Here is a 144,179-nt window from a genome sequence, read left to right as displayed (position 1 = left end):
TCAGCACTGATAGCCCCTCAAAACAGCAAACACTGCTCAATACAGTTAGGGCATCTGCTAATGCCCACTTTACACCCATACAGAGCCACTGTGGAGATATGGTACATACCAGTGATCCCCAATGTGGTAGCTGTGGATGTAGGAGGGGCTGTGGCTTAGTGGTAGAGCATCTGCTTGGCATGCAGAAGGCCCCAGGTTCAATCCCCAGCATCTCCAGTTAAAGGGACTAGGCACATAAGTGATGTGAAAGACCTCAGCATGAGACCCTGGAGAGCCGCTGCCAGTCTGAGTAGACAATACTGACTTTGATGGACCCAGGGTCTGATTCAGTATAAGACAGCTTCATATGTTCATGTGATGGTATGATGCCCACCAATGGTTACCAGGTGTCCATATGTTGCTTTAATAAAGCATCTCTTCCCCAAAGCAAAGAGCCAGTACTGACTTTCCTCTGCCTTATTGTAATAGAGCCCTGCCTCATAAGAACTCAGAAGCTAAGCAGGGTCAGCCCTGATTAGCATTTGGATGGGAGACCACCAAGGAAGCGCAGGGTAGCTACACAGAGGCAGGCAATGGCAAATCACCTCTGAACCTCTCTTGCCTTGAAGACCCTATGAGGTCGTCACAAGTCCGTTGTGACTTGACAGCAAAAAAAAAAAAAAACTGCAGTAGAAGGTATTTCGGAAAAACCCAGGAGGCAGGGAATGCCTATTCACTTAATAGCTGCCTCCACTGTAAGAAGACTTTTGGCCTGGAACTTTTCCAGCATGCTGTTATTGGCCCCAGTACCCCATGACAGCCTTTTTTTATTGCTCTTTATGGCACCCATTTTGTGAAGGTGCCCACTCCACATTCTTAAAACTCAGAAAGTGCCGCATACAAGATAGGTAAGTCATGCAGCTTCCAAGTAGCAGACAGATTAATTTGCTTGTTTGCTTTAAGTTTGGACCTCCCTAAGTATAAAGAATGCAATACAACATCCGGTCGTTCAGCAACTTGGGTTTGTCTAAAAACGTGGAAACCTTTCAGTCACACCCATTTGCACTTTCAGACCAACAGAACAAAAAGGTATCATTCATTCCCAAAGACCAATATGCCATTAAACAACTACTAAGCTATTATGTTTGAAGTAAAAGGTATGCGGCGAACCCGCTGAGAGTGACAGGCTCATTAGCCCACTGAATGGTTTCAGGGAACCATCCATTTTTAGAAATGCTTGGCTGCAATACATAATCTCAAATATACTATAAACAAAGACTGGGGGGTGGGGGTGGTGACAGTCACCCAGAAGGTAGGAGACTCATAATATTCCCCCATCTCATCTGTTCACCAAGGATCAGAGAGTTAAACTGCATTAAAATAACAGGTTGACTGGATAAGGAGATAACAGATCTTCCTTGAACTCTCCCAGCCTTTTGTTTCAATTCTACCAGTCAAATCTATTGCCTGCCCAGCAGGGAATCCCATTGATTGGCACAGATGGCTGTTTACAGTTCCTTTCTCTTCCACGCCACTGTTTAAAGCCGGAGCCTGGATCGCCCAACTCACAATAACAAACAAAACAGCACACAGCATACACCCCATTGAGAATGGTTCACTTTTGGCCAGTAGTTTGTTTCTCAGAAGTTAGAGACCGCTAGTCCAAAAACAAGTAAGCAAACAGAAATAGTGCAAAGATCAAACAGTTAATGGACTGTGCAAGACGGATCTGTGAACCACAGTTTCTCAAGGAAGAAACTAACCATCTAAATCACGCACTGCTAGCAAACGGCTACTCCAAGAATGAAATCAGAAGGGCCATTGAACCAAACAAAAATCAGAAAACTCAAGAAAAACAGTCTCCCATAGGAAAGGTATTCTTGCCATTTATTAAAGGAGTCACTGATAGGATGGAGAAACTTTTGAAAAAACATAACCTACAAACAGTGTTTAAACCCACCAAGAAAATACAACAAATGCTACGATCAGCAAAAGACAAAAGAGACCCCCTCACCTCTGCAGGAGTATATCGTATACCTTGCAGCTGTGGAGAAGTTTACATCGGGACCACAAAACGCAGCATACAAACAAGGATAAAAGAACATGAAAGATACTGCAGACTTGGCCAACCTGAGAAATCAGCAGTGGCTGAACATGGACTGACACAAACAGGACACAGGGTCTTATTCCAAGACACTGAAAGACTGGACAATTCTACCAACTATTTTGTCAGATTGCACAGAGAAGCCATTGAAATTCATAAACATCAGCACAACTTTAACAGAAAAGAGGAGAGTTTAAGAATGAATAAGGCTTGGCTTCCTGCCCTGAAAAACCTCCAGACAAAGACAACATTCAACAATAGCCATACAGATTAGTTTTGGATTACACACATTAACAGATCACTTCAGGATACAATGGTTCCATATTAACATACCATACCCTCATTAGCACATTATCTTGATACTTACAGGACAATACTTTTGCAGGACAATACTCAGCTCAAACCCAACCCCTTTCTGACTATATATTACTCTTCCTACACCCTTGACACTGAGAGACACTGTCCTTCAGTGTTACTACTCTGAAGATGCCTGCCACAGTTGCTGGCGAAACGTCAGGAAAGAAAATTCCAAGACCACGGTTACACAGCCCGGATAACCTACAAGAACCAATCAAACAGTTAGTTCCCATGTTAGCCCCAGAAAGCAAAACAAGCCAAATCAGACGTTTTCACAGTAACCAAGCATGTCACCATGTCTATGTTATCATGGATATAAAAAGGACTACAATCACACAAAGCCTGACCACTGGTCACTAGCTTTATCAGACACCAACAGTTTGCTGTTCTGTCTCTATAGTAAAAGCTCTATTTACTTAAATGGCCTGCTACAGTGACAACCAATTAAAATTTAACACAAGGAAGTGACAATAATTGATGTGTTAGACTGCAGTGCCCTGATTCTGTCCCAATATGTTCTTTGAACGCCTGTTATCTTCACATCTTATATTGTTGATTATAATACACATCTGCTACACTCCCTCAACCCATGCACAGCCCAAAACACTGTGATAGTTTTGCCCAAGTCTTAACATTCAAAATTCCCCAACCATGACAAGTGACAATTACATTTCACCATGGGTCAGCCATGATCCGGTGCTTGCACAGGGGACCTTAACCTTTACCTTTTTGCATACAGAGAGCCTGTCACCAGAAACACATGGATTCAAAGTCACAGTCAAACTAGTTTCACTCCAATTTAAAGGCTTCATGATGTGAAAGGGAACACTGAAACAATTCAGCTGAATAGGCCATGCTACAGCTTCAAAAAGGGGCATCCATTTTCCTTAATGGATCAACGATATGAAAGATTTAGTAGTGTGATAAAACAGCTTATAACTCTGTTAATAATTAGCCATACATTATGCTTCAGCAATAATCAAATTATATCGTTAATGGCTCTATGGCATTACATTCTGCATAATACAATGTTCAACATGGCCTGTTAATATTTAAACTCCACATTTACTTCCTGCTGACTGTTAATGCAAGCTGCAAGACTCTTGTTAAATTACTTTGCAAAGAGCCACCATGTACTATTTTTTTTAAAAAAATTAAAAAAAACTTTGAAGGCTAGTAAGGGGCTCTGGCACAGTGGTAGGGTATCTTCCTTGCATGCAGAGGGTCCCAGATGAAATGGTATCACAACCAGTTTTTAAAAGATCAGGTATTAGGTGATGTGACAGACCTCTACCTGAAACCTTTAGGAGTTGCTGCTAGTCAGAGTAGACAATATAGACCTTAGTAGAAAAGGGCAAGAGTCCAGTAGCACCTTAAAGACTAACAAAAATATTTTCTGGTAGGGTATGAGCTTTCGTGAGCCACAGCTCACTTCTTCAGATACCTGAAAGCTCATACCCTACCAGAAAATATTTTTGTTAGTCTTTAAGGTGCTACTGGACTCTTGCCCTTTTCTACTACTGCAGACAGACTAACATGGCTACCCACTGTGAATATAGACCTTGACAGACCAATGGTCTGACTCAATTCAAAGCATTTTTGTGTGGTTATTGACCACAGAATTGGCTCTTAACTTGGGATGCAAACACCAATTTCATTGGGTTTTTGCAGTGTGGTTTTGAAAGGGGTAGCCATATTAGATCAGTGAACACGGCACAATGCTTTTCATTGCTGGGAAACCCATGCTGGTAAACATTACACGATTCGCTTGGCAACCCCACCAGACTACCCTAACACTAGACATGGACTTCAAAAACATTTTAGAAAAATACATAATGTCACTTTTTCGTATGTAGCTATTTGTGAGCTCACAAAAATATGTATAAAGTATCACAACCCTCAGTCTAAGTAAAAAAAAATCCTAAAAAGAACCTCTTAACTCACCTGAAAGCCCAGTGACAGTTTTGCAACTCTTTTAAAAAGCAGACAGGATTTCCTGCTCATCTGAGTATAGGGATGGCCGCTGGACATGTGTGTGTGTGTGTGTGTGTGTGTGTGTGTGTGTGTGTGTGTGTGTGTCATGTATTTTTGGTCATGTATTTTTAAAATATTAATTTATTTACTTTAAATATTTCTATACTGTTTATTTACTTTAAATATTTCTATGTTACTGTAAACCATCTTGAGTCCCACTCAAGATGGTTTACATTTAAAATAAGACAACAATACAAAATAATTAAAAACAAGCCACTGAATATAAATAGCATACAAATTATCCATAAACAGCAGATCTCAGACCAGAAGCAGACCAATTTAAAATGCTGGTGAGATAAAACTCCTCATTAAAACATGTTTCGGCCTGGCACCTAAAGGACAGCAAAGCAGATGCCAGTGCCAGATGAGAGGCAGCGTGGTGTAGTGGTTAAAGTGTTGGACTAGGAGCTGGACAAACCCAGGTTTGAATCCCCACTCGGCCATGGAAGTTTGCTGGGTGACCTTGGGCCAGTCACACACTCTAACTTACCCCACAGGGTTGTTGTGAGGATAACATATAGGAGAATGATGTAAGCTGCTTTGGGATCCCACTGAAGAGAACAGCAGGATATAAATAAAGTAAATAAATAAATGCCAGGTGAGCCTCAATGGGAAGGGCATTCCAAAGATGAGATGCCACCATAAAGAAGAAGAGTTGGTTTTTATATGCCCACATATATCTCTACCACTTAGGGAAGAATCAGACCGGCTTATAATCACCGTCCCTTCCCCTCCCAACAACAGACACCCTGTGAGGTAGGTGGAGCTGAGAGAGCTGTGACTAGCCCAAGGTCTCCCAGCTGGTTTCATGTGGACGAGTGGGGAAACAAACCCAGTTCACCAGGTTAGCCTCAACCGCTCTTGTGGAGGAGTGGGGAATCAAACCCGGTTCTCCAGATCAGACTCCACCGCTCCAAACTACCACTCTTAACCACTACACCATGCTGGCTCACAAAGATGAGATGTCCTGTCCTTAGTCGCCATCCAGAAGATCTTAACCAGTGGGCTGGATAGAATGGTAGAAGGTGTTCCTTCAGGTACCCTGGCCCCTAAAACTTTATTAGGTCTGCAAAACAAAATCCTTTGATTACCAAGAAATTTAGTGAATTGCTATTGCCAAAACAATGACTTGGATCATAAACCTGGCCTTTGTCCATTGCGGAGGTGATCATTCGCTATCCTAGCAGTGTGTTCCTGGGACACTAGGAACCTCGACTCAAGCCAGGCCAATGTCTTTTAATGAGCTCAAAGTGCCTAGTGCAGAAGGAACGGGTTCTGCAACAGGAGAAGGAAGTGCAAGAGGAAAGCAAAATGTAGCATCCAAGCCAATAAAGTTATATATTTATTAAAAAAAATTATAATCTTTAATAATGTGAGGTAAATGTTTATGGAAATGCAAATGCACAGTTTGTCTCTCTGGCTTTTATCTTGGAACATCCTGAATTTAGAGCACACTCAATTAAACAATAGAAATCTAGAACACAAAGATACTGTTAAAGTGCCGTCAAGTCAGACCCAGCTTATTGGTGACACTGGACGTTTTCAAGGAATGATACATTCAGAGATGGTTTGCCATTGTCTGTGTCGAAACCCTAGACTTCCTTGGCAGTCTCCCATCCAAATACTAACCAGAGCTGACCCTGCTTAGCTTTGTTCATTCTTTATTATTACAGTCCATGACCAGTAGGAAACATTAAATATAGAAATAAAAATTTATATACAAATGATCTTGATAGACACAGATAGACACAGATAGTCCTAATAGACACCAGCTAAAACTGCACATATCTGTCAACAATTTAACACTTCGATGTTCTTCAGGGCAAATACTAGAGATTTCCAGTCATCTCTGCCACTCTTCAGGATTAGCTTAATTTCTGAGATCCAATGAGATTGGGCTGGCCTGGGCCATCCAGACTATGTCATAGAAGACCATATGAAATATTAAGAAAATAAGAAACAACTGTTTCTAAAGGCAGAGTATAAACAGCCCACTTATACAGTGAACGTTTTGGCTTCATGAAATCTTCACTCATATTTCAACTTGGTCAAACAGGCGGTTTAATTGACAATATTTGTCCAGTCAGTTTATTGAAGCTGTGTAAAAACCTATCTCAACAGGAAGGTCATTCCATTGCACTGGGGCCACTGCAGATAAGGATCTTCTCCTAGTTGGAGGAGTTCTACTACAACAATGTAGGGGTATAGGAAGCAAGGCCTGATCTCCAGCAAAGGCAGTGGATGCCACTTACAGGAAAAGGCAACCCCTGTCCTCTGAATATCTGTAAAGGTTAACCAGCAACTGGAATGTCACGTATGGAAGCAAAAAGGCAGCCTCAGTAATTGCTAAATAATTGGATATGCTCAGCCCTCCCTACATTCATGAGTTTTTGACCAACTGGAGCTTCCAAGATGCCTTCAAGGGCAGCCCCAGAGACAGTGCTACATTCAGCCCCGGAAGATATAAAAGCTTAGATCAAAATGGTAAAGTCACTTGTTTTCTGGAAAAGGAGAGCAGCCTATACAACAGGTAGCACATAACCCAGACCACCACTGTGGCCTGATTATCCTAGGCTCCAAATCGCCTCAGACAGGGTTAACGTCCAAGGTTCTGAGGTGTTCTCCCAGCAACACCTCTTGTTTTGTCTGGATGCGTTTTTAATCTCTCAGTGCAACAGGAGGCAAGACGGAAGCAACCCCTCCCAACTATTCACCCACTCTTCATATACCCAATGTCACTTGCTGTAAACAGCACAACCAGTATGCTGCACTACAAAGGGGCAGGAGAACAAGAGGATAAGTCAGGAAAGCATCTGGAAATGCTTCTTGCCAACGTGATATGAGATTTAAAAGGTATGCATTCAGACATTCCAGTGTCCAGGTTGCACACTGGCCAATACTTAAGACATCTTTAACATGCAAAACTCAATTATGCGATGAACACATGAAGCTGCCTTATACTGAATCAGACCCTTGGCCCATCAAGGTCAATACTGTCTACTCAGGCCGGCAGCAGCTCTCCAGGGTCTCAGGCAAAGGTCTTTCACATCATCTACTTGCCTAGTCCCTTTAACTGGAGATGCCGGGGATTGAACCTGGGACCTTCTGCATGCCAAGCAGATGCTCTACCACTGAGCCACGGCCCCTCCTCTCTTCACTTATCAATGTAGACAAATCCTAAACAACAAATAGACAACTTCATAGTAGACAATTCCTAAACAACAAGCGCCAACTTGTTATTGTTAGCAAACACCTTCCAACAATAACACCAGTAACACCAATAGCACTGAACTATGGAGGCCACCCTCACAACAGTTTTAAGTACTCATCCCAGCACTCCACTGCTGCTGCTATTACTATTGCCATGCTCCCCACCACGGGCAATGCTTGTGCAAGCTCCAAACTGGCAGTAAAGATAGAGCCATGCACACAAGACCCATAAAACAGGACCACAGAGGTTATGTGCATCGTCCTATTTGTCTGCCTTTTCAAGAGGCAGAGCCCAGGCTGGAAGGAAGAACAAGCCACCGATGCCGTTCACATCAAGCAATGCAGGGGCATGGAGAATGCACGCGCAGTAGCTGTTGCCACAGAGTTGCCAGAGAGGAACAGCTGCTCAACACAGGCAACCAGAAGAATACTGAATTTATAAGACTGTGACGGCCGACAGCAGTGACCCTCATGCAACTAGACAGCATCAGAGTAATTTATTTCATGACATTTCCATCATGAGCACTGGTTTGCAGTATGTGGAGGCTAGCAGTGGAGAACATTTCTTTGCGCTGAGCCAAGACACTGGCAATGATGCTTTGTCTGCACCTGCAGAGAAGTAAAGGAAGGCTGCTTTAATACAGTGTGATTATACTACCTGGCTCCTGGGCAAAGTTTGCATGTCTAGTGGTAAGAGTCACATATTGACTACCGTTCAATGACCAGTTCTCAGATTATGAGGCTGGCCTCCTTACAGGGAGCACAGATGGTGGTGGTGGGTGGGAGGGAATCTCTCTTTTCCCTTCCGTGAGTCCTAACAGAACCAGCAGGCAAACACACAAAACACCCATCCCTATTAATATAACAGACAGTTGCGTATTCCTCCACCTTGCATTTGTAATCTTTTGCATCCCTGGGGATCCCTATCGCTCCACTGGGACCTTAAACCGTAGTGACAGGACATATGGCCAGCCTACTACTTCCTTTTATTGCTTGCCCCTGGGGTAAGGACAGAAGTGAACTCTCCCAGGCAAGCCATCTGTCTTTGTTTTCTCTTGGCTACCTTAGAAGAAGCTTAAATAACAGTTTTCTTATGACAGCCCCAATTTAATAGAATTTGTGAGGCTACCTTAATCTCTCGTTTAGTGTCTTCACGAATACAGCTATCGAGTGACTGGTGACCGGCAATGAAAGAGCTAGCTGGTTACTAAGGAGGAATCCATTTTTGAAAATAAGCTGTCCCACATTCCCCATAAGCCTCTTTGCCTGCCTGCTTTTTTAGCTTCCCTGTATCATTATATCCCTGCCTATCTGACTCCAATTCTCCAGTTTCCCACTTCTCTCTTGGTCTCCACTGCCCCTCTGGACCCTATGAATGGCATTTTTCAAAGTTTAGGTTCATTTATTAACCCACCTTTCCACCCAAAAGGAGCTCAAGGTGGTGTACAAAATTAAAAGTCATATAAAAAGATGTTATGAAAGCCTCCACACACCAGTGAAAAGACTAGATAGTATAAGACAAGAGGAAGCCACAAAGCAACCAACAAGTACTGTCCCTAATTTGTTCAATTTAAAGGCATTCCAGGCAAGAAACGTCTTTAATTCAGTCCAGAAGGCTGGAAGGAATGATGTGTCCTTCTTACTTCCTGGGGGAGTTCCATATACTTCCTGGGGGAGTTCCATAATCTGGAGGGGGTTGCTGGAAAAGGCCCTCTTGACTGGCCCAGACCAATCTGATGTCAGCTAAGGCCACTTTCCTCAGAGCAGTACAATGTGTAGATCACAGAACCTCAGTAGGCTGGAAATGTCTCCCCACTTCCCTTAGCCCCCTGCCTCCTCCGCCACTCTTTTCCTCAGATGCCCATATTCCCTGCCAAATGTCCCTCACTGTTCAAGAGTTGCCTAAGACTTTTGTGGCAAGTGGTCGATTCATTCATGACACTTTATTGGCTCATGGCAACAGCTATGCTGCCTGAATTCAAATTCTTGCATTATGAAACCCACACAATACATAATCCCATCAAAACATACACTCTGTGGAGTTTGGATTGGTTTACAGAACAGCTTAGTCTAAAAAGTGTGCTCCAGCAGATCCACGTTGCTCTTTGGGAACTAGATTCTAATGCAACAATTTACATTTTGTTGGGATAAAATACACAGCATTCAGCAATCATAGCTCAGTAGCCAAGCACAAACTGCATGCAAGTGGTCCCAAAGAGACCCTCCACACACACACGGTTACAGGACATTAAGCAGTAAGGCTGGAAAAGATCCTAAAAACCAGGAGAGCTTAGGTCAGCCACAGTAGCTCACAGTGACTTCAATGGGCCACTACAACAACATTAAAAGAAGCACGGATTTGGAAGGGGCCATACTGGCCATAGACCAACACCCCGCTCAGTGCAGGATCAGCCTAGAGGATCCCTGACAAGTGTTCGTTCAGCCTCTGCTTGAAGACTGCCAGTGAGGGGGAGCTCATCACCTCCCTAGGCAGCCAAACCCATGGCTGAACTACTTACTTAAAAAAATATATCCTACTGTCCTGCCGGTACCTTTCCACCTGTAATTTATACCCATTATTGCGAGTTCTATCCTCCGCTGCCACCAGGAACAGCTCCCTGCCCTCCTAAGTGACAGCCCCTCAAACCATGTCCCCCATCAACCTCCTCTCAACTGAACATTCTCAAGTCACTCAGTCTTTCCTCAAGGGCATGGGGGGGGGATTTGTATTCATCCAGTGCAGCCAAGTGCCTCTCAACAAGCCTCTCTATCCATGTCAACCAGCAGCCCAGACGCCATGCCTTGCCTACTACCATCTCTAGATGGGCATCTTCTCTTCTTCAGGGGAAAAACTGAGGCAAAATAGGCATGGAACCTTTCTGGTTTCTCGCGGCCCTCTGCCAGTGTTTCTCCATTTTACCCTACAGTGGGCCTATGGCCTTTTTTTACCTTGCATTGCTCCTCACATACCTGAAGAAGCTTTTCTTACTGTATGTAGTGAGTCTACCTGGCCAGCCTCCGCTTACTCTCTGCTTTGCCCTCTCTGATGACTGATCTATAGAGGCTAGCAACCCACAGATACTCTTCTTTAGAGATATGTATTTCCCTCCATTTTCTTTTTCTTCCTTAGCCCATCAGAGAGTTCTCTGTTCATCCACATTGGCTTCTTGGTCCCACTACCAGGTTTCTGTCCTGCTGGAATCAGGGTGGATAAAAACCAATTTAAGAAAAAAATTAAAAATGGATTTTTTAAATTTAAATCGGATTTTTTAATAAGTTTTTTTTAAAATAAAATGCTTTTTGAGGAAAAAGCTATTCTATTTAAGATACATTATAGTCCAAAGTTTATTCATCATGAAATAAGGATTCATTTTATGAGGCTTTATATTTATGCAATGTTTAAATTTTTTGATAAATGAATTCCATTAATCCATTCACAATGTCCTGCTCTTCCATAAGTTTCTGTAAAATTATTTTGGGCAATTTTGCAGTTCTCAGAACTGTGAATTTATGTCTGCAGAGATGCCTCTTCTTCACGGCACAAACATTATAAAATAAACATACAGAGTTGAGAAAAAGCCCTTAATCCCATTGCTCCTTTGCAAATCTATGTACACAGAATCAACCCCTTACCTCTTAAGTGCTGTTACACTCAGAGGAGTATCAACTATGTCAATGAAAGGTTAACATTTTCACATAGGATGATCATGTAGTCAATCTACACATTCAATATGTATCCCAGGGCTTAAAGTGAAATCCACAAGCTAATCAATGAAACTGTCAAGCATGTGCACTGCTCACTGACATTCAAAGAGGTCATTAATCTTAACTGATACTGGGGAGGGGGTTACATTTCAATCTACACAGGGTGATCTGCCATTTAAAAATATAAGAAAACATCATCATGAAGTGTAAAAATGTGATACTTAAGTTACTTTTGCAGGTCCTGCAGCCATCAAGCAAATGAAAAACTGGCCGGAACCTATGGTCATACAAAGCCTCTGGTCACTCTTCTACTACTTATTCCACAATATTGACAATCTAAAGATGAATACCACTTAGTTAAGAAGGGTTCTTTGTGTTTCTAGATCAATAATGGAAAGAAGACCGGTGCGCTCACATGAGTGGCAAAATAAATGTTTCTGGGTGATGACGGCCTTTCTGCTCAGATTTATAATAACGTTTGCTATTTTATGGCCTGGATATAAGCCCAATGGATCTCACGAGGAACAGACATTCAGCACCAGACAACTGAATCCATGAGCAACCAAATGGCTGAAGCACCAGATACCTCCAATTGGGAAGAAACTAGCCAAGATGTACTTGGCTATATACCAAAGCAACTTTGATATATAAAATGTATGCTCAAAGCTCTTCTTGTCCTGCCTCTTCATCGGTCTCCATGACTTTTTCCTATACTAATCCAAAGCAACTTTGATATTATATAAAATGTATGCTCAAAAAAGGAGGGGTGTCTTTGTATCAGCTGTGAGAACACGAGACTTTGAGTGCTGGTTTGCTGCTCTGAAAATGGAGATAATGAAATGTATAGCGCAAGCTGATTTAAACCTGCTTTAAGTGTTTTTCACCAAGCCACCACACAACACCAGCGTAAGAGCAGTGGACTCTAATCTGGTGGACAGGGTTGGTTTCCCCACTCCTACACATGAAGCCAGCTGGGTGACCTTGAACTAGTCACAGCTCTCTCAGTCTCACCTACCTCACAAGGTGCCTGTTGCGGGAAGAGGATGGGAAGGAGATTGTAAACTGGTTTGATTCTCCTTAAAAGGTAGAGAAAATTGGCATATAAAAAAAAACCAACTCTTTCTTCTATCTTGAGCTAACGTATATGAAGTGCTAACAGTGCACTCCTATGCAGAGTTACTCTAGTCTAAGCCAATTGAAATGAATGGGTTTAGACTGCCGTAACTCTCTTTAGGACTGTAGTGCATACACATGCTTACTACCACCACCACATTGTAGACAGGTAATAAGAACAGTGGACCAAAGTTGATGCATTTTGTAAAGCCACCAAGGTGAGATTAGACACAGGAACACACACACCTATCTTAGTCAATAATTCTTATTCAAGCTTAAATGCTTAAAGACTGTGAACAGCCATCAGCCATAATGAATGCAGGACTCCTCTTCATGTTAAAATGCCTCAAGAGAGAAGTGGATTAACAGAATGGAATACACTATCACCCCCTTGGGCCACTGGATATTTGTTGCAAACAATCTAAGTTTATTGGCAATTTTGTAGACCTTTTTATTCTCCCCAAGGCCCATCCCCTGAGCCACCTCTTACAATAGAAGGGCCTAGAAACGTGCATGTCCTATAGCTTATTGATCAGTGCTCCGCAAAGTAAATATTGTATAAATATAGCTGAGTGGTACCGATATCTAACAAATGCCATCTTTAATCACATTATTTGTATCCCACAGTCTCCCTCCCTTCCCAGTTGGCCATTTATGTAAAAAACTATTCCATCACTCCGTGCTTGGATAACTTTCTACTATTACAGCCATTGTGGTTAAACCCATTGATATTCCTAGGAGACAGTACTCTTCCATACATGTGTGTGCACGCACGCACTTCCAACTTAGGTATATTTGGACCACAGTCGTCTTGGAACGTAGGCCTCAAAGGGGTGAAAGGACAGAGGCATTTTCTCTATTTCCTAGGCAACCTCTCAAGCTGAGTCGGCATTGTTCACATAATGACTCCTCCATGGTTAGACCCAGGGCCACCAGCAAATGCCATTTTTACAGAAAATGAGTAATGTGAAAAATGTGAAACGCTCTTTAATCAACCCCATCATTCTTCTTCCGTTTCATTTGTATTCTCTTGCCAAATCTCACTGTTGTTCTGCGGTACGTCCCATCTGTTTGACAGCGGATACATTCCCACTGGTTTCAACAAAGGGAATTTGGGCAGCATAAAAGCGAAGGAGTTAGAACCTGAGAAATCTTGAACCATTATTGCTCCTTTTGAACTCGGAGCATACAGTTCATTATTGAGATGGCTTTAACAAGATTCTTAGAAAAGTTCTGCAATTCCCAGACCTTCCTTCTTCAGAAGACAAAGTGAACTTTTGCATATGAAAAGCCAACTGGTGGAGGGGAGAGACTGGGAGCCTAATTGAGATATTCCAGTTTTGACCTAGTTCATAAAGAAAAGTGAAATAAAAACGATAAACATGCCGGTCAGCCCATACCACTTTTATTATATGCGGATGATGCAGTTTTGTTGGCGACATCAGAAGTGGGGCTGAGGTCCACTATCAATCTCTTCTTGGAATATTGTGATCAAGAAGCACTCACTGTGAATTACGCCAAGTCAAAGGTGCTTCGCTTTTCTGCCACCAAGAGAAGAGGCTCCCAGTTTTTCAAGGTCAAAAATGGACAACTCGAATGGGTTTCTACCTTCCGCTACTTGGGCATTGTCTTCAGTTACAACCTATCTTGGTCTGCCCATCTGGACCATGTGAAGAAGACAGCAAGATGCACCACTGTAATGGTAGAGAGGTTTTTTCAAAGCAAGGGGGCCAAGCACGTCTGCCATTGATGTCTTCAACGCGAAGGTGATTTCCCAGATTCTGTATGGAGCAGACATTTGGATTTCCGGTGTGGATGAGAAGCTAGACTGCCTTTTGAACAATTTTCTCAGGAGAATTACTGGAACTCCAAGGTGTGTTGCTGGGCCTGCCCTCCGTATGGAATTGGCCCAACCCTCGCTTGAGGCACGTGCGTGGGGGAGAGCAATTAAGCTTAGGTTTAAGTTGCCTGACGACTATCTCCCATCCCAGGCGGGGTTTCTCCATTTACTCTTAAGGACCCGGCCCCCAACCCCCGGCTGAATCTGTTAGCGGAAAAACTAAAAGTACTGGGACTCCCAATCTCTACTCCCTCTGACAATCTGGTTCCATCTCATTTAGCGGCAATCTTGAAGAGACTGAAGGAGTTAGATTGGGCCAGTACGGTTGGGAGGGCCAGAAGTACTTGCTCCGGTCTGGTCTTGGGACTCCCCCCACCAGAGAAGCTTCCAGAGTTCCACTCTACGGTTTCAATCTTCTCACATCGTCGGGCTCTCCTTTTAGCTCGTTTAAATGCCTTTCCATCCATGGTCATGTTGGGCAGATATACCGGGATACCTTTTCTGGACCGTCTCTGCCCATGTAACACGGGCAAAATTGAAACGTTGGACCATTTGATGCTCCGCTGTCCTTGCTGGTCTCAAGATAGAGATTCTCTTATTGCTCCAATCCTCACCAGCTTCAACCTCCCTCTACATGCCTGGGTGTTGCCTTTTTTGCTTGGCGACTGAACTAATGGTGCAGCCACATTGAATGTTGTCCACTTTTTGGCTGATCTTAAGAAGAAAGAACTCTCAAAGCCTACCTCTGGCAACTTTTAGTCAGTTCGCTCCGCCCCCAGTTTATTTTAGTTAGGGATTTTACTTATTGGGCTGACGCCTAATTTTTAGATTGTATTATACTATGTATTAACTTAAGATTGTATTATACTATGTATTATGCTTCCCATCCTCCCTCATCTTCCCCTCCCTTCCTTTCTTCCTCCCTTGGTCCAAGACTGTGGTCATAGACCTAATAATAAATTTAAAAATAATAATGAACACATCAACCACTAGATGTATTTTTTCTCTTTATCATCTATCTCCACTATAGAGTCTCATCTTTGCATTCAGTGTTAGCATTTCTTTTACTATAAAATGGAACCTTGGCTTTCCTGTGAAGGTTCCTTCTACACTGAGGGAGGAGTACATCTTCATCAGCGGGTTTTGTTGTTCCTATGCTCAGGGAGGCAGGATCCAAAAAACCTTTGCTTCCTGTCACATGTGCTAGGACTGCCCTCTGATATCCAGTTTGAGGACTTCTATAGCAGAATTTTTAAAAACAGACATATGTGCAGCCAAAAGAACAAGCAGCAGCCACTGCAAAAAACACAGCTTAAAACCAAGAATTAGTAACAAGTAGAACATGAAAATACTTTATTCTAATTCCCCTTATTTATTATTCCTATATATAACATATTGTTTTCCCATTTTTAATGGTTTTTTTAAATTCAGCTTTATCTGGACCCTTGACATTCTTCATCTTGATCCATTCTTCACCCTGGGCGGGCAAGAGGTACTCCTCCCTCAGTGTAGAAGGAAACTTCACAAGGAAGCCAAGGTTTCGTTCTCACACTGAGTTCGGAGTACATCTTCATCAGCGGGATCTTCAAAAGCTGACGTTCACTGGGAGGGACTCTTCATTGATCATTTGATACAACATTCTGGAGGACTCTCATGCTGAATGCCGCGTCGGATGAAAAATAGGCATTTATCTTGTAGTGTCTTATGAACGTAGAAGGGCTTGACCAGGTCGCAGCCTTACAGATTTCTTCCACGGATGCATGGCCATCAAATGCTGCTGAAATAGCGGCGCTGCGGACTGAGTGAGTGGTAATTCCTAACAGCACTGGTATGTTGCTAAGCTGATAGCACAGCTGGATACACTGTTTGATGCACTTGCTGATAGCTGCCTTTGACATTTTGCAACCTTTATTGGGTGATGAAATAGAAATGAATAAAGACTCCAAGCGCCGGAAAGGTTCCGTCCTTCTCAAAAAGATGCGTAAAGCTCTTTTCACGTCTAGAGTGTGCCAGTTCTTCTCCTTTGGATGAGAAGGGCGAGGGTAAAAGGATGGAAGATGGAGTTCCTGTTGTCTACGGAACTTAGAATTTACCTTCGGGATAAAGGCTGGATCTGGATGTAGTACTACTTTATCCGCGTGGAAGACGCAGAGGCTTTTTCTAGATGACAAAGCCGCCAGTTCCGACGCCCTTCTAGCTGATGTAACAGCCGTGAGGAAGAGAACTTTAATCCTAAGGTGACCCAGGGAAGCCTCCCGTAAGGGTTCAAATGGGTGTCGAGTCAGAGCCTGGAGTACCACATGAAGTCTCCAAGTCAGAAATCTATGAATTGTCGGAGGAGAGATGGCCGAGGCTCCTTTCAAGAAAGTGACTATTTGGGGATGCCTTGACGTTGGGTATGAAATAGAAACGTCACCTGTCGTTTGAGAGTAGATGCCTTCAGTCCTTGAGCTAATCCCTCCTGGAGAAAGTCAAGCAAGTTGCCAGTGGAAATGGTCACTGGATCAGTATGTTTTCTCCCGCACCATCTAGCGAAGGCCTTCCAGGAAAAATCGTATATGTGCCTGGAGGATTGTTTCCTGGCTTCCAACATGGTGTCGACGACCTCTGAGGTATAGCCCGTCTCTAGCAACCTAGAATCGCCCCCCAGCCTTCCAAGCTGGCATCGGTGAAAATCTGGATCATGGAGATTGGGAGATAGTTCTGGCCCTTGGCTAGGTTGTGGGACCTGGTCCACCACCTTAAGCTGTCCTTCACTTGTCTCGGAATGGTGAGGTGTGGGTTCCTCTTTTGAGTTATCTGCAGTTGAAGTGGCTTGAGAAACCATTGCAGGTCCCTCATGTGGAGGCGAGCCCATGGCACAATCGCTATGCATGCCACCATTTCCCCCTGCAGTCTGACTATGGACGACAGGCCAGAGGATTTGGAAAGAATCACTGTCCTTGTCAACTTGACAATGGAGAAAATCTTGTCTGGCGGAAGGAAGACTGCATTCTGGTTCATGTCTATGAACACCCCCAGGTGATGGATGAACTGGGACGGAGAGAGGGTGCTCTTGATCCGGTTTACCAGGAAACTGTGGAGTTCTAGAGCCCAGAGGATGATCGTGTGCTGTAAGGACAGTTGTTCTGAAGGAGCGCTCACCAGGATATCATCTAAATATGGGAAGACGAGGATCCCTACCTCTCTCAGGTGAGCCACAGTCACCAGGACCTGGGTAAAGACCCTCGAGGCTGATGAGAGACCAAACGGGAGGGCCCGAAACTGATAGTGATCGAGGTTGTACGCAAAGCGGAGAAACCTTAGGTTCTCGGGGTAGATGGGGATGTGTAAATACGCTTCCGTCAGGTCTAGCGACGTCAGAAACGCTTGGGGACGGAGTGCCTCTATGATGGACCTGAGTGTCTCCATCCTGAAATGTTTGAGCTGGATAAATTTGTTGACATGCTTTAGATTTAGGATTGTGCCAATCTCCGTTTCTCTTCGGCACCGTTCTGTCTGGGGGACTGGTTCGATTGCCCTGATTTGAAGCAGGTGGTCTATGGCTGCTTGATTGTGGGCTATCTTGTCCGGTTTGGAAGAGGAGGGGGAGAGAAAGAAGCGGTTTGGGGGGGGGGGATTTGCGTAGTTCTAGGCTGTATCCCTCATGAATAATCTTCTGCAACCAAGTGTCTGGGTGAAGGGAGTCCCAGGTATTGGCAAAAAGCTGAAGTCTTTCCCCCCCCCCCCCCACCGGACTGTCCCAGCAGTCATTGTTTCCCAGATTTCTCACTAAATCTGTTGGACTTGTCCAAGTGTTGTTGTGGCTGGAATCCCTTGTTAAACCTGGGCCCCTTGTGAAAGGATTCCCTTCCAGAATTCCAGTTGTTCCGTTGTCCGCTCTGCCCCTTGCCAGAGTGTGAGAGGTTCGGAAGGGACGAAAGGAAGAAGAGTAAGAGGTCTTACCTTATTTGGCAAGGCCTTTGTCTTGTCTTTTGTCTCGACTAGTATGTCCTCTAGTTTAGAGCCGAAGAACTGATCACCCTCAAATGGGTATCCCAACAGGATGAGTTTGGAGCCAAAGTCAGCTGACCAGGACTAGAGCCAAAGTGCCCTCCTAGAAATAGAGGAAACTGCCAGTGCCCTGGCCGACATAGTCATGGAATCAAGAGTGGCGTCCGCCATAAAATTTACTGCTTTCAGAACTCTGCTAAGACCACTCAGAACCCTTTTATTGTCTTGTGGAGTCAGGTCAATTATTTTTCTGATCCACATGATGGATGCCCGAGCCACCAATGCTGCTGTAGCCGATGCTTGTATGGATACTGCCGAAGTCTCATGGGCCTTTTTGATAGCATAATCAGCTTTTCTATCTAGAGGGCCCCTGATGTTGCCAGCCCCATCCTCAGAAAGTAAGCCGGTGGATTGCAGAGCGGCGACTGGTGCTTCAACTAAGGAAACCTGAAGGAGGTTAGAAGCTCGGGACTCTAGATTATACATTCTTCTAACAGCAGTGGGGAGCTGTCTGTTAGAGAGAGGCTTCTCCCATTCATTTTTGAGAAGGTCCTCAAAGTATTCAGGAAAAGGCACAGCCCGGGTGTGGGTCCTCAGTCTGGTGAAGAATTCCTTCATGCCCCTAAACTTAGCCTTACTTTTGGAAGCCTCTGAGTCCTCATCCTCATGAAGATCTAAGGCTGCCAACACCTTGCTCAGGAACGCCTGATAATCTTCCCCGGCAAATAACCGGGATTGTTGTTCCTGATTCTGAGTCTCCTCCCCATCCTTGTCTTTCCCTGAGGAGAACTCGCCCTCTTCTCTAACGCTAGAAGTGGGAGAAGGGGACCTGTTCCTGCTGGAAGAGGACAGTGGTGCCTTCCTTGCTGCCTTAGTTGGCCAGGCAGGCGTGTGTCGCTGGAGCATTCCCCACGTTCTGACTCAGAGTGGATGGAAGCCTGGAACCCGGGGATGAGGCTCTGGATCTTATGACGTCCCCACAAGAATGGTCGCTAATTTGGGCAAACTCCTCTCTTAATGCCTGCCGCATTAAATTTATCAGACTTAAGTTGCCCTCCCCCACTTCCGCAATTACAAAAATGAACGTTTTCAACATTACCCGGGGTAGTCCCAGTCGCATGAACTCCAGAGGAGCCGGCATCACTGGGATCAAGTTCGCCCTGGTAACCTCTAGAGGCCGAACGGGGAGTTGCAACGGCCATCTTGTCCGTGCGCGTCTTTTTCACGCCGTTTTGAACGTCTCCTGGCTGGAGGCTCCATTTTTGTGCCACCTCCTGCAAATCAGGCCGATTCGCCCGTTTTTCCCCTTCGCGGCTCTTGGACGTCGCTAGGGAAAGATGTCTGGGGCAGGGGTAGTCCTTCAACTTGTTCCTCGTCTCCTGACATTAATTCCTCTGAAGCCCTATCTCCACTCTCAGACATATTGTAAATGGAGGAGGGGGAGGGGAGGGGGAGACAGAGGCAAAGACAAGGGAAAACAGTAGATACAAGAGGAAAAGGCTGCTGGGTGCACACAGACCAAGATTAGGACTAAGAAAAAACACAGAAATAAAGTTAGACAGGAATAATTATTAAAGTGCAAAGGCTATGAAAGAAGGTTTGCTACAGAGCTAACCACAAATGCTGCTTCTCCCTCTAAGGCAGGAAGAGAACTGGATATCAGAGGGCGGTCCTAGCACATGTGACAGGAAGCAAAGGTTTTTTGGATCCTGCCTCCCTGAGCATAGGAACAACAAAACCCGCTGATGAAGATGTACTCCAAACTCAGTGGGAGAAAGCTATGTTTCCATAGTTACTCTCCACAATTCAAGAAATGGCATCCATCGAGGGATTTTTATCTTTATGCAATTTGCAATGACTCACAACTGATATAAACAGAACTGAACTATGCGCCAGAAAGTGATTATTTGAAGTAGTTTTGAACGAGGCAACAGAATGAATGAAACAGAACATGTAGGCATCTGACCAATAAAAGATTGATGTATTTCCTGGAAAACAATGTGTTACCTTAAGAATTTTAAAGTTGACTGCAATTCTAAACAGACTTGCTTACTTCAAGGAAGCATGCTTTAGAACTTGGCTCCACCTAAAGAACTTATTTCAACTGTCCAAATAAAAGGGTTTTTAAAAATATCTGAAATGGTACTACTGGATCCAGTGGTCTCTCCACAGCAGTTCAGCAGCCTACAAATTAGATATACTAAGTTCTCCACCCTTTGTTTCTGCAGTCCCCTCCCTTTCCCCACCTAATTATCTGACAAAGTAGTGACAATTTGTGCCACAAAATCAATTGCAATCCCAAAAAACTTTCAGGGTTCTCACTAAAGCTAGATATTTTGGATAATTTAATTCCATACCACATCGTGAAATGAAATGGCTTTGTCTAGCAGAGGGGAAAGAATTAATGATTTAATTGGAGTACAAAGCGTCCATGCCAAAAATGCTCTCCGATCCAACCCACAGCCGCTCCTGCAACTAAAAACGGTTGGGTTCTGCACCTCGCCACAAAGCCAGGAACCCCACAACCACCCACAACTCCCAACTACATTTGAAAACCCTGCAACGCTCATTTTGCACAACAGGGTATGGGGGTGGGGGGAAGACCACCAACAAAAGTTGGATACCTGATTGCCATACAAGCGCTTCAGGAGACTGCACCGGCTGAGCTCAAAAGCCTTGCAAAGACTGTTGACACAGGAACCTAAGGATATTGACCAGCGGCAAATGAAACTGTTGGCAAACGAGCCCTGCTTGCTGGGACCAAGACTCTGTTTTGAAAGTCAAGGAGACAGGGCCATTGCAACAGGCTGCCGGAGCCTTTAACTGTTCTCTGGAGGCAGCTTGCCAGAGCATTAAGGTGGCAGAGTGGTAAAGAGAGAAGGCCAACAGGAAAAGCAATCAGGCCCTCTTCAAAGAGTCACCTTTTGTTCTGACTTTCCCATACATCAACTCATCTGTTTAATACATAAGTGTATATCTCAGGAGGAAAGAATTTGGAAATGTACTCTTAAGAGTCTCCTTCAGCTATCTCTAGGAAAGAGGGCAACCCTGTTACACTTAGGGACTCATCTCTTTCCGGTTTTGTTTATGTATACCTTCAGTAATAGAAATTGAAGAGCTGAGAGAGCAACTTCTCAAATATTTCATTCTTGCCTGCACTGTCAGTGGAAAGATGAAAGAATTTAACCCCCCCAAAAAAGCCTGTTTTTTTATTCCACTCCCAGCCTGATTATATACATGCTTACTTAGAACTAATTCTTATTGCATGCCATAGGTTGTACATAGGATAAACAATCAAGCTGTTAGAACTACAAAACCAATGTTCAATTAATTTTGTCTTGATTCGCATAACGAACTTTTAAAAACTTAAGCTTGCGGTCCTATACTAATCAGGACTGCTTTGCACATCACCAGTTTCTAATGTAGGAGAAAAAATGACCCCCACCAAGTGTGCATTTAGCACACAGCCTATTTTGACACACACACCTGAGAAGAGGTAACGCCCACCAAGCATGCTTGCAGTTTCCTATATATAAACAATCTCCATATAAGAAAGTGACCATGAAGCAGCTCTTCAATACATTCATGAATCTTACAAAAACGCCTGCAATCTATACACGTGTAAATGATTTCAGACTGCACCCAAATTAGTAGGATTACTCAGGAGTAATATATACTAAGCATTGATGCATAATTGCTTTTAGGGGGAGCAGCACAGTCATGAATACCACTAATACTAATAATCCTTAGCATTTTTACAGCATTTTCAAGTATTCAGTGCATTTTACGCATGCTCTTGGAATCATTTTCTTAGAAGTTAATTCCCATCTAAATCAATGGGGCTTTCTCCTAAGCAGGTAGGATTAGATCGCATGCTATCCTTATAGGGAGCTTCCAAGTTTGCAAAGTACTTTACAACACTTACCATTAACCCTGTGATGTATATAACTAATTTCTTCCATTTTGCAGGTGTAAAAACTAAGAATGAGAGCCAGTGACTTCCCATGCCACTTTATAAAGCCACACAAAAGTTGGCAAACTGCCAACTGGGCCAATTTTTGAAATGAACAGAAAGCCTTCCATTCCAGGTCAGAAAAGGTTACGAGCATCTGTGGTCACATCGCAAAAAAAGGGCTATAACAGATCGCTTAAAACAGTCAACCAACTGATTTTGTTCCATCCATCAACCCCCCAAAAGGGCTCCTGATACCTGGGCAAAGATGCACACAAGTATTTATAAAAACTGCAGATAGCAATTGACGCTTTAAGAAAAGCACAGTTCTCATACACAGAGGAGGGAATACCTCTAAGAGGACACCCCCGATCTCCCCCACACCTAGTGCAACACTCTAACCACAACCCTACCCCAGGGATCAAGGAAGATGACAGTTTCGTGGGATGCATCGCAAAGTGAGGCTCTTGCTTGGCAGTCCCTTCCCACCCACCCCCTTCCTTGCCCCCGCAACACAAAGAGAAGCCTCCAACCGCTTGAGAGGCGAGGGGCCGCCGGGGGCCGCCCCAAACGAGAAGCTGGGGGGGGGAGGGGCGCGTTTCCATGGGGGGGGGTCGAGGGGCGGAAGGGAGGAGGCGATCCCTTGTCCCCAAGAGGCCACGCGATGCCCTTTCCCCGGCCAGAGCCCGGGACCGCCCGGGGCAACCGACAGACCGCCTCGACGCGCCTCCACTTGGCCGGCCGCCCCCTCGGGGTTTGTCCAAGGGGGTTGGAAAGCTCTCGCCGCAGCCAACCCCTCCTCGCTCCATCCCTGGGAAAGGCACAACGCCCCCCCTTCCCTCCCCATCCGAAAGGTCTCGGGGCTAGGCGTGCATGCACGCGTGCACGGAGCCCAGGTGAAGCCCGGGCGCTTCTGCTCTCCCGGGAGGTCTTCAGGCGGTGCGCGCCCCCTGCTCGGACAGGGGACCGCCCCGCCGACCCCCGGGCTCGCCCACTCACCTCCCGGATCTCCCGCTCCGGAGCCGCGTCCCGGGTCCTTGCCGGCCGCCGCCTCCTCCTCCCAGGCTCGCCCGGCACCCGCTCTGCCGCCACCAGCTGCTTTCTCATTCAAACGCCCAGCCAGCCGCCCCCGACGGCGCGGCGGCCGGCTGGCAAACCCGGAGTGGAGCCCGACGGACGGGAGTGCCTCGCGCTCGCTGCAGGGCCGGGATTTGGCTCTGGAATATGAATGGGGGGGAAGTGCATCCAAAGAGTGGCAACTCCAAGGCACAACCTTCCATGAATAAATGGCCGCAGGCCATTTATTCATGGAAGGTTGTGCCTTGGAGTTGCCACTCTTTAGATGCACTTTCCCCCCATTCTTATTCTCAAAACTCAACAAACCCCATGCAGAGTTGTGCCTTGGAGTTGCCACTCTTTAGATGCACTTTCCCCCCATTCTTATTCTCAAAACTCAACAAACCCCATGCAGAGTTGTGCCTTGGAGTTGCCACTCTTTAGATGCACTTTCCCCCCATTCTTATTCTCAAAACTCAACAAACCCCATGCAGAGTTGTGCCTTGGAGTTGCCACTCTTTAGATGCACTTTCCCCCCATTCATATTCTCAAAACTCAACAAACCCCATGCAGAGTTGTGCCTTGGAGTTGCCACTCTTTAGATGCACTTTCCCCCCATTCATATTCTCAAAACTCAACAAACCCCATGCAGAGTTGTGCCTTGGAGTTGCCACTCTTTAGATGCACTTTCCCCCCATTCATATTCTCAAAACTCAACAAGCCCCATGCAGAGTTGTGCCTTGGAGTTGCCACTCTTTAGATGCACTTTCCCCCCATTCATATTCTCAAAACTCAACAAACCCCATGCAGAGTTTTGACAATTCGGATAGGGGAAATGTGCATCTAGAGAGTGGCAAATCCAACGCAAAACCTTCCATGAATAAATGTGGGAGAGCCTCGCGGGGCTAGAGGGTCCCCATCTTGCCTTTTTCTTTCAAGGAGGCCTCGACGCCTCCCTGAAAGCCGCCGCCTCTCCCGGCAAGGCTTGGCTTCTGAGCCCACGCGCAAAGCTCGAGTGGGCTTGCTCAGCGGGGCAGCGAGTGCGCTCTGAACATGCTCGGGGGTGGGGTGGGAAGGGTTGCTCGCTTACTGCTTCGCGTATTTCAGAGCCCAGTTTAACTCAGTCGAGACCGGTTCAGTCTTAAATGAAGCTCCGCACCTCGTTTTCATTTTACACACACACACAGAGAGAGAGAGAATCACAGAGTTGGAAGGGACCCCCAGGGTCATCTAGTCCAACCCCCTGCACAATGCAGGAAATTCACAACTACCCCTCCCCATATACCCAGTGACCCCTACTCCATGTGCAGAAGAGGGCCAAGATGCCCTCCCTTTCATCATTTGTTAAGGTCATAGAATCAGCATTGCTCACACATGCACATTGAGACAGCACCCTACACTATATATATTGTGCAGATATTGTCAATAGTTAATAACTCCGCAGATGAGACAGACTGCTTTATGTCTGAAGCTTACTACAGGTGACATTAAATAAAAGTCAGTAAATTAAGGGCTGGGGAAGCAAGTGGGATACCTGTGGATACCATCCAATACTGCTTTTATTTATATTTATTTACTTACAACATTCCAACCCCGCCTGTCTGCTTTCATCAGGATCACCAAGGCAGCACACAAATTTAAAACAGACATAATAAAACACATCTTCAAAACCATTGAAACTAAACAAAAACACATAATAAAAACAAAGTTTTTAAAAAACACATACAAAAGCATAACCACCACCATTAAAACACAGGGCAGGAGGGAGGGATCACTGAGTGAACATCAGAAGAAAGAAACAAACAAAAAGGCTTTACCCGCTGGCGGACGTCAGAAGCACAAGGGCACAGGTGAGCCTCTCTGGGCAGGCAGTTCCAGGGATTTGATGACACAGTGAAGGGGGCCCTCTCCCAGGTGGCCACGGGGCCTAATGTTAGAAGGTGGGGGTACCTGAAGCAGGGCCTTTGATGATAACCATAGCAATGGGGGAGTAGGTGGCCCTAGGGTTACCCACCTTCAGGTGGGGCCTGGAGATCAGTTCCCTTAGAGGAAATGGCAACTTTGGAGGATGGCATTATACCCCACTCAGGTCCCTCCCCTCCCCAAACCCCACCCTACCCAGATTCCACCCCCAAATCTCCACAAATTTCTTAACCTGGAGTTGGCAACCCTACCTTCAGGTATGTTGGCGCTAGAGCCAGTATTGTGTAGTGGTTAAGAGCAGTGGACTCGAATCTGGAGAACCGGGTTTGATTCCCTACTCCTCCACATGAGCGGCGGAGTCTAATCTAGTGAATCGGGTAGGTTTCCCCACTCCACATGAAGCCTGCTGGGTGACCTTGGGCTAGTCACAGTTCTCTCTGAACTCTCAGCCTCACCTACCTCACAAGGTGCCTGTTGTGGGTAGATAGGGTTGCCAACCTCCAGGTACTAGCTGGAGATCTCCTGCTATTACAACTGATCTCCAGCCGATAGAGATCAGTTCACCTGGAGAAAATAGCCGCTTTGGCAATTGGACTCTATGGCATTGAAGACCCTCCCCACACCCCTCCCTCCTCAGGCTCCACCCCCAAAACCTCCCACTAGTGGCGAAGAGGAACCTGGCAACCATATGGGGAGAGGAAGGGAAGGTGATTGTAAGCCGCTTTGAGATTCCTTAAAAAAGTAGAGAAAATTGCCATATAAAAACCAACTCTTGTTCTTCTTTAAATGTCAACATCAGTGCCTTGAACTGTACCCAGAAGCAAACTGAGCACCAGTGTAGGCATGCCTGAGGAGGGCGGGATTTGGGGAGGGGAGGGACTATTACAACTGCTCTCCAGCCAATAGAGATCAGTTCACCTGGAGAAGACGGCCGCTTTGGCAATTGGCATTGAAGTTCCTCCCTTCCCCAAACACTGCCTTCCTCAGGCTCCGCCCCCAAAACCTCCCACTGGTGGCAATGAGGGACCTGGCAACCCTATTTATAGGTAATGGCCAACAAGAACCCAGAAGCTAGTTGATAACCAGTGGAGTATCTACAAACGAGTAGTATGCTCATTTTGCCTAGCTCCTGATCATAATTGAATGGTGGCATTATATACTAGATAAAGTTTCAGAGTTGTCTTCAGGGGTAGCCCCACAGAGAGCCCATTACAATACTCTAGCCTCAAGGCTATTAAGATCAGCTGGGTCAAGGCAGGGAGCCAACCTCCTTGCTAAGTGGGGATGGAAAAAAGTATTTTTTGCAGCTGAATTAGACTGTGTGTCCAGCAATGATGATAGGTCTAGTATAACCCCTCTATTCTTAGCAGTCGGTGAGGATCAGCTGAACCCCTTCCAATGTGGGAAGCCCAGTACCCTCTGTGACCTCATCCTCATCAACTAGCATCACCTCCATCTTGTTAGGATTCAGTTTCAGTTGGTTCACTGTTAGCCATTTGACCACAGAGCCAGACACTGGCTCACGACAGCTACAACAGCGTCAGGTGGTCTAGACAAAGAAAGATAGAGCTGGGTGTCATTGACATATTGAGGACACCCAACTCCAAAGCCGCAGATGATCTCTCCCAAGGGCTTTCTGCAAAGATTAAACAGCATAGGAGACAAGATTGGGTCCTGCAGAAACCCCATAGGACCAATCCTTCTCTGGTTAAAGCTAGTCTTGAACAGTAGCCCTCTAAATTTATTCTGTAAGGAATAGTTTATAAACCATTCCAAAGCACACCTCTGTTCAATGACATACATTTTCTACTGATACTCCCTGGTGAGGTGGTCGTCCACTCATTCCCGTGTTCTTCTTATGACCATCTCCAGGGGTAGCTGCATATCCATGACATTAATATTTCCCTACATCTTATTAATATGTCATCTAGATTTTATGCGTATATAATTGAACAGAACAAAGATTATCAGCCTAATTTCAGGCTTTCCATTGGACTTAAGAAACTTCTAAAACAATAATTAGCCACACCTATAAACGGCATAACTTTTTTTTTGTTTAGTTTAATAATAGAGCTGCAGGGATGTTCATATCAATTCTTTCAAGGCATCTTTTAAACTTCCTTGACATTAATTCATAAATACCGCTGACATAATTTCAGCTTCAAATAAAGAGAATGTCAGTGCTGAGTGAAATGCATAATAAAATCAGGAATGAATATTTATATTGGGATGATGAACACATTGACATAATTTGTCAAATGCAAATCCAAACTGTTCATTTAATTTGAGAGTTGTGCAAGCATTCATTTTCATTGCAGCGAGGATGCATTAAAAGAGGTTGTACAGGTTCCAGCATAAGAATGGAGATGCCCCAACTCCACCTACATAACAAACCATGCACCATTTCTTGAACCCCAGTAGACAGACAGCTATTTGCCTGCTCAGGCCACATACCTGAATCTCACCCTTGTCAATCTTACAGTTATGGTGACCTATCCACCTATCTCAGATCTTCCTTCCCCCTGCTCTTCCTGGAAAACAACCAATATGCAGACATACAGGGGAGGGTCTGTGGCTCACTGGCAGAGCATGCAGAAGGTCCCAGGTTCAATCCCTCCTCTCCAGTTAAAAAGGACCTGGTAGTAGGAGATGTGAAAGACCTCTGCCTGAAACCATGGAGAGCTGCTGCCAGTCTGAGTAAACAATACTGACCTTGATGGACCAAGGGTCTGATTCAGTATAAGTCAGAGCTTCATGTGTTCAATTACAGAAAGTACTCTCCAAGTGCTACTGCTGCAGAAGTGCTGAATTAGATGAGGATGCGGTGGTTAGGAGGAAAGGAATCCAGAGTAGTACCAGTCTGTTAACCCCTTGCAGTAAAAATAAACACAACTCTTGCAGCACCTTAAAGACAAGCAAGTTTATATTCCAGCATAACCTTTTGTGGAACAGAATCTAATAGACTCTAATAGATGAAAAGTGAAGCTGGAATAATTTGTTAGTATTTGAAGTGCTGGTTCGTACTTGGATGGGAAACCACCAAGGAATACCGAGGTCACTATGCAGAGGGAGGCAATGGCCAACCACCTCTGTTAGTCTCTTGCCTTGAAAATCCTACTGGGTTGCCGTAAGTCGGCTGCGGCTTGAGAGCACTTTACACACATTTGAAGCACTACAAGAGTCCTCTTTGGGGATCTTACACAATACTTACTAGAGCAGGAACATGGAAAGTTGTTTTTACTGAGCTGCCTGATTCTCTCCCTCATACTCTGGGTACTGTCTGTAGTAGAAGATTTAAGTATGCGCATTGCGCAACATACTTGAGCGTTCCATTTGACTCTATGCATCTTGGTGTCACCAGCCATTACAAGAACTCCACACCCTTGTAATAATGAACTTCCATGGATCATGCAGTGCATATTGGGACTGCATATTGCCTTGGGCTTAAAAGTGCTCAAGCTTACATGACACAGTCGCTATGCTTATATTTCACAATATTAATATCTCTGGGGGGAAATAGTGATCTGTACAGATCGTGTCACGCACACAGCTTCCTGCTTCCCCAAGTGGTCGAAAGTTCCAGATATGGTTGTTGCAGATCGTATGTAGAAGAAAAGACTGGAGATGTTTGTTTCCATCACCTTTAAGGGCTTTTCTATCGAAAGGCAAGATATTAATCCAGTCAGTTCCTATTGATTATATGAAAGCAGGCAAGGATGCAGGTAAATAGCACTATTCAGAAAGGCAGTCCTAGCCCCCAAAAAGGTGCTGTCCGAGACACCATCTTTCAGCCAGCTGCAAAAGGCAGGCTTCTGGCCACCTGCAACTTCCCATTTGTGTTTTGGTATAACCTTTCTGTTAAACTTGAAACAAAAAAAAGGTCATTTGTTCACATGACACAACAGCATTCCAGTTACATTTTCCAGTTACATTTTACATGTAAAAATGGAGCAGTGCCTCCCCTTTCTATAGCCGTATTTTGCCTTGAGAACTCCGGAGTTGCCTTTTGCAATCCAGCACCAGGAATTCCAGCATATTCTTGCTTCCGCCCCAATTCAACCTGCCTCTATTGTTTGCTCGTTCAAAGTCTGCTGGGAGAACGAAGCAGCTTTTCATTCACCTATTTCAAATTCTCCTCCAATAAGGAAGAGCTGGAAAAGTTTGGGGCACATTGTGACCAACTGCCACTTGGCGCAGAGAAATTAATTACACTGGGATCGGGCTATTGGGAAAGGCATCGCTTGGAAAGCTCTGTAAATTATCAACAGAAGAGAGTTCCTAGGAGCAGCCAGCTCACTCTTCTTTACAAACGTGCTGCGTAACTGTGGCAGTTTACTTGATGTGTTTTTGCAAATGAGTAAAACATAATACTTTTTAAATCTTGCGTATTTATAGAGGGCATTTTGAGTAGGATTCAAAACGTCTCATACATTGTCGCAGTAAACCTTAGAATACCCATATGAAATGGGACAATCGTTGCAGATATGTATTGGGGGGGGGGTGATCCCAAAAGTTTAGGGCTACATAAGACAGAATATAGTTACTCAGAGATAAGCCTCGCTGAGTTCAATTTGAGATGCCCTGCAATCCTAAGCATGTTTACTTCTAATAAGTCTAAGTTCAGTACAGCATTCCCTATTTAATTGATTTTTAAGCCTGCAAGAGCTAAAGAGATCACCACTGGCCCTTTCCTAAGGTGCCATCCCTGTGGCAATTTGCCTTGGTTAGCCCAGCCTTGTTTTAGTGTCAGGTGAAGAAAAACTTTTATTTACCCTGGCATCCTGTTAATTTGTTACTTGTGCCTTTTGTTTTGCTCTTCGATTTTGACAGTTGCCACTGAATACTTCCAGTACTTTTACACTGCTGTTTTATTTTGAATTCACTGATATTAACTTTTGGACAACATGCCTAAGAAGTATTCCACATTAAAAAAAACTGGTCCCCCAGCAAGCTTTATGGCAGACCAGGGAGCTGAGCAAGGGGTTTCCTGGTCCTAATTCGACACTTTTAACCACACTGGATCGCTACTAAGGATGCTTAGGATTGCAGCCATGAAGGATTTGTAGTTGGGATATCATTCAAAGTACACCCTCCCAACGCATGGGCTGCCAGCCCCAATGCTACGTCAGCGCTTGGTTAATAATGTGCAAGCAATCCTGAAAAATCCTAAGGAACTGTGAAGTTTTGAAGTACTTTGTGGTCTCTCTTCTTTCCTCTTGAGGCTGTGAAAGGGGATTCTTGTCAGTCTGATTTGTCAGCTTAGGAGACAGTGCTCAGGAGGGGAGTGGGGAGGGGGACTGTGACCTCTAGGAGCAACCAGCTTAAGTTTCACCTTTTCATCACTGTCCAGCCACGGATTGGCTGAAACCATAGAAACAAGCCATTGATGTCATTCAATTCAACCGAAGTGACTGCAATTTCATAGCAAAGCATCGTGGGCCCCCAGATGAAGAAACTTTATCCAAAGGTAATTGGATGTGACATGGTCGGGGAGTTGAACCCACCCACCCCCCACCCATAAATGCCAACAAAAGAGACAAGGAAAACAGTTCCCCACTGGAATTCTGTAGCATTATGATCTTAACAAAATTGTAAGACTTCCAGAGTACCTGCTACACACAAGGGTTGCCTATACCCCACAGAAGTAACTTGATCAGCTGTTATGGACCTTGGGCAACAATAATCAGTGGTCTTTCTGAATGAAATATGGTACTTTTTTTTGGAGCCCCAAAAGGAAAACTACCTTTTTTCTTTTTTCTTTTAAAGGAGACTAAAGTCCTGGAAATATGGAAATCAACTACGATTTGCCATGAGGTCAGGATTTCATTTCACTTTTAACGCATAAATCGTTCTTTAAGGCTGTGCCTAAAACAGAGCTGGACCATGAAAAATGAAATGCTATGACGTAATATAATGCAATCTGGTGTAGTATGGTAGCTACCAGAATGAGCTGCGATCTGGAAGGTTTCTGCTTAATAATTCAGCTCAGTTACGAATTTGTTAGGCAGCCCTAGTACCTGGAGGTTGGCAACCCTAGGTGGGGGGAAATAGTTAAGAGGGGGGAAAGGGCTGCCCCCGTGAACGTTGAGAGTCCCCACTTGTAATAATATTGACTTCATTACATTGCTGTTAAAAATTGTGTAATCACGTACATGAAGTACTTTGAAAACTGACAGCAGTAAGTAAATGTTTTTAAAAAACATTTCTCCCCTCATAGAATTCTGATTCTAGAAAACGTCTGCAATTCACCCATTTTAAAGCAAGGACTTTATATTGTGGGGGGAGAGAAACCTTACCTCCCTTGCCACTAGTCAAAATAAAGAGTGTGATATGCCTTGATATTCTCTGTTCAAAACCCTTCCAGCATGCTCCATTAGCTTCTGAACTTCCAAACAAGTTTTAAGCTCAGCTCCCCCTCACCTCCTGCCACTTGCTACAGGCCTGTGAGTAAGCTGTGTATTGTGATCCCATCCCAAATTTAGAAACACTATTTATATTTCCAAACAGTTATTTTTTTCAACATTTTTTTTTGTTTAGGCCCATGTTAAAAACATTCTGATTAACATAAACCTTCCCTCAAATTTCCCTCTGTAGTCAACAGAAACACAGATGTGATATGCCATCAGCACCATCCCACTTTGTGGGAAAGGGTCGCTCAAATTCAAATGGTATTAAATATCCGCCTGTAGCTTGTAAAGACAGACCAGCATATTCTTACACGTGTGATAATCTACTCCCCAAATTCCCATTCCAGATACGTTGAGAAAGGATGGTTTTGAAGATAAGCCATTAAACATTGATGATCAGGGATCTGCTTTCAACTCTGAAACTAGACATCTCTTTCCAGCTATACTTGGGAGCACAACTAGTATACAGCAGAGCATGGAATTGGGTTATATTCCTGGAAAACACAACAGAAGTTCAGTGGCACCTTCAAGACTGATAACATTTATTCCACCATGGGCTTTTGTGAGAAAGACTTCACTTCTTCAGATACAATGGGGAAAGTCTTTTATCTCATTGTTTGAGAAAAACTATGGGGAGGTGTAAAGTGAGGTACAAGATTCAGGTTTGTATCTGAAAAAGTGAGCTCTGCCTCACAAAAGTTCATACCGGAATAAATATCGCCCATCTTTAAGGGGCCACTGAATTTCTTTTTTTGTTTTGCTACAGACTAACACGGCTACCCCAGTAGTATTTCCCTGGAGCATTTTACATGTGTACTTCTACATGTATGACATTTAAAGCCTTATACGGTCTGGGACCTTCGTATCTCTGGGACCGCCTCTCCTGGTACACCCCCCCCCCAAAAAAGAGCATTATGATCTTTAAATAATAATCTTCTGGTGGTTCCCGACCCAAAGAGCATGAAGCTATTCTCAACCAGGGTTAGGGCTTTTTCAGTCCGGGCGGAGCGCCCTTTCTAATGAGACCAGAGAGGGCCCTTCAGGATATTAAAGCTTTCCAAAGGGCCTGTAAAATGGAGATATTTCCCCAGGCCTATGGTTGAGGACATCTATGGTGGCCTCTCTACCTCCCCCATTTTTACTGTTCGTTTGTTTACAAATTGATATACTGGGGGTCTCTGGCTATTCGCAGGCCCTGCAGTGGCCTTATGCTACAGAAGAGCGCCACTTATTATACTATTATCGTGTTAATTTGGATCAGTTTACACGAAGAGCCTATGCTCTCCTGTGCAAAGACCGATCAAGTCTACATGTGCTTTGCTTCAAGAGAGCGTACAGCTTTGACCATTCCCAGATCGATGAGAAACTTCAAATGGTTGACCTTAACCCGTCTGCGAACTTCATAAGACCAGTGTAAGGCAGGTCATGAGGCTTAACGGGTGTCAAGAAGACCTAAGGGGAAGGCTAGCTGTGGACTTAAAAGCAGGTGGACTCTGGAGAAATACAAAATGCTACTGGCCCCAGTTGACACTTCCGGGAAAGGTTGCTTTTGCCTTCAGGAAAGAATGGAATGCAAAGATGTTTTCTTTGGCAAAGCTGCAGGGGGGCTTCTAGCTTTTGTACCACGATTCTGCTCTAGCAGAAGAACCAGCCAACAGGGAACAATGGTAATGTGCTCCTTACTTCACCATATGGTAAGAAATCCAGAGGGTGAAGACTTTTTCATTTCATTTGGCATTTCCTTACTGATGCTCTTTTCTATTTGTGTTTCAAATGCTGCTTTTAAAAAAAAAGTATTTTTGTCATTTTAAAGGCTTGCCACCTCAAGGGCCCTAATTGGGTAGGAAAGCAGGATACAAATGTTTTAAACAAATAAATACTAGGCTTGGCTTCCTGTCCTGAAAACCTCCAGACTAACAAAGACTACAGTCCACAATAGCCATGTGGATTAGCCTTGGATTCCACATGTTAACAGATCACTTCAGGATACAATGGTTCCACATTAACATACCACACCCTCATTAGCACATTATCGTGATACTCACAGGACAATGATTAGCACATTACCTTTGATACTTTGCAGGACAATGACTCAGCTCAAACCCAACCCCCTTCTGACTATATATTACTCTTCCTTCACACTTGACACTAAGAGACACTGTCCTTCAGTGTTACTCCTCTGAAGATGCCTGCCACAGCTGCGGGCGAAACGTCAGGAAAGAAAATACCAAGACCACGGTCACACAGCCCAGATAACCTACAAGAACCAATGAAAGCCTTCGACAAAATAAATACTAGGTTTGGTTTCCTTTAGAGTACAGTATTAGAGTCTTACGGTGTATTTGTAGTCTGTATTTTATTTACAAACACACAAGCACAAGTTAGAGGAAACAAACAGACTGCAAAAGCACACAGTCTCAGTCCTGCAATAGGCCCCCGAAGACAGCAACTGCACCTCAAGAAGTACTGTGCAAAGCGACTCTTTGTCCAGCTTTCCTCCAGCTGAGCAGCACAGACCAGCTGCTGGGTAGAGGACAACTGCCCGACCCTTCCCAAGCAATGGATGTGGGAGTCCACTCCTCCCCACTCTCAACAGCAGCCATTTCCGTGAGCAGAAGGGGACATTCACTCATGGAAACCATCCCCTCCCCAGGGGGAAGCCCTAATTTTGCTGACAGACAGCTCAATCCTCCACTTGAAGCCACAAGGACGCCACAGTGGTGTGGGGTGCTCACAGGTGCTCACATACCTCCTGGCAGAGTGATTTAGTAAACTGTTCCACAAAATAAGCCCCCTGTTCTGGCTTTTGCCTGCAAACAGTGCAGTCTTAAGCAGAGTTATACCCTTCTAAGCCCACTGACTTCAAGGGCCTTAGAAGGTTGCAACTCTATTTAGGTTTGCGCTGTAACACAAGGAGGATAGGGCTGCCACGTCCCTCTTTGCCATCGACAGATTTTGGGGGCAGAGCCTAAGGAGGGTGGGGTTTGGAGAGGGGAGGGACTTCAATGCCATAGAGTTCAGTTGCCAAAGCAGCCATTTTCTCCAGGTGAACTTATCTCTATCAGCTGGAGATCAGTTGTAATAGCAGATCTCCAGCTAGTACCTGGAGGTTACAAGCAAAAGCAGTACTAATGACTAAATAGAAAATTCTAAAAGACACAGGTAAGTATAAATGTAACGTGCAAAATTCTATTGTACAAAGTATACACACACACACACACACATATTAATAAATCACAAAAATCACAAGCGTCTCAGAGTGCAATCAATAATGCAAGTCCCAGACTCTACATACAATCGATGCCTATGAAACACAAAAAGCGTATCTGACGCTCAAAAGTATTTTCAAATGGTACATGCCCAATACTGCTGAGAATGTAACAATAAACCATAAAGCATAACTCTGCTGTGTGTTCTCCCAATAACAGAACAGCAGTCTTAACAAGCCAAAAGGGGTTTCCGGTAAAGTCCCATTTCCCCACCAAGCTTTCTTCAGTCGCAAATTCTTCCATGCAGATCACATATGAGACGTCCGTCTGTGATGTAATGCAAAGTTCCTTAAAATTACAATTCATAATCTATACGGTACCTAATAACCACCACCCAAAAGAATACAAATGCGAACATACCACAGGACACGTATCTCAGGACACAATATTCTCCTAATCAGATGGATGGCATATTAGCCCGCCTTGAGCACTGTGTTGCCAAGACTTCACACTTATAGATGCTAATTGGATGCAGGTGTGTTCAGCTGCAAGCTTTTAAAGTCACAGTTTATAAGAAGCAAGCTAAATCAAAACTAGAATTGAGACTCTTTGGTGCCATCATATTAAATACAAAAAATAAATCTAGCCTCCTGCTGTAAAAGAATCTTTTCTATATTTTGTCTAGTGTATGGTTTGTTTTTAAATTGCAAAACTACAAAAGAATTGAATATCTGTATCAGAATGCTTCATTTGTCTGTAATGTGAAACCAAAGGTGCCTCAATAACTCCATTCCGAATTCTGGAGCGGTGCTCACCTATGCGGAGGTTGACAGGTCGAGATGTTTTGCCCACATAGAGTAAATTATCTTATAACATATATAACATTTTTGCTATTACAGTTACTGAATTGCCTCAATTTAAAAGAAAAACCTGTATACATTTAAATTTCTTGACTGGCAGTGAAAAAGGACAGGCTAAACATTCCCCACATCTGAAATGTCTGGCAGGCTTAGTTGATGTTTTCTTCTGTAACATGTCAGTGTGAGTTAACTTACCTCTGATGGAAAGGGTTCTTGTATAACCAAACCTGGGTGGCTGTAGGCAACCAGGTATGTTCCTAACGAGATGCCAATGTTTATGGATAATGTTTTGAATGTCTCTAATAAGTGAAGTATATTGTAATGAAGAGGTCACACTTATTGCGTCCTGAGATATGTGGTATGTTCACATTTGCATTCCTTTGGGTGGTGGCTATTAGATACCGTATAATTATGAATTGCAATTTTAATGACCTTTGCATTACATCACAGACGGACGCCTCATATGTGATCTGCACGGAAGAATTTGCGACTGAAGAAACCTTGGGGGTGAAATGGGACTTTACCGGAAACTCCTTTTGCTTTGCTATGCTGCTGTTCTGTCACCTTGTTAAGACTGCTGTTCTGTTATTGGGAGAACACACAGCAGAGTTATGCTTTACGGTTTATTGTTACATTCTCAGCAGTATTGGGCTGTGTACCATTTGAAAATATTTTTGAGCGTCAAATATCCTTTTTGTAGGCATCGAATGTATGTAGAGCCTGGGACTTGCATTATTGATTGCACTCTGAGACGCTTGTGATTTTTGTGATTTATTTATATATGTAGACTTTGTACAATAGAATTTTGCACATTACATTTATACTTACCTGTGTCTTTTAGAATTTTCCATTTAGTCATTAGTGCTGCTTTTGCTTTAACGTTTGTAATTCGGCACACTCTTTTTCTTTGAGTACCTGGAGGTTGGCAACTCTAATGGAGGAGTTGCCAGCAAGTGGGGGAGATAGGGTTACCAGGTCTCCCTCTGCCACCGGCGGGAGGTTTTTGGGGTGGACCCTGAGGTGGGTGGGGTTTAGGAAGGGGAGGGACTTTAATGCCGTAGAGTCCAATGACCGAAGCGGCCATTTTCTCCAGGTGAACTGATTTCTATTGGCTGGAGATCAATTGTAATAGCAGGAGATCTCCAGTTAGTACCTGGAGGCTGGCAATCTGGGGGGTGGGGGTTGTCTGCTAAAAGACATCACCTAGACAAGGGCTGGAAAGGATGATATGGCGACGGGCGTGTGCCAAAACAAGTCCCCTTAATAATGGCCTCTTTTGCCAAGGATCTGGCTCAGTGCATATAAGGATCCGGCTCAGTGCTCATATATATATATCATCAAAAACCTGATGATATTACATTCTGCCATTATTGCTTATAAGTTAAAATAATCAGTACTGTGTGTGTGTGTGTGTGTGTGTGTGTGTGTGTGTTTATACAGTACTGATTATTTTAACTTATAAGCAATAATGGCAGAATGTAATATCATCAGATTTCTGATACGTCCCCCTTGACAAGACAAAAGCCACAACACCGAGATCCAATGCTACTGATACAATCAGTATAATACGGGCACTCTTATTGTTGACAGTTTCATACTTTGCACGCTCACAGGAGCGCCATCTGCAATCATCCATGGATGCTCCTGGCACTAGGCAAACAAGCCATGTGCTTTCAGCTCTGATGATGCAACAAGAGCCACAAGAAACAAGTTATAGAATAAAAATTACAGTTAAGATTACCGAAAGACTAGTAATAAACAGAGCAGTCCTAAGCAGCGTTAAACAATCTAAGCCTAATGATTTCAAGGGTGAAGTTCTGTTTAGGGTTGCACTAATCTTTCAAACAATATATGGCACTTTGGAAGGGTCTAATTTGCAAAGATGACACAGAACATAAGCAGAAGGGCTGGAATGAGTTGCTTAAAAAAACATAAATTAATTTTCCATGCAAAATGTTTCTATCATCTAGATTTTTAGGCCTGATTATTGAAAGCGTAACCTTGTCATCAAGCTCCTGAGTTCCAGCTAAGCAATAAATAAATGCTTCAAAACACATAATGTTCTACTAAAGTAAACACAAATACCCGTGCTCAGATCTTGCGATTGGACCAATTAACCTTGGCAGGAGTACACTAGGCAGGCTACACTGAAACAAACTTATACCCCAGTGCAGTACACAGTGCCTTAGATGCAAGTGTTTGGTTTCAAGGGAGCTTGCTTCCAAGTATGTGTACTTTGGAAAGTTTTAATCTAAAATTAGTTTGTCCATAAATTGCATATCAGATGTACTTTCTCTGCAGCCTGTTCAGTCCCTTTGAAATTAGTAAGATTTACTTTGCACAGTCAGCAGCCAACATGGGTGCCACAGAAAACAGGAAGCTGTTTGAATGAAGTTTCTGCATATCGTGGGATAGATTTTCATCCATGGAATCACAACGCACAGCTTCCAGTACAGCTATATGAGAAATAAGCTTCAGACTAAGCAAAACATAAGCGCTGATACACACGTCATTACCCACTCCATTTCTTCTGGAAAAGTACTGGCAATAAACCCAGCAACATAACTGGGAATATCCAAGAGAAAGCAAGAACTGCAACTGACGTTCGCAGCTTCAGTATGGTACAACACACAAACTCTCGCAGCAACCTTGTGGCAGAGCCACAGCTAGGGTTGCCAACCTCCAGGTACTAGCTGGAGATCTCCTGCTATTACAGCTGATCTCCAGCCAATAGAGATCAGTTAATCTGGAGAAAATGGAGGCTTTGGCCATTGGACTCTATGGCATTGAAGTCCCTCCCCTCCCCAGGCTCCGCCCCAAAAACCTTCCCCCAGTGGCGAAGAGGGACCTGACAATCCTAGCCACAGCGCAAGAGGGCTGACCCACCCAACAATTTACTTACTTATTTTTTAAAATGTTCTAACCCGCCTTCCCAGGCAAGGGCCAGGCTCAGGGCGGGTAACAACATTAAAACCACAAATAACCATATAATAAAACATCTGAAAACCATAAATACAATCTTGCAGATTATTAAAACAGATGATCGCCAATTAATACAGTGCCCCCTGCGACATAATAGGCACCGAAACTGAGTCGGCAACCCACCCCCTATAACATCAGTTGTAGAAGTGTGGGGGGGGGGAGGCCAACATTGATGGCACCTGCGGCTGTCCTCAGTTACAGGCCCGGTGGAAAATCTCTGTCTTACAGGCCCTGCAGAACTCTTTTCAATCCTGATGTTACTAGGCAGAGCATTCCACCTGGCCAGGGCCGAAAAGGCCCGACGTCTTTCATGTAGAACGTTACTATCGTCTAGATTTTTTAGACAAGGTTATTAAAACCTGATCGTTTTCAACCCACGTCAGCTTAAAGCAAGGAGACTCTGCACATGCTGCTCCCACGTGCAGACCTTGCCGCGACGGGGTAACGACTTCCCGGGGTTAAGCACCACGAGTGACGACAGCATGTCCATTACCACCCAACCACAGGCCGATGCCATTAGAAGCAAGCCTATTAATTAATTTTATTAAAATATCTATACCCTGCCTTTCCTCGTGGTTCAAGGCAGCCCTATACATATAGCTGGCAAAAAAAAAAACAATACTGTGACTGCCACAAGCTAACAGGGTCAGATGCCCTGGGAGGTACGTGCAACCTTGCTTGGGATGAAGGTGTGCCCCATGCTCTGCTACCTATTCCAGGTTGCCCATGCTAATTTATTTAAAATATTCATATCCCATCTTTTCGCATTACCCAATAGAACAGAATTACTTCTTGCAACATTATTCTAAGCACTTTAGAGGACAGCCTTTTTTTTGTCCATCCTTGCCTACAAGGCAGCACTTTCCTTACTTTTAGACTGTTTTATTTTTTCATTTCTGTACAGTACCTAAAGATTTGTGGTGTTTTAGGCCATTTATTATCTCTCTCCTTCTCTCCCCCTCTGTTCAGTGAGACTTTTCTTCTCTCGCTGGGCCACTGCATAGCCTAGCCTAGCACTCTTTAAAAAAAAAAATCATATCCACACCAGATCAATCTGATACCTAACCAGATCTTGCTCTTCTGGCTCTATCGATTCATTAGCTCATGCCCTCTTGGAATGCCACTTTTACGAGGAACTTCGATCACATTATATCTCTCCCCTTCTAACATATAAATCTAATGCCTCTGTGTCTGACATAATGCCTTTTTTACTAAGTGACAGGGATCCCAAGGCTACATTGTCAGTGGCAAGATTTGTTTCAGTCCTTATATCCCTCAAACATTAGATATATGCTGCTCAAGATCAATGGATCAAGGAGCTTCTAAGGGATAAAGGAAAGGAAATCCTAACTAGATCATATGCCATCATTTCCCCCCAAGGAATGTTTCTGTGATATTTTCCATCCTCTTTTCCCATGAGACAGGAGCCACCAACAGACGGCCAGACATCAGCTTGGAATATTGTTGTGGCAGAAGGAAAACACGACAAGTTGGCTGCTTTGTCCATCTGGTGTCTTTTCTTTAAAAACAAAAAAAACCTTTGTGTTTCAGAGGCGGATTCTCAGCCAGGTTGCAAACTGTTTTAACTTCTGCATGTATTTGTTATTATTTATACGCTCTCTGAGTTTCTCAAGGAATGTTGCTTCTTTCCAGATCCCTTTGTTTCTCTTCACGGCCTTCAGTTCCGCTTGGAGCAGCCTCTTGTGAAGCTTCCAGTATATCCGGGATTCATGAGTCAGTCCTTCGACCCCAACAGTCCTGCCCAGCCCTTGTCTCAGGATCTCTTCATTCAGACAGATGCTCGAAAACCTGCCCTGTTCAGGAAGGACATCAGGAACATTCAGGCACATCTTAGGTGAACATTTTAGAAAGCAACAAGAAAAGCAAATCAGATTCAGAAACATTTAAGAACGTAAGAAAAGCCATGCTGGATAAGACCAAGGTCCATCAAGTCCAGCAGTCTGTTCACACAGTGGCCAACCAGGTGGTGACGGTGCAGGAGAAGGAGGAGGTGGAAGAGGAAGAAGAAGAAGAGTGGAACACCACTGTCAACCAACATCAACGAAGCAGAGCAACAAACTATTGGGAAAATTCAGCAATTGCAGCAAGTGACCAGGAGGAAGAAGAAGAGTTGGTTTTTATATGCCGATTTTCTCTACCACTCAAGGAAGAATCAAAGCGGCTTACAATCACCTTCCCTTTCCCTCCCCACAACAGACACCCTGTGAGGTAGGTGGGGCTGAGAGAGTGTGAATAGCCCAAGGTCATCCAGCTGGCTTCATGTGTAGGAGTGGGGAAACAAATCCAGTTCACAAGATTAGCCTCCACTGCCCATGTGGAGGAGTGGGGAATCAAACCCGGTTGTCCAGATCAGACTCCACCGCTCCAAACCACCACTCTTAACCACTACACCACGCTGGGAGGCCCACAAGCAAAATGACTGCAGCAGCATTGTCCTGCCTGGGTTCCATAGCACCAAATATAATAGGCATGCTCCTCTGATCCTGGAGAGAATAGGTATGCATCATGACAGAAATGAAAGACAGAAATGGAAGAATTATTAGCCATTGATCCTGTGTCTTACCTTATTGACTACCACAAGGCAATCAAGCATTGAATCCTTCCTTCCAAGAAGCTGGAACCACATCATTTGGGAGGGTTTTAACTCTTTTTTTAACCAGACTGTACCATCTGGTGTTAGCTCCACACCAGCGAGTCTGACTATCAGTAAACCATGTGTGAGCCCTAAGAAACAGAAAACAACGTGAAAAAATAATAATGAATTATTACAGACATTTTATTGACTTTATAGCTAAGAAGATGTACAGCAACTGGGTATCTCCTAGGTTTATATAGAAATTTTCAAATTTTTAGTGAAACCCATTGAACGTTCTTGGTTTTATAGTCTTATAAGTGAGATGTTTAAAAGAAAAAAAATTCTACAGCCTGTTGGAGCCAAGAACTACTTGGCAAATAATAGTATAATCAGCCCTATGCATTCGTTAGGATGAAAACAGTGTGTGTGTGTGGGGGGGGAGAAGAATCCTTCTTTTGAGTGGAGAGAGCCCCACTTGTGGGGGAAATATTCAGGCATTCGACTCACCATGTAAAGGCTGGGAAAACTCATGCATGATCCCACCCCAACCATATGCACACACTTTCATTGCAAAACAAGCTTAGTCTTAATCACGTCACAACAGGCTCAGGGCAATCCATAATGGGGTTTTCAAGGCAGGAGATGAGCAGAGGTGGTTTGCCATTTGCCTTACTCAGCACAACAACCCTGGACTTCCTTGACGGTTTCCCATCCAAGTACTAACCACAGCCAACACCCTGCTTAGATTCCAAGCTGTGGAACTCATGCTAGTCTGGGCTATTCAGGCTGCACAGTCTTACTCTGTTGCCAATATGAGAAGCAGAAACAGACCTCTCCTCTGAAGCCTAATCCAGTTTTCAAATGCAGTCAGAGGTTCTGAAGCAGTGAAACAGAAACCTCAGGGCTATTTTGCAGTTCACTATTTAAACCGGCACAAGTTATAGACCTGCAACGTATACCTGACAACACCGTAACACTTGAGGCTCATGCACATCTATTTTTTAACCTTGAGTACACTGTGGAAATCTACTACAAGCAGCAATTAGTAACATTACTTCCACAGCATGTTATATGGGGCATGAAAAAAGAAAAGAACACATAAACACACACACAAATTTTGTAGTGAGAGAGGCAGACCTCATTTAGGTGTTTAACATACAAAGGACAGTACTTCTGTCAATTAAGGAAAATGGTACAGGTGTTTCTGTAAGCTATTCCTTTACAGTTTGATATCTTAAAACCTATTTTAAATGAACCCCACTCTCAATTTTGTCATTACAGGTCTTAACCATCCCTTTCATCTTACTTACATCTCCTCTGCAGTGATGAAATTATCGGAAGGATAACAGGAACGTGTTCGATTTCTAATCCTTGCTCAGTTATCTGGTGTAACCGTCCCCGCAGCTTAACATTCTTCTCTATAAATTCTATTGGTATTTCCAGAGCATTTGTGAATTTGGTCGTCTATTCAGAGAAAAGGGAAGGAGATGTAACAATCAAAAGAGTTACAAAAATAAGTGCACAACTTTGTAACAGTAGCATAACTGTTGGGATGGGCTATGCATTTGAAATGAATAAAATCGTGCCCCAAGAAAACAGACCACATATCCTCTTCCTCTATCTTATTTAACTGGCCTATTTCACACATTATGTAGAGAAAATCTGGGTTGTCACCAAGAGAACATACACTCAACAGGGAACTAAACTATTTATGGACAGGGGTGAGGCTCAGTGTAGAGTTTCTGCTCAGCTTGCAGAAGGTTCCGAGTTCAATCCCTGGTATCTCCAGTTAAGAGGATGAAGTAGCAGGTGAGGTGAAAGACCTAAGAAGGAGACTCTGGACAGCAAGGGCTAGTCAGAATAGACGAGACTGACCTTGATAAACCAATGGCCTGAGGCAGTTTTATCTGTTTGCATGGCTCTACAACAATGCAAATCTGTTGTATGTGTCTGCAAATGTTTGTTGCATTCACAGCTTGCATTTTTAGGAGCAAACAGTTTTTAAAAATGTGAAATAGCTTGATGCACGGTCTGCCCCAAGGATAGCCAGCCCCTGGCACACATGGCTACAGGGCCAGATCTTCACCCAGGCAACTGAGGTGTTTACTGACAGCAGTGCTGGGGCCTGTAATGCAGCAAAAGGCAACAGGCATGCCTTATGTCCAGGATCACCTCCAATATCTGCACAGTTACCAACTCGGTCCAAGGCGAATCCCTGAGATGCCTGCATGACCACTGGGGCCCGGAGTGCTCCAAGCATATCTGGCCCAACATAACCCTTGTTTCCCCATCCCCAACAACACTACCAACATTTCCACAGGTAAATGGTGCATTACTTCCCCCCTTGATACTTGTGCCTATAAAGGTCAGCTAAGTGAGGTGGATGCTAAAACAGCTGGTCCTCACTCACCCCAGACTATCACAGAAATAAAAAGGTATATGTGTATGGGGGAGACAACGTGGTTCACAGTGTTATGGGAACCCAACTTTGAAACAACAGAATATAGAGGAGATGGAGAAGAGTTGGTTTTTATGTGCCAACTTTCTCTACCTTTTTAAGGAGAATCAAAGCAGCTTACAATTTCCTTCCCTTCCTCTCCCCACAACAGACACCTTGTGAGGTAGGTGGGGCTGAGAGAGTTCGGAGAGAACTGTGACTAGCCCAAGGTCACCCAGCTGGCTTCATGTGGAGGAGTGGGGAAACCAACCCGGTTCTCCAGATTAGAGTCCGCCACTCTGAACCACTACACCACCTCCAGGGAGAGTTTGTGGAACTGGAGCAGTAAGTGCAGCTTGCCATCATACTGCCCCACAGCTATGCCACATATATCATATCTAGTCTGTACTACTGGGAGGTTTAAGCCATTATTTAACTTTTTTAATGTGGTTCACAGGGTGGTTCACAATGGGAAGTTTAAGCCATGATTTAACTTTTTTACCAAACCTTCACTCCTGTTGCTTTGCAAGGTCTTTTCATAGACGTGCAAGGCCTTGCAAATAACGAGCCTGAAGGTCCTGTAAATAAGCAGAACAGAACAGGTCTGAGAACTGTGCTCAATCTGGCGCTTCAAGGACTAACCAACCAGCTGACATGTTTACGTGTGCTCATATGAAACCACTCTGATTAAACAATGCTTGCATCGGGTGCAAGTCATTTAGCATCCATTCGAATAAAGAGCGCCAAGACACACAACAATACTGAAGTCGATGCCGGGGTTTCACGTACCTCAGTAAAGGAAGCACTTGGCATTGTACGTCAAACAAAGAGATCCTCACAATCTAAGTGAGAGGAGCTGTATAAAGGAAGGCCAGTGAGATGCAGAAAATCAGAAGAAAGAAGCCAGTCACTAACCAGGCAGCTAAATACACCAACAGAAGGAACCAGGCATGTGGCAGGAAATAGAGGTTTCAATGGCAGAGGAGAGGCGGAGGAGGAGGAGAGTTGGTTTTTATATCCCACATTTTTCTACCTTTAAGGAATCTCAAAGCAGTTTACAATCGCCTTCCCTTCCTCTCCCCACAACAGATACCTTGTGGGGCTGAGAGAGTTTGGAGAGAACTGTGACGGACCCAAGGTCACCCAGCAGGCTTCATGTGGAGGAGTGGGGAATCGAACCCGGTTCTCCAGATTAGAGTCCACTGCTCTTAACTACAACACCACGCAGCAAGATAGAACAGAATTCAGCTAAAATGCACCTTCCTCCAAAACAAGCCTTCATTGGGTATGCAGGCCGCATTTTCACACCACAGTTAGCCTAAAGCTTCCCCTCATGCCAAGCTGTTTCTGCTGGCAGGAACACAGTCAAGCATAAAGGAGGGGAAGGTACACTCGACTAGAGCTCTGGCTGCAAGCCATTACCATGACAGGGTCTGCTGATGCCATGTCCGAAATAAAACTAATCAGGGTAGAGAGGGGTTTGGGAAACAGCATACTGAGAACAGGGACCAGGAAAGAGGACATTTACAGCATGATGCAATTTGTGAAAGCTCCAAAAAGTGTGCTCCGGTTTGGAAGCCAAGGTGAAGAAGAACCTCCATATGGAAGCAGTTTTCCTGCGCTGTGTTCCAATCAAACTGGAAGCCCCAATGATTGCTGTTTACTACACTGAAGTCCCGAGGATGGATCTTCCAGTGTCTCCTCTAGTTTAAGCTCCCTTGGAACCAGCTAGCTAGCCACAAGGTGCCAATTCAGACATTTGCGGCCATTTTGCAGTCAACCTCTTATTTAGGTTTTTAAAATGTACATAGGAAAAAGGGAAGTGGCAAGAGCCCTGTGATCACTACAAATAAAGGAGAAATCCTTCCAAGCTATTTCAACAATAATTTGATTAATAACTTGGTGTCGAGGAGAGGTCCTGTCACAGGATGGGAGAAGAGAGCATTTTACTAGCTGCAGAGGTCAGGCACACATACAGTGTTTCTACGAAACAATAATTCCCATACTGGTGCAAAATGCTCATCAGAACAACCATTTCCAAACTGCAGCCAGCTAATTATGTTTGGGTGGGGACGACTGTCTTAAGCAGTAAGCAACTATATACTTTATACCTGATTCTGTAGTATTGTATTGATTCCTCAGCTGTTTTTCCCTTTATGACCAGACGATCTGTAAAGTGGGTTCTTGAAAATAGATACAACCTCACCAATTGCCCAGATTGCTATTAATTATACTGTTGTGTAAACAAGTATAACTAAGTTCAGGAAATTTAATCCCTGTAGGCCTATTTAAACAGGAAGGTTTTACACTTTGTCTAAACACGAGTGACAAGCAGCTTTGGGAGGCCTCTTTTCAGGAGCCATTATGGAAAAGGCCCTGTCCTTTGTCTCAGCTAGTCATATCTGCCTACTACAGCACATCTGGACTGGCGGCATTTATGCATGGGAGCTTTACCTGGGGTTTGTTGCTTGCTGGACCCACACTTTTCTGTTGTGAATCCAAAATTTGCTATGCACCAGCAGTCAGTAAGCTCAAATCAGAAAGCATTTGAGTCCCCACCCCTTGAAACGCTGCTTTGTAATTGGCTGTAGTGCTTACTATGAGAGAAGTGTCCAGTTCCTCTCTCCCCACCCCCCGGAAACCCAAGTGCCGTGTTAAAAAGCATTTTTGAAGAAAAACAGGAGCTCTCTAAAAGGAATGGGGGGAGGAGAAACCCAAGCATCATTTTAAAATCCTTTCTTGTGAGTCTGCTCAGAAAGAACCCCGAGAAAGCAGGAAGCATTTGAGCCCCTGCTTCTTGAAACGTTGCTGTGTAACTGGCTGTGGTGCTTGCTGGGAGAAAAACATCACAACATCTCAGCAGTTGTGTAGATTGGCATATATGGAGAGAGCTGCTCACTAAGAGCTTAAGGACTAGTGGCCATTTAGAAAGCTGGAGCCTTTCTGCAAAGCAAGACTTCTTTAAGTCCACTGACTTTAAGTGGACAAGACAAAAGCTGTTAACAATCATTATTAACAATCATCATTAGGATTGATCTTGGTCTCCTCAGATCAGTGGATTCTATATTTTAGCTCACCTCAAGCTCTAGAGACTGGGCAGACTGGAAATCTAAATAATTATTCTGCTTGTAGCAACACACATGCTCTATTTTAACTTAAAAATGACAAGTAGAAAAAAACACAATTAAACTGCTCATTATGACTTATTTGTAGCACACAGCTTCTGTAGATGAAGACTACTAAAATTAATTTGCAACTTACCAACTTAACACTCTTTGCAAGTAAAATTACTCCAGCTATTGCCATTCCTGTGCTGATATTCTGTAGAAGAAAAAGTTCACAAGTCATTTAAATCTCTAGCCCACTACTTTCATTGTATTGCCTACATCTAAGCAAACAGCATCAGCAGCATGGTTCAGAAGAAATGCCAAATCATGATGTACCACTACATTAACAATCCTTTGGGAGCCTCAAATGCACACACTCCCTCCCTCAAGTGTCACAAACTAATTAGGTAGTTTCTGGTTTGGATGGAAAACTGTATCTGTCTGTCAAATCCAAAGCAATAAACTATGGTCTGTGCTTGCCCAGCAAACTACGAATAAATACAAATTATCCATCCATTTAGATCTTCATTCTAGGCCCTCTTCCTGATGACCTGAAGACACAACAAAGGACTTTTTCAATAGCTGCTTTCAGGCTTTGGAACTCCAAGATTTGTCTGGCTATATCGCTGTAGGCCTATGGTGAACACTATTGTCCCAGGAGACATTCAGTGTTATGGTTTGCTAATTGTGTTTGATACTGCCAATTTCACATCTGTCTGCTGTTTTGGGGTGTTTTAGGGAGATTGTTGAGAGCCAGCGTGGTGTAGTGGTCAAGGTGTCAGACTCTGCCATGGAAACTTGATGGGTGACCTTGGGCCGGTCACATACTCTCTGCCTCGACCCCAGCAAGTATTTGGATGGGAGACCTCCAAGGAATACCAGGGGTGTGACATGGAGACAAGCAATGGCTAACCACCTCTGAACAACTCTTGCATTGAAAACCCTATGGGGTCTCCGTAAATCAGCTGTGACTTGACGCCAAAAAAAGGGGAGATTGTCCTTGTTGGATTGCTTTTGTGTTTTAAAGGCTCTGGTTGTACAACTTACATTGCTGGTTGCCTTGATGCCTAGTGGCAGAAAGAGGGGTTGCATAATAGTTTGTTGCTTATGTAAACGTAACAACAAACAGTTTGCCCAACAACCAGGAGCTAAGATTCTCAGAGCACAAAGGAAAGAGGGAGCATACAAAATGACAACTCATCCAGAGTCATTCTCACAGAACCAAATTATGGTTTGATGAATCATGCCCATTTGGGGGCAGGGGAACCAGTTCACAACTATCAGCTAGTAATGGCTTGACTGTTTGGAAAAGATCATGGTTGTAATAAAATAGGGCGTCAAACAGCTGAAAGCTTTAACCTTCACGGGACCCCAATTGGCCCTCAAGGAAATGTAAAAATACATCTTTATTACCACCACTTATATATAAAATGAATTGAATAAATAAAAACTAGAGACAGACTACTCAAAATACAAGCAGAAACCGTGTGGTTAACAGCTTGGGGGGGGGAGGTGTCAAAATTTCTTCTTTAAGATAGGAACTTAAAAAAAAAACCCATAAACCTTAATGGGGTTTGTGCAGGTCAAAAACACTTAAGTGCATAATGTAAATTTCATGTAATGAAGAAATTTCCTCTAGAGAATTCTTTCTTCCAGTTGATTTTCTATAAAAACCTTTAAAAACTTACAGGCAGGCTCTTCATTTCTGTGTATGCATAGACTTATTCCCCAGGTATCTATAGGACTGTAGTTTTAAATTCCATGGGTTTGTGTATGTACGTGTAAATACCAATATTGCATTATATAATTTGATACTAACTGAGCTTGACTATAGCCCATTTTCTTCTGAAAATGCTAGTATTTAGGGAGTAACCGACTTGCTGTATTGCGAAGTGGGGGGGGGGGGAGTTTGCCTGACTGAAGAAAAATGTTTTTACAAGTCAATACGACAAAACCCCAGTAGGGCATCTGACTTTATTGCAACAAAGTTTTTCTTCAGCCAATACACAATCAGTACATCTTTCACTAACTGAAGCATAAAACATATGTGAAGACAGACATAAGGGAAAGCCCGCCAGCCCCAAAGTACACTTCGCCAATTACTCCATGCAGGGTTGGACGCTGCTGAGAACTAACCTTGTTCCCCAACCTTGTCACCAGCCCATTTTAGAACATTAAGGCTCAATATTGATACCCTGCCTTTCTGCATAAGAAAAGCCCTGCTGGATCAGACCAAGGCCCATCGACTCCAGCAGTCTGCTCACACAGCGGCCAACCAGGTGCCTCTAGGAAGCCCACAAACAAAGACTGCAGCAGCAGCATCCTCCCCAAGTTCCACAGCACCTAATATAATAAACATGCTCCTCTGATACTGTAGTAGAAAAGAGCAAGAGTCCAGTAGCACCTTAAAGACGAACAAAAATATTTTCTGGCAGGGTATGAGCTTTCGTGAGCCACAGCGCACAGCTGTGGCTCACGAAAGCTCATACCCTGCCAGAAAATATTTTTGTTTGTCTTTAAGGTGCTCCTGGACTCTTGCTCTTTTCTACTACTGCAGACAGACTAACACGGCTACCCACTGTGAATTATCCTCTGATACTGTAGAGAGTAGGTATACATCACGACTAACATTCAATTTGACTAGGAGCCATGGATAGCCCTCTCCTCCACGAACATGTGTCCACTCCCCTCTTAAAGCCTTCCAAGTTGCCAGCCATCATCATATCCTGGGGCAGGGAGTTCCACTATTTAACGATGCGCTGCGTGAAGAAATCCTTCCCTTTTTTTTTTTTATCGGTTTTGAATCTCTCACCCTTCCAGCTTCAGCAGATGACCCCGCAGTGTGGTGTTAAGAGAGAGGGAGCAAAGCTTCTCCCTGCCCACTCTCTCCATACCATGCATAATTTTGTAGACCTCTATCATGTCTCCCCCAAAGCAGGGCAACCCTGAAGCAATGCAACTAAAGAAGAGTGTGCCTCTGAGCGTGTCGAGAGTGCCCGCCCCTTAGCCCTGCCTCTTTAGTATTAGAAAAGGGCAAGAGTCCAGTAGCACCTTAAAGACTAACAAGACTATTTTCTGGCAGGGCGTGAGCTTTCGTGAGCCACAGCTCCCTTCTTCAGATACAGCTAGAATGTGAATCCATCTGTCTTTAAGCAGAGGAGAGTGAATTCAGACAAGCATTAGTATGTAAATGTTAACAATATGTAAATGTGAATAGCAGGCGTGATGGGATTAGGTGTGATATGCAGAAGAGTCTGTGATGTCCAGGGGAGAGATGGGTGTGGAGAAACCAGCACTGGTCATGAGCCATGAATGCAAGGTCTTTATCCAGCCCAGGTCAATGCCCTGGCTTTAGTTTGAATACCAACTGTCATTCAACTGCCTTTTTAGAGCGAGGAGGCAGGCCCGCGTGCTAATCAAGCCCCCGCAGCACAGAAGGGCTGCCTGCCTGCCTGCCTGCCTGCCTCTAGTACCCGCATTCCCTCCCCCGTGGGCGGGGAGGCAACGCCAAGCCGGCCGGCCAGACCCGGACCGACTCCCTCCTCTCCCCCGGCCCCCGCGACGTACCCGGACGAGGGAGAGATGCGCGTCTGCCCATTCCGACAGGCGCGCGATATAGTTGGCCGGCTCGCCGCCTCGCTGCCCCGCCATGGCCCTAAGCGCAGCCCCGCCCCTCCTTCTCCCCCCCCAGCGCCTACGTTCCGGCCAGGCCGCAGCGCCACCTACTGGCCGCTTGGGGGTGGCGGGTGGGGGTCACGCGGCAGCTGAGCCTGCTCAGGGCAAGCAGAGCTTTCCACCTGGGCAGAACCAGAGGGAGGCTGTGCTCTCTTCTCCCTCTTAACCAATCAGTCTTTATCAATAGAAAAGGGCAAGAGCCCAGTAGCACCTTCAAGACTAACAACAATATTTTCTGGTAGGGTAGGAGCTTTCTGTGGCTCACGAAAGCTCATACCCTGCCAGAAAATATTGTTGTTAGTCTTTAAGGTGCTACTGGACTCTTGCCCTTTTCTACTACTGCAGACAGACTAAAGCTCATACCCTACCAGAAAATATTGTTGTTAGTCTTGAAGGTGCTACTGGGCTCTTGCCCTTTTCTATTATCTGGAAAAGACAGTCATGCTAGGAAAAGTTGAGGGCAGCAGGAAAAAGAGGAAGACCCAACAAGAGATGGATGGACTCAATAAAGGAAGCCACGGCCCTCAATTTGCAAGATCTGAGCAAGGCTGTTCAGGATAGGACGCTTTGGAGGACATAGGGTCACCATGAGTCGGAAACGACTTGACGGCACTGAACACACACACACAATTTAGAAAAGGGCAAGAGTCCAGTAGTCACGAAAGCTCATGCCCTACCAGAAAATATTTTTTGTTAGTCTTTAAGGTGCTTTGTTAGTCTTTAAGGTGCTACTGGACTCTTGCCCCTTTCTACTACTGCAGACAGACTAACACGGCTACCCACTGTGAATCTTTATTAAAACAGTCATAGACCAGCACATCTCTTGACAATTTACCACTAAATCCTTAGTACTACACTCTGTGTGTGTGTGTGTGTGTGTGTGTGTTAAGTGCTGTCAAGTCGCTTCCGACTCATGGCAACCCTATGAATGAAAGTCCTCCAAAATGTCCTGTCTTTGACAGCCTTGCTCAGGTCTTGCAAACTGAGGGCGGTGGCTTCCTTTATTGAGTCAGTCCATCTCTTGTCGGGTCTTCCACGCTGTGGCTCACGAAAGCTCATACCCTACCAGAAAATATTGTTGTTAGTCTTTAAGGTGCTACTGGACTCTTGCCCCTTTCTACTACTGCAGACAGACTAACACGGCTACCCGCTGGGAATCTTTATTAAAACAGTCATAGACCAGCACATCTCTTGACAATTTACCACTAAATCCTTAGTACTACACTCTGTGTGTGTGTTAAGTGCCATCAAGTTGCTTCCGACTCATGGTGACTAATGAATGAAAGTCCTCCAAAACGCCCTCTCTTTGACAGCCTTGCTCAGGTCTTGCAAACTGAGGGCGGTGGCTTCCTTTATTGAGTCAGTCCATCTCTTGTCGGGTCTTCCTCTTTTCCTGCTGCCCTCCACTTTTCCTAGCATAAAGCTTACAAATACATAACAATGGCACAATGAACTGAAACATTACAAAAGGATACTCAAAAACAAAATAGAGACAAATGGAAATCTTTCTATGAATATATTAAAACCAAAAAATAACAATTAAACTCTATGAGCTACAGCAGGATTAAATTGGAGAGCAAATCCACTCTGCTAGTAAGTTAATGTATTACTATATTCTACAAGGGGGTAGTACTAGGCATATCAATGTTGAACAATATGTAATGTTTTTTCCCTTTTCCTTTTCTTCCTTCTGTACCCGTATTTATTATTGAAAATCAATAAAAATATTTATAAAAAAACTTTTCCTAGCATGACTGTCTTTTCCAGTGACTCTTGTCGTCTCATGACGTGACCAAAATACTATAGCCTCAGTTTAGTCATTTTAGCTTCTAGGGTCAGTTCAGGCTTTATTTGATCTATAACCCACTAATTTGTTTTTTTGGCAGTCCATGGAATCCATACTACACTCTACCCACAGGTTAATACAAATTGTAAAATAATTATTTACACAATTATAAATTATTTATGCTACCCATTAAAATTATTGGCATACCAGCTTTCTCAGCAGCGTCTGGACGGATTCTACAGGCTGCTGCACAAAACTTTGCTGTTCCTGATGTAAGCTGTGGATTTTCATCTATAAGCAGCATTTTAGTATAACCCAGATCTGAATATCCGGAATGCCTACTAAGCCAGGGGGAGATAAACTTAGAACGAGCCTCTTTGTATAGTGGACGGCGCAGCAGAACGTGCTCCGTTGTTTCGATTTCCCTTAAAGCACAGGGACATACCCTATCCTCCACGGGAACCATTCTATATCTCCCACCCCAAACCACTGAGGCCCTCTTAACCAAATAAAAGTGTTCAAATAGTGGATTCAGACCTCCACTCCCGTGGTTGCACCTAGTCGACGATAATGCACGAAAGGAATTTTGCAGATGATCAAAGGCACTTGTTGATTTAGGTATCCCAAAGCTGCTGGGTTTGGCCACCAGACAGAAGCACTGGCTCAATGTATGCCTTATCCAGAATCACTCCTGAGCCAGCAGTGTTTAAACAATGAGTGCCTGTGTCACAGAAACATTCGAAATAATTCTCAGAACAATTACTGTTCCCAGGACAAAAATAACCTTTCCACAAACGTGCCGTTTACACTGAGGAAGCGTTGGTGATTTGTGGACTGCAGTCGAGAGCAACATCAATGTCACCTGGCTGTCATCTCTCAGATCTTAACCGCATGCTTTGAAGAGTTGGGTTGCCAGCTGTGGGTTGGGAAATACTTGGAGATTTTGGGAGGTGGAGCCTGAGGAAAGCAGGTTTTGGGGAGGGGAGGGACTTCAATGGGGTAGAATGCCATAGAGTCCACCTTCCCAAGCATCCATTTTCTCCAGGTGAACTGATCTCTGTCGCCTGGAGATCAGTTGTAATAGCGGGAGATCTCCAGCCACCAACTGGAGGTTGGCAACCCTATTGAAGAGGGAAACTTCAAAAACACATATACGGGGAGGTAAGGTTAGGGCCCTCAATGGCAGCCATTTTGTGGGGGTGCCTATGGGCCTCTCTCAAAATCAAGATGTACTTACAAGCCACCACCCTGCAAGTTTTACTTTGGGGCATGCCCTAAAACTTCCATGAAACTAGTCTGAAGCACTTAATTTGTAAAGACTTGTGGTAGATTCACTAGGAGACTCTGCCATAAGAATGGTTTCACACACACACACACCAAACAAATATGGTGAGGAAGTGTTTTAACACTATTGCATGGGTTGGGCTGCTGATATGCGCAACAGCTGCTCTATGTATCTGGGAAAATAAATGCATGCCACACTTCTCATGTGATGAAAAATATGCCTTTTCTCCATAAGGAAAAGCAAATACTTTTCCTCTGTCTATCAAAATAGTCGATAAGACTTCAGTTTATCCACAATCACCAGCAGTTGCAGGCAAGGCCCGGGGCCTTCAAAATGGCATTCTAGTGCCCTCTGCTTAGCCACACTAGTTTAACAACAAAATTTTGGTTCATTAATTTCACATCTGTATCCTTAACTATATGTCTGTACAAGTCCTTCAATCCTCTTTCCAGTTCAACAGCACAAAGTAACTCAGATATTCCCAGTGAAATATCCTTCCTACCTCAGGCTGACATGAATGGTTTTGGAAGCACAGTGCTTGAGATAGAATGGAAGGAAGAAGAGGCACAGAAAAACCATAGAGCCTCTCTCGGATTCTCTGGATTGCTATTAGCAATCCAAGTGGTATCAAAGTGTAAATCCTTTTGAACAAGGTTGAGCGCATTCAACAAGACTTCTAAGAGAATACATGACACAAACAATTTAAATTGGAATATTGCTTTATTGAAACAAACTGGAGAACGTCCAAGATTTTTTAATAAGGCGTTTCCATGAACGTACCACTTTAAATAACAAAGAAACCATACTGTGCTCTGATAATTAACGGTACATAATATTTAAAGCTTTACATTGAAAAGTGGTGGAGAAAGCAAACACTTTTGGTAAAAGAGGATGTTAAACATGGTTATGTTGCCTGTTAGAAACTGGCCTTTCAATCATCAATGAACCAACAATTTTGTTCTGTTCTTTAGTATGATTCATTGCCACTTCAAAGTAAATGGAACTGCTTGTATTTTAAAATAGCAATGCTTTAATTTACAGCATATTGTAACAGATAAAAAAGTAACCAAACATATTCAAAAATAGTTCAGCATATACATTATACCTCTGTTCCCCTACTATATTACATTCAAAGTAATAATTCCAGAAAGTTCCTGGGCCAAAACTGAAGCATTTCTCAGCAAAGCTAATTTTTACATGGTCCATTTAAGCAAATATTATAACGCCTTTTTTCAAGTAGTACTTTATTTAGAAAATGCTATGAAATGAAGTTGATTGTATAATTAATTCATGTTAAGTAACTTGAGATTTAGTCTTCTTCAAAAGAAGGTAATAGTATATATTATTATACAATACCACTGTGGATATGTCTGATGAAACTTTGTAGATACAAATAGAATTCCCAAGGAATTAAAAAACCAGGAAAACGCAAACAGCATTCTCAAAAAATCAGCAACTTTACAGCTAAGCCAAGACCCAGAAACAGCAGCTAAGCTTTTTTAAAAATCCAACAAAGGTCGAGGTAATGTTTTTAAGTACAGCACTGGGTAATAAGGTTCAAGCTGAAGTTATCAAATAATACTCTTATCTCAGCTCAGCATGCCTTTCTCCTACACATAAGGAAACTATCATAATACACCAGTGGAACAAGATCATGTGTTTCACTTTTCATGAGGAAATTGTACTTGATTGCTGAAATGTTCCTAACTGCTATCTAGGATCTCTCTTTAACCTGACAAACAATTATGTGCTAAGACTACAATGCGTTATCATTTATTGCAATTATGTGAACACTTTTAAATCAGACCTCCGTGGAAGTCCTTCAGATTCTAATAAGAATTTCCCCCCCCCCGCCCACCAAACTTTACTACTTGTACCCTGGCTTGAAATATTAGCCCAATTCATTTGCACCTTCACATACCGCAGTCCAGACGACCTTCACCAACAGAATGTTTGCTCCTTTGGGTATATAGTGCAGAGAAAAACATACATTTTGGAAGAAATATTGTCACTTCAATATAGAACTATATTATGTTGCCTGATTATCTCTAGCTATATCTAAATAGGATTTAAAAAATAGTTTCTTTTGCCCGCAACTAGATTAAATAACGAACCACTATGTTTTTTAGAAAGTCATCTACCAGCTGAGATCAATCAATTGAAAAGGGATTAAGTCGAGGTGAAAGCAAACTACTACCCTCACATCACAATCCAACCCAAGTACATGGGTATGCCCTGTAGGTTTGTCTTTTTTTCCTTCTTTGTATAGCAGGGCCCCTCAGCCAAAAAGTTTTGTTTTAATATGCGGCGTGGCAGACTTATTTGAGAGAGACAAGCCTAAAGTTCCCTTGGGAATGCTGAGCCAAGTGTGCTTCTCTTTGGATAATAAATTTGGAACATTTCATTGCCTCGTAGACTTTCCGGATTGTGCTTTGCTATTGATTCTGGGTTTTAGTTTTAATGAGATATTCACGAATTTACTCTCATGTATCAGACATTTTTTTAAAAAATGAACAAACCTTTATTTATTTTGGCACGTCGTAGGAACAGTAATACAGAATTGTAAAATTTAAAAAGGCTAACCAGAAGTGTGTGCATATCCTGCAACCTAGATACCATTTTCTAGAAGTATCTTTCTCCAAATGCTGCCTAGATACCATTTTACATAAAGTAACACGCATTTTATCAATGCTGTGACACCACAAACAAACGGAACAGCAAACAAAAACACAGTGATGAACTAAAATTACTGTTATTTTACTTGTGCTTATCCAGCCTATGAGAAGAGATTAAGGCAGACAAAAATCAGCTTATTGTAAAGTAACTAGTAAAAATGAAAGTGTTTGAAGAGCACACTGAATTTTTCATTCAAGTAAACAGGATTATTTAAACTATTATGTGAACTATGTTACAAGATAAAAGCATTATTATATTGGAACGACATACTGAAAGGGAAAAACTAGACCCTCGAAGTCTGCTAAGGTTGATGAAGGAATCCAGCACCGCCCATTACCATGCCCTTACATCTACTTGATCTGTGAAAGAGAGCAAGTGATGCTTTTCACAGCATGGAAACAAGCATCATCACCTAATGCCTATAGATCACGCTGCTATTAAATGTATAGAAACAAGGGATCAGTAAAACTTGTTACCTAATTTTCTAGCAAACAAGACCAAATGAAGACTGTATGGTTCAACCAGTGCAACATACCTACATCTTCCAATCCCAAAGACTTTTGAGCAGCTTATGGTAATAGGACAACTCTGCTCCAAATACATCTAGACTGATGGCTGCAGTTAACACAGCAATGCTCTGACTGAATCACTTAACTTAAATTGGACTGTGTCCGGAAATTCATATTTAACTGTGTTTAGGTTACAAGTTGCTTAACCGTGAGCTGCTTCTTTGGTGTGCTCTTCAGATGAGATGTGGAAGATAAAAGGTGAGAAGAAGATTAGGCCAGGTGACGCTAAATTGGATTTTTTAAAAAAAATGTTGATAGTATTAGCACTCCGACACCCAAATTCTAAACCAGTTTCTTTGGAAACAAGCCCCAGTAATTTCAATGGAACTCATTCCCAAGTAAATGTACATAAGATGTGCACATGAGCTACCTCTTGTAAGGAGCTTAACCTTTACATACCTCTGAAGAGAAATGTAAAAGAAAATTATACTGTAAGAGACCCAGATTCACTTGAATCCGGAATATTCCAGCAAGAAGTCCCCTTTGGAAATAACCAGTGAAGCATCCACAGAACATACATATATTTCAGCATTTCATATCACCATCAGCAAGAGTCCCACACTAACCTGTCATACCTTTGGAAGGCATTTTAATATCTCAAAAGATGTATCTTTAATATCTCTTATATCCAACCAATTGCACGGTGCCCCCCTTACACCTGACATACAACATGCTGTACATCTTTAAGGCACCAAAGTGACCATTTCCTCTTAATAATGATCATGAAACAATCCCTTTATAGAAATTGTGTGGCACCAACTAGGAATGATGGAATGCCTGCCATATGTTATGTCGGATCCAAACAAATCTTTACTGAGTGAAACCCTTCCTTCGTCGGAGGAAGATACTCACTTACTGGAAGGGAGACTTGGGATCCAAATCCATCCTTGTTATCTTGCAAAAATCCTTTGTGAAAAGGACTTTTTTTTGCCTAGTGTTCTTTGGATTCTGCATACAAGCCACCGAAAGGTATGCTCACCTCTCGAGAAACTGTTCTCTCACACACATACTGAACACACTGACTTTACTCCCGCTTCTAATATTCTGGGAGCTGCTTCTTCAGTACTGCTTCATAAGATCCCTGCCTTATTACTGGTTATGATCATCATAATGCCCAGTAAACTTATTCTACCTCATAACAACTCTGCAATGAAGAAACCATTTCTACTTGAAACTCAAAGTGCCTTAAAATAAGTCTGTACGCGTTTCAAAAACTACATTTTCACCTTTATAAAAAATATTCCTCTTAGAAATCTTTAAAGCTTACAGAAGCCAGGAAATACACAAGAGAATCTTTGATACACAATTGGTTTCTCCCATATAAAGTACTAGAAGGGAATCATTTGTTTACCCCCTCGATAGCTTGTTTGCAGTAAACACTCAATGTTTATCTCATTGTAAGGTGAAAATGCATCAAATCTGCAGATTTGCACCAAGAGATAACATTGATTTCTTTAGACAACTGTTCACTTTTGGCCAAAACAGCTTCATGACAGCTTCTGAAAATGCTGTCTGAGTGTGATTTTTCTCACCTAAAGAATATTTTCGCATGGGGAGGGTGAACTATCACAGATCCATATATTACTTTCCTGGCTTTACTTTTTTTTTTTTTTTTTGCACAAAGTTATTTGGCATGTGTACATTGACTTACCCCACACACAGATAAGTTTGTTCTCTCATTAACTCATTTTAGGGAAGATGCCTTTGTCCCAGGACTAAGCCAAAACTGTGCTTGTGTTTCTGGTATGTGATTTCCATTAACTGGTTCTCCTGCATTTCCACGAAGCTGGTCTCTCATCCTGCAGCTTCTTAAATTTTGGTCCAAGAAAGAGCCACCAAGCAAAACCTAAAACAACACAGATTATGGATTCCACGTAATAACCATCAAGGGTAATTACGCAGGAGCCACCTTCTTTCGTACAAAGCTGCAAGAAAGGGGGAGAAAGAAAAGGTATTAAACATGCAGAACAGAAACAAGTTGCATTTTTCATTAAAAAGGCACCATCTTAAAAACTGGTTGCCCAGACATGACATGGCTTTCAACTACTCCGAACTGCCTAATACCCAGAGGCTTGCAGGAACATTTTCGACACTGCTGCCAAGTTAACTGATGAACACATGAAGCTGTCTTATACTGAATCAGTCCCTTGGTCCATCAAAGTCAGTATTGTCTACTCAGACTAGCAGCGGCTCTCCAAGGTCTCAGGCAGAGAAGGGTCTTTCACATCACCTACTTGCCTAGTCCCTTTAACTGGAGATGCCGGGGATTGAACCTGGGACTTTCTGCATGCCAAGCAGATGCTCTACCCCTGAGCCACAGTCCCTCCCCGAAAGGGATCAGAGAAAGAAATGCCAAACTAGTTGCTGAGAGCTTCAGTGGGTGCCCCCCACCCCACCCCATGGATTGGCCACCGAAGCTCCTGGTAGGCCGCTGCCCTGAGCTCGTCCCAGAGGCCCCACCCACCACTATTCCCCCTCCCATCACAGATCTCTCCCTCCCAGTGCAAGCAGCCTTCTCTAGTGTCACTGCCTCAGCCTGGCTCTTCCACTCTGCTGGGCTATAGCAGCCCTCCTCGGTTCATGCCAAGCACTTGTTCAGGAGCTGCAGTGGGTAGCTTTGTCATTATATGAGCCCCCCAGGATGCAACAGGGCCAGGCAATGTTATGCTGCTGCCAGAGGTGGTGGCAAAGCCAAAGCATGCCCCTTGCAAGCTCATGTGCCAGCAAAGTTGGGCTTTGCAGCTCCTGAGCAAGTCCTTGGTACAAGTCAGGGAGAGCTGCTGCAGCTTGGTGGAGGGGCAGAGCAAGAACCAGGTGGCACCAGCAATGGGAATGCAGCAAGCTACCAGGATTGGGATGAGAGCATGGAGGGAGTAGGGCATGCTTATGGGGGGAGCTCAGGGAAAGGGCTTCCCCGAATGCCCTCTGTCCTTTTCACTTGCTTTCCTTGGCACACAGCTGCAAGGTCTGGGCTTGTGCAGGGAGAAGGAGGAGGAGGCGGGAGAGGAAAGGATGGGGGCATGCCCACTGTGCCTCTCACTTCATGGTACCATATGTGGGGATGGGGGATGAGGGGAGCATGTCCCCTACCTGTGCCCATGCCATGTAGTATGATTAGACACCTTGAAGGAAACAGCTGGTGCATCCTCGGTCCTTTCTTCTCCCAACTCCCCTGTATCTATGAGCCCAGACCTCGCCACTAGACAGGAGGAGGAGGGAGAAAAGGGCAGAAGGGTGCATCCGCCGGTATCTCCAAGGCCACTGCTTGGCTCCATGGGACGGGTGATGACTACAGGCCGGTCTAATGCTTTCCTCCCCAATGCCATTCTGCCTCTGCTCTCCCTCCCCTCCATATGGTAAGATCAACGAAAGCTCCTGGACTGCATACAGAGTGGAAGCAGAGATTCTACCAAATTAATCCAGTCTCAAACTTTCTGGAAAAGTCCTGCAATTCTCTTGTGCACAGTGTTAACAGCAACATTTGAGACCAAGACGCATCACCAAGGTACTCAAGAGAATATTTAATTCTTAGCATTAATGCTCAGAATGCATTAAACTCCCAAAAGAATGCACAGAGCAAGGGGCCTGGGAGTCAATGAAGGTAGCACACCAGCTACAAAACAGACAACCTGTGAAGGAGGATCATATATTTCAACAATAAATCCAATCTAATATCCATTCCCAATAACATGGCCAGCCCCCCCAAATATCTAAAAGGGCTTATAAAGAAAGCCACTGTTAAAAATCCAATCTAATATCCATTCCCAGTAACATGGCCAGCCCCCACAAATATCTAAAAGGGCTTATAAAGAAAGCCACCCTATTTGAGCAGTCTAGCATTAGAATGAAAAGCCTCCCATTCCTCTAACTCACTTCGGCGGCGGCTGCAGTCCCACAGTTGTTCCCCTGAACTCCGACACACTCCTTCACTGTGAGTGGATCCACAAGCCAAAGAGCTACCGTGGCAGGCCAGTTTCCACCCAGATTCGATACTGTGTTCAGAAGCGTCATGTAAGTTCCACCAATGAGCGGGTCGCTCACTTTGGCATTGAAAGCCATTACAGCGACATACATGCTGTACAGTGTAATCTAGGAAAAGGACAACCAAGGGCACAAACAGAATAAAGACAGAATGCTTAAAAGGTAGACATGGTGAAATGCCTTACATCCCGGAATCTGCACATCCCAAAATGTGTATTAAGGTCTGTTATAACTGGGTGAGCACTCTGAACAGGCTCAGAGGTTACAAAGTGCCTTTTGCTGACTGGCAGGGAAAATGAGAAAGAGAAGACAATATGGTTCACCAACCAAGCATGAAACTATCTCAGTGCCATAGAAATACAAATGGCCCTGGCAGAAGCTGCAGAGCACACGTTGCTAAGACCTCAAAGGGAGAAGCCCCCAAACCACCGGAACAAGGCAATAGATTATTTCTCTGTGTGTAAAGTGCCGTCAAGTCACAGCTGACTTAGGCGACCCCATAGGGTTTTCAAGACAGGAGACTAACAGAAGTGGTTTGCCATTGCCTGCCTCTGCATAGCAAACCTGGACTTCCCTGGCGGTCTCCCAACCAAGTACTAATAAGGACCGACCCTGCTTAGCTTCTGAGATCTTACGAGATCAGGCTAGCCTGGGCCATCCAGGTCAGGGTAATGATTTCGAAATGCTTCCAATTCTAGCTGACACCCCAGCTATATCCAATAAGGCAATACTGCCAGCTGAAGAGGTTGACTTAGGCCACCTGTGCTTTCTCTCAGGGTGGGCGGGAGCGGGGGAGGAGAGAAGAGTGAGCCTTAGAGAAAATGGCTTGCCTATGACCACCTTTGACAAATGTCAAAGATAGGACATTTTGGAGGACTTTCATTCATAAGGTCGCCATGAGTCGGAAGCGACTTGACAGCACTTAACACACACATGACCACCTAGTGACTTTGTGGCAAAAGTGAGAGTTAAACTCGGGCTCTCCACAGCTCATTCTATTAGCTACTATGCTTCTCCTAGTTATAGTTTCAGTCTTTGGTTTGGGCATAATATGTGCAACATTAGGTTTTTTTTTAATCATGTATAATTTGTCCATTTAAATTATTTTTACAGAGCTCAACAAACAACATTATACCCAAACTCAAGAATTTATATGATACAATTCCTTTTGATGGCATGTTTTCTCTATTGTTGTCGGCAAAATCCATCTAATCATCTAGGTAAGCCTGGAATTAACAGCAACAATAAGAATGCACAAAGAACAGACTGGACATTATGCCTCCTTGAACAAAGCCCAATATATTGGCGGCATAAACAAAAAACTGCTGTGAAATTAGCCCAATTACACTGACACAGAAGAAGAATCTACACATGTGAAAGAAAAATTATAGTAACTTTACCTGATGCAATGCGTAACTCAGCAACAATACAATATAATAATAGATAGGAAATCCTCCTTCGTATTTTACTCTGGGAGTCCACCAAACCAAGAAGGCAAACTCCAGCCCAAGTAGTAACCTGTTGGGGGTGGGGGGAGAGGAATGAGGAAAAACATCCTGAGTCAATAAACTGAACTACGCTCCCGATATCACAGCGACAGGATCAAACAGGATTTACAATAAAATACATTGTCCGAGAACAGCATAACTATGGCCAACTGGACCATCTAGATCAGGGGTATCAAACTCAATTGTTACGGTGGCCGAATATGACATAAATGTCACTTGGTCAACCCAGATCGAGACTGGGTGAGGGATGGCTGCCTCATGGGCTGGATAAGAGATCTCAAGATTCGGCTGTATGTTTGACACCCCTGATCTAGTTCCTCCTGGTTGTTAGCAACATTAGCCTTGGTGGAACTTGATTTGATCCAGCCAAGCACGGTTTTTGTTCCCAAGAAAGGGTGCTTAGGTTATTCATTTATGCATGAACTGGTATGCATTCTTGCTTTGCAAATTTGGCACACTGGATTCTAGTTAAAAGATGAGAAGGATAAGAAATGCAAGACAAAGGTTAGCTCACCCCCATTTACACAAAGAGAACTTCTGCAGTCCAGAAAGAAATTTTGATAAGCTAACTTAGTCTCAATCACTGAACAGAATCGGCTTCATGGACCGATCAGAAAGTGTCCAGAAGTCCCAAGTTATTCCCAGCATAAATGTGAAAGGAAAGTTTATTTCAGCTGAAGATTGATGGTGAAAGTTGGAGGGGGAAAAGTACCGTCATCGGTGCATTTTGAATCAAGAAGAGTTCTTGTGAGATTTAATTAAGAAACACCACCTCGTTTCATGAGAAATTGAACAATGAACAGACGGAGGGATTTCAAGCCTGTAATCACTGCACAAGGCTTACCAATTAAAACCTTGACATGGCATCTCACAGCATTCAAAAGGCTGTAAAATTACAGTTTAATATTGACAGGTGATGTAAGGTATGAGCAAATGTAAACTCAAAGGCCTTTTCACCTGAACGGCATGGCTTTGTAAAATGTGTTCAGGGGTTGCGGGCCTGCTGTGTACTTGCTGATGATCAGAGGCAATATGATCTGCAGTGGAACCATTGGAACGGCAAGTAGAGCCAAGTGTTCTTTAGGTACTCCTTCTTCTACCAGCTTGAGTCCCGTAACCGCATCCGCTGCTGAGAAGCCAATCTGCAATACAGGAGCATGTAAAGTTAATACATCCATGAGTAAATTGGCTAATCCCTGTGTTGATAACAAATGCTACAAAACCAATGCACCCCACAGATATGGTTTCTATCTACTTGGGGAATTCCCCAGGTAAGCAAGAAATATGACTTTGTAAATTAACCCCCACCACCACCCCAGAAAATAAAGTGAGAAAAGTCTAAAAATCTGGCATGATGAAGACTGAAGACGCTCCAGAATAGATGGAATATTAAAAGGGGAGAAGGAAGAGAAGCTGACCCAAAGTAACCCAATGAGTTTCACAGCAGAGTGGGGATTTCAACCCAGGTCTCCTAGTAGTAGTAGTAGTAGTAACCACTTCACCAGGGTCCCCAAACTTTTTGAGCCTGTGGGCACCTTTGGAATTTTAAAAGGGGTCGCCATAGGTCGGCTGCGACTTGACGGCACTTTGCACACACACACAGTGTGCACTACTCCAAAATGGCCACCACAGGAAGCAGAGCCAGACCCAAAATGGCTGCCACAAGACACGGAGACAAACACAATACCTCTCTCCTGACTTTGCAAAAGAATTGCAGAATGTGAATAAAAAGAAACCAAAGGCAGCCCGGGGGGGGGGGGGGGGAGAGAGAGAGAGCGAGAAAGAATCATAAAAAAGGAAAGCCTGAGCATGTAATGGAATCACAGTCCTGGATGCTTACTAGTCCTGATCCTCCAGTGGAGACTGCTGCGGTTGGATGTCGGTTGCGGCTCCTTGGTTCACTTTCTCAGGTGAGGGTGGGAATGGGGGGGGAGGCAAGTGGGGGGGGCTTGGCTTGCCTCTCTTTCCCCCCTCTCTCAAAGTGGGGAGCCCCTGCGGTGAAGGAGGGGGAAACCCAGTTGTGCCTCATGGGTGCAGAGAAGGCCTGGAATTGAGGAAGGGGCTGCGCCCCCCCCCCGGGGGAAATTGGCCTGTTCTCCTCAGGGGAGGGGGATTTATGGGAAGGGGAGGAGTTACTTGAGTGCTTATATTTGGAGAAATCGCGTGGAGGGGGGGGGGTCCCTAACCTTTGGGGAGGGGCTGTGGCTCATTGGTAGAGCATCTGCTTCGCATGCAGAAGGTCCCAGGTTCAATCCCCGGCATCTCCAGTTAAAGGGACCAGGCAAGTAGGTGGTGTGAAAGACCTCTTGCCTGAGATGCTGGAGAGCCGCTGCCCGTCTGTGTAGACACTACTGACTTTGCTGGACTAAGGGTCTGATTCAGTATAAGGCAGCTTCATGTGTTCATGTGAATGAGGGCAGCCAATAACAAGCCCTGACTTACGAAGGCCCCGTCCACTTTCTGAAAAGTTCAGCGGGCGCTAGGGGAAGTACTGGCGGGCACCACAGTGCCTGCCGGTGTCACACTGGGGGACCCTGCTCTACACAGTACCACAAAGAAAAGTATGTGGGGAAGAAACAGGTTAGCTTACTCAAGCCGTTGAAAATACAGAGAACTGTGGAGGGTGACATTTTGGGGGACAGGGTGGGATTTCCAAACTGTCCCCCTGTTCTCCTTATACTACAGCCTCTCCATCTAGAAGAAACGGCAAGCACTATGAAGAATGAGCATGAAACCTTCCCTCCCCCCCCCCCCCACAAAAAATCTGGGTGAAGGATGGTGAAGGATGACAAACAGCAGCAAACGCAGGCAGCCTCTTTGGATGAATTCAACATAGATAACCGGGCTTATATTCTTTGTCAAGGTCAAAGAAACACAAAGCCCAGAGTGTGGGGACATGCCACGTTCCACAGACATTACTCGTCACAGGCAAACAATTACTCGTATTAGTCATAGGCAAGTAATTATTCATACTATTCAGAGAAAGACTTCAATAGTATATTTCTCCTAATTACTGGGAAATGTTCTTTAGAAGCCATTCTAGCAGTTAAATCTACAAAACATGCCATCTGTATTTTAGCCCACAAGGATGTGTTTAGACTAGCAAGTCCCTACAAAAACTGAAGCGTTAAAACAGATGAAGAATGCTCTTACAAAATATGTGTAACGAAGAAGGCATATGCATTAACTGTATTAATTCAAAGGCCAGAGCTGTCCAGAGGCTTGACAAGTGAAGCCGTGCTCTGCTGCCCATCAACTGCAAATTCCCACTGTAAACGTCATTATCAAATAATAACTGGTCGGATGCACTCAAGGAGTGCTGTTCCCAACAAAGCAACAGTGGTCCAGGCAACCACACCATCATGACACCCTGAAAAACTCATCGAATCATAGAGTTGGAAGGGACCCCAAGGGTCATCTAGTCCAACCCCCTGCACAATGCAGGAAATTCATAACTACCTGCTCCCCCACACCCCCAGTGACCCCTACTCCACACCCAGAAGATGGCAAAAAACAAACAAAAAACCCTCCAGGATCCCTGGCCAATCTGGTTTGAAGGAAAATTGCTTCCTGACCCCAAAGTGGCAATCAGCACTATCCTGGGCATGCAGGAAAGGGCCATGATAGCCAAACACTGATGCAAACCTTCCTGCCCTCCCTCTCATGATCTGCCTAAGGTCACAGAATCAGCACTGCTGGCAGATGGCCATCTAGCCTCTGCTTAAAAACCTACAGGGAAGGAGAGCTTACCACCCCCGATGTAGCCTGTTTCACTGAGGAACCGCTATAATGGTTAGAAAACTCTTCCTAATGTCTAGACGGAAACTTTTAATTTTAATTTGTTGGTTCTGGTCCGACCTAGGGCAACAGAAAACAACTCAGCACCATCCTCTATATGACAGCCCTTCAAGTACTTGAACTTGAAGTATTTCAACTCATTACAACAGCACTATTTTGAAAGGTCCAAGTGCGCAGCACCCACAATGCCCCATTGTCACTATTTCCTTGCTGCTCATGGGACTGGTCCATAATGACAAACCTGTGAAGGCAGCCTACATCCACAACCCATTTTTACTCACTTTTGCCGTTAAAATCAGGACGCAGAACGTGAAGACTGCTGGCATCCTGACGATGGAGAACAGCAGTTTGTACGTATCCGTGATGCCTTTGGTTTCTTCTCTTGACGGGTTTACTTCCTTATTTTCCTTTTTCAAGAGGGCAACCAAGGTGGTGGTAATTAAGAAAACTGCACCCCAGAAAAACAGGAAATCTGAGGGGAGGAAAACCATTTACTTGAACTCACAATTCAATTTTTTTCTAATATAAAAGACACTTTCACTTGAAGTGAGCTGTAACACACAAAAGCTCATACACTGCCAGAAATTTTGTTAATTCTTTAAGGCGCTACTGGACTCTTGCTCTTTTCTACTGCTACAAGCAGACTAACACGGCTACACATCAATATCTATACACTTCTACTATACACTGATAGTACCATCCATCAACTGTAAGTCAGTCATTCTATCATCTAAACACAGAAAAACCTATTCACAAAAGATACTTATCTCCAGCTATGCTTCTGTTCTAAGCTGTAATCCACACACTGGTAACTCCAAAGCAGCTCAATAAACAAAGTAAAGAAAATGTATACAATGCCTTTTGAGAGAACTTCTCAAGAAGTGTCTCGAAGTACAAACAGTACAACCAAAATATAATTTAAAATTAAAATCAGCCACAGAACAAGCCAAAAACCTACCAGGGGCCATTAAAACCAGTATAAAAACAATATTCAGTAGCTTAAAATAGTATCCATAAAACAGACCTCAGGCTAGAACCAGATAATAAAAACTGCTTTAAAAAATAAAGAATGAATCCCTGTGTTAAAAAGAAATGTTTTGACCTTGTGATTTAAAAAAACAGCAAAGGGACTAAGCAAGCCTCAAGAGGAAAAGTACACCAAAGGTGAGGTGCCACCACTGATAAAACTGGTCACCATCTGCATCACCTGTTAGATGTGTCTGCCACCCAATGTAGAAGAAGAGCTGTTTTTTATACCCTCTTTTCTCTACCTTTAAGGAGTCTCAAAGCAGCTTACAATCACAATCCCTTCCTCTCCCCCCAACAGGCACCTTGTGAGGTAGGTGGGGTTGAAGATGCAGGCAAAGAGGGGAGATGCAGTGAATGGAACAGTGGACTTCACCAGGGATGCCTGTGTCAAAGCCTGGCTTAGCTCTGAACCTTATTTATTGGCCTTGATAGGGTCATATTCACTGTGTTGCTTTGAGGACAAAATGGGTTAACACTGTAGAAACCATCCTGAGCAACTTGGACAAAGGGTGAAATGTGTGTGTATTAAGTGCCATGAAGTCACTTCCAACTCATGGCGACCCTATGAATCACTGTCCTCCAAAATGCCCTATCGTTAACAGCATTGCAAACTGAGGGCTGTGGCTTCCTCTATTGAGTCAATCCATCTCTTGTTGGGTCTTCCTCCAGCAGCCATTACTTTTGTCTTCTTGTTGTTCAGCTGTAGTCCTGCTTTGGCACAACGTGGTGTAGTGATTAAGAGCAGCAGACTCTAATCTGGAGAACCAGGTTTGATCCCCCACTCCTCCACATAAGTGGTGGACTCTAATCTGGTGAACCGGGTTGGTTTCCCCACTCCTACACATGAAGCCAGCTGGGTGACCTTGGGCTAGTCACAGTTCTCTTCGAGCTCTCCCAGCCTCACCTACCTCACAAGGTGTCTGTTTTGGGGAAAGGAAGGCGATTGTAATACACATGTGGGAAATCCTGCAACAGTGACATAGTGGTAATAATGCCAAAGGGTCACAGAGTCAGTGCAGGTGCGCTGATACTGGGCAGATTTAGCAGGATTAAAACAAAGGTCAAACCCTCCACAATCTTATCAGGTCAATATTTACGGTTTTCAAAGGCCACAGGCGATAACATTAGATACAAGCTTAGCCAACTGAATTAAAGAGTATGAGGGAAAATATTGAAATTGCTAGCCGTACACACAGATCCCTTTAAGTAAGCAGATTAAGATACCACTACTAATAAAACAAGTACAGAAAGGAAGCTGACATATGGTTGCCTGGTCATTAGGAAGCCAGTTGATTTTGCTAGGGAAGGAGAGACTAAAACACATCAAGTTGCACAACAAGCCAAGATATATAATATTGAATTCCAAGGCTCTGGACCTAAGCATACTTAATAATAATTAAATGCCATCAAGTCTCAACTAACTTATGGCAACATCTCATGAGGCTTTCAAGGCAAGAGATGAGCACAGGTGGTTGCTACTGCCTGCCTTTGCATAATGATCCTGGACTTCTTTGGTGGTCTCCCATCCCAGTACTAACCAAAGCCGACCCTGTATAGCTTCTTGTGAGCTTGGGCTGCTCTGGGGTATTCAGGTGGCTGTCACCATTTACTTGGTTGTAAATGGCAACAGTTTGGCTTACTTCAGAATAAACCTGAGGAAGCTGTAAGAGGCAAAAACCATGCTGTTTTTGTAGTGATGAGCTAGTGATATAAATTCTACTGCTAAAGTCTGCCCAACATAACATATGACATAAGCCACTGCTCACATTTGTTGCGGACTATTTGAAAACCATCTATAAAAATATACAGCCACTTCCCAACTTTCTGGCACACGCTAGCCCGATTAATACAAAGCGGGGCTAAGCAGACAAGTACCAGCTTGGTTTTCAATACCTTCCATTCAGCTACAGCCTGAGACACAAAGAGGAAGAGGAAAAACAGGTTTCTCACTTGAAATACTAGAATAAGAATGAGGAAGAGATGCAGCTTCCGTCCCAGTAGAGTCACTGAGCCTTTACGTTTCCCTCAATCGGTGAATGGTTGTCATGAAATCATGTTGGCAAGTTGAAGTTCTACCACTTGGGAGACACCATTTTGGCAAGTGCAAAATAGATCTACCACCCTGATACTGACTGGCTTGGCCTCCATCAACTGGGACCACAAGGGCATGGGGGGGATGTGTCTCTTTAAGAGAGCTCCAGGGTTTTGAAAGATCCCCCCCCCCAATCAGAAGCCAGTTTTCGGAGGCACAGGGAAGGCAGAAATGTACACTGAGTGGGGGAACCATGTCTTGTTGTCTCTCTGAAGCTCAGTTTGGGACAATAGGATGCAGAGCCAACTTGGTAAAGCAGGCCAGGCTATATCCCTTCCTCTGCCTGATACAATGGTCCATATAATGAACAGAAAGTTAAAGAAGTAGAGGTGAGACATTGAGGAAAAGGACTGAACTCTTGACCCTACACCGCTACCTTTGAAAAATCACTTGACTTTAACTGGTTTCCAAATAAGTATTAGGTCTTTCTACGGCAGCACTATACTTCAACACTATTTGTTCATAGGTTTCACATTTTGATTTAACTGTCTAAACCTTATGCATCAGAAGTATTTTTCCTCTCTCATTAGCAATAAGTAAAGCAAGCTCAGACAAGAGCAATTACCTTATTTAGCTCCTTAATGAATATTTATCTATACAATATTACAGCAGCTTCAAAATAACACAAAGAAAAATAAGCAAATGCAGAGTTGCTGCCTTCCTAAGCAAAGCAAAAACCTTTTGGCTTCTATATAGCAAGAAGCAGAAGATGTCAAAAGTTCTGCAGTTACTTTCCATTCTCAACAGGTGTGTGCATTTTTTTTCTTTTTTGCTGTCAAGGCAAGAGACATTCAGATGTGGTTTGCCATTGCCTGCCTCCAAGCCATGGCCTTGGTATTCCTTGGAGGTCTCCCACCCAAATACTTGCCAGGGTCGACCTTGCTTAGCTTCTGAGATCTGGCGAGATCAGGCTAGCCTGGGGCTATCCAGGTCAGGGCAGGTGTGTGAATACAGTGACATAAATCCTTACAGGTTGTACATGCTAGCTTTTGATCACAAAGAACCTATTAAAAGGTCAGACTGCCTATGAACCTTCAAAGCTTGGATGGTATGACAGTCTTGAAGACTAAATTCTACACAATTATGTAGCCATTTTGTACTGTGAGCCTATTCAAAGCTACCCAAGTTAAAATGAACTCTCATCACTTCTCACAATTCTGCATATGACCACCATTTGACTGAGCTGACAGTGAAGCTCACAAAAGAGATATAAGGTACTCCCATGATATTTGCATTAAAAATGATACCTGAAAGCGTAACAATCCCACGTGGTTGAGGCTGAAAGCGCAAATATTTGTTACAAAAGGAAGCAGATTCAAGGGCCAAGAATAAGACATTCCCCAGGAAGTAACCAGCCGTCTGACCCACAGAGTTACAAGTGGAAGCATAGCCCACATTCTCCCTGGACAACATAGTCAATGCCCAGCCATCCACAGCTACATCTTGAGTGGCTGCCAGGAACTCAAATAAGAAGAAAGTCACAGTAAGCGCCACCACATCTGGGCTTTTGCCTTCTCCTTCCCCAAGTAGCGAGTCCACCTGCCGGGATAGGTACATCATAAAAAGGCCTAAGACGTACTGAGTGGGCACAAGCCAAGACTTGCGGCGACCAAATCTCTTGAAGTACACGGCATCCACCATGGGGGCCCAAAGCAGCTTAAGGCTGAAGGGCCAGAAAACAAAACTAAAAAAAGCCTGGTCTGTGTAGCTCACATTCTTGCTTTGTAAGATGAGGGGTATGCTGCCCGCAAGTCCCAAAGGAATACCCTGCAGCACGTAGAGGAAAAGGAGAAGCAAGATATTGCCCAGCTCTGCTCGATAGCCTCGGGGAGACCCAGCGGGTCTAGAACTTGGTCCCTGAAGCAGAGCTTCTCGGTTATCAGCACCAACGGTCTCAGCGTGGCCATCTTCATAGAGGTCCAAGGGTGGAGGGTCACTCTTCATCACATCCAGAGGATGCTGGTAGCTTCCAGGCCGGCGCTGCCGACTGCTGTCTTTGAGCGAGATAGTCGGTGACATGTCACACACGTAATCCGCCGTCGTTTTAGGGAGCAGACTGTCCTTCCCCAGTAGCTCCTTTACACCTGCAAAGCCCCAGGAGCAGTCAAGCCCTTAAGGGGGGCTCCCAACGAAAGGCAGGTCTCCTGAAAAGGGGTGGGGAACTGTCCATTGGGCAGCCTTTCCTGGTTCTACACTAGGCTCTGGCCCTTGTCATTTGAAAGAGACTCAGTCAGTCCTGAAAGGAGAAAGAATATGAGGCGGTGGGACGACGTCGGGGTTCCGCTGCTGGCTCAACCTCGCAGGTCGGAAGCGATCAGTCTCCCCCCCCCAAAAAAAAACCTCGGCCGGGAAACGGCCCCGCGCCAGAAGGACGAAGCGGCTTCTCCCTCGTTGCTCTCGCAAAACTTTCCTCGCCGCATCCGGGTCCCGACATCTAGTAACAAGACTTTTTCGTCCTCCCCCCCCCCTTACAAACCGGGTCAGTCCGTCCTCTAAAGCGTCCCCGTCGGAAACACGGACAGATCCACAAGTTCCGCCAAGCCTCCAAAAACCTCCAGGCAGCCGTGGTCCTATCCTACTGGCCGAAAGGGGATCTACGTCATGAGGACATTGCCCTATCGGAGAACAGTATTGGCCTGCTGAGGAAATAGGGCTCTGCCCGGCAAAAGGGTTACCGGATCAATGACTCACGCTTCCGGTTTCCAATTGAGCGAGGGGAGAGGGGGGGGGAAAAGAGATGCAGGGCACCATAGAGAGTTGGCGGCTAGAGAGGCTCTGCCCGTCTGTATCGTGCTCCAGTCAATGCAAAGTGAGTCAAGCACATGGAAACCGGAAGTGTAAGTTGTATGGTAAAGCTCATTCATCACTCTATGTGTGTCTGAAGGTATCTGAAGAAGGGAGCTGTGGCTCACGAAAGCTCATACCCTGCCAGAAAATATTTGTGTTCGTCTTTAAGGTGCTACTGGACTCTTGCCCTTTTCTACTTCTGCAGACCGACTAACTACTGCAGACAGACTAAAGCTCATACCTTGCCAGAAAATATTGATGTTAGTCTTTAAGGTGCTACTGGACTCTTGCCCTTTTCTACTACTGCAGACAGACTAACACGGCTACCCACTGGGAATTATCTATGTGTGTCTGTTTCACTCTTCTCTACTTAAGGACAGATGGGCTCACATTCTAGCTGTATCTGAAGAAGTGAGCTGTAGCTCACGGAAGCTCACACCCTGCCAGTCTTTAAGGTGCTGCTGGACTCTTCTACTGCTTTTGACAGACGAACACGGCTACTCATCATGATTAACTTCGATATAGTTTTCAGGAATGGGCAATTGACGTGCTTACGAGCGTTGCCTCTGGGATCTGGTGGGACAGCAGAAAGTGCCGGATGCGCAATGTCATCTGCCTCTTTGAGCAGCCGTCGCTCACATCGTTCTCTTATGCATGCATGGTTGGAAATTTTTGTTTTCCTTCCCCAAAAGCGAGTCCCACTTAGTGCTTATACCCAACTAACTGTGCCTGACCTTGCAACCTTTTTGTTGCCCTCTTGTAGGGATGCCCATTTGGGGCCTGGGGATCTCCCAGAATTACAGTTCATCTCCAGACTACAGTTCCCTTGGAGAAAATGGATGCTTTGGAGGCTGGAGTCTATGGTATTTTACCCCACTGAAATTTTTTTCCTCCCCAGGCCCGGGGTGCATTCAGAAGCTCCTAGGTTCAATCCCCTGGCATCTGCATTTAAAGTGATCAGGTAGGAAGTGATGTGAAAGATCTCTGCCTGAGACCCTGGAGAGCTGCTGCCAGTCAGAGTAGACAGTACTGACTATGATGGACCCATGCTCTGATTCAGTATAATTCAGCTTCATGTATCTCACCCAGATAACGCTTTTGGGTGGGACTGGGAAAGGACGTGATGTTGTTTTTCGTCTCTAGTAATGTTTATTGTCACATTTTTATCCTGCTCTTTCTCCAAAGATCTCAGGGTGGCAACACAATGGGTCGCATCTCAATTTATTCTCACAGTTGCCCTGTAAGGTAAAGTAGGCAAAGAGAAGACTGATCTAAGATCACCCTGTCAGCTTCATGGCTCTGTGCAAATCTGAACTCTAGCTTTCCAAGTCTAGCACTCTGATCACTACATTGTATTGATTTCAGTTAAACTTCTAGTTTAGAGTGCAGAGAAAGTTCAATCTGAAGTCAATATTATTTTGTAGCAAGTTCCCTTGATTTCAGAGGAGTATACTTCTAAGTATATGTTGGGTAAGATTGCAGTCACAAAGCCATTACTAACTTGCATGTAAGAACGCAAGAACAGCCCTGCTTGGTCAGACCAGTGGTCTAGTACAGCATCTTGTCTCACACAGTGGCCAACCAGTTCCTGTGGAGGTCCAGCAACAGGGCACAGAGGCCAAGGCCTTCCCCTGATGTTGCCTCCTGGCACTGGGATTCAGAGGTTGGCTGCCTATGAATGTGGAGTTTCCCTTTAGTCACAATGGCTAGTAACCACTGATAGACCTATCTGCCGCAAATCCATCTAATCCCCTTTTAAAGCTGTCTAAGTCTGTGGCCATTGCTACATCCTCTGGCAGCGAACTGCACATTTTAATCACTCACTGTGTAAAGTATTTCTTTTTGTCTGTCCTGGAATGACTGCCCATGTGCTTTATTGGATGCCCTTGAGTTCTAGTATTTTGGGAGCTGGAGAAAAAGTTCTCTTTGTCAACTGTCTCTACCCATGCATAATTTTGTAAACCTCTATCATGTCCCCCCTTTCTAAACTGAAATGTCTCAGACTCTGCAGTCTTTCCTCATCAGGAAGGTGCTCAAACCTCCTAATCATCTTGTTTGCCCTCTTCTGTATTTTTCCCAGCTCTGCGATGTCCTTTTTGTGATAGAGCAGAACTGTACAAAATATTCCAAATGAGGCCACTCCATTGATCTATGCAGCGGCATTATAATATTGGCTGTTTTATTTTCTATCCCTCTTCTAATAATCACTAACATAGAGTTTGCCTTTTTACTGTTGCAGCACACTGGGTTGACTCTTTCATTGAGCTATCTACCATGACCCCAAGATCTTTCCCCCTCTCAGTCTCAACAAGTTCAGACCCCATCAGCCTATACTTGAAATTGGGATTTGTTTTTTTTTTGTCCCAATGTGCATCACCTTACACTTACCAACACAACTTCATTTGCCACATTGTCACCCAATTTGTGGAGATCCTCCTGGGGCTTTGCACATTCATCCTTGGTTTTCACCATTCTGAATAATTTTGTCATCTGCAAACTTATACATCTGCTTTATCAAGCAGGAGTATGGTTGACAACAATTTTCCTGATAGACCCATATTTAATAAACAGGGTAAGGCATTCTCTGGATGTGGAAGTCATGACAGATAAAATGTCACTTGTTGCATTTTCTGTTAACGTGGTTTTTTTAAGGTACAGGAACCCTGCCAGAAAATAAACATGATAGTCTTACTCAGGAGGCTAGATTACTGTGATGGAGCAAAATAATGACGTGCCCATTCATGCACAGAAATAGGAGTTTTGTGGTGGATCCTATTGTTGTCCTATACAGAATATTTGTATCTGATTAAAGTTTCCCCCACATAGGATCTCACATACTCATAAGAACATAAGAAAAGCCATGCTGGATCAGACCAAGGCCCATCAAGTCCAACAGTCTGTTCACACAGTGGCCAACCAGGTGCCTCTAGGAACTCATTCATTTACTATGAAATACACCATTAAATTGTTCAGATAGATATCTTCTCTCTCCCTGCTCCCCCAAACATAGTTTATAAAGATGTTTTCCCATTCAAGATTCCCTTCTCAGGGAAAGATTTATAGCACTGAGCCACAACTAACCATGGATCTTGAAACAACTGAATTACTATCTATAATTTAACCATGGTTGTAAAACCGAGTAAAATTAATGAATTTTACTTCTAAGTAGTTATGAGAGCAAAAGTGGTGTAGTGGCTAGAGGGTTGTGCTAAGATCTGGGAGACCCAGGTTCAAATCCCCACTCTGCCATGGTAGCTCACTGGGTGACCTTTGGCCAGTCACACACTCTCAGCCTAACCTACTCCATAGGGCTGTTGTGAGGAAGCAGAGGACAGGAGAAGGATGTAAGCCACTTGAAATGGGGTATAAGTGAAATATATAAAACAATAAAATGTCTATAGTCATGACAATGTATAATATTAGAGACAGCTAACCCACCTCTACATATCAGTTTTTAGAAATCTGACATTCAGAAACAAGTTAACAATTTTTTTCGGAGGTAGTTGATTTATTCTTATCCCTCTCTTTCACCAAGGAGCTTTTGGTGATGCTCATTTCCCATGCTCCCCCCCTTTTATCCTCACAGAACCCCTATAATGGAGGGTAAGCTAAAAAGTAGATCTTCATGGCGGACAGGATACTTAAAGAAAGAGTTGGTTTTTATATGCTGACTTTCTGTTACCACTTAAGGAAGAATCAATCAAACCGGCTTACAATAACCTTCCCTTCCCCTCCCCAAAACAGACACCCTGTGAGGTAGGTGAGGCTGAGAGAGCTCTAAAAGAGCTGTGACTAGCCCAAGGTCACCCAGCTGGCTTCGTGTGTAGGAGTGGGGAAACCAATCCAGTTCACCAGATTACCATCTGCTGCTCATGTGGAGGAGTGGGGAATCAAACCCGGTTCTCCAGATTAGAGTCCACTGCTCCTAACTACCACTCTTAACCACTACACCATGCTGGCTCTAGCCTGGGTCTTGCGCCAGAGTTCAGCACTCCTAACTACCCCACCACGCTGGGTCCCATCGCGTTCTTTAACGTTAATGGAGTGTATCAAGAGTAAGTGCTTTGCAATACCATGTCTCAAGCTTCATATCCATTGGTTATAATTACCACAGAGTACATTGTGGGGGCAGAGCCTGGGAAGGTCCCAACTGCGTTCCCTTGGTGACTGCTGCTTTCCAGAATCCATCTCATCGGTGCCTTGCTGTGTGGGCAGTGCTAGGTATTCCTTGTTCTGAGAGATATTTAAGTACTGAGCTGTCCATCCGAGTTTCGGCGAAATCCTTGCCTGGCACTACAGCTTATAAAGCTGAGGAAACGGTGGGCTTGTATCGCAAGAGCCACGGGCACAATTTTCTGTGCTTGTCTCCGACCTTTCCGTGTAAACGCTGTTCCTCTCCCAGTCTCACTCAGAGGACAAGACATCAACGTTTATGACTCATTACTTAGAAAATGCATATGGCACCTCTCCAGTGACCTGCTCAAGGCGGCTAAATAGGCTCTAAAGGAAAGGTGGATAGGGCTGCTGTCCCTCTAACAGTTGTACAGAGACAGTTTGTCAGGGTGCATCTTGTCTTGTAGGGATGAGAAAAGTTGCACTTCCTGAAATTTCCCTTTGTGCAACTGTGGAATGTTCTGAAGCCCTACCCTCCTTTTCCTTTGCCTGCCCCACCAAAATCCCAAGTATACTTAGACTTTTGCTTAGCTCTTTTCAACCCTATGGTCTTATCCTTGGCCTTTATTCTGTCAACATGAACTGTTGCAGGCATAAAAAACCCACAAAACCCCACTTCAGCTACAGCCATGATTGTCCGGCCTCCATTTTGTTGGCCCCAGTCTCTGCCCTTGGCCTATAACCAGCTAGTGTCTAACAGTTGTTTACTGAAAGATGCGCACAAGACAAAGGAGGCTAGATTGACGGGAGAATAGGTATAACTGAATGTTAATCGTGGAACATAATGGCCAGCTATTTTGGCTGCGGAAAGGAGTAGTCGTGGCACAGAAAGACAGGCCTAGAGATAAATTATTCAGTTAGGCACAGTCAGCTCCGTGACTATTATTTTAAACATTTCAATCCAATCAGAGTACCATTTCTTGTTCTCTGGTCTTGCCAATCTAAAGGCTTCCGGTTTCATCTGGCCCTGTCTTGCCTCCCTCCAGCCCGTGAAAACCAAACCTTTGTTGTTTTGCGCTGCCCCTTTTAGCAAGATCTGCTCTGCTACTTAAGCTCTGCTTGCCTTCAGCTGTGTAATGTGTCCTAACTCACTTGTCATTCCTAGTCCTGTTCTACATACTCTCCCTTCTGGATCTCTGGGGATTACTACCAGAACCACTGCCCAGAAATCTTTGCTAGGCCCTTGCCAAGTGATCCCCTCTAGAATGCTAAACCCCTGGTTTGTCTGTAGTTGGATCTTTGGATCCAGAACACTATTAGCCACCCCATGCAGAAAAGGTAGTATCTCCTCCACACTCTGTGCTGTTCCATCTCTTTCTCCCTCAGCCCTGTGTGCTTTGAGTTACATGCTGCACAGTGCAGATACAATGTGAGTGTTGGGACTGGGTACAGGTGTCTGTGGGCTCCTTAGTATTTCTGTACTGCAACATAAGTGACTTTTGCTCTGTCCATGAGGTTGTACTTTGGTTTCCCCTCAAAGAACTTTCTTTAATGATTCTGTCTGGTGGACAAAGTCCAGGTTTGTAGCTGGGTGTTAAAACCCAAGCCAGCAGCTCCTGCCAGGACGAAGTGAGAGAGAATAGATGAGAGATTTCTCTCCCACGTTTGAATATTTTGTGTAGTTTTGAGTACAGTTTGGGAAGCGGGTTCAGCCACACAGGAAATATGTCCTAACATGCACACGTACACACAGAAATTGGGTCATTTTCATTTCTAGACAAAAAGCACCTGTCACTATCTGTGTGGGCCAGTCCTGCTGCTGATACGATTACAGAATCTTAAGACTCGTATTAGACATTAGTTACTGACCCGATAGTAGATTAGTCCTGAGTAAAATCGTGACAAATATGATTCTACCAATAGAGGTGTTCTAAAATAATCTGGATGGGGGGGTCAGATTCTGATTTTAGTGACTTAGGTAACATATGGAAAGTTGTTTGGCAGGTCTGTACCTAACTATTAAGTTTATAAGAACTTAAGTACAGGCTTCTAATGTGCCCACTGCGCTGTGTCAGAATCAGTTTGCAAGACGTAAGCAAGGCTGTTAGCGATAGGCCATTTTGGAGAACATTGAATCATAGGGTCAACTTGAGTTGGAAGCAACCTGACTTCAATCTGGATTCCACATTGTAGTATCCCTACATCTTGGAAAGCCAGGCCTTCTAACTTCCATTTGCAGTTGCTTCCTTCCTGCTTCTTTCCCCTTCTTCTGTTGGCACTCTTTTCTATAAATGGGCATTCAAGAGGGAATTTCAAGAGAGGCTTTTTCCATTGACTACTGAAAAGTCAGTCTTCATGTGAGCCCGGCTTCAGCTGGGATAGAGGATGGCATATAAATCCAATAAATAGATGATTACAAACAAAAAACAAAACAGTACTGGACATATCTGCAAAGACAAATCACTGCTGAGCCCCAAAGCTTACTAGGTAACCTTGCACCTGGCTCTCTCAGACTAGACTACCTCAGGAGATTGTTGTGAAGATAAATAAAAGGGAGGTGGAATGATGTATTCTGACTGAGCTCTTTTTTTGGAAGAAGGGCAAGGAAACAATACAAGAGGATTTTTTCCTATTTCTGAAAATAAGACAACCAGCAACCTCTAGTGAGTAGAACACAGAACTGCATGAATAGTATACATGCCTTAACCTGAAATGCCTTTAGTGCTTAGTCTCAAAGGAACCTTTTTGTAATTCCACATTTATAATCCAGAACAATATACATGATTAGCCATATTGCACTTAATTTATTGGAATGTTTTTCTCTGTACTCCCATTAGTAATGCCCCAGGATCCTAAGCAATTCCCAGGACCTAACTCCCCCCCCCAAATTAATCTTGGTCTATTAAGCATGTTCCCTTCACTCCTGAACTTGCTTCCAACTCTGCTGTTATTTTTGCAATAGAATGAAGTGTGTGAGTGATACAGTATCTACCTACACTGTTTTGATGGCTGATTGCAGACCATTTTGTACCAAAGTTACAACTTTAAGAAGTGCTAGATTCTAGTTCAGTAGTGTTGTGCCTAGAAACACTATCCAGATATATCTGATCAAGAATAGCGCACTGGAGGTCAGGAATTAGTTTTAACAGCTTGCTCTATTTAATGGTATTAAATTTAAACATACAAGCCGGGATCAAGTCTCTCCAACTGAGACCCCAGAGGGTCACACTGCAAAAAGAAATCACCATTCTGTGCTTCGAGCAGCACACTTTATACATTTTTAGCAAGAAAGATACTTTTCTTAAAATCACCCCATAGCTGTCATAAAGCTAGTGCAAAGCAGTTCTTTAGCTGAGACATGAATGTTCTTTTGCCTAGATAACAGGCTAACAGAGCAGAGAAAAACCACTGTGTTCGCGAAGTTGCAACATTGTGGGATGTTGTGCTTTATGCAGACTAAATAAATTGCAAGCAGAGAGGAAAGGGGGGGGGTGATTCTTGACACTTGTTTATCTACACGAGTGTTCTGTCTAAAAGGAGGATCCCTGTACCTCTTCATGTACACAGGGCAGTTCATAGTGCCCCAGGTAAAATACCTTTATTGTGGGCACTTCAGTAGCACCTTAGAGATCAACAAGATTTTCGGGGCATGAGTTTTCAAGAGTCAAAGCTCCCTTGGTCAGATATCTGTATCAGGTGGGGCTTTTGCCCAGTAAGGCTTCTGACTGGCCATTGGAGCAGCCATTTTGTGGCTGGCTCCACATCCTGCGGGAGCCGTTTTGTGGCTGCGCCCACTATGCTGTGTCAGAATTCCAAAGGTGCCCAGAGGCTCAAAAAGGTTGAGGGTCCTTATGTTAGTGGTTATAGTGATAGACTGGGATCTGGGTTCAAACTGCAACTCAGCCATAAAGCTTCTGGGTGACTTCAGGCCAGTCATTTCTCCTTGGTCTAATCTACCTGACAGGGTTGTCGTGAGGATAAAATGCGGACGGAGAAAACCACGCACACCACCTTGAGCTCCTCAAAGGAAAAGCAGGATTTACAATGCACTAAATAGACTAGATAATTATTAATAAACCATCACTTGTTGAATTTTCCTGACTTGTGTCATTTGTGACATAAGACACAGTCCTAACAGTTTTCCATTAACAGCAGCAGTGACTCAGTGATGAAGCACTTGCTTTGCATGCAAGAGGTTCCAGAATAAATCCTTAGTACCTCCAGTCAAAAAAAAAAAAAAAAATTCGGGTAGCAAATGTTGGGGAAAAGTCTTATCAGCCTGAGATGCTGGAAAGCTGTACTGAGCAACTGACTCAGTAGAAGGCAGTTTCATATATTCATAAAATCAGATTAATTTTTCTTTTAAATCAGGCATTTGAAAGTATCTGGAAATTGAAGAAAAGTTAACAGAACAAAGCTTTCAGACAGGCTACAAAAATCCTTAACATGGTAAATTTCAGGCTGAAGCTTCTATCCAGAATCAGAAAACATTCCTGCTACTCACTCCAGGGCTCATGGAAAACCACATTCGTAACAACCAATAACGAAAGAGCCACGTGACTGCCATATATGGACTCTGCAGGGCAAAGATGGGTTAAGCCCTGTTTTTCCTTTGCAGAGCCCACTCACTTGGATCTGGCCGACAGCTGCCTGGTCTGCCTCAGGCTGGGGAGAGAGCAAGAAGAACAAGAAGAGTTAGTTTTTATACACTGGTTTTCTCTACCTTTTTAAGGAGACTCAAAGCGGCTTACAATCGCCTTCCCTTCCTCTCCCCACAACAGACACCTTGTGAGGTAGGCGGGGCTGAGAGTTCAGAGAACTGACTAGCCCAGGGTCACCCAGCTGGCTTCATGTGTAGGAGTGGGGAATCAAACCCAGTTCTCCAGATTAGAGTCCACCACTCTTAACCACTATACCATGCTGGCAGAGATGGAAGTAAAGGGTGCTCAGGCTTCCCACTTCAGGAACATGCTTGGGTCAGGCCAGTGAGCATTCTCCATGCCAGGGGGGAAAACTGCTACCACCCCACTGCTGGCCAGCTTGCTTTTGTCCTGACTGCTATGGTAGTGGTGGTGGTTTTACTCTTTTCTCTGCAGCCAGCCTGCTGTTCTCCTGGCAGATGTTTGGGTGCTGAGTTGAAAGCACAGAGGCTGTGGAGAATGGTGGGGGTTGTTAGAGAGAATAGGCCCTTTACTGCCATTCCTGGCATCAGGCTCATAGTTTACCCACCCTCCAATTCTTCCAGTGGAAAGCACCTGGCAGCCACAAGGCCCACTTAGCAATGGCCTTGCCTACATGGGTGGGTACAACATTAGGGAACAGTGCTAAGACAAGCCACAGATGACATGTGAAGGGGCTGTGGCTCAGTGATAGAGCATCTGCTTGGCATGCAGAAGGTCCCAGGTTCGATCCCCGGCATCTCTACCTAAAGGGACCAGGCAAGTAGGTGATGTGAAAGACCCCTGCCTGAGACCTTGGAAAGTCGCTGCCAGTCTGAGTAGACCATACTGACTTTGATGGACCAAGGGTCTGATTCAGTATAAGGCAGCTTCATGTGTTCATGTGTTATATGTGCTACACCAGTGGATGTGGGCTGGGAACATAACCCGAAGACTGGCTTTCAGAATCTAAAATCACTAATTAAAGACATTCTTGGGCATAGACAACATGGTAAGTGATTTGAAGAATCTGTGGATTATTTTGCTAAACAAGGCACAGAATGCAGAAATATGGGATCCTTGGAGATGAGCAGTTAATGTATCTACATTTATCAAAACATATGTACACAAAAAAATAAAATCTCTGGTATATGTGTGCAAGAAATTGCATTTATTCATTTATAAAAGATATATAGTGGCTAAAACTTATCTTAAATTATTGATTTCGATAGAAAAGACATCTAACAGACAAACCTCTGAGGTTGTTATACCAAATGCAGTTAATGACCTAACCATAGAATGCAACCCTAAGAAGGAGCTATTGATTGCAGATTATTATCCGGAGCTTTTGACAGAACAGAAAGACAAATTTACTCGGACAGATGCAGTCTTATTAATCCAATTCAAAAATTATTCCAGTTTTCAGTAAAATGTGCTCAGACATTTTATAGTACTGAAAATAAAGGTTATACACAGGTGATGCCCCTGCCGAAACCTCCTCCCGGCGCAAAAAATCTGTGCAACTCTTGGTTGCACAGGAGATACACCACCTAAAAGGTGACATATGTCTGCAAAAATAAAAAGGGGCATTCCCAGCCCGAAAGGGCTTTGGAGGCAGCCTAAAGACGGCCCTGCCCCCAGGCTGGCACCGGAACGCCCCGGGAACACCTCCCACGATGCCGGTGCGGCCTTTGACGGCGTTCGGACTGTGCCGCAAGGTCCCGCCAGCGTCCTAGGGTGCTGAGGCAGCGGCCAATAGAGTTGCCAGGTCCCTCTTTGCCACCGGTGGAAGATTTTGGGGCGGAGCCTGAGGAGGGTGGGGTTTGGGGGACTTCAATGCCATAGAGTCCAATTGCCAAAGCGGCCATTTTCTCCAGGGAAACTGATCTCTATCGGCTGGAGATCAGTTCTAATAGCAGGAGATCTCCAGCTAGTACCTGGAGGTTGGCAACCCTAGCTGCCAAAGACCGGCGTCCGGGCTCCGCCAGCGCCCGGGCCACTCACACTGGCGTAAGTGGCCTGGGCGCCGGCATGGGAGGTCCGGATGCCGGCACAGCCCATTCCTGGTCTCCTAAGGGCTTTCGCCCTTCAGGCTCTTCCTGATCACTCTCCCCATTACCGATATTGTTTGTGGGGGTGCTGTCTTTTATATATGGTAGGATTTTAAATGTTAACCTATATTTATATAGAGTATTCATTTTAATTGCATATTTTAACTGTTGTTTGCTGCCCTGAACTGAACTCCATTCGGGAAAGAGTGGGATTAAAATAAAATCAAAATAAATCTTGCAGTTAAAATACATTTTTGAGAAGCAGTCACAGACCTCTGGTGTTATGTGTGGTTTGATCTCCAAGTCATTATGTAATCCACTCCTTTTTTTTCTTTAGTACCGTGTCCATTAGACTTAGTGCGGTACCACATTTTTTGATATTGATTTTTATGCAGACACTGCCAATTCAGGGACTGTAAAAACATCCACAAAAAATAATGTTTGCAAATTTGTTCATACAAATTTGAAGCCATGGTTCCTCCTTTCTGGTGGTTGCTGGTGAGAGGCAGCATGATGTAGTGGTTAGGAGCAGCGAACTCTAATCTGGAGAACCAGGTTTGATTCCCCACTCCTCCGCATGAGTGGTGGTCTCTAATTTGGTGAGCCAGGCTTGTTTCCCCACTCCTACACATGAAGCCTGCTGGGGGACCTTGGGCTAATCACAATTCTCTCTGAACTATTTCAGCCTCACCTGCCTCACAAGATGTTTGTTGTTAGGAGGAGAAGGGAAGGTGATTGTAAGCTGCTTTAATCCTGTTTCTGGGGGCTAATGTACATTAAAAGACTTTTAAAACACCATCAGTATACACTAATGCATATAAATACCTGCATTAAAAAAACCCAGAACCTCTGGATATCTCTACTCGTGACCATTTTTTTAGCCTTCTGGGTGGCTTCCCAAAAGATCACCAAAAATGGGGTCGTGTTCTTCAATGAGCATAAAAATGCTTGCGAAACTCAACTGATGAGGCCACTTCAGCATAAATGGGATTGTAAGCCATTGTGGCAAGGACCAGTATATTCTTTTCTTTGAACAGCACTAATTCATATTTTAAACATTTTAAAATATTGCTAACAACAAACTGGAAAACTCTGGAGCAATATCAGGATCTTAGGATAAAAAAAAAATAGATTTAGACCTTAAACTGGTTTAAAAAGAAACTGCATTCTTATAAAACATTTAAAAAAGTGTAAAAGAACAGAAGGTTGCATTTGGTACAAAAGAAAATATGGAAGCCATGTTCCATCTTGGGCCTTCCCCCTTTTAATCTCATTTTCGGTAGGGGAAAGGCAGTGTTGGAAACATACTGTCACCTTTCCCAAGCATTCCCAGAGCTTTCCCACATAATATTTAGCATTTATACAGCATACGTCAAGAGCCCTGTGGCGCAGAGTGGTAAACTGCAGTACTGCAGTCAAAAGCTGTGCTCACAATCAGAGTTCGATTCCAATGGAAGTCAGACTCAACCTTCCAAGGTCAGCAAAACGAGTACCCAGCTTACGTAAAGTGTAGACGACTGGGGAAGGCAATGGCAAACCACCCCGTAAGATATTGTCTTCTTAGTAAACATCAAGATGTGACGTCACCCCATGGGTCAGTAATGACCCGGTGCTTGCACAGGAGACTACCTTTACCTATACAGAATACACATTATCTTGATGTAAAGACAGTATTATTATCCCCATATTGCAGGTGGGGAAGGCAGAAGTTGAGAGGGAGGGGCTTGCATAAGGTTACTTTGGAAGTTCCAGCCAGTGGTGATGATATTTGAACTGGGAACATCATAGATTACATCTATTAGGCTACACAGCATTAGCATAGCATAAAGACCTTAAGTCATGCTACAGTGTAAATGGAAAGGTCAGGGCCTAACAGGGCTGTTATTTTAGCAGATACTTCTTTTGCAGAAAAGAAAAGTAAAAACACAAGAAGAAGCTCTTATAGGCAATAAATAAAGATGCTTATGTACTGACTAATATCTTGTGGATGATATAAATTAGTAAACTCAAGCAGCTTTACTTATTATAAGTAGGAAATTATTTAGATAACTATAATTTCCTCTTCATTTATCTTTCTACATTTATTTTGAGTTGGTGTTCAGTTCTGTTGCTGCTGAGTCTGTTCCTCATACAATACGCAAAATATTTTTAATGTGGTTTAAAGCAGTTGCCAGGTTTATTGTTCTCTTTTCACTTTTCTTTTGCTAATCTATGAAAGCCTTTCTTAGAAAATACTTTTTTAAAAAAACACACACACTAAAGATGATCTCCTTGGAAAGGCATTCGCATATGAAACTCTGGCCAGATCAATTATAGGAGACCCTTGGTTCCTTCCCCATAACATATAGTTGTATAAAATGCATGACATACCACTATGTTGCAAAGTTCCATGCCCATACTTGGCAGCGAATAAAGGAGAGTAACAGTAGGGAACTTCACAATTCAATAACACATCACACATTTGGTAACATCATGAGGAGAGAAGTGATTTAGGGCTGCTGCTTTCAGTGGCAGCCAGGTGGCAGATGTGGATCAGCATCTGGAAAGGCACTGCATTTAAAACATTTGTAAACATGCCTTTTTTGCAATTTGCACCCTGAACAGCTTTCAATAAAAACAGTAACATAAAAAAATACAAAGTTTCTAAGTCAGGCGGTGATGATTTTGCTCAGTACTGTTTACTCTGACAGGAAGCGGTTCTCCAGCATCTTAAGCCGAGAAAGTTCTTGCTTAACACTTGCTGCCTGAGACTATTTTAATGCCCATTCCAGAACCTGGGACCTTTTACATACTAAAGTACTCTATCAATGAACCACAGCCCCTACCTTGTAAACAACAAAATAAATAGCAGCAACAAAAATACATTAGAAAGCAAATATCAGAATTTTTTTAAATTAAAAGGCCAATAGAGACAGAACAACAAAGCAAATTTATCCCTTGAGCATTCAAAGGAACTGCACTGCTTTCAAGTGGTGTTGCAAGAGACCAGTGATGGGATCAAGCAAACATGCTTTAGGAAGAATATTGCATCAATGGTCATCATAATAGAAAAGGCCTTTTCATGGTCATGATCAACATAATCTGATTGGGCAGAAGCACCCAAAGGTCCTTATAATATCTTAAAACAGTAGCAGGTTCATGCAGAAGATAGTCCAGATATTCTTGGCCTTAGCCAGCAGTCCCCAACATGGTTCCTGTGGGCACAGGTGGTGACCACTTGATGTGTTTCCCAGTTGCTTCTTCCCCAAATGATGACTTGCCTAAAGGTAAGAGCTAATCCTGAGTTTTCTTTTGGAAGTGCTTAAAAAAAGCCCATGATACATTCCCTCTGTGTCTGCAGTTTGGAAACAACTGCCTCAATTGTGGAACCTCCCAACATTTTGTGATGGGACCCAGTCCCCCACGGCAGCCATTTTCTTGTGGAAGTCAATATCTGTTCTCAAAATTCAAAAAAATCCCCATTATGGTAGTTCAGCAAGGTTGGCGGCCCCTGGCCAAGACCATTTAGTGATTTGAAGTTAAAAACTGTTTATATATATAAAAACTATATATATATTTTATATATATATATATATATATATATATATATATATATATATATATATATATATATATATATATATATATATATATATATATATATATATATATAATGAATATCAGAATGTGTTAAGAGAGTTCATAGAATCATAGAATTGGAAGGGACCAACAGGGTCATCTAGTCCAACCTCCTGCACAATGCAGGGAATTCACAACTACCTCCTCCCCACACCCCCAGTGACCCCTACTCCATGCCCAGAAGATGGCCAGGATGCCCTCCCTCTCATCATCTGCTTAAAGTCATAGAATCAGCATTGCTGACAGATGGCCATCTTACCTCTGCTTAAAAACCTCCAGGGAAGGAGAGCTCACCACCTCCTGAGGAAGCCTGTTCCACTGGGGAACCGATCTGTTAGAAAGTTCTCCCTAATATTTAGATGGAAACTCTTTTGATTTAATTTCAACCCGCTGGTTCTGGTCCGGCCTTCTGGGGCAACAGAAAACAATTCAGCACCATTCTCTATATGACAGCCCTTCAAGTACTTGAAGATGGTTATCATATCACCCCTCAGTTTTCTCCTCTAGGCTAAACATACCCAGCTCCTTCAACCTTTCAAAAGTTAGGGCTTTTGTTGTAATTGTTGGTAAAATAAACAGAGTTCGCAAGATCTTACTTGTTTAGTCTGGTGATCTAATTTTTCCTGCTCATGTCAAACAAATGAATTTTTACTTATGAAAACATGTGAAACATCCTTTTTCCCCTCTTCACTTTCCCTAAAGTTTAAGCTCTATAAAGGCACATGAAAAAGTAATCGGTTTGGATTAACCTTACAAAATGAAACAATTGGAGGTGACCAAACCAAAACCAGCCCAACACCTTACGCAAAGTCAAGGCTAACCCCAATCAATCAATCGATTGATTGACTAACCCCAATTTGTGAAAAAGTCCACTTTGTTAAGGTGCCTGAATTCAGAATAAATTGGAATCAGATGGAAGATTTTGGAAGATTTCATCAAGCAGGAAATCTTCAATCACAAGGGTATATTGGGGGAGAGAGAGCATATAAGCAGCAGGATTTAAGGCTTGCTCGCCTCACAAACAAATCACAATTTGTTTACACTGCCTGAATAGAGTGCCCCCCCAACCTCATAAAATAATACAGACTTTTCTAAGCTTAGAAGTGCTGTGTAGCCATTGTTCTCTGAGGACTGCCCACAGAACCTCGGGAAGACCTCAGATCATCGTCTTGGGAGCCTCAGGATTCTCTGCCTTTCCTATCAACTCCAAACAGCTAAAGCCAAAATGACATATGCATTGTAAAGCACAGAAAGGATGAAATGTAATTTTAAATCAACTTTTCTGCTTGGCCTATCAATTCAGAAAGCTGACACACCTACATTTTAGGACTGCTTTCCTGTTTTTCATATTTGCCTATCACACACACGCGAATTAATTCTGCATGGGATGGGGCTGTAACTACAGTAAGCATTTTCCCCTCAACACAATTTTTGCTGAGCTCGTGAATATTTTGAAAACAATGTCTGTCATGAGAGACCACCACTTCTGCAGCCAAATTGTCAGTATCACCATCATTTACAGATGTTTTGGATTACTGAGCCTGTTTCAAAAATATTGAAAAAATATCCTTAAAACAATCCTGTGGGGTAGGTCAATATTATTGTCCCCATATTGCTGATCAGAAATTCATAATGAGTAGATTACTTAAACTATCTGGTGAATCCATGGCAGGGGAGAAATTTGAAACAGGGATGTCTCGACCAAAGTTCAATCTCTTAGCTACTGTGCTTCATTCAGAAATAACCACCCACTAAATTCAGTGGACATACATTCCATTAAGAATGTTTAAGATTACAGCCTTAATATGAGTAAGTCTCTGTAATTGTGGCTATCACATTAGAATAATCCAGTGGATGATTATCCTGTTCCTGCGGAATCTAAACGGAATGTGCATAAACCTCCAATCACCATCTTTAGTGCTGGGAAGCAAAGCATCTAGCCTCTCATCCTAAGGGCACCACAGCCCCACCCTCCAACTCTCTCTTCCTTGAAGAGAGTGGTTGTGTTTTCTAATTCTGCTGGGATGAACGTTCGCACACAACCATTTTCAGCATGAACACAATGCTTTCAGGGAAGAAAAACTATTTCCCAGCAACTCATTTCTTTTTAGCTTGTGCTTGCTTTCTTCCCTGACCGCTGCTGCTAAGTACCTTTTTTTTCTAGACTGCATCTTACTCAGGGATCACATAATGAGCATGAGTGTGCTACAGCAGCATAAGAAGGTGTCATAAAACCAACTCAGAGCGAGAGCAATGCTTGTTGTAATACATTGCCTTCACTTTGAGTAAGCACCAGGGCAAGCCCACCGGCTACATAAATGGTGTTTGGGGGAGGACAACCTTGCTTCTGCCTGGGCTGCCATAATACTGATACTTCCTCACCTACAGTGTTGCAAAACTGACACTTCCTTATTTAAAGTGTCACCCCCTTTCAAGCCCCCCCTCCCCCCCCAGATCAAAAGTGTTTGTGAAGTTTCCACCCGCCCAGTTTAGACTCAAACTCCAGGAGCTTACTTCTCAAGCCCCACTAAATCAATAAACGATTATTTAAAACATGTGTTCCTTTCTCTGCTATAGTGGCTTGTGGCCTGCCAATCCTACATGCAGTTAATTCCAAAGGTTCGTATTTAAGTTTGAGCTCTCATGAAAGCAGCCAAATATTTCAGGATGATTTAGCTAGGACTTTGGCTTCAGGAACTGAAAGTATTCACAAGGAGCAATACCGCGACCTCATGGGTCCGCTTGAGGTTTAAGAGGCTGCTTGAAAGTATTTTCAGGACTGCAGCTGAAACATCCTATTTGCCTTCATTAAGTTCAGCTGTTTCTCAAAGTTATATTTTAGGTTTGATCGCTCAACGAACCCACCAACCAGCCAAATGAATCAAGCCTGGGTACTGTGTTAAAATTCAAACGAATGTAATCAAAGTGTTTCCCAAATAATTCAAGAATGCAAATAAAAATCTGATTTTTCATTAACTGAACATATCATTGCACATTATTTCCTCTTATCGTTCACAAGTACCACAAAAATATTGCAAGAAAACAAATATCCAAAACTACCCCTAAAATAAAGTTTTTATATTAAAACTCAAACATTCAGTTTCCCTGTAGCGTGGGTATATGCAGATATGAAGCTGTGAAAATGTTCAGGGGCAGCTGGTCTTCCAGGCTGAATGCTGTCTCCAAGAGCCATTTCAAGCCTGCCTCTCTCAGCAAGGAGAACATCTCCTGGCTAGGGCTGAGCTTCCTTATTTTATCTCCTTCAGCTGCCTTGCTTGAGAACTATCACTGAAGCAAGGATGTAGAGCAGACGTAGGAAAACAGAATTCACCCCATGGAAAGCAAGAGCAAAGGCTAAGCCTTGGGCCTTAGTGCTCCACTCTTCATTGCAGCTTAGCCTCCATTTCCAGACCCAGTTTGTAGCTGTTTGCCATAGAAGACAATGAACAAATTCTCCTTCCTGCCTCCTCATGCAAGCACCGAGAACCACTCAAGTTGAAGATGCCCTTCCCTCAGTGGAGAAGATCTTGTCTGTGTCATTTTTTCACACAGCCAGCCACGGCATTGCAGCTGGGCTCTCAGCTGCTACATATACAACTTTAGCAAGCCCTAAAGATTTCTGGTCAAAGCAGGCTCTGCACTGGCATGCCAAAGATGTATGTGTAGTAACATTGCCTGTATACTACCAGTGTTTACAGCTGTTCCCCTGAAGTGGGCCAATCAACATATCAAGTTGGGATTCTACCACCCCCTTCTCTTGCATTTGTTGGCCTTTAGCCCAATTTAAACCATTTAAGAAGTACAGTTCCGCTAATTGCCTTCTTGCATTTCAGACCTTAACATTATGGCCTGAAACATCTGTTGTCCACCCTTCTACCTTTTTAAATTTTGTAGCATCTAGCCTGATGAAGAGTTCTGGTGAGCTTGAAAGCTCACCCATTGTTTTGAGGCAATTTTGTTGGTCCCAATAAAAGGTATTATATGGATTTTGTGTGGACTGATGTGGATGTACAACTTTCCCCCCCAGTTTAAACGTGACATTGATTCGAAGACAAGAATTTACGCACGTGACACTGAACACCGCCAGCATGTCATTTTGACTTGCCCTCAGCCACTACTCATTCAAGGTTAGCACACCAAAGATTTGAAGTCCAAGTGGGTGCTGTGCTGGAAGGAAAACATTGTTCACCTTTTGGGCCAGTTTAAATGAGACCCTGAAAAGTGCAAAGGTTAACAAGCATGTTCTCCTTGCCCATCTATATCGGGTTTTTAACTACTGCCCAGACCTATGAATGCAAGGGAATGAGGTGGTAGAATCCTGTGAAAGTACCACTTCAGACTATAGCCAGGGAATACCATTACTAATGTTCTCCAAAAGTTAAAAAAGCCAACAACCCCCCACACTAATTCTTACCAATCTGAGCTGTAGCCCAATTTTCTTCCTGATATAGTAGTTTTCTGCTTGCAATGACTTTGAAAATACAAGGACTCATTAAAAACGGCCTCCTTCATTCAGAATCCCTGCTCTTAAGGACATCACTGGAGGGGAGGCAAAACCCCTGCTCTTATATTGGTAGCAGAAAAAATATGCTTTATCACTGATTGATGATATACACATCCATATGACACTGGAAATACATTAAAAAACTCTGTGTGAGCCAATTTAAATGGTGAAATATCCATGTTATACAACAAGTGACAACAGGCCGTTGGAAATTTTGATGTGTTGGCACGTGATTGGTCCGTCGCCCGTATTAATAAACTTGACTATAAGGTCATTGCTTTACAGCATACCTTTTACATGTATTTCTGGATGTGTCTCTATAATAATTGTAAATGTATATATGACCACTTAAGATGGCCACTTAGGCCGAAATACGTCTGGTTATTTATTGGTCATTTATATTAATTTTTATCATCAACTACCGGTATGTTGGAAAATTAGCAACTATTTTTATATACTCCTTTAATGGATCAGCCTGCATATAAGGCCCAGCGTTTTTACTTCTGTGTACCCCATACAATACCCTGACCTGGAAGGCCCAGGCTAGCCTGATCTCGTCAGATCTCAGCAGGGTCAGCCCTGGTTAGTATTTGGATGGGAGACCACCAAGGAACACCAGGGTTGCTGTGCAGAGGAAGGCACTGGCAAAACCACCTCTGTTAGTCTCTTGCCATGAAAACCCCAAAAAGGGGTCGCCATAAGTTGGCTGCGACTTGAAGGCACTTTACACACACACACACACCATATAATAAATATTATTATTTTATACTATCTATATTCTATTATAATCTAAAACTTTCAGCTCAACTTTTAGGCTCTTAAACTTTCTCTTGTAGTAGAAAAGGGCAAGAGTCCAGTAGCACCTTAAAGACTGACAAAAATATTTTCTGGTAGGGTATGAGCTTTCGTGAGTTACAGTTCACGCTGTGGCTCACGAAAGCTCCTACCCTACCAGAAAATATTGTTGTCAGTCTTGAAGGTGCTACTGGACTCTTGCCCTTTTCTACTACTGCAGACAGACTAACTACTGCAGACAGACTAAAGCTCCTACCCTACCAGAAAATATTTTTGTTAGTCTTTAAGGTGCTACTGGACTCTTGCCCCTTTCTACTACTGCAGACAGACTAACACAGCTACCCACTGTAAACTTTCTCTTGTTCTACCAGGGGATACCTAAGGCCAATACCGCCGAACTAAACGACTGAAAAGCACCCCTTTTCAGATTTTCAGCGGTCAGACAACCGCGGAGGACAAGCGGGGGTCGCGTCTGCGACCCTCGCCCCTGACCTCCCGCGCCAAACGCTTCTCCACGCGCGGGCGTCCAAGGCCGCGGTTCTCCACGCGCGACCCCCCGCGCCTCCTTCCACGCGCCGTCTGCCGGAACGTCTGAAAAGGGCCGTGAAACTCGGGACGGCCGCCACTCGAGACAGGCCGTTTCCACGGAGCGCTCGAGCCTCCCCTCCTTCGCGAGCATCCCAACGGCTTTTCTCTCAGCTTTTGCTTCCGGGGGGGGGGGTAGCGCCAAAATTCTCAGTCAGGGGAGGGAGCAGCACCCCCTCCCCTTTATTAACTTTACGGTTGCCCCCCCCCCCCCCGAGAGGAGAATTACCTCAACGGATTGCCACCCCGGCCCCTCTTTCCCCGTGAAGCAGATCCCCCCCCCGCCGTCCTCCCCCCCCCTCAGCCAGTCCCCCCTCAGCCAGTCCCCCCTCCGGCGGCCTCGCGGCGCCTCAGCCGGCCGTCAGTAGGCGGGCTCCGCGCGCGCCGCCGCCGCCGCCTTCCCCGCCCGTGGTGGGGCCCGCCGGAGAAGGCGGGCCCCCGCAACCCGGCTCCTCCTAGCGGGAGGCGCGTCTTGGCGGGGCGGGCGGCCGGATTAGCTCATCTCGGCGGCGGCAGCAGCGGCTCGTCCGCGCCAGCCCGCTTCTCCGCACCGCCTCGTCGCTTCGCAAGGCGCCCCTGCCGCTGAGTCGCCGCCGGCTGGCGAGCGAGCGAGCGCCCTCTCTCCCTCCCTCCCTCCGCCGCCCTGTTGTGTTTTTCCGGCTCTGATGGCTCTGTGCAATGGAGACGCCAAGGTCAGTGCCGCGCCGCCGGGAGGGACGGCGGGCGGGCAGGCGGAAAAGAGCCTCCTCGGAAGCGGCCGCGCCGCAACTCTCCCTTCGCGTCGCTTTTGCGGCCTGCCCGCTTCCTCCGGGGGGCTTTGTGTGTGTGTGTGTGTGTGTGTGTGTGTGTGTCTGCGCGCGAGTGCCGGGGGCGGGCGGGCCGTGGGGAGGGCGAATCTCGCCGCCCCCCCCCACCCCACCACCCACCCCACGGCCGCCCCTCAGGGTCCCCCCGCTGGTCTCGGCTGGCCGTAGCCCTCGCCGTCCTTCTCCTCTCCCTTCTTCGCGGGAGGAGGCTCCATGCCGGGCACATGGGAAGCGGGGGGTTGGGGGGGGAGGGTGACTGGCACGCGCCTCCCCCACCGCGGGCACCCGGGGAGGGAGAAGGCGGCGGGAGCGAGGCCCCGGAGCCCGCCGCGCCGTAGCCCCTCCCCTTCCCCTTCAGGCACATTCCCGCCGCCGCTGCTTGTCCCGCGTGGGGCTGCCGCGCTCTGCCTCGCCAGCCGGGGCCTTCGGGTTGCCTGCCCGGGGGGGGGGGGCGGGAGAGCGTCGGCCCACGGCCTGCACGGGGAGGAAGGGGGGGGTCTCTTGAAGTTCGGGTTGGGGCTTTTAAGGAGCTGTAGGAAGCCTCGCTTTGAATTCCTCCCATAAGCGGAAGAAAGCCTGGTGTTTGCTTATGTTTTAGTGGCCCCCTCCCGTGGGGGGGGGGAGTTGTTATGAATTTCCTGCATTGTGCAGGGGGTTGGACTAGATGACCCTGGGGGTCCCTTCCAACTCTATGATTCTTTTTTTAAAAAAGCGGTAGCTACTTCTTCCTGTATCTAGAAAAGTGGGTTTCTCTCTTTTTCTCTCTCTTGTTTAAATAACATCTTTCTTTTTTTTCTGGGGAGGCTAGAGCAGAGTGCACTGTTCCTTCCTCTGTGTTGTCCTCACGACAACCGTGTGAGGTAGGCTGAGAGTTACCAGTCCTAGGCAGATACTCCAGTCTAAGTCACTGAAAACTGAAATCAGTGGGCTTGGACCAGAATAATTCTGCATAGGGTTGCACTGCAGGTGACATTCGGGCAGAGAGGGGGATTTGAACCCAGCCCCGCAGTGCAAACCTATGCAGACTTATTCTAGTCTAAACCAATTGTTTTCATTTGGGTTTACGTTGGAGTAATTCTGTGTAGGTTTGCGTTGGTAGTCTGAGAACTGCATCATACAAGCTTCCTCCTTTAAATAACGTTTATGGTGAGCTTACTTCCACCTTGCCCCAAATAATGTTTTTTGAGTACTCTTGGGTGCACTGAGAACTTAACACCTCTTTTAACTGTGCTTGTCAAGATGGTAAAAGTATTTTCCTGCACTCGCTTCTGAGTACATTCTTGTGTGTGAAGTGTGGATTCTAGTCTATGAGCAGTTTCAGAGAGCAGGAGTGTTATAAAGGATGCTTGTTTTAAAAGAGAATGGTGTGGATATTGTGTCTGTACTGTGAGAGATTGCAGAGGACTTGCTTGCTTTTTTCCAGTGCTCTTTGAGCTTGGGATGTGGGTGGGACAAGAACAGGGATAACCATCATAATACACACTTGGACTGTTGGGTGTCAAGGAAGCTGCATGATCAAATTGCTTCTGTGCTTGCTTCCGTGGTGTCTAATAGCTAGCTTCTTCCACACAAAAGCTTAGCTGCACAGAATACTTCCTTCTATTAGCTACGAAGAACATTTTTTCTTAAATTTTAATAGTATGGTATTTGTGTGTGTGTTGCAGTATGTCACTTCTTAGCTCTCAAATACTGTGGTTTTTATTACTTTAAAGTTCTGTATGTTTGGACAAATTTAAATCTGATTAAAAAAATAAGGATAATATTCTGTCAACAGCGCAATGATATGCTTCAGAACCTACCAGTAGTTGTTGCACAGAAGAAAATAGCTGCTTGGGGTATTAAGCAGGTGGCATAACTGAGGCATAATGACAGCAGCACACAATAGCCTCCAAATTCTGCTCCTGGGGGAGGAAGGACCCCCTCCAGGCTTTCAGGGGGCATTTCAGGAAGCTGCGGGGAGCTGAGAAAGTCTGCTCATGTGTGGAAGTCCTTGGGCTGTAGACACACTGTGCTGGAACTGGCCCATGGTTTGTTTTTCATACAGGCTCTTTAACCTACTTTGGCAAACAGATTTTTTTTAAAGCTTTCACACACCTTAAGGATAAAGTGCAATCAAATCAGATCTAAACAGGTTTTGGAAAACCCAGTTTAAGGCTTCATTAACTGCAGGAGGACAGTATTCCAGAGTGGGTCAAAGAGCATGTATGAAAGGGACTGAAGGATTGTGGAGTGGTCCTCAGGCACAAGTGCTTGCTTACTCCTTCATCTCTTCTTGCACTATGTGACAATGAAAGGCTTTCATAGAAAGTCACAGTTTGTTGATGCATCTAAACCACTCTTCACAACAAACCAAGATTCCAAACCAGGAGGGCGTCCCTATTAGAACGTCTGGCTTGAATAGAAGGGAGTACACCATAGTTTGTGGTTCATGTATAATGAATGATCCACGAATTGCTGTGGAAGTAGAAATCTTGTTTATTATTGTGCCAGGTGAGAGAGTGTATGAGCTCATGAGTCCAAAGATAGCCCAAGGCTTGTTTGCCTAATCATTTGTCATATATTTCTGATTCAAGGTAATAATCATGGTATGGCCCCCCTCTCTCTAGTCGCACACTGCATGCGCTGACCTTGTATTCATGGAAGAAACATTATCTGTTTAATGTAGGGAGAAGTTTTTTTTTTTTTGTCCATTTCAAACTGAAGGATGCTTACCTTGTTTCATGGTGCACCCTTTTCAGGTTCTGAACCAGTGCATGTACATACATATACTGCATTATAGAATGGCATCTAGATCTGAATTGGCTAAAAGAGGTAACTACCTTAGTCTTTTCTGTAGAATTGGAAGGGATCCTATAGGCCATCTAGTCCAACCCCCTGCTTAATGCAGGATCAGCCTGAAGCATCCCTGACAGGTGTTCACCCAGCTGCTGCTTGAAGACTGCCAGTGAGGAGGAGTTCACACCTCCCTAGGCAGCCAGTTCTGCTGCTGAACTACTCTCACTGTAATTTTTTCCCCCTAATATCCATCCCTTACCTTTCCATCCATAACTTATACCCATTATTGTAAGTTCTATCATCTGCTACCAACAGGAACAGCTCTCTGCCTTCCTCACAGCCTTTCAGATATTTAAAGAGAGCAATCATGTCCCCACTCAGTCTCTTCTTTTCTAGGCTAAACATTCCCAAGTCCCTCAGCATTTCCTCGTAGGGCTTATCCTCCAGGCCTCGTCACTCTCCTCTGTACCCACTCCATTCTGTCCACATCCTTTTGGAAGTGATGCCTCCAGAACTGTGCACAGTACTCCAGGTGCAGCTTGACTAATGCGGTGTGCAGCGAGACTATGACATCTAGAAAATTGGATGTTATGCCTCTGTTGATACACGCCAAGATCGCATTAGCCTTTTTTGCTGCTGTATCATACTGGCTGCTCATATTGAGTTTACATTCCACCCGTACCCCAGAACTACCCAGTGTCCTGTGATGCTTGAAGAATTGCTGAAGGTTCTTTTCTTGCCTTTGTATTTTGATGTCCAAGAAATAAAGTTTAGGGACAAGATGAAGGAGATACCTATCCTTCAACTGGGGTTTTCTGTTACTTTTCTGTTACATTTTTGGGGTTTTCTGTTACTGCCTACTCAACTGGCAGCAGTAGTTCTGTATGTGCTGCTTTTATAGTGAGCACCAACAGTGGTCAAATGTTCAGTTGCCATAATTTGTTGCAGTAATTCAGCCCTACTTTTTTTGTTTCTCTACTCTTTCTGGGGGTAAAGTGTATATGACTGGGGAAGGCAATGGCAAACCACCATGTAAACATAGTCTGCCTAATAACCGTCATAATGTGATGTCGCCTCATGGATCAATAAAGACCTGGTGCTTGCACAAGGGACTACCTTTATCTTTACACAAACAATTGTTTAAAATGCTACCTTTCTAATTTCTCTCTTGCTTTACTCTTTGTTCTTGAGAATAGGCTGGTCAAGATAGTTCTCAATAAGTCTTGCAGCTTCATCCTAATTCTGAGAAGTTGTTCTTTAATTTTCAACCAGTTGTCACAAAACGACAGGTTTGTTTTAGTAGATTCATTCCCAGAGAATCTGTGTCTACACTCTTTATTAAAAGCATTTTAGTCCTGCCCTTACGTCTTCATATGGATTGCAGGTCCCAGTTTACTTAAAAATGTACAAATAAACAACTGTAAAATATGTGCAGCACAATAAACACAATATGTTCAAAAAAAGACAACCTATATGAAAAAGAAATATTGCAGTCCTGTGCTAAGTTACACACTTTTAAACCCCTAACACTGTTTAGGATGGCACTGGGGAAAAGTACAAGGATAAAAGAAAGCCAGCAAATCCAAATATAATGAACTCGGATGCCAGTAACAATCGGATTATAATTAGCCAGCAGAATGAATGAGTTTATAGTTAAAGACTCACTTTATAGTTAAAGCATCTTCAGCATGCACTAGAAAACCAAAAGGGACAGGGTGAGTGGGAAGGAGAAGGCTGTTGAGAAGGCTTTCTTAAATGTTATATTTCAGAAGGCCCATATGAAGGACCTTAGCATATTACATTAGTGGTCTGGATGGGATTATTGGGGAGATGTGATCCATACAGCATCATGACTCTTGACTGTCCTAGGGCAGGGGTTTCGAACTCAAATGTTATGAGGGCCAGATATGACATAAATGTCACTTGGTTGGGGTGGGCCATGCCCCGCCAGCCCAGATTGAGATTGGGTGTGTGTGTGGCTGGCTTGCGGGCCGGATAAGAGCTGTCAAGGGGCCGGATCCAGCCCTCGGGCCTTATGTTTGACACCCCTGGTCTCTGGCTTTAAAGGTCAGGACCCCAGCACTTTGAAATGGGCCCAGAACCTGACAGTCAGTCTAGATGGAACCGTCTCTATCAGCATTCTGTCAGTTGCATTTTGAATCAGCTGCCGTTTCTGAATGTTCTTTGGAGGCAGTTAGTTCCTGTAGAGTGTGTAACTGTATCCTAACCATGGTCAGCGTCCTCTGACTAGGATGGGGGCACAGCTGGTGAACTGAGGGTACACCTGAGCCTATTAAAACAAGAATCGTAGGCTTAAGGATTTGTAAAAAAAAAAACATTGTATGATTTTATGTACGCAGTATGTAACATTATAGTCAGTTGCTACCACTGCACCTAGGAACACTGGCATCTTTCGAAGACTGCGGATCAGGAGGAAAGACAGAAAAGGTATGACAGAGTGTGTCTTCTTCAAGCCATGTTTAATGATACTAGGAAATGCTATGAAGGGGAAAAGCTGAATTAATTCTTAAGGTGGTGGTGGGGGAATAAAATGTGTATTAAGAAGACCTGGCCAGCTGCTGGGTGTGGTGAAACTTCCTCTTGGATGCTTGGTGGAACAGGAAAATGAATGGGACACAGTTACTCCTGGATATAAATTCTATAGACGCGAGAGACATGTCGGGGGGGAGTGTTGCTCTCTATATCAAAGAGAACATAGAATTAGAAGCTAGAAAACATAAGAAGTATAAAGCTCCCCCACAGAATCACTATTGGCAGAGATAGTGGGGTTTAAGGGTTATTTAAAAGTGGGGGTGGCAGATCTCAAGATGGAGAGGGAAATAAGAGAGGTGAAAAATGTAATACTGGGTGCCTTCAGCTACCCTCACAGTGGCTGGGCAAATGTGTGCTCAAGTCATGTCATAGAGATGAAGTTTCTAGACATCGTAAATGGGTGTTGGAGCAGTTGGTCACAGGACCAATGAGAGATGCATCTCTCTGGACTGGGTTCTGAACTGGGCTTGAGACCTAGTGTGAGATGAAAATATTTTGTTGCACCAGTTTGGGAATAGTAGCCACACTGGTATTAATTTCAGCTTTCGTGTCAATGGAAAGTTGCCGCCAAAGTCCAAAACCATCACATTTGATTTCAAAAGAAAAAACTTTACAAAAGTGAGGGGATTAGTCAGAAGGAAGTTAAAAGGGAGAACTAAGAGTCAAATACCTCCAGGATGCCTGGAAACTACATAAAACTGCACTAATTGGGACCCAGATAGAATGCATACCTCAAGGCAGGAAAGGTATCACCAAGTCTAAAAAGATTCCTGTGTGGTTAAGGACCCAATTCAAGGAAACCATAAAAGGCAAAAAGGTTTCCTGTTAAAACTGGAAGGTGAACACCTCAGTGAGGTGAACAGAAAGGAGTACAGGTTTGGACAGTGCAAATGTAAGTTGACAATAAGGTGGGCAAAAAGATAATTTGACAAGTGGATTGCAGAAAACATTAATCAATAAACATTTCCTCAAACATACCAAGAGCAGGAAACAGGCCATGGTGGCAGTTAAGTCTTTGGATGACAAAATAATAAAAGGATTGCTTAAGGAAGACAGGGAGATTGCAGAGAGACTGAATGAATTATTTGCATCTGTTTTTGTTGTGGAAAACGGCACATCCACACCAGAGCTGCTGGTTTGGGAAGGGTATCTGAATAAATGAGTAAAATTGAAGTAATGAGAGATTAAGTTCTAGGACAACTAAGCAAACTGAAAACCAGAATGTCTTCAGGTCCAGATGGCATATACCCAGTGGTTTTTAATGAACTCAAATGTGAAATAGTTGATCTGCTAACCAATATGTAACTTGTCCCGCTTTGAGGCCAATTCTAACAACTCAAAAGTAGCAAATATCACACTGATTTTTAAAAAGTGGTCCAGGGATCTAGGGAATTACAGGCCAGTTAACCCAACATCTGTTCCAGTTAAATTAGTGGAAACTGTTATTAGCTAGATAATTATTAAGCACATAGAGGAAAAAAGCTTGGTGAAGGGAAACCATTATGGCTTCTGCAAAGGTAAGTCCTGCCTCGCCAGCCTTTTGGAGTTCATTGAATAGGTTAATGAGCATGTGGAAAAGGTTGGTCCAGAAGACATTATATACTTGGACTTCCAAAAGGCTTTTGACAAGGTACCTGACAAGACTCCTGAGTAAGCTTAGCAGTCACGGGATAAGAGGATGGGTCCTCTTATGGACTTAAAATTGGTTAAACAGGAAGGGGAGATTACGAATAAATGGACAGTTCTAGCAGTGGAGGGAAGTGAGCAGTGGTGTCCCACAAGGACTGGTAGTATTGATTTTTTAAATAAATGGTTTGGAATCGGGGTGAGCAGTGTAGCAGCCAAGTTTGCGGGTGATATCAAATAACACAGGATAGCGGAAACCAAGGTGGATGGTGAAGAGCTCCAGGAGGGTCCCTTTAAATTGGGGAAGTGGGCAAAAACATAGCAGATGAAGTTAAGTTTAGGTGAGTGTAAGGTGATACACCTTGAGACAAAAAATCCTAACTTTAAATGTGTGCTGATAGAGTCTGACTTGTAATGATACCTCAATGAAAATGTCAACTCAGTGTGCTGCTGCAGAGAAAAAGGCAAACTGCTGCAGAGAAAAAGGCAAATGGTGTGGATTATTAGGAAAATAAAACAGCCATTATTGTAATATTGTATAGATCGATAGTGCAGTCTGATTTGTAATACTGTATGCAGTTCAGGTTGCCATGTCTCAAAAAGGATAGTGTAAAACTGAAAAAAGTACAGAAGAGGGTAACCAAAATTATTAAGGGGGTTGATGACCTTTCCTGTGAGGAAAGGCTAAAGAGTCTGTGGCTTTCAATTTAAGAAAAAAGGGTGACTAAGGGAAGGGTAATGATAGAGATTTATAAAATTATGGGATGAAAAAAGTGTCTTTTCTTCTTCCATAAGGCAGAGGCACCCAATTAAGTTGATGGGTAATAGGTTCAGGAAAGACAAATGAAAATACTCCTTTTACTCAATGTGTAATTAAATTGTGGAATTCTTTGCAAACATGCATAATGATGGCCACAAGTATTGATGGCTTTGAAAGGGAATTAGATTCATGGAGATGTCCATCAAGGTCTACTAGCCATGGTTTTTAAAAGGAACATCAAATAAATGAAGCAAACATCTGAATACCAGTTCTAGGAGGAAGCATAAGGTGAAGGGCTTCTATACTGTTGGTTGGCCCTCCAGGGAAATTGGTTGGCTGCTGCATGAAACAGGATGCTAGACTAGATAGACTACTAGACTGATCCAGTAGGACTCTTCTTATGCTTCCTGGTCTTTTTTTTTAATGGACAAAGAACTTGAATGCCCAATCACTGCAGCACAACAAATGTTCTCTGTCCCTCATTTTACCCTGGTATCACCTTTAAGGAAGCTCAGATTTCATTGATCATCAGATTCTAAGGGGATTCTGGGGTCATTAGAAGAAAGAGGGACACACCTCTCTACTTGGGGAGACTTGTACATTATTTTCTTGACCGAGGACTTATTCCGATGCTCACATTTTATAAGGCAAAGTAATTGGGAGGTTATTTTACCTTGTAAACTCCACATTTTGGGCAAAATTTGTTATGAATAAACTTTGACAGGTTTGACAAGTTCCAGTCTTCCTGATGAGATAAGTACTGGTTGTCACTGTGGTAGGGACATAATCAGAAATATTCTCCAAAGTAAATTGATGGAATAAAATGATCTGGTGAATTTGCCATGCCAAAAGTGAATATGGGAATTGGGATTTGAAGAGGTGCATTAGGTAAAGAGAGCCAGTGTGGTGTAGCGGTTAAGAGCAGTGGACTCTAATCTGGAGAACCAGGTTTGATTCCCTACTCCTCCACATGAAGCCCGCTGGGTGACCTTGGGCCAGTCACAGTTCTCTCAGAACTCTCTCAGCCCACGCAGAGGGAGGCAACGGCAAACCACCTCCAGACGTCTCTTGCTGTAAAAATCCTACTGGGTCACCATAAGTCTGCTGTGACTTGATGGTGCACACACACACACATAAGGTGAATCACAGCTGATATGAGTAGTTTTCAATATCTTCCTTATATCCTTTGAACTAACACCTTGGGAAACTGATCTGAATGGAGAAACGTGGGTGCACATTATTACTGCTGAACCCAGAACAAGTCACTGGAGTGTACGAACAATCATAAGCCAGTCTACTCAGTATTAAGTATAGCTTTATTCAGTGGGCCTTGCTTCCATCAAAGTGTTCTTAGGATTGCAGCCTTTGATTACTGCTGGGAATGTGTTGCCTTGAACTGTTAATAAGTTCTGAGTACTGTAAAAAGCATATTGTGGGGGGGGGGATCTGAACCAACCAATCTATATCTGATCTTTAAATTTAGTGGCTGACGTTAAAGTAATTGAGAGTCAGTGTGTTGTAGTGGTTAAGAGTGTCAAACCAGTATCTGGAAGACCCGGGTTTGAATCCTCACTCACGCCATGGAAACTCACTGAGTGACGTTGTGCCAGTCACACTCTCTCAGCCTAACCTACCTCACAGGGTTGTTGTGGGGATAAAATGGAGGAGAGGAGAACTATGTAAGCCGCTTTGTGTTCCCCTTGGGGAGAAAGGCAAGGTATTAATGAAGCAAATAAATAAAATTCAAGTTTTCTCTCAGGCAGCTGTTATTTTACTTGCTGCTTTCACTTGTTGAACTTGGTAGCACAACAGATGATGTAGCATTGAAACATGGCACCCTTGTTCAGTACAGAGTGCTGAAGGCTACAACACAGGCATTATGAGGCTGCTTCCCCAATCCATGGAAGCCTCTGCACTTCTCCCTGCCTCTTGCTCAGGACGTTTCTGCCACAAAGTCATCTTCCCCCACTACATCAGTGCTGAAGGTTGCTTCTGCTGACCTAGCAGAGATGTTTCAGCACCAGAGCAAGGCAGATGTTCCCTTCTGCTTAAATTAACAGAGGATCTAATCTTTATTTCAGCTTTTAGTATTCAGGTTTCCTCAAATTTACACAGTTCTTAGAAATTGCCGGCAAAGCAAATCATGAGATTACTGTAAAATATTTTGTCATGTAATTGGTTTATTTGGTTGCTCAGCCACAGATTGCAGTATACTTCTCATGAATGAGCGGATTTCTTTCAGCGTACACTCTTGTGACTTAAATTAATGTACATGATCTGATAGCTTGAAAAGGGATGAAAAGTCCCTATTGTAATTTTACTCTGACCTCTTCCACCGCCATCATAATGTTCTTTCCTGAACGAAGGTTTCTGATTCGCATGCCAAAGAGCTCTTAGCTTGTTAATGATTTTCCTTTTACTTAATTTCAGTAGTATTTGAACGCTATTCATTACAAATCCTGCTGCACAAACTACTGCCCATGGTACTCTGTGAATGCACTTAGGATGCATTGATGTGATCAGCCAGATGACATGGTTTAAACATTTTCTGTGTGATGAACCAAAGCGGTGGATAAGTGCTTGATTTTGGCGACCCCCCGCCCTGCATTCCATGAAAAGAACCACATGTGGCAGTGGCTTCAAACAAGCAGTCCTATATAAGGAGCAAATGTTCCCAGACCCTTTGAATGAGAACATTCCCAAGCTAGTCAACCAACTTCTTCCCGCCATTGACATTTAAAACTCCATGGTGCACTGCTATAGGTGAGGGGGTTCTATATCTTAGACCTCTGAATTTAGTGTTGAAAGTTCTAAAATAATTCACTGTGATGCTGAAGCGAGACAACCAGTACAACATCCAGTGAGTTGAGGCAAACAGGAAAGAGAAAAGGTGATAGATTCAGATAAATGTTTTCTGGGGACCCAATGTAGCTTACATCGGTCCCCTTTCCTCTATCCCGACAATAACACAGTGAGTTAGGTTAGGCTGAGAGTGTGCGACTTGCCTGGACAAGCAGTAAAGCTTCCATGGCAGAGTGGGGATTTGAACCCCGGTCTGCCAGATTCTAGTGTCTCACCACTACACTAGTTCCTGGGTTCACAGATTTTAACTGGACTTTGTTGACACCAATCTATCCCATTGCCAAGAGGAAGTGATGGTTTTTTTTATCATTGATGTGATGATGGACTTCGAAGGCAGCAAAATAATTCCTTGCCCACTGGAGAGGATGAAGCTGTAGCAGCTCTGAGCTGGAGAGAGGAACAGGAAATCCTCATTCTCCTCAGAGGGGTAAAGTTACACTTGCAACGCTAACCGTGGCAAACAACTTTGTGGATGTTCATGTTCTCCTTCTCAACTTTTACTGGTTTCCTCCCCTTCCCCCAGGATGTTTATGAGAAAGGGCTCAGAGAGTTTGAGAGAAATAGCTCACATTTGTTTCCTAGGTAGTGGTCCCCTGTAGTGAACTCTGCCCCACCCCCCGCAGTTCTTTACTTTCTGAGGTTAGACATAGTTTAAACTTGGCACAAAACCTGGCAATAGCGAAACTGTTGTTTGTGCATGTGTTCTGTTCCCCCACCCCATTTAATGCCTGTCTCCATGGTTGTGGTGTCCACACGCCCAAGTTGCTTTTTAAACCTGGATGTTTAAAAAGGCAGTTTGAAGTTTCACCCTGTGGGGCTCTCCTAATTGGGATGTGTTTGATGGAGCCAAACTAGTCAAGACTATGATCAAATTGCCTGTATCTTTTCAACTTTTTAAAAATGATGTTTGTGGGGGCCCCAGAACTGCATCTGAATTGTGGAAGTGGACAAGAATGTCATTTAATTCATTTTCCCCTTCTCTCTTTTCTTTCATAGATTGGTCCTCCTAGTGGTGCTATTTACTCTAGGAGATAAACTATATATATATTTCAAACAGTTGTGCCTTTTATATGGCTTAGGAAATGGCCCAATGTGGGTTATTCCTCTTTTTCTACAATCACTTAATGTACAGTTGAGTTATCCTTACCATAGTAGTAAACTTTGACTGCCTTTGGAGGTAAAAATGCTGGGTTGCGTGTGATAAAGAAGGTAATACATCATTAGTTACCTGAAAGCCTACCTCTCCATGAATGAACCTGTGCAGCAGTTTCGGTCATTATAATGGAGTGGAGTCAGTTGCTTGATTTTAGGCTATTTCAGTTGCTGCCCTGATTGTCTGGAACAGATTCCATGAGCTCATGAGAGAGGCCTAAAAAGCTGAACATTTTAGAAGAACATTTGCGGTTTCATAGAGGGGCAGCAGGATGCAATTTTTAGATGGCAAACTGGTTTAGGAATTCTGTGGCTTCTAACCTAAGGCTGAATTGTATTTTTATTGTTTTAATTCTGTGTAATTTTGTTACCCTCCTTAGGGTTCTAGATTTCTAGGAGAAAGACAGGTTTATAACTATTTTAAATAAATGAGTAGAATCTTCTGCTCTCAACCAGAAGGTTTAAAATTTCATTATTAAAGAGTGAATAAAACATAGTACAACTCTAGCGGCTGAAAATGCCCTCTATGCTAAAGAGCCATATTGATCTTCTATTTGGTGCATAGACAAGTTCTAGAAGGCTTTGCAATACAGCTTTGGCGTGCTTTGAATCACAATTACATTTTTACTACATGGGTGGGGATTATGGAAATATGCACTTCCATCATTAAATGCTTAGTGGTGTAATGCGTGGGCAGGGTTCTGCATTTTTTGTAGCCTCATGAGGATGCAGGTATAGTCTGCCTGAGTTTTGGCCAAGCCTGGTTCCTGTAAATAAATCCACAAAGGTTTGCTAGGGCTGAACAACTAGTCTGCAAGACCTGAGCAAGGCTGTTAATGACAGGAAGTTTTGGAGGACGTTGATTCATAGGGTCACCATGAGTTGGAAGTGACTTGACAACATTGTCGAAGGCTTTCATGGTCAGAGTTCATCGGTTCTTGTAGGTCAGTGGTCGGCAAACTCATTAGTCAACAGAGCCAAATATCAACAGTACAACGATTGAGATTTCTTTTGAGAGCCAGATTTCTTAAACTTAAACTATATAAGTAGGTAGGTACACTGTTTATTAACTTAATAAACTTTAATTAAAGTTTTAAGTCTTAATTAAACTATAGGTACACTGAATAAAACTTGATATACTTAATAATTATTTTCTTTATTGGTTCTTGTAGGTTATCCGGGCTGTGTAACCGTGGTCTTGGTATTTTCTTTCCTGACGTTTCGCCAGCAGCTGTGGCAGGCATCTTCAGAGGAACTCCTCTGAAGATGGCTGCCACAGCTGCTGGCGAAACTTCAGGAAAGAAAATACCAAGATCACGGTTACACAGCCCGGATAACCTGCAAGAACCGATGAACTCTGACCATGAAAGCCTTCGACAATATCTTATTTATTGATAAAAATTAAATTGTAAGTAAGGTATCCATAAAATTAAATCATGACAATCAGTCCTCTCAGCCAACAGCCTCCCAACTCTCCCTCCCAGTCCTCCCGGAAACCCCTCCAGTCAAACCAAGGTATTTATAACGGTCCGCGACCAGGAAATACAGTAAAAACACACACACACAAATGGGAACCCCTCAAGTCCTGTCACGTTGCACGGAAGTCGGGGGGAAGCGGGAAGGAAGGGCCCAAAGGGCCGCCGGGCCCCTGCCCTTGACTCGACCCGGTAGAGAGCCCAGGAGGCAGCCCTGTTCCCTTACGCATGGGAGGTTTTGCCACTCTCTAGATGCACGTTGCCCACATCTGAAGGCTCAAAACTCTGCACGGGGGGCTTATTGTGGAGTTTGGAGGATTCGGATGGGCGGGGGGGAACGTGCCTCTAAAGAGCGGCTGACCCAAGGCGGAACCTCCCGTGCACACACGGCCCGGTTTTCCCGCGCAAAACCAAAGGGGCAAAAACAAGGCTCCACGGCTTCTGTCTCTCCCCCCCGCCCCCCCCGGCAGTACCTTCAGGCGCGGGTCGTTCCAAGTGGCGGTGCGGCTGTTGTGATCCACGAAGAAAGGCCAGCCGGTCTGTGGGCCTTTCTTCGTGGATCACAACAGCCGCACCACCACTTGGAATGACCCGCGCCTGCAAGAGGACTACCTGAAGGTACTGCCGGGGGGGGGGGCGGGAGACAGAAGCCGCGGGGCCTTGTTTTTCCCCTTTTGGCTTCACGCGGGAAAACCGGGCCGTGCGTGCACGGGAAGTTCCTCCTTGGGTCGGCCGCTCTTTAGAGGTACGTTTCCCCCCCCCATCCGAATCCTCCAAACTCCACAATAAGCCCCCAGTGCAGTTTTCTTCACCTCCCAGCCCGGCGGCAGGGGCTTGTGCTCGCCCCCGCCGCTCTGCGCCATGGACTGAGCGGCCGCACTCATGCTGCTGCTGCGCGCGAGGGCTGGGGCAGAGGCCGGCGTGAGAGGGAGAGAGCGATGGAGTGCCGGGAAGCAGCGCGCTGCCGCCAGCCGGGCCATGCACCGGGGAGTTGAGAGAGCCAGCCCTGCCAGGCCGAGCACCTTTATTGCTCGGCGGAAGGGAGGGGACACAGAAGGGGGTGGAAGTGTCTGGAAATAGCCAAAGAGGAGGGGAAGAGGGAGGAAAAAAAGAGGAGGAGGAGCCGCACTCAAGGGGCCAAAGAGCCGCATGCGGCTCGGGAGCCGTGGTTTGCCGACCGCTGTTGTAGGTTATCCGGGCTGTGTGACTGTGGTCTTGGTATTTTCTTTCCTGACGTTTCGCCCGCAGCTGTGGCAGGCATCTTCAGAGGAGTAACACTGAAGGACAGTGTCTCTTAGTGTCAAGTGTGAAGGAAGAGTAATATATAGTCAGAAGGGGGTTGGGTTTGAGCTTAGTCATTGTCCTGCAAAGTATCAAAGGTAATGTGCTAATCATTGTCCTGTGAGTATCACGATAATGTGCTAATGAGGGTGTGGTATGTTAATGTGGAACCATTGTATCCTGAAGTGATCTGTTAACATGTGGAATCCAAGGCTAATCCACATGGCTATTGTGGACTGTAGTCTTTGTTAGTCTGGAGGTTTTTCAGGGCAGGAAGCCAAGCCTTATTCATTCTTAAACTCTCTTCTTTTCTGTTAAAGTTGTGCTGATGTTTATGAATTTCAATGGCTTCTCTGTGTAGTCTGACAAAATAGCTGGTAGAATTGTCCAGTCTTTCAGTGTCTTGGAATAAGACCCTGTGTCCTGTTTGTGTCAGTCCATGTTCAGCCACTGCTGATTTCTCAGGTTGGCCAAATCTGAGAAAGATACTGCAAATTATTATTTTTGTAAGATGCCTTGGGCCCCCTCTAGCAGGAGGGAAAAGTGGTCTTAACAGTATTTTGTTAATAAATGCAATATACTCTTATTTATTTATTATTTAATTTATACCCCACACTTTTCCAACCGGAAACTTCCTCAGCTGTTTTTTTTGTTTGTTTGTTTGTTTGTTTGACGTCAAGTCACAGCTGGCTTATGGTGACCCCTGGAGGGGTTTTCAAGGCAAGAGATGTTGGGAGTTTGTTTGCCATTGTCTGCTTCCCCATCGAGACCCTGGTATTCCTTGGAGGTCTCCCATAAAAACACTAGCCAGGGTCAGGGGCTTAGTCGTTTGCCTAGAGGCAATTTTTACTTGCCAGAGGCTTGGCTATTTAGAAGCCTGTTCTCTGCTGCCCCTGCTTGTTCCTTTCTATGAGCATTTGTCATCTCTTCCTGTAGCAGTAAAACCAAACAAACCCACTACTGCTTGCAGGTTACAGGGATATTTTGACTGCTAAAGAGTTGTTAAGCAGGAAACTTCATTCTGACGGAATATTGTGAACCTCTAGCCTTTTACCAGCTGCTAAGAACACGTTGGAGCTGCTCTTCATGGTAGCGATAGCGGCTGATTCTGGCTTCATTGGTGGCTCTAGAACAGGGGTCCTCAAACTTTTTAAGCAGGGGGCCAGTTCACTGTCCCTCAAACACTGTTGGGGGCCGGACTATAGTTTGAAAAAAATATGAACAAATTCCTATTCACACTGCACATATTTTATTTGTAGTGCACAAAAAATAAGAGAAACAATGTAATATTTAAAATGAAGAATCATTTTAATCAACATAAACTTATAATATTTCAATGGGAAGTATGGGCCTGCTTTTGGATAATGAGATGGTCAATATCCGGTTCCATATTTGTCACTGCTAGTCATAGCAAGTGATACAAGTCCATTCTAACTAATAGCCATGAATACCCCTCTCCTCCATGAATATGTCCACTCCCCTCTTAAAGCCCTCCAAGCTGTCAGCCATCATCACATCCTGGGGCAGGGAGTTCCACCATTTAACTATGCGTTGTGCGAAAAAATACTTCCTTTTATCTGTTTTGAATCTTTGAATGTGGAATCTTTGAATGTGTTTTGAATCTTTGATGTGGAAGACCTCTGCCCAAGACCCTGGAGAGCCACCGCCAGCCTGAGTAGGCAATACTGAGGGGGACCAGGGGCGCCACCCTGAAATCTCTGTAGCCCTATAAAAGAGCAAAAATCCAGCAGTACCTGAGAGACCAACAGAATTTCTGGCAGGGAATGAGCTTTCGTGAGTCACAGCTCCCTTCTTCAGATACCAATCTCTGAAATCTCCGCAGAGGCTTAGCGGAGGAGTTTCGGCTGGGCGTGCTGAGGGTCTCAGGGCTAACCTCTGGCAGCATCTTTGGCTAAAAGGGCAGGGAGGAGGTGACAAGAAAGACCTCTGAGGCCTGAGACTCCAGAGAGCAGCTGCCAGTCTGAGTGGACGAGGCTGACTCTGACGGACCATCCCAGAGAAGGCGGCGTAACGCGACCCTCCGGCTTGCTCTACCCCTGCCCCAGGAGGGCAACCCCAGGCCCAGCATGGCGGTCAGAGCGGTTATCCAAGGGGTCAGTCCAAGACACCAGCTGCCCCCCCCCCATCCTGCTTTCCCAGAAAGAAGGCAGGGAGTTCCTGAGGACCGCGAGAAGTCAGTTAACAACAAGCTGCTCATGGTGGCCCCTTTGCCCTGGCACCGATCCTGGAGTAGGAGGAGGGGGGAGGTCGCTCTTTCTGGCACAAGGGGCCTGGGGCAGGACTGGCACAGAAAGGAGTTCCTTCAGATGAGTCCCATGGCATGGCATGGCATGGGACAAGCAGGAAGCGGGCACACAGGCTGCCCTCTGAGGTTCGCATCTGAAGATGGGTGTGAACTCAGACCAAGGGGAGGGGGGGAATTCCACCTCAGGATTCTGGGCAAGTCGGTTTCCCCCTGCAACTTCAGCTCCCTTTTCAGAAACCATATAACCAACCCTGCAAGGCAGTTGTGAAGGCACGCCAGGAAGCATCGTCAAAACACAGTCCGCATGCATGCGCACGAACACAACTCTCCCTCTTCTCCTCAAAGATCCGAATGCTCCAGCCCACCCCACCTCCTCGCAAAACCGCTCCCTAGGCACGTTGAGGGCTGGAAACGGGAGTCTGAAAAGTGTTTCCCCCCCCCCAACAGGCCGAGAGGGGGAAAGCTCCGCAGGGCGAGGCCTTTCCTCACCTGAAAAGTGTTTTCCCCCCGGGGGGGCGCTCGGGCTTCGCGGGGCTCGGCAAGGACGAAGGCCTTGGGCGAGGTGCACTCCTGGCGCCGGAGCCGGCCGGCCAGCAGTCACTAGAGGCCACCCTGCCGCTGGGGCCCGGCGTCCGGGCCATCGGGCAGAGCAGGTCGCGCTTGCTGGGGAAGGTGTGCAGGCAGGCGGCGGCAGCAGCGGCTCCCTCGCTGCAGGTGCGGCCATGCGCAGGAGCCCCAAGCCCAAGCGTGGCAGCTCCTGGCCCTGCCGCAGGCGGAAGCTGAAGCTCTTGTGCAGCGCACCCCAGCCCGCCCGGCCCTCTGCCGCCGTGCTCGCCCACGCCCAGCAGCAGCCGCCGCTGCCGGCATGCCCCAACCTGGCGCCGCAGCACCTGGCAAGCGCCCGCCTGCATCCTGCCCACGGGGAGTGGCGGCCCAGCAGCCCCGGGGCGGCACAGAGCAGGGGGACGGCTGGACCTGCATCCTCGCGGCTTGTCTCTCTTTCCTCTTCCCTCCCGTGTGTAGGGAGCTGGCTGCACTCTTTTAAAGGGGCCGGGTTCAGGACCCTGACGGGCCGGATCCGGCCCACGGGCCGTAGTTTGAGGACCCCTGCTCTAGAAGTTTGGCTTCCACAATATATTGTAGCAAGAACATATATAAGGGGAAATTTTCATTGTTTCCCATACTTTGCCTGTGAGGCAAAAACGATTCTTCAGACTTGCTGTGCACGACTTCCAGAAACACTAGGTGCGCTTTCCTTCCAGGGATAGTTTGGAGATAGTTTAAAGGCTTAGGGAAGGGCAAAAGGATTAAAATTTTTGTGTTTATTATTATTTGCAATAAATACTGCACTGAATTTTGCTAATTTACAATGATTTCTCATAAATTCACTAACTGCGTAGGGTGCTATAATTTATATTATTTATTGTTTTAAAAAGTTTGTTATAGACACTTCCAACATAATTAATAAAACATTGTAAACACTCAGTTGTTCACAGTGTTTTATTAATTATGTTGAAAGACTGTCTACACCAAGATAATTCACAGTGGGTAGCCGTGTTAGTCTGTCTGCAGTAGTAGAAAAGGGCAAGAGTCCAGTAGCACCTTAAAGACTAACAAAAATATTTTCTGGTAGGGTATGAGCTTTAAAAAAGTATCTGAAGAAGTGAGCTGTGGCTCACAAAAGCTCATACCCTACCAGAAAATATTTTTGTCAGTCTTTAAGGTGCTACTGGACTCTTGCCCTTTTCTACTGTCTACACCAAGACACTGTCTATACCAAGACACTGGCAAGCATCACTAATAATTAACTTCCAGCTAGCGCTCATTTTAAAATACTTGCTTTGATTTTCTGTCCTCCCTTTGCTCTGATAATCTGTTTATGATAAAGTGCTTATTTAAATATTGTTCACAGTTGGAGAATACTGGAGGAGATCTCAAGGATGGCCTCTGCCGTTACGACGGAGCTGTAGTCATACTTGATGCTGGAGCTCAGTATGGGAAAGTGATAGATCGCAGAGTCAGAGAACTGTTCGTCCAGTCGGAGATCTTCCCTTTGGAAACGCCAGCCTTTGCCATCAAAGAACAGGGATTCCGGTAAGATTTGTCATTGTGTTGACCTTTGTATTGACTTGGACAGCCCCTTTATGTACGGTAAACCATTAGGCCAGGAGTCCTCAATCTTTTTGAGCCTTTGGGTACCTTTGGAGATCTGACATAGTGGTGGCTGGAACCCCAAAATGGCTGGTACAGGAGGCAGAGCCACACTCATAGAGAAAGCCCATGAGTAGGGGAGAAGAGGGGTAATTAAAAAAATACACTGGAAAAGAGAAGAGAGAGAGAATAAAACAAACATGGTTGGGGCAGCTGCCACTGAATCAACATTATTTTAATCTGAATAGCCAATCAGAAGCCTTGTTGGGCAGCAGCCCCACCTACTTTTTAGAAACAGTGGGCACCAAGAAAGAGGTCAGTGGGTGCCATGGTACCCTTGGGCACCACATTGGGAACCCCTGCACTAGGCTGTCAAATTAGGTTTTTTTCCTAATCTCAGTTTATACTTTGGAACTCTTGAATGGTTTACATGTTACAGAGATACTAAAACCTTTTTCCAGAGTGACTCAACACTGGTTGCCATAATGTCCAAAGGAAAAGTTCTTACAGTTCTTCTGGAGGGTCCCAGGCTTTGTTAACAGGGAAGAGTTTACTGGTTTGGAGTTAACTACCATGGGCCTTTCCCACGTGCCTTTCTAAGCATAGGGGCACACTGATAGTAAACTTAAGGGAGTGGTCTAGGTCAGTGGTCGGCAAACTCATTAGTCAACAGAGCCAAATATCAACAGTACAACGATTGAGATTTCTTTTGAGAGCCAAATTTCTTAAACTTAAACAATATAGGTAGGTACACTGTTTATTAACTTAATAAACTTTAATTAAAGTTTTAAGTCTTAATTAAACTATAGGTACACTGAATAAAACTTGATATCATACTTAAAAAATAATCTTATTTATTGATAAAAATTAAATTGTAAGTAAGGTATCCATAAAATTAAATCATGACAATGACTGACAAACACTTAATGTGAACAATGGCCTTGCATCTCCCCAACCCCCACTGACGTCTTGGCGGCCGCCCTAGCGCATCCCGGCCGCCTCGGCCTCCCGCGCTTGCCTCTTGGCCTCCTCCTTGCTGCCGCCGCCTGGGCTCTTTCCTTCCTTCCCTCCCCGGCCGGCCTGCCGTCCGCCCCTCCTCAGCGCCTCGGCCTCCGAGGAGGAGGAAGGCGGAGGAGTGTCCTCCCCCCTCCCCTCTTGCTGGCATTCTCCAGCGGCGGAAGGGAAGGGCAGGCCACGAGAGCAATGCGCTGGAGCTTGCAGGTGAGGAAGGCGGGGGAGGAGGTGTGTATGCTGGATCGGGGCCTCCCTCCCTCTCCCCGGTGCTCGTGCCAGCACGTTGCAAAGATCCGCTCCCCCCCCAGGCGTGGCGGCGGCGGCTCTGGGCTGACGGAAAGGTGGAGAACTTTTGCGGGACTTCTGGTGCACGCAGAGCCCAACCGGGGCAGGGAAGGGACACCAGGCTCTCCTCCGCCGCGACATGCAGCCCCGATCCTCCGCCAAAAGAAGCCAGCCCTCCCCCCCCACCACGCCCTCCGCTCCCGGGGAAGGTGGCTTCTCTTGGGTGGGCGGCCGCGATCCTGCAGCCCAGAGCCGCACTCAAGGGGCCAAAGAGCCGCATGCGGCTCTCGAGCTGCAGTTTGCCTACCCCTGGTCTAGGTCAAAGTGAAAATCAGTGACAGGAAGCCTAGTTTTGGTCATTTCCTCATTTCTAGGTTGCAAGATATCTGCTGGTCATCTTCTCTGGAGCCACTTTCAGTCAGATTACTTGTCAGACAATTTAGTACCTGACTGTAGGCAGCATGGATACACAAGCTCCCTTTGTTATTTGCCACCATCTGTGAAAACTGCAGAACAGAACATTGGAAATAGTGTTCACAGGGGCAACGGGATTTCCCCCCCTCTGGAGCTGACGTTCTATGGGTGTCTTTTATAAAAAGCTATTCTGCAGTTAGTCTTTGGCTTTTCATATAAGTCAAGCACCACTTTTATTTTTGCTCTTTTTTCCATTAGTAGAAGGGCCTCCGCCAGTGAAGTGGCAGAAATGGAACATATAGGGGTGACCAATGTAGTCATACAGTCTACATTTCAGTGAGGCCATGAAAAAAATAGTAATGCAGTGAAAGTGTCTTCCGATGGATCTGAAATACAGACCTCTCTTGAGTCCTTAAAACAACTGTGTTCCCCCCCTTGGCCCCCCCTACTTTATTTAAGACATCCAGTCCACGCAGACGTTGTTGGCCTGTCAATGGAACAGGGACAAATTTCTGCAGAAAATAGGCTTGCCATCACAGCATTATTTCCTGTATCCTCGTCAATCTGTCCTTTGCCTGCCAAGAAGTCTTTTCTTCCTTTAAAACATGCCTACTTCTCTTCTTCAAGCTTGCATAACCTAACTGTTACCTTCACTTCTGATGCATATAAAGAAGAGATGATGTCTTTTATATCCTTTCTTCTAAGAGAAAATTGATATTGGTGTCCCAGTTTTATTAGGAATTCAAACAAATATATGTGTTGTGCACAACTTGAATTATGACTATATAAAAACACATTAGGGAAGCAAATTCAACTAACAGGGATTTAAAAGCAGCATGAGAGCCAGCGTGGCAGAGTGGTTACAGTGTCATACTAGAATCTGGGTTCGAATCCCCACCTGCCATGGAAGCTTGCTGGGTGACCTTGGGCCAGTCACACATTCTCAGCATGACCTATCTCACAGAGATGTTGTGAGGATAAAATGGAGGAGAGGAGAACACTGTGAGGCATTTTGGGTCCCCATTGGAGAGAAAGGCGAAGTATAAATGAAAACAAAACTTGACTTCATTGAATAATTTTTATAAATTTAATCACTGGTTATCCTATGGAACATTATAGAAAATAAGTGACCAGATATTGTGTATGATAAGAAATGAATAGTTTTTTCAGTGCTGGAATTTTTTTTTTAAAGAGCAAATGGTATTAAGGAATTTACCATGATTTCCTTATTAAATCATCACCAATCTATTCACTCATTTGATTTGCAACTTGCTGTATCACAAGAGTTCTTGATTCAGTTATCGTTTATATTAATATAAAGTGTGATTGTTCAGTGGGAAAATGTCTTTTGTGTTTTTTTTTAAGGAACAGTTTTCAAAATTGTGTCTCTTTAGCAACTTTTTAGGGGCAGGAGAGAGCCTATGCTCTCTGCCCTCATTATGTAATATTGTGCTGTATACATGAACACATGAAGCTGCCTTATACTGAATCAGACCCTTGGTCCATCAAAGTCAGTATCGTCTACTCAGACGCTCTCCAGGGTCTCAGGTAGAGGTCTTTTACATCACCTACTTGCCTAGTCCAAACTAAGCCACAGCCCCTTCCCCAATAGCAATATCTATTTCTATTCATGGCCAATGTGGTGTAGTGGTTAAGGTGTCTGACTAGGATCTGGGAAACCCAGGTTCGAATTATCACTCACAGGTGAACATTCAGCTTGGCTCTACCACCAGTAAACAAACATAGGAGTGAGAAGCAAACTAGAGAATACGAGCAAAAAGAAGAGCAAAAAACAATTACCTGTACAGCCTAACCACTTTCTGTCCACCTATTCTGGCTCCCTGGTTGGTTTCCATAAGGCTCGTTCATGTGGCACTTTCTTACATTCTTGGTCAAGGTTTGTAGTGAATCTTTTTAAAATTCCACCCTCAACCCATAGCTTGAAATGACACTGTTGGAGAAAAACTTCGCCATGTGATTGTATAAACTGAATATTTATATTTAATAGAAAGAATTTCTGTAGGTAGGAATGAGCTCAATAGGCAACAACTGTGGAATCATGAGTTTCCTAAGGGCATATCTAGAAGTCCCCAAGGGTGAGTTTATACAGTCAGGATACCCAAGTACTAAAATAAATAAATAAATAAATAAATTTGAGGACAGCAATAATTCAGGCTTCCAGGGAGTCAGGGAATGGCTGCTTCTTTGAGGCTAGCACATAAGAGAGACGGTAAGCTAGAACCCATCTCCCTGTTTTTGTTTGTACAGCATTACAGTGCCCCCCCCCCCCATGGGAGAGAATTCAAACCATGCAACTCCCCACATCCTGTCAGGGAAAAGCTTTGCTACTTGATTCAGCTCATTGTATAAATAGGCCCTTAGAGCCCTCAGGAAAGGCAGAATTCCTCTACTGTTCTCTGCAAAGCTCATTCCTACCCACTGAGATTTTCTCCTATTAAAGATAAGCTGGTACTGATCTCTTAGCTGCCTCAAGAATTGCATTGCAAGCCTGTGTAGATTCTGGTTTAAGTGAGACATCAGTCTCAAAATGAGCAGTGTGTGGACAATAGATCCATGTGCCTGCAGAGGCAGAGCACTGCTTGTTTTTGTTATTGAACATTGTAAGTACACTTCCCAGCAAATACAAGCTACGATATTTCATAAGCTGTTGAGTAACAGCCTGGTAAACCTGAAACCAATTGTGATAAATGTCAAAAAGGACAATAAAATATGATAATATCTTAAATAGGTCAAATCAGTAATTTTATTTTTTGAAAATATTTCTCTTTTGTTGGTTCTTGTAGGTTATCCGGGCTGTGTAACCGTGGTCTTGGAATTTTCTTTCCTGACGTTTCGCCAGCAACTGTGGCAGGCATCTTCAGAGTAGTAACACTGAAGGACAGTGTCTCTCAGTGTCAAGGGTGTAGGAAGAGTAATATATAGTCAGAAAGGGGTTGGGTTTGAGCTGAGTATTGTCCTGCAAAAGTATTGTCCTGTAAGTATCAAGATAATGTGCTAATGAGGGTATGGTATGTTAATATGGAACCATTGTATCCTGAAGTGATCTGTTAATGTGTGTAATCCAAAGCTAATCTGTATGGCTATTGTTGAATGTTGTCTTTGTCTGGAGGTTTTTCAGGGCAGGAAGCCAAGCCTTATTCATTCTTAAACTCTCCTCTTTTCTGTTAAAGTTATGCTGATGTTTATGAATTTCAATGGCTTCTCTGTGCAATCTGACAAAATAGTTGGTAGAATTGTCCAGTCTTTCAGTGTCTTGGAATAAGACCCTGTGTCCTGTTTGTGTCAGTCCATGTTCAGCCACTGCTGATTTCTCAGGTTGGCCAAGTCTGCAGTATCTTTCATGTTCTTTTATCCTTGTTTGTATGCTGCGTTTTGTGGTCCCGATGTAAACTTCTCCACAGCTGCAAGGTATACGATATACTCCTGCAGAGGTGAGGGGGTCTCTTTTGTCTTTTGCTGATCGTAGCATTTGTTGTATTTTCTTGGTGGGTTTAAACACTGTTTGTAGGTTATGTTTTTTCAAAAGTTTCTCCATCCTATCAGTGACTCCTTTAATAAATGGCAAGAATACCTTTCCTATGGGAGACTGTTTTTCTTGAGTTTTCTGATTTTTGTTTGGTTTAATGGCCCTTCTGATTTCATTCTTGGAGTAGCCGTTTGCTAGCAGTGCGTGATTTAGATGATTAGTTTCTTCCTTGAGAAACTGTGGTTCACAGATCCGTCTTGCACGGTCCATTAATGTTTTGATTATTCCTCTTTTCTGTCGGGGGTGGTGGTTGGAGTTTTTGTGTAAGTAGCGATCTGTGTGAGTTGGTTTCCGGTAGACCTTGTGACCTAACTGAAGGTTTGTTTTACGGATGACAAGGGTATCAAGAAATGGGAGTTTACCCTCAATTTCCTTTTCCATGGTAAACTGAATGTTTGGATGGATATTATTAAGATGGTTTAGAAAGTCCATTAATTTTTCTTCACCATGGCTCCAAATGGTAAATGTATCATCTACGAACCTGAACCAGACTGTAGGTTTGTAAGGTGCTGATTCTAATGCTGTCTTTTCAAAATATTCCATGTAAAAGTTTGCTATTACTGGACTGAGTGGACTTCCCATAGCTACTCCATCAATCTGTTCATAAAATTCTTGATCCCATAGGAAATAACTTGTTGTCAAACAATGGTGAAATAAGGCTGTTATATCTTCTGGAAAAATCTGGTTAATCAATGAGATTGTGTCTTTTACTGGAACCTTGGTAAAGAGGGATACAACATCAAAACTGATTAATATATCCTTTGGATTGAGTCTTAACGGACTGATTTTGTTGATGAAGTGAGTTGAATCTTTGATGTAAGAAGTGGTTTTTCCAATGTGGTCCTGTAGGAGGGTGGTCAAATATTTAGCTAATTCATATGTTGGGGAACCAATGGCACTCACGATGGGTCGGAGTGGAACGGAATCCTTATGAATTTTAGGTAGTCCATATAATCGTCGTGGTTGTGCTTCAGTCTTGCATAGTTTTCTGTGTGTGTCCGGATGAAGAGTGGAATTCTTGATCAGAATGCTAGTTTTCCTGGTAATTTTGCAAGTTGGATCTCGTTTTAGTTTTTTCCAGAAGATATAACAGCCTTATTTCACCATTGTTTGACAACAAGTTATTTCCTATGGGATCAAGAATTTTATGAACAGATTGATGGAGTAGCTATGGGAAGTCCACTCAGTCCAGTAATAGCAAACTTTTACATGGAATATTTTGAAAAGACAGCATTAGAATCAGCACCTTACAAACCTACAGTCTGGTTCAGGTTCGTAGATGATACATTTACCATTTGGAGCCATGGTGAAGAAAAATTAATGGACTTTCTAAACCATCTTAATAATATCCATCCAAACATTCAGTTTACCATGGAAAAGGAAATTGAGGGTAAACTCCCATTTCTTGATACCCTTGTCATCCGTAAAACAAACCTTCAGTTAGGTCACAAGGTCTACCGGAAACCAACTCACACAGATCGCTACTTACACAAAAACTCCAACCACCACCCCCGACAGAAAAGAGGAATAATCAAAACATTAATGGACCGTGCAAGACGGATCTGTGAACCACAGTTTCTCAAGGAAGAAACTAATCATCTAAATCACGCACTGCTAGCAAACGGCTACTCCAAGAATGAAATCAGAAGGGCCATTAAACCAAACAAAAATCAGAAAACTCAAGAAAAACAGTCTCCCATAGGAAAGGTATTCTTGCCATTTATTAAAGGAGTCACTGATAGGATGGAGAAACTTTTGAAAAAACATAACCTACAAACAGTGTTTAAACCCACCAAGAAAATACAACAAATGCTACGATCAGCAAAAGACAAAAGAGACCCCCTCACCTCTGCAGGAGTATATCGTATACCTTGCAGCTGTGGAGAAGTTTACATCGGGACCACAAAACGCAGCATACAAACAAGGATAAAAGAACATGAAAGATACTGCAGACTTGGCCAACCTGAGAAATCAGCAGTGGCTGAACATGGACTGACACAAACAGGACACAGGGTCTTATTCCAAGACACTGAAAGACTGGACAATTCTACCAACTATTTTGTCAGATTGCACAGAGAAGCCATTGAAATTCATAAACATCAGCATAACTTTAACAGAAAAGAGGAGAGTTTAAGAATGAATAAGGCTTGGCTTCCTGCCCTGAAAAACCTCCAGACAAAGACAACATTCAACAATAGCCATACAGATTAGCTTTGGATTACACACATTAACAGATCACTTCAGGATACAATGGTTCCATATTAACATACCATACCCTCATTAGCACATTATCTTGATACTTACAGGACAATACTTTTGCAGGACAATACTCAGCTCAAACCCAACCCCTTTCTGACTATATATTACTCTTCCTACACCCTTGACACTGAGAGACACTGTCCTTCAGTGTTACTACTCTGAAGATGCCTGCCACAGTTGCTGGCGAAACGTCAGGAAAGAAAATTCCAAGACCACGGTTACACAGCCCGGATAACCTACAAGAACCAATGAACTCTGACCGTGAAAGCCTTCGACAATATTTCTCTTTTGCCTTATCTCCTTCGACTAAAGAGGGTTAATAAATGTGTCAAACAACTATTACTTGGTGTAGGATATTTTCACACTATTCCAAATTTTTAAAATCTTAAGAATGGGGGAGTTGGTGTGTGTTATCAGTTATGATCTTTTAGGTGAGGAGGGTTGTTTTTTAAAAAAAAATGTGGCATGTTATTGGCAAACATAAGCCCATTGGCCCATCTAGTTCAGCATCCTATTTCACACAGTGGCCAACCAGTTGCCTTGGAGATCGAACAAACAACAGGCCATAGAGGTTGAGACCTTCCTATATTGCCCCCTGACACTCATATTCAGTGGCTTACTACTTCTGAATATGAAAGTTTCCTTCAGTCACTGTGGCAAAGGATGCAGTGTTTTGTGCTACTATCTGTTGTAATGTTCCAGTTGTATATGAAGTGGTTAAATTTTTTAACATTTTTTGTAATCCAGCTTGAGTGTGTCTGAAGTGTGGAATATAAATCATATCCATTAATTAAATGTATATCTGAAGCTCTGTTTAAGCATAAATTGGAGGAGCATTGGTACTGCTGCCTTGGTGGACAGGGATATGTGCCTCCTGTCAGTGTCTAATGTGATCTGCACTGACCAAGTGGGTAGATGGTGTAATTTATACGTTCAGCATTAAGTGAGCAACCAGTAATCAATAGCAACTTTGCTTCTGTAGGTAATGTATAAACTGGGCATCAGTGAGGGTTGATGACTCTTTTGTCTTGTTTTTGAGGCTCTTCTACTGTGGGAGTCAAATAGTTGTGAAGGTACAGTTGAAGGCTATGGAGATCTCTGCAATCATCCTAATAACATGTTTGGCTAGAGTTCCAAGTAAATTAAACAAACAATCTCATTGCACTAAATGTACCAAAGGCCACCAGTAAAATGTACTTTGGAGCTCTGCAGTATGGTGTCAGAACCTCAGATTCTTGAAGCTACTAAAGTCCAAATGCTGTCTATACTTGACAAAGATTAATCTTTTTAAAAAAATATTGGAATCTAATATTGGTTCTCTGGATGCTGAAACAAAATTAGGAGAATTATGTGTTAGCTTGTTTTGAAACCCTGTGTTTTAAAGCCAATAGTTTGTACGGTGCCTTACATAAAGAACAAATTATGCAGATGAACTTTTTCTTTTTTGTGTGGACCATTTGTTATTGCAGTATGGTACAGCTTTCTCACTTTATCAATATAGATGTGAATATGCATACAAAGCTTGCTTGCCCTGTTGCCTTGATAAAAGTTTTCTGGAAGTGGTAGTTTAAAATTAAATTTGGTAAAGTGGTGTGTATTTGTTTTTAAAGAACTAATTCCTTTTAAACAATCTGTCCTTTGCAGGGCTATCATTATATCTGGAGGACCAAATTCTGTTTACGCAGAAGATGCACCCTGGTTCGACCCAGCAATATTTACAATAGGCAAACCGGTTCTTGGAATATGCTATGGCATGCAGGTGCTAGTTACAAATCTTCAAATATTTGTTTTAATGGCTCTGTCATTAATAGCGGCATAAGAACAAACTACTGGAATTGCTTTATTTTATGCGTAGCCTGGCTGTAGCAACAAAATGTGTGAAACTTGTGTTCTGGAAGTAGAAGTAAGCAGTTTGTTTTTGAAGAAACTGAGAAATTATGTATTAACTCATGTGCATATCATATGTAGTAGGTAGATTCTTCCTGTTCATTAACTCATTACTTTGGTCAAGCAAGGTGCAGTCTGTATATGGATACAAGGTTTCCGCAAAGGAGTCTGCTGTACTTTGTGCACAAATGTGTGCCGAGTGGCAATATATATGATGAATGTCTGAGCCGTGTGGCTATCCATCTGGAGGAAAACATACATAATTTTTGAAAAAGAGGTTATTGTGGCCTTTTGATGACATTAATTGGTTAGGTTTTAGTATTAAATTTAAGCTCTGGTATTTATTTGTTACAAAAGCCCTGTGGTACAGAGTGGTAAGCTGCATTACTGCAGTCAAAGCTCTGCTCACGACTTGAATTCGATCCTGACGCAAGTTAGTTTCAGGTAGCCAGCTCAAGGTTGATTCAGCCTTCCATCCTTCCGAGGTTGGTAAAATGAATATCCAGCTTGCTGGGGGGTAAAGTGTAGACGATTGGGGAAGGCAATGGCAAACCACCCAGTAAACATAGTCTGCCTAGTAAACGTCGTGATGTGACATTGCCCCATTGGTCAGTAATGACCCAGTGCTGACACAGAGGACTACCTTTACCTATTTGTTATCTAGAAATGGTCGGGAGCCCGGGCGGGAGGGCAACCTGGGGCAGGGGCGAGATCGTCCTCCCGCTCTAAAATGGCGGCCGCCATTTTAAAATGGCACCCGCCATGTTAGAGTGCTGTAGTATTGACCCTCGGCTTATACTCGGGTCAAAACATTATTAGAGCTTTTATTCAGAAATAAAATGTCGAGATAGAAAAAACAGGTTGGGCAGAAACAAATTTGGAAGAAAGGCAATTGACGCACTTGAAAAAGATGTCATTAAAGCCATTTGGGGATGAAAGAAGGAAAAGAAGCTGGGTGATAGCTTGAGAGGAGGTGGGGATCAAAAGAAGTACAGTATTTTAAAAACTGGAATGGGAATAGCTTGTTTAAAAGAAGAAGGTGGAACACTAGAAAACAGATAATGTGAGGGACGGAGGTAAGGGAGCAGTAAAATGGACAGAAAACCAAAAGGACAAGTGATGAGTTTAGCTGAAGAAAAAAAGATAACCAAGATCAAAGGCAGGCACTGGAGAAAAAGAGAAGAAATGGTGACAGGAATATTACAACCAGAAACAAGGGGGCTATAATGAAAGGTGAAGAACAGACATAAGTATTGAGGAGAATTGGAATTACACAGAGGATGAAAGAACAGGCAGGGTGGGACCAGAAAGAGGATTAAAGTGAGTGAATAAACAGTGACAGTGGAGGAGGCTGAATTGGGCATGTGATTTCATTGCAGAAAAATAAAAAAGTATATGAATAGGATGATAGCATGAATGTATAATGTGAAGTCACAAAGTTATTTAGCAGCTCTGCCACAAGAGCAAAGCTAGCATAAGAAGGGGACTACTTAAAGATAAAGAAGAGTAGTACAAAGAGAAAGAAAAATGGAAGCACATAAAAGTGTTAGGGTGCAGAACAAAAACATACTTGCAGCTGAATCAGGGCAAAAGGTGGAACTGGCAAGAAGATAAGCCACCTCTGTTCCCTGCGGGAAGAGGATGTTGGGGAAAGGTTAATGAACTGAAAGAGAGAGCAGTGGGGGTTTTGGTGTCTGCTGGAGAAATCCAGGTTTCTGGGAGAGCAAGGAGAAAGAAATGTCTGTATTCAGAAGTCACGACAAACCTCTTGTCTGTCCATAAAGGGCGCCGTCACATCTTGTTTGCCATGCTCCATCCCTCTTGCACGCAAGCCCAGAATTAGCCATTCCATAACTCTGCCTCTGTAAGTTTGCACATGACGGTGATGTGCCAGTTCTGTTAATCACTGCAAAATCAAACGCCACTGCTTCAAGTGTGTTGTAACAATGTGGAACCAGTCAAGCCTAATGAATGCCTCATCAAAACACAACTCCCTCAAATAGTAAGGCTTCGTGAGGGGATCAAATGCAGTATAGTGAGAAATAATAAAGTAAGCTTTTAAATTGCTAACTGTCACAGTCATGTTTATATGTGCAAAGAAATGTCTGTGAAGCTGGTAATGCAAGATAAAAAAACACTGGTTTACTGGTCTGAGTGGGATAGATAATCTTCCACTATGATGTGGTGGTGAAGGAATAATGAATGGTTTTTCTGCATCTGGATGAATACTATAATAAGAGAAATGGAACAGTGTCATCTGATTTCTTTATAATACAGCTCACTAAAGAACTGGGTTGCAGGAGCCAAGAACAATAATTGCTTGCATGTCAAATGCAGGCATATATCTACATTATTTTTATGACTAATTGGGCATGGGTATTCATTGATACTCCTAACTGTATCTGAGCTGCACCAGTTCAGATTGCAGGTGTGAGTTCACATGATAGTTTGCTTCTCCATGCAGGAGTTTCTTGTACTTAGAAAACATAAGAGCGAAGTATTGTAAGCTACCCTTCTAGTTCTGTGCACAGGGGTTGGCTTGTTTTTTAATATCGGAGTACATTCAGTGATGTGAATCCTCACCTGAATTCTGAAGTATTACAATCCAGAAAGAGGATTTCACTATTTGTGAAAACTAGACTTAAGTATATAGAAGCAAAAGTACCTAGCTTCAGTGGCTTTCAGTGATAATAAAAAATATGCACCAGGTGGTTTCCAGCGAGTTTCACTTAAAACTGCCCTCTTATAACCAGGGGAATTTAAAAGCGACTTGGGAATTTAATTGTTGTTCCTCCAGAGGAAATGCTCAGGAAATCTCCAGAGTATATGTGCCAGTGGATCAGACTACCCTGTTCAAATTGTAGCATGGAGCTAACTGTGGTGAAACACATATTAGGTTTATACGGTATTCCATCAGCACACATGAAAATAAGCTGCTTGACTACAATGACACCCTAGGATCAAATGTAAAAGAACTAATTAGGGCATAGAAAATTTCTAGGCATGCATTTGTTTGTGTTAACAAGCCTGCTGCCAATGATGAGGCCAGACAGTGTTACATAGCTCACCATACACTAATGTGAATTATCCCCACTATCTTGGGGAGGCTAATAAGGAGGAGGCTATGGACATTTCTCTTAAAAGATAATGCAAAATCTTACCGAGGCTATAAAAATTGTAGGTACTGGCCCTTTCAAGGTATCTGTGCAAGTTTGCTGAGTATTAAGATTTCTCTGAATTCAAGGAAGGTCTACTTTCAAATAAGTAAGCAAAAGATTGAAACTTCATTGTGGCCCTAAGAGTCTGTTCAAAATTTGTCTGCTGTTTGGATTTGGCTTTGATCATATAGTGTAGATGTTGATTTTTGATGTTCAGACATTTTTTATGATTCTGATATTTTAAAGTAAGGAAATGGTAAAGAAACCTTGTAATTGAGACTGCACAGGAATAACTAAACCAAAGCAAAGATGTCACGTTACTGAGAGTAGTCACCCTGGTGGAACTATTATTGGTAGTTATTTAAATAGACCTACTCTACAGAGACTTTTAGTGCAAATCAGATTTAAGGGGGGAAGACAGGAGCACAACACAACATTATAGAGGCTGCATACTTTGCATTCTCCTGCCTTTCTCTCTCTTCTCCTGCATCCTGCAGTTTTAAAGAGACAGGAACCTGTTTGAGGCTAGAAAGAATGTGAACTGAACTGCTGTCCCAGGAACAGGGAGAGAAGCTGTACAGATGAACAGAGCAAAGGCTGGGCAACCAACCTCATGCTGTTTGCAGTTCTGATACCAATTAGCTGCAGCTCTGCTGAATTCGTTGTCCCATTGCTGGCGAATGTTCACACAGCAATAGTTCAAACAGATAATATGAGCGTGGTAATCATAGTGGGGTGTGGTAATTCAATTAGCTTTTCTATTCTGACAGATGATGAACAAGGTATTTGGGGGTACGGTTCACAAAAAAGATGTTCGAGAAGATGGTGTCTTCAACATTACTCTGGATAACACCTGTTCACTGTTCAGGTACGCATATACTTGTAAGTACAAAACAGAAAGGGGGCTATTAAAATGGTGATGGTATTCAGAGTTAACCCTAACAGTGTTTAAACTGGGACACTTAGCTTGGCAAATATTTTCAACCTGTGGTGGTGGGGAGATTATTAATTGGGAAACAGAGGACTTGTTGCGAGCATAACGGTGCATGTTTACCACTTTTAGTTGATGGCTTACTTAATGATGCTGCTCTTGTATTTGGTGATCTTGTTCTCAGGGGGCTCCAGAAGGAAGAGGTTGTGCTCCTCACCCATGGAGATAGTGTAGATAAGGTAGCGGATGGATTCAAAGTTGTTGCACAGTCTGGAAATGTTATAGCAGGTATGTATTTTGTACACCATTACTATTTAATTTATGTCGACAGTATTTCCTTACAGGAGTGTGCTGATAAAAATCTGCAACACAAATGTAAACTCAGTAGTTCCAAACAAAATATGACTTTGAAAAACTTGAGTTTGCAACTCTCAGTTGCAGCTGAAAATGTGGGCATCATTTTAATTTTTAGTGATAAATTGCACAAATTTGAATTTTCAGTATTCGAGTAGACATGCCTTGTGCTTCTTGTTCCTCGGCAAGAATGTCAGATTCAAAACAGCTCTTGGGAAAAAAATTACGTGTGTGCATACATTGGAATCAGTATATTTGAAATGTGGTTTCACAATTGAGATCTTGATCAAATGTTTCAGTTACAGGAACTTTTGCAAAAGATAGTCACACAAACTGAATGTTGTGAATTTAGCTTTCAGAAAGCTTTATGGGTTTTTTAAATTAGTTTGTTTAAAAAATAAAATAGCTTTAAAAAACTTGATTTATTAAAGAAGTAAATGAAAATATTCAGCTTGTAGATTTCTGAAGTGTAATTTAAATTTAAAACTGTCTGTGATAGAACAGGGGGAAATATCCACTTGATTTTTAAAGCAGCAATTTAATCTACCACTCACAGAAGCACTTCTGTTGTTGTAGAATCTCGTATCCAGAGATTTTGTTCTGTATGTGTGAGCTAACTCTTGATCATAACTGGCAGCTTAATGGTTTAATGGTCTTAGATGAACAAATTTGAGCATTGCCGTGCTTATTTCCTTGTTTGTATGCCCAAGCAGTTATTTATCTTTAGTTTTGTGGCCTTTGGAATCTGTTTATTTGGGCATTTTATGCCTCTTTTCTCCCCAGAGAACTGAGAAAATGTAAACTGAGGGAGGTATTAAGGGAAACAGGCTGAAGATTAAATACCAGTTTGTTGTTTCAGCATTACAAAGAATCATTCTGATTACTTTCAACTGATTCTTTTTACCTGTTTTTGGTAGGATTTGATTTGTAAACTTTGGACAAGAGTACGCTTGCATACGGTTTTGCAAGAAGTGGATATGCATTTTATGAATAATTCTATAAATCCTTTGTAAAGGTTGAATTTACAGATGAAAGATTTTCTGATATGTATATAAAATCTCCCAGCGGTCTATACTGATATAATCCTTCTGTTTTTTAATACCTCCCCAGCCATAGCAAATGAGTCTAAAAAACTGTACGGAGCACAGTTCCATCCTGAAGTTAGCCTTACAGTGAATGGAAAAGCAATGCTGAAGAACTTCCTTTATGAAATTGCTGGTTGCAGTGGCACCTTCACAGTGCAGAACAGAGAACTGGAGTGCATTCAAGATATCAAAGACAAAGTGGGCTCGTCAAAGGTCCTGGTAAGGATGCTATTAAAGATACTGAAAAAATCCATCCACACTCGTTCCTGTTCATAACTGCAGTATTTGATACTTCCATTTGTTTTAAACAAGTGCAATAATCTCTTTTTAAAAAATAATGTTACTTTTAAATATGCTTATTTTAAAAAGAGGGTTGCTTTTCTTTCCTTGTTGCCTAGTGAGCTGAGCGTATCTGTGATTTTTGTGATGTTGCAGACTGCGAAAAGTAGCAATGCCAGTGAAATGCTGTGTTCATATTATGGGTTGGTCGTCTTTACTAAATACATGTGATGATTTCCCTTCTGTTTCAATCCTTGTAGGTTCTACTCAGTGGAGGTGTAGACTCCACAGTATGTACTGCTTTACTGAATCGTGCTTTGAACCAAGATCAGGTGATAGCCGTGCACATAGATAATGGATTTATGCGCAAGAGGGAGAGTCAGTCAGTCGAGGAGGCACTCAAGAAGTTGGGAATTCAAGTCAAAGGTACTGCATTATTCCTTCTGCCTTAATCTGAAAATTAAAAACAAAAATAATTATTTCATTAGCTGAGAATGAGCTTCATAATAGCACTTCAAATCCATGGATGGTCCATCTCCTTTTGATCTCTATATCTGGCTCCTCAAGAGGTGTTTTTGGTGGGGGGGTTTTGGAAAGTAAATGCCAGAAATTTACTGTTCCATGTACTCAAGTCTATTTACTAATGCTTACCTTTAAAATTTCTCATTAGCAGGATGCTTCTACCCTCTGCCACCTTTTCTCTTAAATAATTCCGTCGTTATTTCTGAAACTCTCTTCCAGAACACCTACTTGGTACCAACTCTTATCATCTCTCCAAACTCTTTTCAAAATCAACCTCTTTCATGAAACTGTTGACTTCACTGTGGGCCTTATCCCCAAGTGAAAGGAAGTCTGAGTACACATAACTATTTGCAGATACTTATCCCTAATTCTCTCCACGCCCCCATGTCCACATATATTGTAAGTCCTCCGTGTCAGGGTTGTGCCTTTTGATTCTTTTAACTCTTTAAAGTGCCATATATAATTATTGGAACATTGGCACAAGATCAAGGAAGAATAAAGGAGTCCTGTAATATCTCTATTATATTATGTGTAATGGCTAGTTACAGTTTAAATTGTTATATTACCATTTTGAATGTATAAGCAAGTTTGCAATTAACACAGATTTTGTTAACTGTCTTGCAGTTTTGTTTTCAAATTGTTTGGGATAAACTAATTTTTGATTTGGCTAGAATTTTTTTTTTTTTTGCAATACCAGATGCTGTTACAAGAAGAAGGGAACACCTGAGTGAATTATTTTCAGGGCATCTTGGAAATCTTCAGAATTTCTCTCATCAAAAATGCTCTTGTGTGTTTTGCAGTGGTAAATGCAGCTCATTCGTTCTACAATGGTACAACAACCCTCCCTATTTCCGAGGAAGACAGAACTCCACGAAAAAGGATCAGTAAAACATTAAATATGACTACTAGTCCTGAGGAAAAAAGAAAAATTATTGGTGACACCTTTGTGAAGGTATTTGTTTTAACAGTAACAATTTTAATTTAAATCTACCTGAATCCAATGTGTATAAACATTTTCAATTAATATAGATTCAGGACTCTATTTTTCATAAAGATTATATTAAATTGTGACCTTATTATGCCCTGACCTGGATGGCCTGCCCAAGCTAGCCCGATCTCATTGGATCACGGAAGTTAAGCAGGTCTGGTTAGTACTTGGATGGGAGACCACCAAGGAAGTCCAGGGCTGATGCACAGAGGCAAGCAATGGCAAACGACCTCTGTTCATCTCTTGCCTTGAAAACCCTAGGAGGTCAGTGTAATTTGGCTGCAACTTGATGGCGCTTTCTACCACCACCACCAATACCTTATTGTCAACTACTCTGAAGTGTGCTTGTGCCAAATTGCTTGTTGAGTGAAATAATAGCTTTTGATTCCAGATGTAAGTCTCTTGAATGCACAGTTTCAGTCTTCCAGTTGTCCCACCACTCCATCAGTTAAGATGCTGCTCACAAGCTCTGCTTTCTGTGCCCCTGGCTGCAGATATCAGGCAACCATAGAAGAGGCTTTTTTTTAGTGGTGGCAACCTCACCTGTGAAATTCCCTTCCCTTTGAGGCTCACCTGGCATCCATCTTACTCTTTCCTTTAGGTGACAGGCCAAACATTCTTTTTAGCCATTTTTTTAATGAATGGGGTTGATCTTTTAAAATTGTTATCACAGTCTGCTTCTAGGCTGAGGATTATTTCATGAAAGTCATTCCTGGCTTCTAGATGTTTTATGCTGATTGTATACTCTGGCTGGGTCTTTTAATGGTTTGTTAACTTTTAACTATTTTTATGCTGTTTTGTGTTTTTATTAGAACATTTTTATGTCACCTCTCCAAGAACCTGCCCAAGGCAGCTTACAAAATAAAAATAATAGAAACAAAATATTTATAAATATTAATTAAAATGCAGCATTAAAAAAGCCTCAGCCCAGCATTTGTACATATGAAGCTGCCTTACAGCAAATTAGACCCTTAGTCTATCAAGGTCAGTACTGTCTATTCAGACTAGTGGCGACTCTCCAGGGCCTCAGGCGGAGGTCTTTCACATCACCTACTCCCTGGTTCTTTTAACCGGAGATGCCAAGGATTGAACCTGGGACCTTCTGCCAGAAAATCAGATGCTCTTCCACTGAGCCGCAGCCCCCTCCCCAAAACATAAAAACATAGATTATAAAAACAGACTGTAGACTGCTTAAAAAAACAGTTTCTAGGCTAAAATAGTGTTAAAAGATCAACCTTTTCATTCAAGGTATAGGTCAGGGGTGGGGAACCTTTTTTCTGCCAAGGGCCATTTGGATATTTATAACATCGTTTGCGGGCCACACAAAATTATCAACTTAAAATTAGCCTGCTGTATTTGGTCAGACGTTTAGCCAAGAGGCACGACTGGAGGCGACTCTGAGTGTCTGCCACATAGAGCGACTCGCTTTTGAGCTCTGCTGTCCCCAGCTGGGGCTAAGAGATTCAGGCAGGGCAGCATCCTTCTGAGCTAGAGATCTGCCAGGACCCATGAAGGGCCAGACCAAATGATTTCGCGGGCCTTATACGGCCCCCGGGCCTGACGTTCCCCACCCCTGGTATAGGTGAATAGAAACATTTTGGCCTGGTGCATAAAAGAAAACAAAGTAGGCATCGGGTGAGCCTCAAGGAGAAGGACATTCCACAAGGTTCCGCTACTGAAAATGCCCTGTCATTGGTTGCCACTTGCTTCACTTCTGAAGGCAAGAGCACAGAAGAGCAGTGAGGTAGACCTTAACTGGTGAGCTGGACGCTTTATAATGTTTTATTTCGTAAGCGGTCTCTAGCAGGTTCTTTGGAAGTGCACCATATACGTTTGTGAATGTAAAGCACTGCTGTGATGTAAAATTCTAGTAGTTCCAAGTACTTCCTCTGAACATGAGACCCAAGATTACCCATGTCATGCTCAGACTTCTATGCTGCTGCTTAAGTAGAACAATTTTGACCCCCCCCCCCCATTCTAGCGGTGTCTGGGCTTGTGTTGCCTCATGGCAGTCATTTGAGAACACTGGGCCCAGAAGAGTGTGACTCCACATAGGATTACACTGTAAACCCAATATTGATTTCTGTATATTTACATGCTATCAGGAGCATTAGCTTTTTGATACTAGTTAACTAAAACGTGCTTTCAAGTAAGGTCCCCTGTTTTGTCCAGTAGGGGTCACCCACTATCCATGGTGTTTTGTAAACTCACAATAGCCCCTTGATAATCCAGTGGGAACAGCTAATCAGTAGTACTTGCAACATTTTCCTTTAGGCTTCTTTCTAACCCTGAACACATTTCAATTTGTTTCTTAAATAGCTGTAAATGACTGTGTACATCATTAGAAAGAGGTTTGTGTTGCAGCTGGAACAAATTCTTAAGGCACCCTTATTGCAATATCAGCTGAAAACGATGAGCAGATTAGCGCTAACAGTTCCGTGCAAATAGAAAATGTGATAGGGACGCAGTGAAGAAAATGCTAAACGTTCATCCCTATCCGTACATGAAGAAGAGAGGGCCTAAAGAAAAAATCCCCATTAGCATTAGAGATGGGTGAGCTTCCCACCTATTTTTTGGATTTAAGCTTCGACAAATCAAGCTATTTGAGGATAGCTCACATTATCCAAGCTCATTCAGAGCATTCGGAGCTTAGCTGGCTACCTTTCACATGTCAAATAATCCCTTTGGCTAGGCATAGGAAAGGTTTCCTGCTAGATGAAAGACAAACTGCAGGCACACTAGTGTGTGTCCCCCTCCCCAATTGAAAAATGGCTGCTTTAAACTTACAAGAGAAGTGCATTTGTGTAAGTGAAGCTCTCCTCATAATGTGTTCATGGATAAGGAGAAAGGTGGTTTTGAGATGAAGCGGTGAACTCCAGCAGAGCATCTCCCATTAGCATATCTTAGTAGTACAATATAGTGAAAAATTAATAAGACCGCACTGTCGTACAATGCATTGGCTTGCCTTTTAAGAACAGAGCGTGAACAGAGCAAAATTCTCAAGAGGGATCTTTTATTAGCTCCCACTTCAGACTGGAGTTCTCTGGGACTTACCCTAAATGCCACTGGTGAGGTTGGGGGCGGGGGGAGCCCCAAGGATGTGTCATGGAATATGGTGCAGTGAGGCTGCATCTGGAGGCTTAAGTCACTTCCCCTCACACACTTTTCTTCCTCCAGCTGCAGCCTCAAGGCCGTTCCCAAGGGTCTGGACTTCCAGCGGCTTTAGGTGGCTGCAGTAAGAAGGGATAGGCAGCAAAAATCCTTTCTGGGAACTCCCTCCAGCCAGTGTTGTGTAGTCCATGGCAAAATTCGTTGTTACGATAAGAGTAGGCTCAAACAGAGTGGATGTTTATGGAGTCAGATTAGGTTTGATTCCCCCCCCCCCATCTCCAAGGAATTACTGCAGACATCCCATCAGAGGAGTGAAGACTGCAGTTCATGGGGGCAGCAAAGCCTGCTCTATGCAGTACAAGTAGAGATGCCCAGGGACAGAACAGTATGCTTCCTCGTCTTCTTCCTCCTCCCTCTCCTCTGTTGCAGATTGCAAATGAAGTTATTGGAGAAATGAACCTGAAACCTGAAGAAGTCTTCCTTGCTCAGGGAACCTTAAGGCCGGATCTCATTGAAAGTGCTTCCATTGTTGCTAGTGGCAAAGCTGAGGTCATCAAGACTCATCACAATGACACGGAACTCATCAGAAAGCTGAGGGAAGAGGTAAAAAGAAAATAATTTTTCAGGCTCTCACAAAGGCCAATGGAATGTGGACAGCAGCACAGGAGTGGCTGCCTCTGCTGACATGCTGTGCAGCAGCTCCCCCCTGCCAAACTACATTGTCTTCGTAGTTCCCTCCCTGGCCAGGATATGGTCAGTGGCTGCGCAGACATTAACTTTTTCAGTCATGGCCCTGTACTCTGAAAGCCTCCCAGAGGCTGTAAAGGAGACTTTTGCCTTCTTATCCTCCCAGAAAGGATGCCAAACCAAGCTGTTTAGGACAGCATGTGGGGTCAGCTAAGTAATAGTTTGGGGTTTGAGAGCACAGAAGACTAAGTGTCCATGTTCTTGATGGTCCCTGCTGGTTATATATTACCGTTTTGTTAACTGTGTTTTACTTAGACCTCACCTAGAGTATTGTGGTCAGCTTTGGGCACCACAATTTAAGAAGGATGTAGATAAGCTGGAACGTGTCCAGAGGAAGGCAACAAAGATGGTGAGGGGTCTGGAGACCAAGTCCTATGAGGAAAGGTTGAAGGAGCTGTGTATGTTTAGCCTGGAGAGGAAAGGACTGAGAAGTGATATGATAACCAAGTACTTGAAGGGCTGTCATATAGAGGATGGTGCCGAGTTGTTTTCTGTTGCTCCAGAAGGTGGGACCAAAACCAATGGGTTGAAATTAAATCAAAAGAGTTTCCGTCTAAACGTTAAGAAGAACTTTTTAACAGCGGTTTCTCAGCGGAACAGGCTTCCTTGGGAGGTGGGGGCCTCTCCTTCCCTGGGGGTTTTTAAGCAGAGGTTAGATGGCCATCTGTCAGCAGTGCTCATTCTATGACCTTAGGCAGATCATGAGAGGGAGGGCAGGAAGATTTGCATCAGTGTTTGACTCTTGTGGTCCTTTCTTGCATGCCCAGAGTAGTGTTGATTGCCACTCTGGGGTCAGGAAGCAAATTTTCCTCCAGGCCAGATTTGCCAGGGATCCTGGAGGTTTTTTTTTTGGGAGGGGCATCTTCTGGGCATGGAGGAGGGGTCACTGGGGGTGTGGGGGAAGGTAGTTGTGAAATTCCTGCATTGTGCAGGGGGTTGGACTAGATGACCCTGGTGGTCCCTTCCAACTCTGATGGCTGTATTTTTAATGTATATATTGTTTCCTGCCTTGGGTGCAACCTGTGTCAGGAGAAAGGCAAGCTTAGAAATATTTTAAATAAATGAGTGCACCCAGGGATGGGCCACGCTTTATTTCTAGTCATGCATGTGTAATGTTGGGCATTTGGGACATCATGTTCAGAGTAATACATTTGTTGGCCCTTTTATGTCTACAGCCACACTTTGAAGACATTTTAGAGTGAATACATAAAAGGGTCTCTCCTGAAGGACAGGGTAAGGTTCAGTATTAAGTGCAGGCCAGAATTTGTTGTTGCCTGCCTAGGCACCTAGAGGCCAAAACAACTATTTGAATGCATTAATGTTGTGGAATGTATGCATATATATGTTTTCAAAAATCACATGACAGCAATTACTAAGCCTCCCTACTGAGTGCTTTGAATCACTTCATTGTTACCTTGGTTCCTGTGATATTTTATCAGGCTCACATTCAAAGCATGTTTTAAATTATAGCCTTAATAGTGGCTGCATTACATTAGAAGTTGTTTTGCTCATTAGGTAGCTTTTTGCTAGTTTTTGTAGCTGCTTCCAAGAGGGTTTTTGAATACAGATTGTTATTTCCCTTCCAGGGCAAAGTAATAGAACCACTGAAGGATTTTCACAAGGATGAAGTCAGGGTGCTTGGGAGAGAACTGGGTCTGCCTGAAGAGCTGGTCTCAAGACATCCCTTCCCAGGTAAAAGATCTGTCAGTGGCTACTAGCCATGATGACTCAAGGGAACCTCCTGGTCCAAAGGCAGCAAGCCTCTGAATACCGGTGCTAAGATACAACATCTGGAGGAGGCTGGATTAGGTGGACCACTGGCGTGACTCTCCTTAAGTTGTGTTCTTATGTAGGAAGGGTTAACAGCATTTGCTGATAGCAGTTGTGTTCTTCAGAGTTTTTTCTCTTCTGATCACTGTGTAAACTGGTAAGAGCCTGAGGTGTGAACACCACAGTTCAAACCTTGTTTCAGCCATGAGCTTGGGCAATGTCAGTCCCCCTCATCTGCAGTAAGGGGGTAATAATGATGGTAAGCCGTCAGGATTATGGTAAAGATAACCTGAACCACCCGATGTATACACTGTATAAAGTGCTATATATACACATACAAAATAGATAAATGTTTTTGACCTTCCCCCAGGGCATAAAAAGAACCAAACAATGTTAGGGCCTCTCATAACATATTAAGGCTTTGCCAGTTTTAGGATTAAAGATTAAACAAAGTAAAAGCAAAACATAACAGGGAAAATAGAGCAGTGCCTGAGCACTTACGAAAAGAAAGGCAGGAGAACTGCTGGGCTTAAACAATTGGGAGCTGAGTATTGTGCAGACATTCCAGGCTAACGGTGAGTAAGGAAATAGGGATTTCAGATGGGGCAGCAGAGTTGAGTATTTCAGCCCCTTCCTCTTTATATAATAAAAGCAGTCATGAAGGTCTTTTGATTTAGAGTGTAGGTCAGTGATGCCGACACTATCTTACAGCTTTCATTTCATCTGCTAAGCCAGTCACTACCAACTAGAATGGACATAGATTTCAATTATCTAGCTTGGTTGCAATTACTTAGCCTAGTTGAAATATAACTCATCATTTATGTATTGGTTACTGTTATGGGGTGCTGTATGATACTGTATTTCAGGTCCTGGCCTTGCAATTCGGGTAATATGTGCTGAAGAACCGTATGTTTGCAAAGACTTTCCCGAAACCAACAACATTTTGAAAATCATAGCAGATTTTTCTGCTAGTGTTAAAAAGGTAAGTAATAGTACTTGATTTTTAGAAAATGGGATAGTTAGGAATGAATTATTTGAAGGCTACACATTCACATTTGAATTGTGAACATACTAACGGTTATGGCAGAATTATCCTTTTGTTTCAGTTATTTAAAGGAATTGCTTCTATATTTTGCCATACTTGGTTAAAATAAAGTTCCTTAAGAAGGAGCACAGCAAGTGATATTGAATGTGTTTTCTGGGAAGGGGCTGTGACTCAGTGGCAGGTGGAGTAACTGCTTTGCCCACAGAAATTTTCCAGTTCAGTCCTTGGCATCTCCACTCAGCTCGCAGGGGCTTGGAAAGACCTTTTTTTACCCAAGACCCTGGAGAGCCGCTGCCAGTCAGGCAGTACAGAGTTAGATCAATCAGTGATGTGACTCAATATAAAGCTGCTTCATGTGTTCAATACAACTTGGTGAGATGCTGTTCTGCCCAATCCACCTGCCAGATGTACATGCAGCCTCTCTGAGAAAAGAGTAGGGCACCTTAAAGACTAACAAAATTTCTGGGAGGGTATGAGCTTTCGTGAGCCACAGCTCACTTCTTCAGATACCTGAGCTGTGGCTCACGAAAGCTCATAGCCTGCCAGAAATTTTGTTAGTCTTTAAGGTGCTACTGGACTCCTACTCTTTTCTACTGCTAGTGACAGACTAACATGGCTACTCATCGGTCTAAAACGCACGGTCACTTACTCCGGTTTCTGCCCAATCTCCTCCCTGTTTATTCCCTGTTTCACCCAGGATCAAATCCTCGCAAACGAACGGCACCTCAGTTGCTGCTGGCTGAGCGCTGTCTCGACCCAAAACGAACCCGGTTTTGCAATTGAGGACCCAAACCGTTACCCCTGGCTCGTTTCAGATTAACACGAGCCGAGTCCTCCGGCGTCACGACGTCCCGCCCGCCTCCAAACCCCTCCCCTCGCAACCTCACCGCCTTTTTTGCATAATTTTCCCCCCGATATACTGGAAGCGGGGCGTGGACACCAGAGCCATTACTCTCCTGCCCGCCAAATTTTCCCACTCTCACCCTCCTGCCCGTTATTCGGCATTCCTGCGTGCTCCCAGTCCTAGCCAAGGAAATGTCTGTCTCAAGCCGCCCAGTTGTGGTGAGGGGAGTCTAAGGAATGAGTTCCCATGCTCTCGTTCATCTCCATAGGGGAAAGCTCCCTCCCCAACATGCACTCACCGCAATCCTATGGATTTGCCGTTCTCTAGGTGCACATTTTCCCCATCTGAATTCTCAAAGCTCTGCATGGGGTGCATATTTTTGAGTTTTTGAGAATTCGGATGGGGAAAATGTGCATCTTCAGAGTGGCAAATCCAAGGCGAAACCTCCCAGGCATCAATCGCCCACGTCGATTTCAAGGAGCTTTTAATAAGACGCGGAAGAACTCTTCATAGGATCTGGCCCCGGCTGTACTGGAGGAAACTGTGCACAGGAGGTTTTGCCTTGGGTTTGTCGCTTTCTAGGTGCACATTTTCCCCATCCCAATTCTCAAAACTCAACAATAAGCCCCCCAGGCAGAGTTTTGAGAACTGGGATGGGGGAAATGTGCATCTGGAGAAAGGCACAGGCAAAACCTCCCGTGCATAAATGGCCTGGGTCCACTTCTATCCATAACCCTACCCACCACGTTACGGGTTCCTACGAGCCCCGTCTCTGGCGTGGGGCTCGTGGGACGCCCCCTCCCCCTGGAGCCACCGGACCCCCCCTTCCATCCCCCCAGCGAGGGGGCCTTCTGGGGCTTTATGCCCCGGCCCGATCCTGCGCGCAAGGCTATCATTGGTCAGTTTGAGTCAACCAATCACCAGGGGGAGGGGGCGTTGCTGAGGAAGTACGTGTCTCCCGCATTTTCTGTTTTGACGGACGGATCAGCACGCTGTTTCGCCACGGATCAACAAAGGTAATGCGCACAGATTCTCCCCCCACCCGGGTTCATTTAATCCTGGCTGGAACGGGGAGGAGACTGGGCAGAAGCCGGAGTAAGTGACCGTGCGTTTTAGACCATCGTGATCTACCTCTTTGAGAATCTCTTGTTTTCCAGGATCTGTGGGAAATATTGATAGAGAGACAATTCATGTAATATGCGAGCTAAGACTTAAAATGATCATGTAACATTTTCTGTTTTGTTATCCAGCCACATACTCTGTTGCAGAGAGTCAGAAGTTGTACGACTGATGAGGACCAGGAGAAACTGATGCAAATCACAAGTCTACATTCATTGAATGCCTTCTTGCTGCCAATTAAAACTGTGGGAGTCCAGGTTAGTGAAGAAATGCAGAATGACTTGAGGTAGAGTTGTTTGTACAGATGTAAAGGCTTTCAAATTTCTAAATAGTCCATTTGGAAATCTCATCTGAAGAGAGCTAGAACTGTGATACATTCTTAAGATTCAGTAATACCAGCCACGTTCCATTGGGTTCAGATAGGTAGATCAGAAGTAGCAGTGAAAGGCTGTTGGAAACTATTCCCTTACTCATTGCTGATGGAAGCTGATAGCATATGACAATGATATCTACATATATGATATCTTAATTCACCTTCGCCCAAGACACTCATGGGTAACACGCAGCCAGTTAAAGGCTAGGAACCCCATGCAATTCTAGGCCTAGAGCTTCATTTGGTTTAGATCAGATTGCAGTTAATATAGTTCCTAAATTTAGAATGCCATTCTGTAAATAATTTTTTAAAATTCATTTTTTATTAAACATTTCTCAACAGTTGACTTTTTCCCCCTGCTGTTTTCCAGGGCGATTGCCGTTCCTACAGCTACGTGTGTGGTATATCCAGTAAAGATGCTCCACACTGGGAGTCGCTTATGTTCTTAGCCAGACTCATACCACGCATGTGTCACAACATTAACCGGTATATGTACACTTAATATTTCAAAAAACAACTGCTGTTTAGTAATTCACCTGCCTTTTTTGGTGGGAGGGGGTTACATATAGGGATGTGAACTTGGAAAAAATTCAGAATATTTCAGATTTTGGGAAGATTATCCATACAATTATTCAGGTTTCCAATACTGGTTTTGAATTTCAATTTTTCAGAATCCTGAAATTTTTTGGATCTATTATTTTTTGAGGGGAGACTCTTTCCAGGGGCTGGAGTAGCTGTTTTTGAAGAAAGCGACACCAAAATTGTAGGGAATCTAGTCCTGTCTATCTACTGAAGAGCCCCAATTTTCAGGCAGCTTGGATCAAGGGATCAAATTTTATGGGCCCCTGAACAAGATGCCCTCACCCATCCTACTTGTCTCTATCGTTTCCTATGGGGAAATAATCCATCCAAGGCAAAGAAGCCAATAGCCCATCACACAAGAGACAAAAGCCTCTAAATGCAAACAGAACCAACAAGCCTAACAGAATCTGTGTCAACCACAGAGGCCAAGCAGAACCCAGGGCTAATGCAAGCCCAACAGAACCAAATTCAAACTGTAAAACCCTTTAAACCCTTTTAAAGACAGCACAAAACCAAACCAATAAAAACTATTTTTAAAATAACCAGAAAGGATTTTAAAAGGGTTTTCCCCCACTCCAACACCTTCAGCCAAAAACAAAAAAAACCTTTGAAATAATATTTTAAAACAGTTTCCCACTCCCATTGCCCAGGACACCTGTAAAATTGAAGAAAAACAAGCTTGGTAGCCTTAAAATGCTGGCTCTGAATGTTCCAGGAATTTTTTTACACCAGATTTCCAATATTCTAAAAAATTGTATATCACTCCCAATAGCCAAATAGATCCAAAAATACTGGATATTTCTGGTCGAAATATATATCCAAATATATATCAAAAAAAATTTGGATATATATTTGCACCAGAAATATCTAGGTGCACCTCCCTATTTACATACGAGAAGTAAACTCCAAAAGTAACAATATATTTATTTAAAAATACTATTTTATTTAAATATTTTAAATATTTAAAAATACTATTTAATATGCAAATGTTCCACTGTATGCTCTATGCTCATAGTTTGGTTCCAGAAATCAAGCCTTTTATTTGCAAATCTTTTCATGGGAGGGAATCAGTCCAATTTAAATATATTATACAGCGACATTATCCACTTCATGCTGTAGTAGGAGGGGAGCAAAATTGTGAGAACGTAAAAGGTGCTCTGTTGGATCAGACCAGAGGTCCATCTATACCTTGAGGACCCTGATTGGGTGTAAAAGTGGCATAGAAATATTCTAAACAAAATGAAATATACAAGCGTCCTGTTTCATGCAACGGCCAACCAATCGCTCCCTCGATAATGCCAAAACCCGTAATATATGCTGCAAGCACGAGCACGTTCATATTAAGGACTAAAGGGAGAGAGGGGTTTTTTTTTAAAAAAAAAATTGGAACAGAGTGGCTTCTCTCTCTCCTGAATGTTCGCAGTTTGACTTTTCAAAATGGGATGCCTATTTACAGCCCCTTCCCCCCCCCAAAAAAAACAAGTGCAGTCCTGTCAGTCTTAGATAGGCGTAACTATTTATAGGATTACACTGGAAGTAACAGATGCTTAGAAACAGTTAGATTTGAGTTCAGTACCACTTTAGAGACCAACAAGAATTTCAGGGTGTAAACTCTCCTTCGTTAGACACAGCATCGTCAGATGCTTAGAAAGCATGTCATGGTTCAGATGTGAGCGAGCTCTGTGCTTTTACACTCTTTCTGCCTCCTCCCCTCTCAAGTTGAGATTTAATTAGTGCCCACACACGTGCATTCTCTATTGTGGCTCCCATCCAGTGGAATGGCTTACCTGATGAAGCCAGGAAGACTCCCACGCCGCCGCTGTTTCTCAGAAAACATAACATGGAACTGCTCAGGAGGGCATTTTTATAAAGGGAATAGGGATGTGGAAAATCAGAATTCTTCAGAAAGGGCCCTTTCTATCGAGGTGACTGTGTTCTAATTTTAATTGCTTTTTACATTTTTAGGCAGTTCCCCCCTCCCCTATGCTTCAATATTCCTTTGAGGTATCATACTTTTTTCATTGTTCTCTAACTCTGCGATTCAATTTTATTGCATTTTATATTGTACTGGTATTTATCACATTGTTGTATAATTTTGTAATCTGCCTTGAGTCTCAGTGAGAAAGGTGGATGATAAATTAAGTAAAATAAATTAAATTAGTCAATAAAAATAGTGACCTGGTTTTCCAAAAAATCCGAGTTTGCCATATCCAAAATGATAGGAATCTGCCGTTTGTGTTGGTGTTACATCTGAAGCAGCCCAGGATACAGCTGAACAAATAGCAGTGTACCCCTGTGCATGGCTGATTTACTTCAAGAGTTTATATAATGCCATCTAATAGTCTAGTAGTCTCTTCAAATGCATTGCTCAAATAGAGAGACGGTCACTTGGGACAATGTTTTATTGATTTAGATATAAAGCAAACCATTCATTGTTCCATTTTCTTCTCTTCCTAGAGTTGTCTATGTCTTTGGCCCACCAGTCAAAGAACCTCCTACAGACGTTACGCCCACCTTCCTGACGACAGGAGTCCTTAGCACGTTGCGGCAAGCTGATTTTGAGGCTCACAATATTCTCAGGGAATCTGGTGAGTGTACTGCAATTAACCCATTTTGTCCTTAAGGTGCCGCAAAATGCTTTTATGATTTTTGCTGCACCAGGCTAGCACCAGTTTCCCCACTGGCATTGGTTGTGTATGCGTTTTGATTAGTATGACATGCAGTGTGTCGCTGGCAGGAAACTTGTTGCGTTCACAACTATTACAAGCAGTATTTGTATCGGTTCCATATTCTTCCAACAGCCAAACAAAGGTTAGCACAGCTGATCTTTATTGTACAGAAATCTGGCTTCTGAAGACTGCATTTCTTAGGATATGGCAATTTCATTATTAGCGGCAGAGAGTGTATGCTAGAGTGCAACGGCATGAATATTTTAAAATTCCATCCTTAATGTTGCATATTTTTCTCTGAACAAGGGCAGATTTTGTGTCATACTTGGAGCACAGTCTGTCCTGGCACTGTGTGACGCTTTATTAATTGTAGCTATCTTCCTCTTTTGCTAAAGGTTATGCTGGAAAAATCAGCCAGATGCCAGTCATCTTAACACCGTTGCATTTTGATCGAGATCCCCTACAGAAGCAGCCTTCCTGTCAAAGATCAGTTGTTGTTCGAACCTTTATAACTAGTGACTTCATGACTGGTATTGCAGCAACTCCTGGAAATGAGATACCAGAAGAGGTAAACTAAAAGAAATAAGATTAATGACTTCCCCCACCACCACCACCCTTCTTGTTCTTCCTGTGTTAATTTTAAATGCTTTGTCCCTTCCTTAGAGACATTGATTTTAAATTGGTAAAATTGTTTTTAACTTTGAAAGCAACCCCTTTTTGTGTAATAAGTTTTGAAAAGAGGCTGATTGAAGGTAGATCAATGGAGACTTGTTCATTTACAATGAAAAAAATATGAAGCTGAAAGCTGTTAAACATCATTGACTAAAATAATGCCTACAGGTTGAGAGTTCCACATGGGAAATGCCTTGTTCATTGATTACTAGATTTTGCCAATGAAGAATCTGCAGAGAAACCTTTGTAGAGAGCCAATGTAGTGTACTGGCTGCAGTATTGACCTAGGATTAGGGAGACCTACGTTCACATTCCCACTTGCCATCAAACTTACTAGGTGGCCTTGGGCCAGGCATTCTCTCTCAGTGTAACTTGCTTCACAGGATTGTTGTGAGTATAAAATGGAGGAGGGAAGGACCATTTTTGTTGCCCTGAGCTGCTTGAATGAGAGGCAGAATTCAGATGCCCTCAATAAATAAATACTCCATGTGTGAAAACATGTTTCTGCATACAGCACTGTTCCGGCATGAGCTCATTAAGCTTTCGCACTTGGCAAATAAAATATGCTACTTTTATATAACATAGTTTATAGAACAATCCAGACGTGATCCTCCCTGTTTTATAAATGGGGAACCTGTCATTCATCTCCCTGTTCTTTTTTTCTTTTTTGCTTGTTTCTAAACATAGGTTGTGCTGAAGATGGTGACAGAGATTAAGAAGATTCCTGGCATCTCCCGGGTGATGTATGACTTGACTTCAAAACCACCAGGAACAACTGAGTGGGAGTAATTATTTTTCCCCTCCTTAATGAAAGTACTGTATGCAGTTTTAAATTATATCAGAAAAAACCATTCCCAGTGTTGACATGCAGTACTGTGAAAAGAGTGACTGGAGCTGCTGCTACATCACATGTGATTTTTTTTTCTTCTCTCCTGGAAAATAATCTGCAAATTTAAGAGTGATGATGAGGGGGTGGGGTAGGGAATAAGGTAAGTGGGGCTGAGGATATGTACGGGTAATTAGGGCAGTGTTGCCTATGTGCAGATAGATTTCATACTGCTTTGCCTTTATTTTGGGTCTGTTTGTTTTGGTCTTATTGACTCTTCCTGTTTTTTTTTTCTCCCCCCCCCCCCCCGCCACGTGTTTTTACTATTACTGTCATTTTCGGTGTCTCTTTTTAATTTTTTTTTATGTATACTGTGTAAAAAGAGACAGTTTATTTACATTTACCAAAACCATTGTTAGAGCTTATTAATAATGTAAAATGGAGGTTAAAAGAAAGTGACCAACTGCTTTTGAAACAGATTTATTATAAATAAATATTTTGCCAAATGGAGTAGTGGGTATTGTTGAGTTGTGGAATTAATGTGTATTTGTTCACTGTGTATTGTAAATCCTGTTCCATATCATTTGGAAGTATTAAGCCCATGGCAATAAGTGTGGAAATTCTAAACAGCTCATTTAACAGCCACATTTCCCCTTCTTTTGCCCTTGTTTAAAAAACAAAAACAAATAGGTTTTGTTAAGAATGTAAAAGCATGCAGTTTCCCACCATCGAATGACATCTATATTTAATGTACATTAAAGAGAGGCAGATATGAATTATGTATACAATTGAAAAAGCGCCTTGTTGCTTAGACAAAATCTGAGTGGCGAGAAATCTGCTTTGCCGCCATCATAATCTTTGTGACCTTATTCCATTTTTGTTGTTTTTAATTCTTACCAGTTGTTTCTGCTATTCCTGTCAGTTTTGTTAGATGCTTAATAAAAGACATGGGAAAATTTGCTTTTATAAAATCCTTCACGAAGTGTATTAAAATATTTATGCCGATTGGCTAATCTGGGCCTGAAAGCCAATTTGAATATAAATTAGTTTTATCATCACTACTACTTAAGGGGTAGCTAACAAATAGCCTGCACTCACATTAAGCTGCTTCTAGCAGCATACTGTCAGTGTAGTGGGGTAGTAGAAAAGCACTTTTTTATTCCTAGATATTAACCCTACTCTAGGGATTCATGTTTCTACTGTCTCACATTCTGCATACTTCCCTACTTGCAGTGCAGTGGCAGATCAGTGTAATTTTAGTTGTCATGGTTTGTGATAAAGAGGTTAAGATGCCCAGTATAATTGCACTGGCTAGCTGAATACAGGCAACTATTTGCTATGCAAAGTTGCTTGTAAACTCACTGCAGGACATTTACAACCTAGCAAAGAGGTGATGGAAACAGCTGCTTCTACTTAATGCAAAATCATTCCAGTTCAAGATGGAGACTGCCATCCTTGTGAAAATTACAAAGTCTTGGCTGGATAAGAATATCTGGGCCAGCTTCTTCCTGGATGGTCTCCCTCACCCCACACACACCAGGGTAGCTGGTATATCATATGCTTAGAATTTGGAAGGGGGAGGGAGAAAGGAGGAGTGGCTTCAAATCCATTTTGGCC

The 144,179-nt window shown here is 43.7% G+C and overlaps 3 protein-coding genes and 1 non-coding gene across 4 annotated transcripts; 2 read left to right on the top strand and 2 right to left on the bottom strand.

Annotated features, from left to right (window-relative positions):
- Positions 1-40,250: 40,250 nt before the first annotated feature.
- C5H3orf33 (chromosome 5 C3orf33 homolog) lies at positions 40,251-47,075 on the bottom strand. Its single transcript, XM_056850204.1, has 4 exons — positions 47,019-47,075; positions 42,631-42,784; positions 41,309-41,469; positions 40,251-40,538 (listed from the first exon to the last, which is right to left on the bottom strand). The coding sequence occupies exons 1-4, from the start codon at positions 47,061-47,063 to the stop codon at positions 40,272-40,274; spliced, it is 627 nt and encodes a 208-aa protein (XP_056706182.1). The 5' UTR covers positions 47,064-47,075; the 3' UTR covers positions 40,251-40,271.
- An 11,437-nt stretch (positions 47,076-58,512) lies between these two features.
- SLC33A1 (solute carrier family 33 member 1) lies at positions 58,513-71,312 on the bottom strand. The gene is made up of 6 exons (XM_056849986.1): positions 70,511-71,312; positions 66,424-66,614; positions 63,302-63,486; positions 62,237-62,354; positions 60,729-60,944; positions 58,513-58,780 (listed from the first exon to the last, which is right to left on the bottom strand). Exons 1-6 carry the CDS (start codon positions 71,280-71,282, stop codon positions 58,613-58,615), a joined length of 1,650 nt encoding a protein of 549 aa, XP_056705964.1. The 5' UTR covers positions 71,283-71,312; the 3' UTR covers positions 58,513-58,612.
- Positions 64,540-64,611, top strand: TRNAA-CGC (transfer RNA alanine (anticodon CGC)). Its single transcript has one exon. It is a non-coding gene; the product is annotated as a tRNA-Ala (tRNA).
- Positions 71,313-93,039: 21,727 nt separating the features above from the next.
- On the top strand, positions 93,040-142,683 carry GMPS (guanine monophosphate synthase). The gene is made up of 16 exons (XM_056850326.1): positions 93,040-93,066; positions 111,843-112,024; positions 121,245-121,359; positions 125,416-125,513; positions 125,761-125,864; positions 127,041-127,234; positions 127,555-127,720; positions 128,617-128,768; positions 132,345-132,518; positions 134,249-134,354; positions 135,299-135,414; positions 137,572-137,697; positions 138,184-138,299; positions 140,853-140,983; positions 141,460-141,632; positions 142,424-142,683. Exons 1-16 carry the CDS (start codon positions 93,040-93,042, stop codon positions 142,523-142,525), a joined length of 2,082 nt encoding a protein of 693 aa, XP_056706304.1. The 3' UTR covers positions 142,526-142,683.
- Positions 142,684-144,179: the final 1,496 nt, after the last annotated feature.

Source organism: Euleptes europaea, chromosome 5 (genome assembly GCF_029931775.1).
Source record: "Euleptes europaea isolate rEulEur1 chromosome 5, rEulEur1.hap1, whole genome shotgun sequence".
NCBI classification, from domain to species: Eukaryota; Metazoa; Chordata; class Lepidosauria; order Squamata; family Sphaerodactylidae; genus Euleptes; species Euleptes europaea.
The sequence above is the reverse complement of the archived record's forward strand: the minus strand, read 5'-3'. Positions and strand labels throughout refer to the sequence as shown.

Excerpts from the sequence above, each read along its gene's own strand:
- C5H3orf33 (XM_056850204.1), bottom strand. The coding sequence starts at position 47,063 with ATGGCAATAGCTGGAGTAATTTTACTTGCAAAGAGTGTTAAGTTG. Across the intron at positions 42,785-47,018 it reads TTGCAAAGAGTGTTAAGTTG|ACGACCAAATTCACAAATGC; the intron begins GTAAGTTGCAAA and ends TTCTCTGAATAG. Across the intron at positions 40,539-41,308 it reads GCCTTGTGGTAGTCAATAAG|GGCAGGTTTTCGAGCATCTG; the intron begins GTAAGACACAGG and ends CTTCCTGAACAG.
- SLC33A1 (XM_056849986.1), bottom strand. The coding sequence starts at position 71,282 with ATGTCACCGACTATCTCGCTCAAAGACAGCAGTCGGCAGCGCCGGCCT. Across the intron at positions 66,615-70,510 it reads TGGGATTGTTACGCTTTCAG|ATTTCCTGTTTTTCTGGGGT; the intron begins GTATCATTTTTA and ends TCCTCCCCTCAG. Across the intron at positions 60,945-62,236 it reads TGAGTTACGCATTGCATCAG|ATTACACTGTACAGCATGTA; the intron begins GTAAAGTTACTA and ends TCCTTTTCCTAG.
- GMPS (XM_056850326.1), top strand. The coding sequence starts at position 93,040 with ATGGCTCTGTGCAATGGAGACGCCAAG. Across the intron at positions 132,519-134,248 it reads TCAGAAAGCTGAGGGAAGAG|GGCAAAGTAATAGAACCACT; the intron begins GTAAAAAGAAAA and ends TTTCCCTTCCAG. Across the intron at positions 141,633-142,423 it reads GAAATGAGATACCAGAAGAG|GTTGTGCTGAAGATGGTGAC; the intron begins GTAAACTAAAAG and ends TTCTAAACATAG.